Genomic DNA, 144,179 nt, shown 5'->3' on the forward strand with positions numbered 1-144,179 from the left:
TGAGGCCTCCAGAACTGCACAGTACTCCAGGTGCAGCTTGACCAAGGCAGTATAAAGAGGAACTATGACCTCCTGCGATTTTGATGCAATGGCACTTTTGATACAACCCAAGACCGAGTTTGCCTTTTTTGCCACTACATCACACTGACTGCTCATATTTAGTTTACAGTCCACTCTTACCCCAAGACCTCTTTCACATACACTACTACCCAGAAGTGTATCCCGCATCCAGTATTTGTGCTTCCTATTTTTGTGGCCCAGAAGTAATACTGTGCGTTTATCTATGTTGAATTGCATCCTGTTCACAACCTCCCACTTCTCCAGAATATTCAGGTCTTGTTGAATTTTTATCTTCTTGAGTATTTGCCACGCCTCCCAATTTGGTATCATCAGCAAATTTAATGGGTAGTCCATTTGCCCCTTCATCCAGATCATTGATAAAAATATTGGAAAGTACCTGGCCCCAAACCAAGCCCTGCAGCACCCCACTGGACACCTCCCTCCAATCTGACGAAACGCCATTGACCACCACTCTTTGGGTACGGTCCTCTAACCAGTTCCCTATCCACCAAACTGTCCTATAGTCCAGTTTGCAGCCTTCCAGTCTACCCATTAGAATGTCATGGGGAACCTTATCAAAAGCTTTACTGAAATCCAGGTAAATCACATCAACAGAGTTCCCACGATCCAGTAAGCTCATCACTTGATCAAAGAAGGAAACCAGGTTGGGCTGACAAGATCTGTTGGGGACTAAACCATGTTGACTTTCCTGGATCACTAAGCAGTCCTTCAGATGCTTACAGATCGATCCCTTTAAAATCTGCTCTAATATCTTCCCAGCAATAGAAGTCAGACTGACCAGCCTGTAGTTTCCTGGGTCATCCTTCTTCCCTTTCTTAAAGATTAGGATAACATTCACTCTTCTCCAGTCTTGTGGCACATCCCCAGTCCTCCAGGAGGCCTTGAAGATGATGGACAGAGGCTCTGCAAGTTCTCTAGAAAGTTCTTAGAGCACTCTTGGGTGCACACCATCTAGCCCAGAGGATTTGTATTTGTCCAGTGCAGCCAGGTGCCTCTCCACAAACTCTCTGTCAATGTCAACTAGCCACCCAGGTGTCCTGTCCTGTCTTCTACCATCTCTAGATGGTAGGCCCCTTCTGAGATTGGGCCACTGTGGTGCACAGGAGTGCTGCTGCATTCCACAACAGTTTGATCTAGGTTGATTCAGGCCCAATCTGGGCCCAATCCAGGCCGAAATGGGCCCGATTTGGACTGATTCGGCCTGGATTGGGCCACTGCGGAGTGCAGCAGCATTCCCGTGCTCCACAGTGGCCCAATTTGTGCTGATTTGGGTCCAATCCGGGCTAGGATAAGGCTGCTGCAGCATGTAGGAGCACGCCGCACAGTCTGGGAGCACACCCAGGAGGCATGTTCTCCTCCTGCTGGCCCGGTAAGCGAGGAGGGTGGAAGGTGGGAGCGTGGGATCCCCCACCTCTAGTGGGAGAGTGGCAACCCTAGCTGGGCATCAGGTGCATGGGGCACATGACCCTTCATATTTTAAAAAAGTTTTTGGATTTTTCTGCAAACCTGGGCTGTCCCCCAACTTTGTAGGAAAATGTCTCTTCTCTCCACATGGCCCAATCTACATATTTATGTATCTGCAGATGGGTGATGTTGATAATCAGATGTGTTAATAATTTATCTCCCTCTTTTCTCTCCAAAGAGGCTTACAATACTGAAAAAAATACAACAGAAACAAACAGGAAAAAAGAGGGAGGCCTCTGAGTGAAGAGTAGGCATACCTCTCTCTATCTCTGCTAGATCATCTGCCCAGCACGAGGCCATGACCCTCAAGCTAAGTGCCAAAGGCCAAGAGATGTTTGACTCTTGCTTTTCAGCTTAAAAGATAAAGGTAGTCCCCTGTGCAAGCACCAAGTCATTACAGACCCTTGGGGGGACATCGCATCACAACATTTTCATGGCAGACTTTTTGTTATGGGGTGGTTTGCCATTGCCTTCCCCAGTCATCTACACTTGACCCCTCAGAAGGATGGAAGGCTAAGTCAACCTTGAACCCGCTACCCGAACCTGGCTTCCACCAGGATCGAATTCAGGTCTTGAGCAGAGCTTGGGCTGCAGTACTGCAGCTTACCACTCTGCGCCACGGGGCTCATGCTGGGCCTCTGGATATGCCCAGGCCTTAAAGACCTGTGAATAGAGGAAAAATAATTTCAGACAGATCTTGTTCCTAAATCCTCCCCTTCTTCCATGTGCCCCTTCCATTAGGAAATGGGAGATCATCCCAGATGATTGTATTATGTTGCAGGTGCCTATGGAGCAATCTTTCTTTTCTTGGTAAGAGCAGACAGATCAATGTTCTGTGGAGTAATCCCAGGGTCTCTATAGACTTCTAGCACCTTGTGATATGAGATAGTGCCAAGTAAAGATATCCCCCCTTATTTTCAGACCCAGAGCACAGGTGCCAAAAGGCCAAAGGGAGAAATAGGGCAATAAAAGCCAATTGAATGAGTAAAATGCCAAATAAGTTTTTCAAGAACCCTTTGTAAGAATATTCATCCTAAAGGCAAACATCCTGTCTAGTTTCTGTACCATACCACCAGTTTCTGTACCATGCATCTGACGAAGAGAACTTGATTCTCGAAAGCTTATGCTAAAATAAAATTGGTTAGTCTTAAAGGTGCTACTGGACTCTTTTTGATCCTGTCTAGTTAAGATCATTTCAGATTCTGGCCAGATAAAGAATGGCCAGTGTTTGTAACGGAGAAGGACAAATATTAATGAAGACTTAAAGGAATTTTAATACCTAGTACATCAAAGAGAACAAAATCATCTCCTTCCTGAGTTAATCATAATAGGAAAATTTCCTGTGTCAGAGGCCCAATACGTCTATAAGCAAAGCCCCAACTACCGTGTTTGAACTGACTCCTGCCACAAGTCAGCATGAACCTCAAACGCTACCATTGGAGGAAGTAATTTTCTTTGATGCTTGAAACTAGCAGATAACTTAATTTGTCTCTAAGAACTATCACAGGACAATCCCCCTCTACAATGGGAAACTAGGTACATATGGTCTTGAATTAAATGTACAAGTTAAATCGAGACAGGTTTTGCCATCTAAGCCTGTCTTCACTGCTTAGGAGACAAGCATGCGCTTTTCAAGATTGGGAACTAAACTCTCTTTTTCTTAAGCTCCCCCTCTTTCTCTTGCCGTGACCCTTGTTCTCTATGCTGTTCATCTCCATTGCTCTGACACAGCTCCTGGTTCCCCCAGTGATTGTCTGTCCACTGTACCCCCTTCCCTTTATGCACCCCATTAACACTCCTTAGACAACATCACTCCTTAAAGCACACAGCTATTGCTTGCTTGGCTTCTGGAGATTTCTCTTGCTGTTGACACAAAGGGCATGCCTCCTGTCTACCCACAAGAGTATTAGTGTCACAACTGCAGCTACTAGGCTGACAAATGAGAGAGAGAAAGAGAGAGAGAGAGAGAAAGAAGAATCCCTCCAAATCCCTCCGAGCTGTTTCTGTGGTCAACATACTGAAACCATTAAAGAGACAGCTGATAACTTACTTTAAGGCACATAGCGCAGAGTTTATAACTGGGTTACCCCACAAATGTGCAGGCTGCTTGGCCAGAGGTGTGAGCCCCGAAAGCGCCATCATCACTGCCTGCTTCCATTTTGTAAAAGGACGGTGTAAAAAATCATGCGAGGAAGCTGGCAGCCTTCCGTAAGTATCGGGCTATATTAAAGACGTGTGAAAACGGCCTCAGTCGAGCAGAAGGGCAAAAGCTAAAGGGCTCTTGGCCCTTGATTCTTAGTCTGTAGCTCTGGTTTGGGCCACATACCAATGGAACCAGCTCCAGCCCGGACATTGGCCGATTCCAGACGGCCCTCCCCATCCCAAAACGTCGTGCGTTGTCGCATGGAAAATGCGAAATATCGCGTTTTCTCGTGCGAGTTTTGCACGACGTGTAGCTCATCACTTGCTTTAGGATTATACTGGAGGCCTGTTGTGTGATATAATTTAAGTTGTATTTCTTTTTCATGTGGATTTAATTCTGTTCGCTGTTAATAAGTCCACAATGTGGGAGAAAAGCATGATTAAAATATTTAAATAATTAAAAAGTTAAGACACAGGCAAGAGGGTGTTATGTCTTTCAGCTAAAAGGAATGGAAGGGGAATGGGGTTCCTAAGTAACCTGTACAAGCTCCCCAGAAAGCATTCTATGCTCTTTCGGAACCTCTTCAAATGGGTAAGCACAGGACTGGTTTTGAGCTAGGCCAAAGTATTTGCTCTCAATGAAGAACAGTCCCCAGGAAGTTCAAGAATCTGAAAATGGGCAAAGGGGAATTTTTTGGCTCCTTGTCCTAGGGCCAAATGAACCAAAGGAAAGGGGGAAGCAGCAGGAACAGCAACAACACACATTGCATGTCACTGGAATATCACCTTTGGTAAACCTGGTCCTCCTAAGACCAGAATGCATCTGGCCCAAGGTCACCCAGCAAGCTTCAATAGCAGAGTGAGGATTTGAACCTGAGCCTCCACAATTGTATAGTCTGACACTAACCAATATACCACACTGGCTGTCGTGAATTGCCATGATTCATTCACAGAGCTTTAAGAGAGAACTTTTTCTCTTGATGTCTTCCCATCTTTTCTCAGATCTGATTTTAGTAGATTTTTTAAAAACATGCAATAGAACTGCAGTCCAGCTTGCCCAGTCAAAGCGCTGTGGAGAATTTCAGGCCTATTATTCCTTTGAATTGTCTTGTGTGCCTTTTGCTTCCAGTTTAATTATTTCTTCCTGTTCTATCTCATGGTTGTGAGATTTGTGGATCAATTCTTAATGATCAGTTCCTGGTTTTGGGTTAAGTATTGCTTTTCCCTGCATAGGTAAAATCGCTTTCTTTTTATTATCATCATTATAGTGTTGTTATGTAAATGATGGTCATAAAAATAAAAACATAAAGAGCAGAGGCTTTGCCTACAAAGTGAAAAAACTTACCATTCTCACCCAAACAAGAACTAATAATTAACAATTGATTCATGAATGCTGTGGCTTGTCACAGAAAGAAGATAATGTTTTTTTTTAAAAGGAAAATTGCAGGAATAAGTGGGAGCTTTGCTGACTAGCACTTACTTCTGAGTAAACATAGTATAATATTGCCTATAGAGATGGACATTGCTTGATTTTTATGGCGAGAGTATGGGGTTGCCAGGCCCCCTCGATCTCCCAGCAGGAGACTGGGGCCTGGCTCTTACCTTGGAGGAGCTTGTGTGTGCGCGCGCCAAGCACACGCTCCTACAAGCATGATGACGTCACTTCTGGGAGTGATGTCATCACATAGCCCCCGTTTGGGCGCTGATCGGGCCTGTTGTGGGCCCCTGCGGAGCGCAGGAACGCTCCCACGCCCCACAGGGGCCCACAATGGGCCCAATCCGCACCAAAATGGGCCCAATCCGCACCCATTTTGGCACGGATCGGGTCCATTTTGATGCGGATTGGGCCCATTTTGGACCCCTGTGGAGCGTGGGAGCGTTCCTGCGCTCCGCAGGGGCCCACAACGGGCCTAATCCGCGCCAAAACGGACCCAATCCGTGCCAAAACGGGCACGGATTGGGCCCGTTATGGGCCCCTGTGGAGCGCAGGAACGCTCCTGCGCTCCACAGGGGCCCCGATCCAAAACAAGCCTGATCCTGGGGCTGCTGTGCATGGGGGCGCGCAGCAGGGGGGCGCGCATGGAAGGTGCACACCCCCCCCCCGCTGGCCAGGTAAGCGGGTGTCATGACAGTGGGGGTGGGAGGGTGGGGGCGGGGGATCCCCCGCCCCCACCGGGGGTCTGGCAGCCCTACGAGAGTAGCACTCTTTTATGTGGAACCCCAGTTTTAGTTCCACCATGTGGCTAGTCTATCTGTCTTTTAATCAATTTTTAAAAAATAAACATTTAGATTGCCAAAATCTTAAGTGCCATTTTGGTAAAGTTAAGGAAATGTAAAATACTGAAGAAAATATGAGCGCATTTGAATAGATAAACGTCACTGCACTGGTGGAAAGAAAGGTTTGTTGTTTGTTTTTGTTGCTGCCCACTTGCAATTACAATACCATACTAGAACTAATGTGGATTTGAAACAAACAAAAAGGTAAGCTTCACTCTCAGCTTCACTTCCTAAAATTTGCCTCTGTCAATTAATATCTGCACAGTTTAATGAACCAAAGCTGTTCGGTGTGCACCTGTGCATGTAAGGAAACGTCCAACTGTGTTCAATGGAATTTATTTTTATGAAAGTGTGTATACCATGGTAGCCGTAAATGGTTGATGTATCAACGAAAGCATGCAGCCTAATTTAAAATGGTTTAATGATGCATATTCTGGACTACTGAAACAATGATAGTATCCCTGTATCAGGCATGGAGTGGCTCTTTAACTGAATGGGAGATTTCTTGGTGGGCTAGTATCTGGAGGACTGCCCAGAAGGTGGAAGAGGAGTGCAGTGGCAGCCTCCTCTTCCTCACAAAGAAGTATTCTCTTTTCATGCCTTCCAGTGATTCACAGATAAAAACATTAACATGCTTGTAACATCCTTCTTTTCATACCAAAGATCACTGCCCAACATTCCTCATATTTACAATATGAAGGGCCAAAGGTAGTCAGCCCCTGACATATGTGCTGGAAGGTAGCAAACCAGACTATTTTGCTCAGCCAGTTTTCTACCCCAATAATAAACATGAGTCCCCGAGGTGCTGTGAGTGCCATTGGGGCCCATGGCACATGAGAAGGTGTCAGGTCTATTTACCCTATGGCATTGTTTATGGAAATGTCATTGATTCTGTGCAGAAATGTTCATTATACTATGCTTGTACTGTGTAATCCGCCTTGAGTCTCAGTGAGAAAGGCGGACTATAAATGACATAAACAAACAAACCCATAATTACCTCTTGGACTATGCAACCCCCAGCCAGGTCCAAGGCAAGCCCATGAGGTACTGATAGCTCTACTGGAGTTGAGCTTGCTCCCAGTATATCTGCCTAAATGCAGCCTTCATGACTCCTCTGCCCCCACCCCAGCTGTGTTATTTGGTGACACGCAACATCTGGCTGCTGCCATTTTTTTCAGCACTCAGGCCAAAAAGGTTATTTTCCTCTGCTCTACTCTATCCGTGGTATGCTACATTCATTGACCTCCATCATTTTCAAAGAGAACACAGTATTTTGGTTAAAAATACATCAGAAGCACATCACTGTATGGGAATGGCAGGTTGTGCATTGCACAGTGCCTAAGTGTTCATGTATTTGTATGTATATTCACACTAGAACTGATATGCTTCCAATCCCATCTCATCCCTACACTCAGAAATATAGCTTCTAGAGAAGTTGTTGGAGGTAGCTAAACCCTGGGAAATGACAAAGTTGAGTAATGCTAGCAGAAATTTTCCCCAAAGACAGAAAAAGGAACCCAATAAAGACAGTGATTCATGAAGCATGGGTAACAAAAAGTAGGGACTGTCCCTGGTAAACAGGAACAGTTGGAGCATATGACACTTTTCTGTTCTGAAACTGATAATTATAATAGAGAAGACAACAGCTGAACTGATCGTATCAGAGCACACCAATTCATCCATTATCCATTATAATAAATTACTTGCACACTGACAAGAATAGTGATTTAGTACAGTATTAAACCTTACTGCCATCTTTCAATAATGCCACATTAAGTAATATGTAGCATATTAATGAGTATGTGCGCAGTAAATATTTTATTACATTGTAAAAATAGTCACTTGCAACGAAAATGATATAATAGGAAATGCTATTGCACTGTATCAAACACAGAAATAACTATCTGCAAACATCTCTATAGCCAGTATTTAAATGTTTCTTCAGCGGGCATTGATGGTTAGAAAATGTCTCTTTAATGGACACTGAAGGCTAGTGACCACTAGCTATCAAATCACTCTACCTATTTGGATGGAGGCTAGATAGTCCTGGGATAGTCCCGGGATAGTCAAGTAAGCAACTGAGCTTGATAAATCAACTCAATTTGATTGGAATGTAGCTTTAAAAATGAGACAACTCTCAGTTTTGCAGCTGGCTGAGTTTTTAGTCTTGAAGGGGCTCCAAAAGGTGCATTCTGTTTCTTTGAAGAAGTATATCCTGTGTTAAACAATTATGACGTTCCCTCATCTAGCATCTTGTGTAGTTTGGCTCTTTCCCAGTTCTCCTGCTGGTGTCGAAACTGCTCTTTGTGAGGACTCCTTCTCTCAAGTCTTTCACACTGGATCTCTCTCTGCTAGGACTGAAAAAAGACCCTCCTCTTTCCAGCCCAAGGTACCCAATCAGAACCCTTGGAGTTGCCTGCCACGCAAAGCTCCTGATTCTGAGAGGGATTAGCCCTTAACAGTCCCGCAAATGTATGTGTAGAGCCCTTCCAGGCTTCTTTAAGACATGCAGACCATCACAAATGCATTCCGGGGTTTTTGCTGTTTCCCCCATTCTCAGCTTTTATATTTACAACCACCATCCCCATATTACAAAAAACTCTAGTGAATCTCCAGTACCTTTCTCATAAGGGATCTTTTCACAAGGAGATTTTCAGCAGTTTGTTTGCCAGCCTACCACAGTTTTTCTCTGTGCTTCCTCATGTCCATATTTTCCATCTGTTGTCCTTCTATGATTTATTGTGGTTTATGTATGCCTTTGCCTGATTCAAATCAAAAATAGTTTGAGAAAGTGCTGGGAAAACAACAAAAATATGGAATGACAACAAATGAAAAGCAAGTATGTGAGGATGCTCGGAGAAAAAATGCTGCTGGTCAACACCCAAACTGCAGAAGGCCTCTGTATGAAAAGACCCAAAGAAACTGACTGTAGAACAGCTACCCCTACTATAAAAAAACCCTATATCATCAGTATGCATAGAGATGATACAATATATATGTATGGTGTGCATATAATGTGCATATTATATATTCCTTGCACATACACAGCTATATTGATTTTTCCTGTTTTGCCACTTGTCTTATCTCCACATACACCTCATAACTTCAGTTCTGGAAAGTGTTATTTTCCCCCTTATTTTCAGGACAGGTGTATCTGTCACTTAAAGAGCTTTAATGAAGATGGATCCATTGTGATTTCAGTGTATTTTCATTTGAGCTTGATAAATTTATCACAGACAACCTTAACAATACATAACGAATTATATCTGTTCTGGCTGCAAGAGTATGCAATTAATTTCCTATTTATGAAAAACAAATGAAAATGAAATATTAATGGGTTTTTTTATAAAAAGAAAAAGTTAGACGCAGTTATAATGAATGTGTTTGGACAGTAACCCAAGTATGTTAACCTGTGTGTGTATGGATACCATTGAATCACAGCTTTAACATGTAAGCTAGCCTTGGCACAAACAACTTGACGAGAGAATCCCACTACACTCCTCATGCAACAGAGTATATAGAATGGAGGTTAACCAGTTCAGGAAGTGGCCTAATGAAGGGAGGGAATTAAGCACTTCATAAGCTTTACAAACTCAGCAGTCGAGACAGAGGAGGAAAGTGAGAGCACTATAGGTTCCTTACAGTGTGTACTATCTGCTTAAAACTGCAAGTGGTAGGCTACTCAGCTAATGGCATTTCAAGCATCTTGGAAGAAGAGATAGTAGTAGGTAGACTGGTGGGCAGAATGAACCACAGCTGGTGACAGACAGCTTGGAAAGGTTGAGTCCCAGACCAGTGTAGCATGCCACCACAAACCCAACTCAAGTAAGACCATTCTCCAGAGTTATCTGACCGAGATACAAGTCCATTTCGCATGGAGTCTGACCTGCGCTAAGGGTCATGACCCATTGTATCAGTGACTTTGGTACTTAAACCAGAGGCCTCATGGTTCAGCTTGAGATCTGTTCTACTGAACTATCTGGACAACCTGTCCTCAAAGTCTATTTCAAGCACAGAAGAGAACGTGGCTGTGGAATATTGGCCTTGATAAGGATTAAAAAGCAACATGAAGCCCTTGGATGAAGTACTAAGAAACTGGACCGGTCAATTCAAAGCAGTAGTTTATTGCACTTCCTTGCACTGGCAAATGAGCTCAAGGGTACCACCCAGGTCTGCTCTCAGAAATTGCTACCTGTGGCCCAAGGCTGGCCATGAGACATTCACTGTTAGTATCTTGCCTAGGTTTGCCAACCTCCAGGAGACACCTGGAGTTCTTTGGGAACTGATCCCAAAACTACAGGGATGAAATGGATGAAATGGCAGCTTTGGAGGTCAAATTCTATGGCATCATTTCCCCGCTAGGCTCCCTACCCTCCTCAAGCTCCACCTTCCCCAAACATTCAAGAATTTATCAAGCTGGAGTTGACAACTTGATCATCCTATAAAAACCTGTAACCAGTCCTAGCCAGAATGCCACCAACTCTGTGGATGGGGTTGTGGCCCTTTAGCAAAAGAGAATGACAAATACCAGAGAAGAGGGCTGCACCACATATAGAACAAAGAACAAAAAAGCCTGGTTCTGTTCAGACAAACTGCTGCTGCAGAGAGCACCTGATATTATTATACAGACCCCCTTGAAGAAGCACCGGTAAAAAGCGTAGCCAAAGAATGCGTCTTTAGGGATGGTTTAGTTGCCCCCAGATAAAACAAGTGTTAGACGCAGGATGCGAATATTCTCCTATCCTATTAAAACCTCTTGAAGTGCTTGTTTTTGTTTGGGGTTCAAACTTGGATTTCTTGAGAGTTTACTAAGGGTTCCTCAATAAGAAGATCAGCAATAGTAGATAAACTTCCATTAAGGACATATTGCTTACCTGTACCTATCTTCCTTGCGGCTGTGGCTGCTCTCTATAGGGATTGTGGTGAGGCCCAACAGGTGAGGTCAATGTGTCACTTTTATTGAACATGTGCCCTAAACATGGCACTGAGTCCTCTGCAACACACCAAGAGTTTTGTGGCAGTCGTTCCTCTGCAGACATTCACAATAAAAGTGTTCCTGGAGGTAGAAAGTTTTAAATCCCCTAGTCAGTCAGTCAGTCAGTCAGTCAGTCAGTCAGTCAGTCAGTCAGTCAGTCAGTCAGTCAGTCAGTCTTTCTTTCTTTCTTTCTTTCTTTCTTTCTTTCTTTCTTTCTTTCTTTCTTTCTTTCTTTCTTTCTTTCTTTCTTTCTTTCTTTCTTTCTTTGCTTGCTTGTTTCACATCAAATTGAAACATTATTTTGATTCAAGATTGGGTGGGGGTTGATGTGAAAGCACAATACACTTTTGTACAACCGTAGCTTGGATTTTATGCTCTGACTACTCAAAATGCCACAGATCAGAGCAGAAAAATGAAGAAAAGTGTTCAAAGTCAGTGGCAGAGCCCCTTCTGCATGCAGAGGGTCTCAGGTTCAGTCCCTGGCACTTCTGGTTAAAGGTTCGTAGGTAGCATGTGTTAGGAAAGGTAACATTGTCTGAGTAGACAAAGCTCGTCCAATAGACTGGCTCAGTATGAGGCAGCTGCATCAACAAGCAAAATAAATCTGAGAAAAAGGAATGAAAGTTGGTAAAATGTTTCAACAAGACATGAATTTTAATATTTTGCACACCTGCTACTTACACTATTTTGTATTGAGCTACTCAGCAGGCATCAGAGTACCATCAGTTTGCATTCCTGAAGATCTCCTTCCACCTCTTGCCCGACTGCAAGGGATGGAGCTATAAAGCTGATTTGCTGATGTTGAACTTTCCCCCCTGGTGTTAAGTCTACCCAATTCACTGCAGCGACCCCAGCAGCAAATTTGGCCCTTAAAAAGGAAAAAGAAAAATGCAAACCTCCGCTACTGGAACACAAGATGGCAGCCTGCAGAGACAATGCTTTCTTATGGTCTAAGCCCTGGTATGAAAAGCCCCTTATTAAATTTCCCACTTTTAATAAAAGCTCCTCATATCAAGAGACCCTTCTCTGAACTGAATATCCCAGCTGCTTCCCACTCTTGCTCCTCCATCCTGCGATCTGACATTAATATGGGAAGAGACCAGCAAATTTCTCTAATAATGAGCTAATTTCGGCACAACAGGAATGGAAAAGAAAATGCAGGTAAATGAAAATTATGTTTTATTGCATCACTGAGGCAAACAATCCACATACATTTGGAAATTTGTTTCTTTTCTTAAACATTGATCAAGCCAAGAGCCAGTGTGCAAAAGCAAGGAGCTGCCACAAACAGAGCAGAGTAAATGCAGGTACACATCTGGATTTGTACCGTAATGCTCATCCAGGGAAAAGGGAACTGGATCTGTCAGTATGGATGGAGATGGAACTCCCTATGAAAGACCACGCAGCCTTTGACTACTGGTGCATCGGGGATTCAAAGTCAAATAATGTAAATGTGTGAAAAATATACATTTTCTCTCTGTGATTATTTATTTGACAAACCCCAACAAATAGTTCTATCTAGAGTTGCCAGGCCAGGCCTGGCAACATGCAGGAGACCAAAAGAGACAGGAACATGGGGGTGCATTAATCAGTAATGTCCTGTTGCCACTTCTGGGAAAACCTGGAAGTGAGTCATGCCTTTCTAGGAATTGCTGGAAACTCTATCGTAAAACCATCAAGTTTTTTTCAATTCTTAGAGAAGAATGCCAGGTTTTTCAAGAAGTGACATCAAGCCCTCACTGATGTCTGCCCTCATCAATGTCGTTGTCCTCCTGGTCTCCCACTGGCAACCCTATGTCAGACAGTTTATTGGGGTTTGGCAAATAAATAATTATATATAGAAAATATATGTTCCCCAACCCCCACCATGTCTAAGTTTTTCCCCAGAAGTAATATCAGTCTTCTCTAGGAATCACTGAAAAATCTACAGTTTTATCATGGTTTTTGGTGATTCCTACAGAGGTGTGGGAAGGGAAGACAGCATAGTATAACCTGATCTCGTCAGATCTTGGAAGCTAAGCAGGATTAGTACTTGGATGGGTGACCACCAAAGAAGACTCTGCAGAAAAAAGCAATAGCAAACCATCTTTTCTTTTCACTTGCCTTGAAAACCACTTGCTGGGATTGCCATAAGTCAATTGTGACATACGCACACAGAGAGATGTGACATTTCCCAGAACTGTTGTCAGGCTGTCATCAAGGGCCATTTTTAATTTTCTTTCTCCCATTGGCTGCTGGAGTGCTGGGGATGGTGGTGGAAATCTCTCACCCCCAGCATGCATATGGTAAGTCTAGTCACATGACCCCTTAAAAACTTTTTTTTTTAAGTGACTGTGCTGTGACCCCTAAAGACTTTTTTTTAAAAAAGTGATTGTGCTGAGAGCCAGTTTGGTGTAGTGGTTAAGAGCACGGGACTCTAATCTGGAGAGCCGGGTTTGATTCCCCACTCCTCCACTTGCAGCCAGCTGGGTGACCTTGGGCGAGTCACAGTTCTCTGGAACTCTCTCAGCCCCACCCACCTCACAGGGTGATTGTTGTGGGGTAATAATAACACTTTGTAAAACCGCTCTGAGTGGGCATTAAGTTGTCCTGAAGGGCGGTATATAAATCGAATGTTGTTGTTGTTGTTATTATTATTATTATAGTGTTTTGTGGGCCAGAACTAGGCCTGCCAACTCTGGGTTGGGAAATTCCTGGTGATCTGGGGATGGAGCTTGAGGAGAGCATGCTATATAATGCCATAAAGTCTACCCAACAATGCAGCCATTTTCTCCAGGGAAATTAATATCTGTAGCGTGGAGATCAGGTGTAATTCAGGGAGATCTGCAGGCTCCACTAGCGATGGGTAATCCTAGCAAGAACTCATGTTGTCAGACATATGAAGAGGTCATTCATTAAGTGTATGCTTGGGTGTGTACTCTGAGGTCAGAGAGATGAGTTGGAGGGACTGCTTTTTTATAAAGTGAAGTTTCTTTTTATGAAGTGAGTCCCTGCTTCAAAGGAATGCGTGGAGCTAAGGTAGGACAAAGAGCAGGTGTTAGCACCCCTTAACCACATGCCTTGTTTTGAGGGAGAGGGACTTTCCAAACCCCTCCAATTTTACAAGTAGCTCAGTAGCCATGAGAATAAACACGCATAGCTGGTCCCATTGCATCTAATCTATGGCCTTTTTTGCACAGGTAATTTTTGACACTTTTGGCCCCCTACTGTTCCAGGTTTTCTTCCAAATTTTGGACAATAAACTTCCCCTTCAGATTTCAATGCACTGTTTCAAGGGTTCTTTTGGCAGAAAGGGCAGAAAACTTGGAAGAGGATCCTTGAAATGCCACATTGAAATCTGAAAGGGGAGTTAGTTGCCTGGAATTTGAAAGAAAACCCGAAGAGGTACAGGCCAAAAGGCAAAAATTGCCTGTGCAAAGAAGGCCTAGCTTGGCCATTAGATTACATGAGATAATGGTCAGAGCCCAATGCCTGGCCAGTGCACCCTGTAAATTGCATGTGCACTGCAAGAAAATGCAATATGCATGTTGCACAACATACAAGATCATGTGGGAGGTATGGGTGCCAACTGCCAGGAGAAAAAAAATGTCCTGTCCCTTTAATAGAGGCTTAGTGGATTGTTATTTGGCAGGTGATGGTATTTTTCTTCCTGCCATGAAAAGCTTCAGCTGTCCATTTCCACACATTAAGCTTCTATTAAAAGGACAAGACAAGATTCTCCAGGCCAGTTGGCATCATTAGTAAGAAAGGTAACTAAGTGTGAAAAATTCCAAAGGATACAGTGGCTATATACTTTAGGTTTAAAACAAGGAGAGAACGAAATAGTGAAATAAACACATACTCTTGCTAAATTATATGTTGTTTAAAATGTAGACATGGTCACGCTCATCTTTAAATCAGTATTATAACAATAGACTATTTTTTCCTTACCCATTCTCCCCCACTGCCCCAACATTTACAAAATTAATTTGGCAGAATCTGGATGTACCTTACATAGATTAGTGATAAATCATGTATTTTTAATGAATATCAATAGAAGAAACCCCATGACATAGCCTGCTATCTAATTTGATTAAACTGTGCTTAAGGCAAACCTACCTCTCTGGCTAGGGAATACCTCTATAATGACTTTGTGAGGATTATTGCAGGCAGTTTTAATGATTTAATGAACTGCCTCTATATTTAGTTCAATAGCCTTAAAATGATTAGTGTTTCAGAAAAATTAGCTCACTTTGATTTTGATTCTATTTGATGGTAAGTTTAAATAAGCCAACCCTTCTTAACACAGTGGAAAGAAAGAATGAGTTCCAGGAATCATAGCCAGTAAGTTGCAGGAAAATGGTTAGAGCAGTTATTAATAACTGTTGGTTTATGTTTTGTACAGTAGGGCAGATCCATTCATCTGCAATGACGTAATCAGGAGTAGATGTCTGAGAGCCTGTGGCGCTTTTTTATTTTATTTTATTTTACTTCCTTTATACCCTGCCTTTCTCCCCAATGGGAATCCAAAGCGGCTTACATCATTTTCCTCTCCATTTTTTCCCTCACAACAACTCTGTGAGGTAAATTAGGCTGAGAGTATGTGAGAGGCCCAAAAATCACCCAGGAAGCTTAAATGGCAGAGCAGGGAATAGAACCTGGTTTGCCCAGATCCTAGTCCAATACTCTAATCCTAGTCCAGATCCTAGTCCAATACCACTATAGCATACTGACACGTACAGTTGCCAATACAATACGGCAAATTTCAGGAAAGGGACAGAGTAAGCAGTTAGTTGCTAGAAAGACAAGAAGCAAAACTGCTCCTCTCTCTTTTTTTTTCTTTTTTAGCTGTGCAAACTTTTGCTCAGGACTCAGCCCTCAGACCCATCTACAAACAATTAGTTCCACCTCCAGACCTCTAGACTCCACACACACACACACACCGGCTTTACTTAACCATTGTGGGGAGCAGAGAGTGTTGGACTGGGGAGTTCCTCCAAGTTCCTATCCAGCCAAGAATCTATTTGGAAGACGTTCCCATCACCATCTTGGCCTAACCTGTCTCACAGGGCTGGGGGTAGGGTTGCCAGTCCCCCACTGGGGGCAGGGGATCCCCTGAAATCAGGGCCGGCGCACCCATTGAGGCAGGTCTGGCCCCCGCCTCAAGCGCTGAGGCATCGAAGGGGACGGTGGGGGCAGGGGCACGTGCTGCTGAGCAGGCGGCAGCAGCAGCGGCAGCTGAGCAGGAGGGATGGGAACTGCTCCTCTCTCTCTTTTTTTCTTTTTTAGCTGTGCAAACTTTTGCTCAGGACTCAGCCCTCAGACCCATCTACAAACAATTAGTTCCACCTCCAGACCTCTAGACTCCACACACACACACACACCGGCTTTACTTAACCATTGTGGGGAGCAGAGAGTGTTGGACTGGGGAGTTCCTCCAAGTTCCTATCCAGCCAAGAATCTATTTGGAAGACGTTCCCATCACCGTCTTGGCCTAACCTGTCTCACAGGGCTGGGGGTAGGGTTGCCAGTCCCCCACTGGGGGCAGGGGATCCCCTGAAATCAGGGCCGGCGCACCCATTGAGGCAGGTCTGGCCCCCGCCTCAAGCGCTGAGGCATCGAAGGGGACGGTGGGGGCAGGGGCACGTGCTGCTGAGCAGGCGGCAGCAGCAGCGGCAGTTGAGCAGGAGGGATGGGAAGCCGCTCGCACGCCGTCCCAGCCGCTTGCCATGCCTGGCCTGCAGCTGCTGCAGCCTGCCAGCCCTCCCACCCTGTGCTGCGGCCGCTGCCGTCACCAACACACACCCCTGGCTGGGCGCAGCAGCCACGGGCCAGGCATGGCAGGTGTCAAGGGCGGTGTGCAGAACAACGGAGCAGGAAGGTTGGGAGGACGCACGTGCACCTCCCCAGCCACCTGCTGCGCCCAACTGGGAGAGCAGGCAGCCTCCATGCACCGTCCCAGATGCCTGCCGCATCAATGGGGCCAGCTTGCTGAGTGATGACATCTCACGCAGCGACGTCATCACGCAGTCCGAGGCGTGCGCGCGCACTCTGTGCATGTGCATAGGGGCAGTAACAGACCTGGTGCTGCCTCCAGCCTCGAGTGCCAGAAACCCTGGTGCCGCCCCTGCCTGAAATGGGCCAAAATTGGCCCTTTGTGGAGCACAGGAGTGCTGCAGGGGTGGCGCGACAGGCCCTGGAGTGCTCCCACGCTCCGCTGAGGGATGATTCTGGCCTGTTTCGAGCCAAAATCAGCCCACTGCGGAGCGCAGGAGCGCCCCCAGGGGTGGCACATGGCCTGCATCACTTCCTGGAAGGTCACTTCCTGGAAGGTCCTGGAAGGTCACTTCCTGGAAGGTGGTCCATGTTGATGAGTGGGGATTTGAGCCTGGCACATCCACATCCTAGTCTGACACTTTAACCACCATGCCTCTCCTCTCCTCCTTATTGTGCTCGTGCCCCTACTTTAAAGAAGCTGACCATTCAGCTACAATATAAATTGTATTGCTGCTTCCAGTCAGAGGAGACAGTCCACACCAGACAGACTAATGTCCCATTCAGGATGACAGCCCCACATTATCTTGATTGCAATGACAAAGTAAAAAAAAATGATGTTTTTGAGCATTTCAAGCTTATACCTTGTGTTGGAATTCCCATACTAACATCCACCTTCATGACAGGAGTCCATGCAAGACAATGCATCACAACTCTTGGAAGTCCAAAAGAAGTAGGATACATTATTCCCTCCTGGTCAGTGGCTTCTGGGCTCTCCCCAGCCCTTTGAACTCAGAAGGATCAGCAGGGACAGCCAAACTCTGTTGCTCTATAGAGCAAGGGGAGACAGCTATGTGCTTTCAGACACAGATCCAGAGGAGTTAGCCATGTTAGTCTGTAGTTGCAAAATAATAAAGAGCCCAGTAGCAGTTGCAAAATAATTAAGAGCCCAATAACCAATTTTATTGTAGCATAAGTTTTCAAGAACCAAATGTATGCATCTGACGAAGAGCACTGTGGTTCTCAAAAGCTTACGCTACAATAAAATTGGTTATTCTTAAAGGTGATACTGGACTCTTTTCTTTCAGAAACTGAAAAACGATTTGCTTATCATTTGCCAAGTATTCAGGTCCAAGGAGTAGGACGTATCTGGGTCAGGCAAGATAGCCTGGTGACTTCGCTTTGCATCATGCTGCCTGAGGGAAAGTAGCAGATTTGGAAGCAGGCAGTGGCACATGACTGGCTCTTCAATATCACCGGAGTTCCAGTCTGAGCTGTAATAATTTCCCAGCTTGAATTGCTTGCAGTTTTTTCCTCTGACCAGCAGCCCCAGTCCTGCAGGAAATGGGGAATCAGTGTTTGGCCTGCATGCCTCCCAGACAGAGCACTTTGATCACAGTACCCATCTTCCTTTCCAAGCAAGAAAAAAAATCACATTTCAAGTGGCTCCTAGAAATGTTTCATCTGCAAACAACATCTTAACCAATTAAAGATTTTTGTGTTGATCAACCACTTACTTTTCAAAAGATTGGGAACTTAATTAATCAATTATATGGAATTAAATTTGCTTTCAAATGCATTGTTTTCAAAAAGAGGAATCCCTAGCATTTTCTTTAATGATCTGTTACAAAAAACACTCCCCAGAACCAAAATAGTATCCAAAATGTACTGTTTTAAATCAGCCTCATGGAAGAACATTTATCATCAATTGCTATCAGTCCTTCACCTAAAGTGGTGCATCCGATTCCTGACCGTGTGCCTGTTCATTTGGACTTGAGGGCTCGACTACTTGCTCTCTGTCACTGGATCTCACAACATATATTTTAAAAGCAACTGTGCCACTCTCACTTTGGATCTGGGCCCAGCAATGGGGAAGAGAATTCAAACTTTTCTCTCATTCCATTTTCTCAGTAACCCCCACCTCCTATACCTTAGCTATTATAAGTTTCAGTAGGGAAAAAGGCAAGCACCCTTATTGTATATGTTTGTATTAGTTCCAACGGGGCTAATAGCAACTTTCAGCATGGGAGAAGAGAGATATTCACTAAAAAATAATGTATGGTGAAAATGTTACACCTTTTCCCCTCCCCCACCTGTGTCCTGCCACCCCGCTGCTTTTTAAAATTAAAAAGTCAACAAATCTGTTCATGTGTCTGTCTCCTGTGTAAATATATAGCTGAGTCCTTGCTCCCAAGTAATTACTCCCAGAACTACTGTTCATTACTGATTACATTTATGCAGCCTAATTAGCCCACGTGACAGAATTTGGTGCTTCATGTGAGGCAAAAGCTCTTGATCCCCATTTGAGTCCCATCATTCCTAATTCTTCAAAGTTTTCCCCCCACTCCTTTCCCCCCCTACTAAGGTGACCACATCACCGGTGGACGCTTTCAGTCTTGCACTGCATCTCAGATGAAACGCATATTTGTTTCCAAGACGCAACAAAGCCCCCTGATCCATACTTAGAGTGATGCTGGCACGATACTAAGATAGCTCAACCAGTCACCATTGGCCTCCTAACACCAGCACTGCCCAGAAGTCTTCAGACATGGCAGAGTGGTGATAGTGGAGAGGGGTCACCGTTGATGTGAAGGAAACTGAAGCTAGAAGATAATGAATTTTCTGAACAGAGGGAATTAAAACTACTACTACTAATAACAACAACATTCAATTTCGCAGACATCTGGACTGAGGCAGGTCGGTGCTGCTGATTTTGTTGGACCTTTCAGCAGCATTCGACATGGTCAACTATGAACTGTTGACCCACCGCCTCGCTGAGGTGGAGATCCAAGGGACTGCCTTGCAGTGGCTTGTCTCTTTTCTCCACAGTCGGGGACAGAGGGTGGCACTTGAGGAGAGTTTATCCACACGCCAGCCTTTGGTGTGTGGCATCCCGCATGGGGCAATACTCTCCCCCTTGCTATTCAACCTGTATATGCAACCCTGGTGCAAAGTTTTAGACTGGGTTGTCACCAATATGCGGATGGCACCCAATTGTATCTGTTGATGGGTGGCCAGGACTCTGCCCTGATGTCCTAATGAGAGCCTTGGAGGCTGTGGCTGGATGGAGAAAGCAGAGCTGGCTGAAGTTGAACCCAGTAAAGACAGAGGTCCTGTACTTGTGCCAGGGATTGCCAAATCTGAGAATCTGGCTCCCGACCATTGATGGGGCACCATTAGTCTCATCGGTCCGGAGTCTTGGAGTGATACTGGATTCCTCCTTAACGATGGAGGGCCAGGTCACAGCAGTTGCCCAGTCTGCATTTTTCCATCTTCAGCAGGCCAGGCAGCTTGTGCCCTATCTGTCAACCCACGACCTAACTACAGTGATCCATGCAACGGTCACCTCCAGAATAACCTACTGTAACTCGCTCTACACAGGGCTTCCCTTGGGCTTAACCCAGAAATTACAGCAGGTCCAGAATGCTGCTGCACATGTCCTGATGGGCATACCATACAGGGCACATATTACTCCCATCTTGCAGCAGTTGTACTAACTCCCCCTGGAGTTCCGGATTAGGTTCAAGGTTTTGGTTTTAACCTTTAAAACCCTAAATGGACTGGGACCAGCATACCTGCAGTACCGTCTCTCCCCATATGTACCCCGGAGAGCATTAAGATCTGTAAATAAGAACTTGCTGGTATATTGTCGAAGGCTTTCACGGCCGGGGAACGATGGTTGTTGTGGGTTTTCCAGGCTGTATTGCCGTGGTCTTGGCTGGTGGAATAAGGCTGTTACATCCTCTGGGAAAATCTGATTAATAAGTGCAATAGTGTCTTTTACTGGAACCTTGGTGAACAGGGATACAACATCAAAACTGACAAGTATGTCTTGTGGATTGAGTTTCAGAGAACTGATTTTGTTGATGAAATCTGCTGAATCTTTGATGTAAGACGAGGTTTTCCTGATGTGGCCCTGCAGGAGATCTGCCAGATGTCTAGCTAATTCATATGTCAGTGAACCAATGGCACTCACAATGGGTCGGAGTGGGACTGAATCCTTATGTATTTTGGGGAGTCCATATAGTCTAGGTGGCTGTGCTTCAGTCTTGCATAGTTTTCTGTGCGTGTCGGGATGTAGTGAGGAATTCTTGATCAGCGCATTTGTTAGCCTGGTGATTTTGCAAGTGGGATCTCGTTTTAGTTTTTTGTAGGTGGAGGGGTCCAGGAGTTCCTTAATCTTCTTTTTGTATTCCTCTGTTTTCATGATCACTGTAGCATTGCCTTTATCAGCTGGTAGAATGATGATGTCTGGATCTGCATTGAGGGTCTTGATGGCATTTCTCTCCTTGCGTGTTATATTGCTGGTGGGAAGCTTTGCCTTTCGTAGAATCCTGGCTGTCTCTCCTCTTATTTCCTCAGCTTCCTCTTCAGGTAGATGACGAATGGCAGCTTCTACATTTGCAATGATGTCTTCCACAGGAATTCTGGTGGGGGTGACTGCAAAGTTTCCTCCCTTTGCCAAGATGGAGGTTTCTTCTGGTGAGAGTTGACGGTCTGTCAGATTGATGACAATGCGTGCATTGTCGAGCATTGGGCTTGTCTGTCTTTTTTCCTGTAGTTTGTTAAACTTCTGCTTCTGTCTGGATGTGTGGTTGGTAAAAACTTGTTCCATCTTCCTGTAGGTGAGATTATCAACCTTGTCCCAATCCTGACTTCTCATTTTATGGCTGGTGTTGATATGCAAGCAAAATAGCTCCTTGTCTGTGGCAGCAAGTTCTCTGCGGGTGGTGTGGATTCTCTCACGTAAGAGGGCCTGTTCTAGACGGTCATAAATGCGGTTCGCCTGTGTGGTTTTGAAGATTCTTTTAGTTGTGAGAAAAGATTGAATGGTTCTTGTGTCCCTGCAGCGTAGGAGAAAGGTTAAAGAACAGAGCAGATGTGCTTTCTTGTTCCAAAGTGTTTCCAATCTCCGGGTCTGCCAAGACCACGGCAATACAGCCCGGAAAACCCACAACAACCAACTTGCTGGTAGTTCCCGGCCCCCGGGAGGCCCGGATGGCCTCAACCAGGGCCAGGGCTTTTTCAGTCCTGGTCCTAACCTGGTGGAACTCTCTGTTGGAGGACACCCGGGCCCACCAAGACTTTGTCTTTTCGGTGGGCCTGTAAGATGGACTTGTTCCATTAGGCATATGGTTGAGGCCAGTCTTTGACTTTCTGATTACTTCAGATGACTTTGTCTCCTGCCATGAGGGGGGGGGGCGACAAAGTCATCTGCCCCCCATAAGTGCTGTCACCAGAATATGATCAAACTACGGCTCCCACCCACTCCTCTTGGTTTGTTATGTTCAGATTGGGGAAATGGAGGGAGCCGCCATCTGATACGCTGTTTTAGGTCTTTATGTATTTATGGTTTTTTTGTATTTTAAATCTTATTTATATATGTTTATATATTTTAAATGCTCATTGAACATTTTATTGTACCCCGCCCTGAGCCTGTTCACTGGGAAGGCTCCCAAATATGCTGCCCTTCAGGACAACTTAACACCCATTCAGAGCAATTTACAAAGTGTGTTTTTGGCCGAATCCACACTTACCAGCACAGCGCTAAGCAGGCGGAGTGAAAGCATCTTTCTGGCGTGTTTTATGATGTCATCGCGCCACGAGAGCGGCATCATGGTGCGATGATGTCATAAATCAAGCCAGAAAGACGCTCTCACTCCGCCTGCTTTGCGCTGTGCCGGTAAGTGTGGATTCGGCCTTTATTATCTTAATGACAATCACCCTGTCAGGTGGGTGGGGCTGAGAGAGCTCTTGGAAGCTGTGACTGACCCAAGGTCACCCAGCTGGCTTCAAGCGGAGGAGTGGGGATTCAAACCTGGTTCTCCAGATTACAGTCCTGCCTATTAACCACTACACTGAAAATAATTCATGGCTTCAATGGGACCAAACTTGATGACACATTGGAGATCCAGTGGTAAGGGTCCATCCACATATTACAAAGTTCTTGTGTTTGTTGGGGAACAACACAAGGACTTTTTATCACACTTGTGATGGAAATGTTGTACCTCTCAAATGCACACTGGCTCTTTTCTGTTTATGACCATGGCACACAAGGAGAAGCAGATGTAGCCACCCTCCTTAATTGTTTTGGCATTCTCACACTGCCCCAGGGAGCCATCATTGACTCCTTTTTGAAGCTGACATGTAGCCATGTAAGTAACTTGATTTTTACAACACAACCAATAGTGGTCCATGGGGCAGTTTGAGGATAAAAAAACAGGGGTGGGGGTGGGGGTGGCTACAGCCACTTCTCCCTGCGTTCCATGGTCATAAACAGAAAAGGGCCGGTGTGAATCTGGGAGGCTCAAAATTTGTATGTGTGAAAGAAAGTCCTTGTGTTGTCTCCCAACAAAGATAAGGACATTGTAATGTATAAATGGAGCCCCTTATAAGAGATCTTCCTAGATATGCGTGGGTGTGGAGATTACATGTGCTATAACATCTAGAAATAGTGGCTGTGGTACTTTTAAATGGAGAACATTTTAAAATATTTGAATCTGCATAATATGGGTTGGTATACCACCATCACACAGACCAGGGGCATTTTTTAAAAAATCGCAACTCTTGCAAGAGACTCTTTTAGTTCTTTCCATCAGATTTTCAGGGACTGCCTTTAAATCATTTCATATATAAAAAGAAGAAAAAACCTTGAGAGTAAAGAAACGAAGGGAAAAAATAGAGAAAACTTTTATTCCTCCAGTGTTGACCTATTTTGTTCAGGTCTAACAGCTCAGACGCTCCCAATTCCTTGGAACATGGATTGTAAAGCTATAACACTCCTCAATTACTTCTTGTTGGCCAGACAAGCTAAACCTGTTATTTGACAATGCATCATGATCTAAGGCAGTAAACTTTATCTCATAGGGGTCATGAGAAAATGGCCACAGGTACCGCTCGGTAACCTTCTTGAGATAATTTTTCACAGTTATCATCCAAGCACTTTAAAAGCACGAAAAGATATGTTATCTGCACGCTCGGTTTATTATAAGGTGTGGGTGAGAATCCCCTATAAAGCCACTTAGAAGTAACAGTTGTGTGGTGTTACTGCATGAAGAGGCAATTCGGCAAAATGTCTTCTTGACAGTGTAAGTACCAGGAATAAAAGGGCAAGCTCTAGTCAAGGAGTTAACACATTTTTTCAGCCCACTCCCCCACAGAAAAACACTTTTCTCTCTTTCCTGCTATCTATGTTACACTCAAAAGGAACAGAAGCCTAGTATATTAATTTGCTCTTTTCTTTATCAACTTCATATTAATATTTCACACACTTGTAAAATGCCTGGTAGTGAGAGAATCCATATTCTTGAGGAAATAGTATTGACCCAAGTGAAAAGAAAATTATCTCTAGGGTTTTGTTTAGCTAATAACTAAAAATTTTCTCTGATACTGATGGTCAATTCATGTTTTTAGAATGAGGCATGTAGGTTACACCTGTCTGAGGAATGGGGGCCAAGAACAGCATTCTGCCTGTGAGGAGAAAAAGTTTGCAAATGTAGCAGCCAGCACCGGAAATAGAATTTTGAGTTATTTCATCAGAGGAAGGAATGTTTCTAAGAGTATTATGTTAGTTTTTGGAGGTAACTGATGCTGTTTCTAGCCGACTTCTCCACATTCTATCCTACTATATAAAAGGTAAAGCATATTCCTGACAATTCACCTCCTGGCCTGGTGAGCTTCCAGAGGGTGCTGCCATGGAGGGAAGCCCAGAAGAGGCAGACCATCCCTCCAGAGTGTGCACCATGGCGGGAAGCCCAGGCCAGGATCAGGCACAGAGCAGGCAGCAATGCTTCTCCCCCCCCCCACCGCCCGCCATCACCCAGCCAGGATCAGGAGAGGAGCAGGTGGCATTGCCCCCCCCTTCACCCAGCTGGGATCAGGCAAGGAGCAAGAGGCAATGCCTGCCCCCGTCTTCACCCAGCTAAGACCAGGAGTGGAGAAGGAGGCAATGCCCACCTGCCCGCCCTCCCCTTTCTAAAGCTCATTGTATTTTTTCTCACAGTGGGCTTTGTTACTAGTATATATATAAACAAGCAGGTTCCCTAAAATGCACTATATGTATTGTATTTATTTACATTATATTTAGTCCACTCTTCTCACTGAGGCATTGTTTAATACGTCTTGTCAAACTACTTATGTTTTGTTTCAGCAGTGTTTCATCTCTGAATTTAGAATTATGCTTGTTTTCAACTTTCTGAAATCCATACCCTAATGTATTGTTTATATAATGTCTCAGCTGTTGATCCTATTGCCTTACCCTGTATAATCTGCCTTGAATCTCATGAGAAAGGTGTACTATAAATAACATACAAACAAATAAACAAATACAAATTACATCGTGAAAGTCAATATAATCTATGGCTGGGATATTCAGTAAACAATGCAATAGGATATCGAATAGCAGAAAATTTGAAAACAAGCAGAAATCTGATACAGAGCGAAACAATACCGAAACAAAGCAATTTAAACATGTTAAGCAATGCAAAAATTGCCTAGTAGGAGCATACTTACAGCAACAGACAGTACACAGTCTACAGTCCCTATTTCTTTACCCAAGCACCTTTATGAACCATTTCATTACAATACAGTCCTCCTACCTGCATAGAAAAGCCCTCCTGAATAATTCAGTTTTGCATAGTTTGAGGAAAGCCAGGAAAGTGGGTGTCTTTTTAACGTCATCCGGCAAGCCATATCACAAAGTGGGGTCCACCACAGAGAATGCATGTGTATGGGCAGCTGTTGATTTTGCCCATGTGCAGGGTGGCATCTACAGAAGGCCCTGCTCAGATGAGAGAAGCTGTCTGATAGAGCATAGGGAAAGAGGCAGGCATGCAGGTATGAGGGACCAAAGCAATGAAGAGCTTTGAGCCTGGTAACTGAGGTGTAGCCAATAGAGACACTGCAGAATGGGAACAATATGCATGCTTTGCCTAGCTCCTGAGAATAACTGAGCTGCAGCTTTCTGCACTAACTGGAGTTTCCGAATTGACTTTGAGGGGAAACCTATATAGAGTGCATTACAGTAGTCTAGTCTCAGTGTTACTGTGAGGTGGATCCAGGTGGCCAGTTTGGCTATGTCAAGGTAAGAAGCTGACTTCTGGGCTACACTGAATTGGAAGAAGGCATTTTTGGAGCTGCATTAACTTGCGTTCCTGGATCCAGTATAACCCGTCGAAAGTGAATCCCATTGAAAGCGGGGAGCACAATGTCCTTCAAGACTTCCACTTAGCCAGCCAACATCATTTCCATCTTGTTTGAGTTCTGTTTCAGTTTGTTCACTTTCAGCCATTTGACCAGTGCAGTCAAGCAGCGACTCAAGACCTCTAGACCTCTACTGCATCAGCCACACACACACACACACACTCAAAAGGACTTTTACCCTGTACAGTAGTGCCCTCTGAAACTTTGAAGAAGTTGTGAATATCCTGGGATCTCCAGAGTGCAGTGGGTCTCAGTATCCTCTGCCTTATCAGTGGAGAACAATTCAATGTTAGAGGCAGATGGCAGGTTAGTTTCCAACAGAATGATGTCTCCAAGTGCAATACTATAGTTTTCCTGTAGGAGGGGATGGTAAGTCCATACACTGAGAGTGTGGCAGAAGTAAAGCTCGAACCTAGGTGTGTCAAGTTCATTTCTAGCCTCTGGATTACCCTGGTCCTCAAATCCTAGTATGGCGCTGACCTGAGTCACAATGGTTCAATTGACACATCCCCACAAATGCATGCCTCTGTACGGAATTCTGAAAAAGGGACGGAGGCTCCTGTCCATCAGCATTCGCAACAGTCAGTCAGAGTGCTAGAGAGGATTCAGGAACGGGGTGTGAACGAATGGGCAGCAGTCATGGCTTCTCCTCTTGTGGCCGCTCTCTCTCTCTCTCTCTCTCTCTCTCTCTCTCTCTCTCTCTCTCTCTCACACACACACACACACACACACACACATACACACACACACACGTATTCCATTCTCAGGAGAGAGGAGAAGGAGCTGTTACCCCATACCAAGCTTTCCTCTCAAGCAGCTGGCTAATTTTTTTTTTAAATAGTTCTTTTTTTGCTAAAGATGAACTCCCCTCACCAGTGGCTTCCTGAGGTATGGTCCCTCATACCTGCAGGCCTGCCTCTTTCCTATTCCCAGCTTCCAAACTATAGCCAGGATAGTTTTGCCAAAGGAGCTCCTGTGAGGCGGCAGCAACTTTACAACAATGGCACCTTCTCTTTTCATCTCTCTGGGATGATACAACTGCTGTAAACTAGTTAGCTCCCAAGCTGAAAATGGCAATTGTTCTGAACACTAATGGATGGGAGCCCTTTCTCCTGGACCATACCAAGCAGAAGACAAGTGTAGTAGTTACACAAACCAAACCAAGCCCACAGAAATGGAATTAATGGTGCTTAACCATCTGTTTATCATCTGGGAGTTGACCAGAGTCCAATTTCCTCACTGAAATCACTTCCCAGAGCTAAATATTGCCCTGTAAGGTAAATGAGACAGGTACAATATGGGTGTTGGTCTTTTTTTCCTTGCAAAGCAAATAGCATGCCCAAGAAGGAGATATACATTGGGAAAGCAACACTAGAGTAAGCAGATAATTCTTCCTTCCCACCCAGCACCATCCCCTTTCATTGTTCAGCTGTTTTTAAACACTGGAAAACCAGTTACAGATCTCTCGGCATCATGTCTTGTTTGGCCCGCAATATCCACCCTTACGGTGAGGGAAAAAACAACTATTCTCCTGCTTCCCTGGCTGTCTTATTAGGTGCAGATGTATGATAAAAATTTTCCTAACCAAGTGAGTGTTTGTTGCAGATGCCTTGTTCTTGTAAGGGGATGTATTAGAGTTGTCAACTCTGTGTTGGGAAATTCCTGGAGATTTGGGGATGAAGCTTGAAAAGGGTGGGGTTTGGGGATGGGAAAGAGCTCAGGGATTATAATGACACAGAGCCCACCTTTCAAAGCAGCCATTTCCTCCAGGGGAACTGATATCTGTCATCTGGAGATCATCTGATGAAGAGAACTGTGGTTCTTGAAAATTTATGCTACAATAAAGTTGGTTAGTCTTAAAGGTGCTACTGGACTCTTTACTATTTTGCAACTACAGACTAACACGGCTAACTCCTCTGGATCTGGAGACCAGTTGTAATTCTAGGAGATTGCCAGGCCCCACCTGGAGGTTGGTAACCCTGGACTGTATAGCCAGGACTGTAATTTACCACTTGGTAATCCGTTGCAGTGACCTGGTCCAAATAAACTGCAGATAAAATAACAAAACTGTTCGTGGACTTTACCACTAATGGCTGATGGGCAAATTTATATCAGCATATCTATCCACGTTAAAAAAAACCCTTCCTGTACACAGAACACTAGGGTTCAAGGAGAAGGGCCTTAGCCTAGTTATTTTCCTGACACGTTCATTTTCTGCCTGTAAGGTATTTTCTCCTTGTTGTACGGCAGGATTGGGGTCCAGTGGCACCGATTCGATTTTCAGAGTGTCAGCTTTCAAAAGCCAGAGCTCCCTTCTTCAGACCCAAGTAAGAATGGAGATCCCTGAGCCTTTATATCCCAACCAAGATTGGGTGGGGTGTTACAAGGGAGGGTATCAGGATGTTCTGCACTAACTGGAGTCTCCAAGTTGACTTTGAGGGGAGACCTACGCAACTTGATTAGAGCAGAAATTAGCTTCTGTAGTGAGATAAGAATCCTAAGTCTCCGTTCTAAATTTGTGAATGAACTCCATTTCAGCAATCTCACATTGTAATCTTCCCTTGAAGTTTCTCTGTTGGAGGGCAGCCACTTTGAAGTCAGCAATGGAATGTCCTGGAAGATTAAAATGCTCTCCCACTGGTTTTTGAGTGTTGTGATTTCTAATGACAGATTTATGTCCATTTATTCTTTTGCATAGGGACTGACCTGTTTGTCCTCCTGTGGTGGCATGTTCAGACATGCAACCCCACTCTACTATTGCCTTGAGACTGAAGTGGTGCAGTCCAGGATGAGCTTTCCCACCACTTCTGTGGTTTGTGTAGACAAGGCATACATTCACCACCTAAGTGTAGTAAATCTTCTGCTGTAGAGAATAAGCCCTCTCATTTTTCTTTTGCATCAAGTTGAATCCTCAGCTAGTGCAATGCAGAAAAGCATCAACGATCTGGCCTTTAATCTGCTGTTTTATTAGTTGCCCTCTAGTTATACCTTCTAACTTCCCCTGCTTCTTATGCTAACCTCTCTCCATTGCCACCTAATCAAATTCTGAAATGTAAATAACAATGCCCGAATGCTGGAAGAGGTGCCTCAGGCAAATCTGCCCATTATAGAAATTAAAAAGTGACTTTTACAGGCGGAACCTCACTTTCATTTGTTCATGTTGACTCTCCCTCAGAAGACTTTATTTATTTTTACCCAACAAGGTACTTTGCTGTAGCACAGGCATTATGAATATCACAATTAATTTTCAATCTGTGCCACCATCAATATTTGTCCAACCAAAAGTTTTCAAATGTAGATATTTAAAAATAAGCACCGCCATCTTTTAAGTCAGGCTCTAAATATGTTTCTTGACTTTTGTAAATGACAAGAACGTACAACGTCCGCTGAGTAAGTAACAGGATTAGGCTCCATGTATGAGACTAAGAAAGATGTATCACATTGGAACAGTGGCCAATCAGATGTTTCAAGGTACCACGTTATACCATTCTGTTCCACCGTCTGATAGTTTGAGGCATATGTGTTCTGGAATATGGAGTTTTCGCATTTAGTTATTGGCCGTTTCCACATGCTGTTAAAGAGACGGTCTACTTACTGAAGGCTGGCGTTTTTTTTCACAGATTCCAAATGCCTCCGATTTCAAAGCGGAAGCAGGCAGTTTGTCTTGCGTCTGATCAGCGTCCTTGACCCGGCACAGAAAAGAGCAGGAAATCCTGGTCTCACGCTGATCAGATGAAAGACAAACTGCCTGCTTCCGCTTTGAAATCGGAGGCATCTGGAATCTCTGAAAAAAATCGCCAGCCTTCAGTAAGTAGACCGTCTCTTTAACAGCATGTGGAAATGGCCAATGTCTGTGCAAAGTGTGTGTTATATGTGCCATCAAGTCGCCTCCAACCTATGGCGACCTTATGAATGAAAGACCTCCAAAACATCCCATCATTAACAGACTTGCTCAGATCCTGCCAACTGGAGGACGAGGCTTCTTTTATTGAGTCAAGCCATCTCGTTTTAGATCTTCCTCTTTTCCTACTGCCTTCCACTTTTCCTAGCATTATTGACTTTTCCAGAGAATCTTGTCTTCTTGTGATGTGACCAAAGTACGATAGCCTCAGTTTTGTCATTTTAGCTTCTAGGGAGAATTCAGGCTTGATTTGATCTAGTACCCACTTATTTGTCTTTTTGGTATCAGCAAAACTCTTCTCCAGCACCACATTTCAAATGAATCAGTTTTCTTCCTGACGGCTTTCTTCTCCATCCAACTTTCACATCCATACATAGTAATGAGGAATACCATACTTTGGATTATCTTGATCTTGGTTCCCAGAGAGACATCTTTATCTTTAAGGATCTTTTCTAGCTCTTTCACAGTTGCTCTTCTGAGTCTCAATCTTTGTCAGTCTATGGAAGACAGGATACGTTGAAGCTGACTCCCAACCCTTGCAGCAAGAAATCCAAGCTCTCTTGAGTAAATGGGTCTTTATTGAGATATCATAGGCTTCGTCATACATATGTCCATAGGTTACACAGATGCAATTAAAGGTGTCTGGCTGTACACAGGTCTTTTGTTAAGAATGACACAATGAGCACAGGATACATTATATCAACCCATGCACATGTTCCCCCACCCCTCCAGCTCTCCCAGCCGAACACAATCAGTAGCGGGACGGAAGGAGCTGTCCCAAGGCTGCTGCGGTGAGCCATCCGAGATAAGGGCTCTCCCGTCTCGGAATCTGGAAAGCAATAGGGAGCAGGTGCAAGAGGCTGTTGCAACATATCATAAGCTGAGTAACAATATGGAGGGACAGTGGGCAACAGACCTGACAATCTTCTTCTGATTTCTTCATTGCAGTCTCCCTTTTGGTTGATGATTGAGCCAAGGAATAGAAAATTGTGAACAATTTCAATTTTCTCATTGTCTACTTTAAAATTGTGTCTTCAGCGGTCATTACTTTTGTCTTCTTGATGTTCAGCTGTAATCCTGCTTTGGCGCTTTCTCCTTTAAACTTCATCAGTAGTCGTTTCAGGTCTTCACTATTTTCTGCCAGTAACCTGGTGTTATCTGCACAGTGTTAACATTCCTTCCACCAATTTTCACTCCACCTTCTTCTAGATCTAATCAGGCTTTCCTTATGATATACTCTGCATAGAGGCTGAACAGGCAGGGAGATAGTATGCATCCTTGTCTGTCATCTTTGCCAACCGGAAACCATTCTGTTTCCCCATATTCTGTCCTGTCAGTAGCCTCTTGTCCAGATCACAGGTTGTGCAAAGTAACTGTGCAAAGTAAGGCTATCTTTCTCTAGGCTTTTATTAGATTTAATAGCTGATGAATCTGTAATAGGAATTGATGGCTAGAAGATATTTACTTAAAAGAGCACTGATGAATTGTGACGTCTAGTGGCTACTAGTTACTAAACATGCCCCACATGCCAGAGTGGGAGATAGAAAGGAATTCAGCCATCCCGGCCAGTGGCAACAGCCACTCAGGCCGGTGGCTGCTTTTGCCTCCTCGGAAGGAGGAAAGCAGAAGGCACACCCTGGCATCCAGGGCTTAGCATTGGGGGCGGAGCCTGTAGCCTTAGCTGGCTTCTCCGCCCCATTGCATTCAGTTGTGCCTCATGCTCGGCCTGAGCAGAGCTCATTTCAAGCTCTCTCAGCCGAGCTCCTCTGAGGCTGGTTTTACTGAGGGGCCTCAGGGCTTGGCAGCAGCAGCTGCCTTAGAGAAACTGTACTATTCCCCTGCTTGCTACCATCGGACTTCATGAGGAGAGCCAGGGCCCAGCGCCAGGCTCACTGGTTTGGCAGAGACTTTTTTCTCCTTATTTACATTTGGGGCCTGTTGTCTATCAGTCAGGAGGGATAATGCAGGATTATGCCCAGCCCTTGAGGCCTCTGGCCTACCTAGGCTCCTTCCCCCTCCCCCCAACACTGTTTTACTTCGTTGAGAGTGAATACTTGCAGCAGCAGCAATAGGCTTTGCTGTAGGCCACAGGGGTGAGTTGCAGCCATTTAAGGGGTGGATTAGTTCATACTTTATTGCTACTGGCCTAGCAGGGTGGATTCTAGTAGGTCCCCCCCTTCCTTCCACCTAGGCTTTATCCCCCCTCGCCATTTACACATACTTGGGAGGGAGTATTTCTAGCAGCAATAGCTCGGCCTTGGCCTGCAGGCAGCAGGAGCCATTTTGCAGTTTATTCAGTGGGTGCAGCCATTTTGAGAGGGGCACCCAGTGACCTTCTTAGCCTGGCAGTGCAGCCATGTTATGTAGGCATCTACAATATGCACAGCTCCAAGAGTGGCCATTTTGAGTGTGGCATTTGTGTGGCCTGATTTGCCTCCTGCTTACTAGCAGTTGCAGTCATTTTGGTGGGGCTTGTGCAGCTGCCTGCAGACTCATCCTTTGAGAATGATTAAGAGACCAAAGGAAATAGGTAAATACTGGGCTATCAGTGTCCATCAGTCAGGAGGCCTGAGGCAGGGTAGGCCCAGCCCCCCCTCAGGCCTCCAGCCTATCTAGGCTCCTCCACTCAATTGTTTTACTATATTGGTGAGAGTACTTACAGCAACAAAGGTGGATTGCAGCCATCTGAGGGGCAGATTGCTTCACACCTGGGCTGCTGGCACACATTATTACTTTTTCACTCATGCCACCAATGGCATATTGTGTTATTGCATCTGTTTTAGCAAGTACTGGGTTTTGTGCAAAGAAAGAGGCACTGAAGGGTGAGAGGAGGTTAACCATTTGATTGGCAGTGTGTGGGATTTGATGAATAACATTTCATTTATAAGAAACAGAACAAATTGATGTTGGAGAACAATCATCATGGTTGTCAGGCTTTGCAGGTTGCTGTAAGAGCATGGTGGACTGCCACCAAAGAACGCTATCCAAAGCTTCTCCAAAGAAAGGGGAAGCATGTATGTGCTCCACAACCAGGAGACCTCTGAGGCAAGTTTCTTCCTCTGCTGAGTACTAGTGGCATCAGGGACCTAGTGGCACATCTAGATGCCAGGAAAGGCCCGGGCCCAGAAGAGGAAGCTAGGTGGGGAATCTTCTGGGGGGGGGGGTGCAGAAAACTGCAAAGTTGTCATGTGGGGCACAGAAGTCTGAGATTTTATCTGTCCTTTCTGACAGTTTAGTGCAACTGATGGACGGTAGCTGATCTGGGCTAGCCTGCCTTAACCCAATCCGGTTGCATGGCAGTGAACCGAGTGACAAAGCTGGGTCCATACGGCCTAGGAGGATTGTTCAGCACCCCCGGCAGCGATGAATCTGGCGAAATCTGAAAAACAACATGGATATGGCTGAAGGAGGCTGGTAGCAGTGGCAGTGCAGCCACCTAATAAGGAGGTAATGGGAGCATCTGCCATACTGGCAGTGAGGGAAGCGGATTCCAGACTGTAGAGTGCATGGCTGTGAGGTGGTATCTTGGCAGGTATCCAGTGGTCAGTGATGGTAGGTCCATTTGGCCCTGGCTGGGGTATGCTTGGCCATTGGGGGCCTTGTGGGTCAGTCCCTGCCTCCTTACCTCATGGCTCTTTCCACCTAACATGGCCTGGCTAGCACATTCCAGGGTTAGTCCCGACTGGTTATGTGAATGGGCTTATATGGTGGGGTAGCTTAGGAGCTGTCCACTCAAGTTCCTATCAGCACACACACACACACACACCCTTCATTGGAGCACGGACTGGCTATGTCATGGCTATCCAGGTCCCTCAGGGATGGCTTCAGTCCACCATGTCCTGCCCTGGGTGGCTAAATGTGGGTGCCAGGTGCTGGTGGATCTGTGGGAAGCCCAGCAGTAGTCTGGTATGAGGACCCAGCCCTATACAACTGAGGGTACCTTGGCAGCATGGAGCATCTCCCAAACGTGCCAATGCCTTGTTTTGGGGAAGAATGTTCCTAGGGATGGGAAACTCCCTCTTTTCTGGCTGGTCTCCCCCACTTTTTGGTCAGGTACCAGACAGCCTGCTGTAGTTCATTCCATTCATCACCCTTCCCACCCAAAGAAGCCCAGTAAATGATGCCTGTGCGGACACATGCTTTGACTGGCCATCAGGTTATCAGCGGTGCACAGTTGCACAGAAAGGTGAAAATGAGTTGGCATTTTGCCTCCTCCGGGGCCTGCCTGCGGACTCTTTGCTTTTGGGTTGTCATTCAAGGACCATCCCTACACGGGCAAGGCTCTGCCAACCGGGTGCTCTGTCTCAGGTGTGACTTTTGGCTGCTTCAGCTCTTTTCTTGAGGGGGCATGTAACGCTTACCCGCAGCTTTAACACGGCCATGATTATCCCATGGTTTCCATATCTCAGTTTTAGGATTACAGCAGGCATGTGGGAGGACCTCTAAGTATGGTGGGTGATCAACTCCTTTACCTGAGTCACTTTATAGAGTGAGGCCTGTTGTTAGTTGGTGTGCTTCAGGCCTTCTCCGATGTCTGCTTGAAGGTCTTTGATGGCGGCCCTAGTTAGTTTGCCCTTGAGGCCGATGGATCCCTGGCCTGGATTCCTCAGGATTTCCCCCTTCCCCAGCTTGGAAAGCAGAGGTGTACAGGGCAGTCTAGTTTGCCATTTTACTCAGCACTCAATGGGCTTTCAATACTGCTGAACACCTGTTTAGGTCGAGGGGAGGCATGGCAACTTTGGTTTAGCGTGCCCCCCAGCTTTGATGTGACACTTCTTTCAGCTGTTCTGCCTTGTTGTGGCCTAATCCCTTAAGGATGGGTCATGAGGAGCCTTTATGGCTCATGACACAAATCTTACAGGTGTCAAGTTTGCAAACAAGCCAACGGCAATGGGGCTTAGGAGGCTATTGGGCCCCAGGGTGGTTGGGAGCTATGCCCAGGGATCCCCTTGGCCTGTACATGGAGGTCCAGTGATAAGATGCGACTGTTCTGACATGCATGGCACACACCCATCTCAGATCCCGAGTGGCCTGGTGGCTGGAAGGGAGATGTAGTTCTCTGCCTCACCTCCTGGTCATATAGGTGTGGTCCTCAACCTCATGTTGGTCATTCACTTTGTGGTAATGACCTTGTCTCACAGGGCATGGCTCTTTCCTTACAGGCTCACACAGGCTTGCAGCACCCAGGCGAGTAGTGGCCTGAGGGTTTGAGGGGAGGTTCCATCCTCCACCTCATGTCCTGGTCATTCACCATGTGGTGTTGACCTGGCTCACAGGGCAGGAATTTTTCCTTACAGGCTCGCACAGGCTAGCAGCGCCCAGGCAAGTAGTGGCCTGATGGTAGAGGGGAGGTGCGTGCCTCCACCTCACATGCTGGTCATTCACCGCGTGGTGTTGACCTTGTCTCACAGGGCATGGCCCTTTCCTTACAGGCTCACACAGGCTTGCAGCACCCAGGCAAGTAGTGGCCTGATGGTAGAGGGGAGGTGCGTGCCTCCACCTCACATGCTGGTCATTCACCGCGTGGTGTTGACCTTGTCTCACAGGGCATGGCCCTTTCCTTACAGGTTCACACAGGCTAGCAGCGCCCAGGCAAGTAGTGGCCTGATGGTAGAGGGGAGGTGCGTGCCTCCACCTCACATGCTGGTCATTCGCCGCGTGGTGTTGACCTTGTCTCACAGGGCATGGCCCTTTCCTTACAGGTTCACACAGGCTTGCAGCACCCAGGCAAGTAGTGGCCTGATGGTAGAGGGGAGGTGCGTGCCTCCACCTCACATGCTGGTCATTCACCGCGTGGTGTTGACCTTGTCTCACAGGGCATGGCCCTTTCCTTACAGGTTCACACAGGCTTGCAGCACCCAGGCAAGTAGTGGCCTGATGGTAGAGGGGAGGTGCGTGCCTCCACCTCACATGCTGGTCATTCACCGCGTGGTGTTGACCTTGTCTCACAGGGCATGGCCCTTTCCTTACAGGCTCACACAGGCTTGCAGCACCCAGGCAAGTAGTGGCCTAATGGTAGAGGGGAGGTGCGTGCCTCCACCTCACATGCTGGTCATTCGCCGCGTGGTGTTGACCTTGTCTCACAGGGCATGGCCCTTTCCTTACAGGCTCACACAGGCTTGCAGCACCCAGGCAAGTAGTGGCCTGATGGTAGAGGGGAGGTGCGTGCCTCCACCTCACATGCTGGTCATTCACCGCGTGGTGTTGACCTTGTCTCACAGGGCATGGCCCTTTCCTTACAGGTTCACACAGGCTAGCAGCGCCCAGGCAAGTAGTGGCCTGATGGTAGAGGGGAGGTGCGTGCCTCCACCTCACATGCTGGTCATTCGCCGCGTGGTGTTGACCTTGTCTCACAGGGCATGGCCCTTTCCTTACAGGTTCACACAGGCTTGCAGCACCCAGGCAAGTAGTGGCCTGATGGTAGAGGGGAGGTGCGTGCCTCCACCTCACATGCTGGTCATTCACCGCGTGGTGTTGACCTTGTCTCACAGGGCATGGCCCTTTCCTTACAGGTTCACACAGGCTTGCAGCACCCAGGCAAGTAGTGGCCTGATGGTAGAGGGGAGGTGCGTGCCTCCACCTCACATGCTGGTCATTCACCGCGTGGTGTTGACCTTGTCTCACAGGGCATGGCCCTTTCCTTACAGGCTCACACAGGCTTGCAGCACCCAGGCAAGTAGTGGCCTAATGGTAGAGGGGAGGTGCGTGCCTCCACCTCACATGCTGGTCATTCGCCGCGTGGTGTTGACCTTGTCTCACAGGGCATGGCCCTTTCCTTACAGGCTCACACAGGCTTGCAGCACCCAGGCAAGTAGTGGCCTGATGGTAGAGGGGAGGTGCGTGCCTCCACCTCACATGCTGGTCATTCACCGCGTGGTGTTGACCTTGTCTCACAGGGCATGGCCCTTTCCTTACAGGCTCACACAGGCTTGCAGCACCCAGGCAAGTAGTGGCCTGATGGTAGAGGGGAGGTGCGTGCCTCCACCTCACATGCTGGTCATTCGCCGCGTGGTGTTGACCTTGTCTCATAGGGCATGCTCTTTCCTTACAGGATCACACAGGCTTGCAGTGCCCAGGCAAGTAGTGGCCTGATGGTTTGATGGGAGGTGCGGACCTCCACCTCACGTTGGTCATTCACCGCGTGGTAATGACCTTGGCTTACAGGGCATGGCGCTTTCCTTACAGGCTCACACAGGCTTGCACCGCCCAGGCAAGTAGTGTCCTGATGGTTTGATAGGAGGTGCGGACCTCCACCTCACACTGGTCATTCACCGCGTGGTAATGACCTTGGCTCACGGAGCATGGCCGCTTCCTTACAGGCGCACTCAGGCTTGCACCGCCCAGGCAAGTAGTGGCCTGATGGTTTGATGGGAGGTGCGGACCTCCACCTCACGTTGGTCATTTATCGCGTGGTAATGACCTTGGCTCACACATCCTGGTTGTTCATTCGAGATGATGACCTGGGTTTGATGAAGGGCATGGCCCTGTCTTGGCAGGTGCGGGATGACTTGCTGGAGAATAGCAAGCGTTGACCCGGCATCCTGATTTGTTGGTCTGCAATGCTTCTGTGCCAGGTGTGGCAGGATGCATTGGACCAGAACGCTTTAGAACGGGCTAGGCGAATGGCCAACAGAGCCCTATTCAAGGCTAGGACAGAGGGGTTGGGGTTTTATTTGCTCCATCCGCAAATTCGGGCCAAGTTTGCAGACCTCTACCGAGGGGATGGTGTGCACCTCTCTTCCAGAGGTAACAGCATTTTTCTGAACGATCTGCGGCAAGGGCTTAGGCTGGCTTTAAGCCATTTGTGGGGCGCTGAGGCCTAAGCAGAGGCTTGGCCTCTGCGGTGGCAGGATTTTAGTTAGGGAAAATCTGTAGCGGGCCGGTGAGCACCCTTGGCACCTCCCCATTGGTGGGGAATTGGGGTCTTTCAGGAGCGGATGGCTGCCGTACGGCCCAGCTGCGAGGTCAGACGCCCTGGGTGGGGAACCCCTGGACAAGCCAGTCTCCCCCCGCTGCCGTACGGCCGGGTGGGGGAGCTTTACAGGGGTGAACCATTCCGCCTCCGCCTGGCCAGGCCGGGTCTCAGCCATTTTGTGGATGGCTCGCACCCGGGGCAGCGGGTGCTCGCCCAGACAGGTCAGGGCGGGGTCCAGGAGTGACCCCAGGGCCTGACCTGTACCGCTAGTTAGGCCCTTGCCGTAGTTTATATTTAATTGTTGTAATTTTAATAAAGCGGCCCATTTTAGAATCCAAATACTGTGTCTGCCTTTCATTCCGACTGAGGGGGCAATTCAGCCATCCCGGCCAGTGGCAACAGCCACTCAGGCCGGTGGCTGCTTTTGCCTCCTCGGAAGGAGGAAAGCAGAAGGCACACCCTGGCATCCAGGGCTTAGCATTGGGGGCGGAGCCTGTAGCCTTAGCTGGCTTCTCCGCCCCATTGCATTCAGTTGTGCCTCATGCTCGGCCCACCCACCTCACCCTATTGCAGTGCAGGATTAGCCGGTCGCCTTTTGGGCCAGGTAGGAATTTTTCTCTCCTTGTCCCTGATTGGCACTTGGGAATGGAGTTTTTTCGCCTACCTTGCACTGTGAGAAGAGGAAGGTAATTGGCTTGGTGGGACTGAGGTAATTCCCCTGGTGGCAGGATTTTAGTTAGGGAAAATCTGTAGCGGGCCGGTGAGCACCCTTGGCACCTCCCCATTGGTGGGGAATTGGGGTCTTTCAGGAGCGGATGGCTGCCGTACGGCCCAGCTGCGAGGTCAGACGCCCTGGGTGGGGAACCCCTGGACAAGCCAGTCTCCCCCCGCTGCCGTACGGCCGGGTGGGGGAGCTTTACAGGGGTGAACCATTCCGCCTCCGCCTGGCCAGGCCGGGTCCCAGCCATTTTGTGGATGGCTCGCACCCGGGGCAGCGGGTGCTCGCCCAGACAGGTCAGGGCGGGGTCCAGGAGTGACCCCAGGGCCTGACCTGTACCGCTAGTTAGGCCCTTGCCGTAGTTTATATTTAATTGTTGTAATTTTAATAAAGCGGCCCATTTTAGAATCCAAATACTGTGTCTGCCTTTCATTCCGACTGAGGGGGCAATAGTTTGGAGCAGTTGGAAAGTAGCCAGTGAAGGAGTCTCAATGGTTTGTAGCTGACTGGGGCTTCGATCCTGTGCACATTTACCTGGAAATAATCCCTACTGCACGTATCTTCATTTACTTCTGAATAGAAAAACTTACTTCTTTTTACTGTGCAGTCAAAAGAAGAGGCAGGTGTGTGGTAAAGCAGCCACCTAATGTCTTTGGTCTCCAAGAGGAGAAAGATATGTAATATTCTCCCAGTGGTATAAGGACTTAACCCGACCTTGAATCTTTCCCCAAGTGATATAAGGATTTGAGCCTGCTGATCTGTCAGGTAGATCCAGGGGTTCTGGCAGCCTGCAGGCATCTTTGGAATTCTGACACAGGCTGGTGGGGTCAGTCACAAAATGGCTGCCACAAAAGGTGGAGCCCACCACAAAATGTCAGAGAGTAAGGTCATGCATAACTCTAATAGTAACTTTTCAACATTTCAGGCAGAAGGTCTCTTTAACAGTATGCCTTTTAAAACATACATATTGTTTAAAAATACTTTCTCGCATACACACAGTTTACCTTCAGACCTTAGGATGTGGTGGCACCTGCTGCAGAAAGACTTTTTAAAAGTCTGCACTGCCAATCCTATCTTCAGAGACCAATCAGAAGCCCTGCTGAACAAAAGTCATTCCTGGCCCCATCTGTTTTCTAAAAACACTAGACAGGCACCAGGAAATGTGTCTGCAGGTGCCATGCTTGGGACCCTGAGAGCCAAACTACAAGTGACGCCTTACACAGGTTGGACACTTGTCAGCTTCCCTCAAGTTTTGATGGGAAATGTAGGCGCCCTGGTTTTACAGCTTGGCTCTCCATTACAGCTGCAAGACCAGGACACCTACATTTCCCATCAAAACTTGAGGGAAGCCGACTAGTATCCAACCTGTGTAAGACATCACTTGTAGTTTGGCTCTGAGGTACAAACTCAAGTTGCTGGCTGGTGGTGATATCATCAAGGCTGGAATTGGTACACACAGCATGTGCCAGATAGGAATGAATTCTGGTTTGTAGTCTAGAAATGCCCCAGAACTGCCTTTGCTCCCTTACAGGCAGGGACATCTATGGCCAGGAATGCTTTTTACCAGCTGAGTCTCATATTCCAAATATACCTATGCTGGAAAATGATACATCCAGAGTGTCTAAATAAAGCTGCCTTTGAAAAAGCGCTCAGAAATGACAACTGGTCAAGAATGCAGCATCAGTGTTACTAACAGAGTAGGCTGTCATGATCATATCATTCCTGTAACTCTTCGGGGGGAGGGGGGAGCCCTGCACTGATTTATCATTTGATTTCCAGGTTCAATTCAAGGTGCTGGTGCTGACCTTTAAAACACAAATAGTTTAGGACCGACTTATTTATTTATTATATTTGTTCTTCCATCAGTGTTTAAAGGATTCCCAGGAGGTCTCCCACCAAGATGACTCAACTCATACTTGCTTAGCTTCAGCAAGGTTGCTGTATTGGCTGTGTGTCAAGTGCTGTCAAGTCATAGCTGACTTATGGTGACCCCTGCTGGGGTTTTCAAGGCAAGAGATTAAAAGAGGCGGTTTGCTATTGCCTGCCTCCACATAGCAACCCTGGTCTTCCTTGGTCGTCTCCCATCGAAGTACTAACCAGGGCTGACCATACTTAGTTTCTGAGATCTAACAAGATCAGGCTAGCCTGGGCCATCCAGGTCAGGGCTGCTTTATCATATGCCTTCCAAATGTACTCTGAGATACACCTTTCAGATACATCAAGATCTTTGGCAAATGCCCTGTTCCATGTGCCACACATCAGAGATATAGGCATCTACTCTCTGTCCTGGAATATTCGCTTAGCCTTATTTCCTTTGATCTTTAGTTATGAGCCTAAGACGGGGCCATTTTGTAATTATTAATTTCCATCTTCTCTTAGTTTATCAGATATTTGTGCTTTATACTGCTTCCAGGCCTTTGGGGAGATTTGTTTCTCTTAACTTTCATATTGTTTCCCATTGCATTGGTTGAAGTTGTTCATAATTTTTTTGTTAATTGTTTTGGGGACCATTAGGCTAAAAAGTGCAGTAAGTTTCAATAAACAGAAACATAAACTATCTTGTATGTGTGCCACTATTCAGGTCAGGCTGGAGGAAAGAACTGCAAAGAAGAAACCTCACCAGCCAAGGAAGGGCTTGAGGCACTGATCAGTCAAAGTGGGTCAGACGTAGGGGTGAAAGTAAACCACTATGGGTTGGTACAGAGCACTGGTTAAGAAAAGGACCAGAGTGGTTTTCTGCTTCATACACTGCAGGAGAAACAGTACCATTAAGGACTTGCAGTTACTTTCACCCCTGGTCAGATGGCGCTCCCTGGCCATCAAGAACAGGCTGGCCATTTACCTTACAGGGATATTTCCTGGTGGGCTGCTGTTCTGGAGGGCTATTGGTGTCCAGGAACAAGCAGAGGCAAGCCCCATTAGCTTTATTTAATTTATTTATTTACAAAATTTATACTTCACCTTTTTGCCCTGATCAAAACCACCAATGTGGCTAACAGATTAAAAACATAAATAATTAAAAAAATCTTTAAACCATTAAAGAGAATCAATCATTAAAACACTTAAAGCAAAGCTAAAATAGACATACAGTACAATAAAATACACAAGCAGAGGACTCACCAGGACTTGCAGGAAGGATCTCATTTTGCTTTTCCTTACTATTTCCTCTTTCCCTTCCCTAAAAGCCCCCATAGCCTTTTCTATTTACTTGCTTCCCTGTCTCCTTCCCGTCAACCAGCCAAGCTACTTTTATTTGCCCACTCCCCACTATCTTCAGCTTTCCCTTCTTCCCTCTCCCAGCATCCTCTGCCTGGAAAACTCTGGCCCAGTTGCACAGTGTGATGACTGCTGTGCCGTGCCCAGTTGCACAGTGAGGAACTTGCAAGGAATCATCAGAGGCACCTCATTTCCCTCTGCGTATGTCCCCTTTCTCTCCTCCTGCCAATCCTCATATCCTCTCCTTTCCTTACTTTCTTCTTTCCTTCCCCCACACCCACCAACCTACCTTTTATCAGACCCATCTTCAGCTGTATTTGGTTGCTTTATTTATACCCTCATTTCACAAGGTGGACCCAAAGTAGCTTACAACATTACCCTCTCCTTCATTTTATCCTCACAACAACCTGTGAGGTAGATTTGGCTGAGAATGTATGACTGACCCAAGGTCACTCAGTGAGCTTCCATGGCAGCATAGTGATTCAAACCTGGGTCCCCTAGATGTTGCCTTCAAGGCTCGGGCACCTATCCCAGGCGCTGGGCTGCCGAGGTGGCTCACTAATTGGCCAGGCAGCCACACAGGGAGATAGTTAGGTGAGAGTCCAAGAGCCGAGCCAAGGTCAGTGCCAGGAGTTCAGTCCACAAGAGAGAGAGAGAGACAGGTAAGTGTGAATTCCACAAGCTAAGCTGGAGTCAAAAGCCAAGGAGTTCATCCAACGGGGGAAGCAGGCAAGGGAGAGTCCAACAATGAAGCCAGAGTCAGAGTCTAAGAGTTCAATCCAAGGTACAAGGCAGGGCATGGGTTTCCAGGTGTGGAGCTGCTGGTCACAGGGGGTGGCAAACGAAGTTTCCTCTCCACCTGATTGCAATGCCTCGCTCTCTGAGAGCAGCTCTGCCTGACGCTGAGCCTGCAAGTGTGCACTCCTGTGCCTTTCCCAAACAACTACCCATGCCCGATTCCTCCATTTCGCAGCTGGCTCAGAAGGCTGAGAAGGCCCAGAAGCTCGTCTTTCCTCTGCTCTGCGGGAGCCCTCACCTCTGGTGGCATTCCCCAAGGTCGCGGGCTGTCCCCCTTGCCATTCCTCTGGCACCGTGGCTGGCTCTGGTGCAGGCTCCTCTGGTGTAGAGGTCAGCCAAGCCAACTCCTCCAGCTCCTCGTCCTCCAAGGAGGACCCAACGGCAGGGGGTAAGGTGTCGGGCTGAGAATGATTCACGACACTAGATCTTAGTCTGAAATTTTAACTAGACATGGGCACGACCCCCCCCCCCAAAATAATGAACCCATGGTTCGTGGTTCGGTGCCGCTGACGAACCCGAACTAATAAACCACGACGAACATTTCCTGCTGATGAACCTGTTCGAGGTTCGTGGGGCTCAGAACAGCCCCTGTTGGACTTAGAGAGCCCATATTCACAGGGAGTGTTTAGCAGGCTCTCCTCCAGCCAGCAACCAAGTTTGGTCAAGATTGCAATAGGGATCTTGGAGTTATACCCTCTCCAATCCGAGGCCCCCAGGAAACTCCCACTCTATACAATTAGAGTCACCAGTTGACATACAAGGGGTGTACTCGAAGGTGGGCTGCCTCCCCTCTAGGGGGCGGGGGGTATGGCCAATCAATTATACTCTCTCTGTCTCTCTCCCCAAAGGCTAGCAAGTAGCAAGCAACAGCTCTGTCACACTCCACTGCTCGCTGAAAGTGAAACCCAGCCTGGGAGCCCAGTGCTTTTTATAAGCTGAGGTCCCATAGAGCAACACAGGAGGTCTGTGGTTGGCCATAAGAGCTGCCTATCAGGGTTTGCAGGGATGAGATTGGAGTGCCCATGGCTACAGAACACCCCCTCCCCCTCCCTCTCCTGGGTGTCTTCTTCCAAGTTGTAACCACTTTGCAGCTCCATGGTTGGAAGGAAGACCTGCTGATCAAGGTAAGTTGGACTTCCATTCGGGTGTCCAGGGTGACAGAAGGAGTGCAGACAGAGTTCAGGCATTTCCCCGGCTCTGTTTCCAAGAGAATTGATTGATGGTGCTTGACTGTCTGGCTTCACGAACCGCGGACTTGCGCAACGAACCGGGCTTCTTACGAACGCTGGTTCGTTGGACTTGATCGCGAACAATTGGGTAGTTCGTGGGTTTTTTGCGTTCGTAATGCGGTTCGTGCCCATGTCTAATTCTAACCACTACATCACATTGGTTTCATGAAGTGGCTGCTGTTGAACAGTAGCAAAAAGCTGGGCCTGAGTGACTCATGGAAGTCACAAGGTATCAAGTTGTCAGTGGTTGCTGCCAGGCCTGGCCCCAGTAAGTCTTCCCTCAAAGGTCAAAACAGGCCTTGAAAGGGCCCTTCCCCCTTCTCCTGCCTTTTCCTGACAGAAACCAAGTCTGGAAGGCTGGCAATACTGTTGTGGTTGCCTAGCTATGGCCTCTGAGAGCATTCATTTCTTAAAGCTACAGATGCTGCTTTTATTATTTTGGAGAGTTTTAACCCTCCCCAATGTATTTATTTTTCAGATTTTTCTGCAAATCTAGGATGTTTTTCAGATTTGTAGAAAGATCTATGCTGTCTGTTTATGGCTGCAATCTCTGTACTTAAATATTCACAGATTTAGCCATGTTGAAAATTATATATATTAGGGTTGCCAGGTCCCTGTCCTCCCAGCAGGACGTGGAGGCTCTGGCACCTACCTGCTTTGGTGCCTGTCATGTGCACGCAAAGCATGCACATGATGACATCACTTCTGGGAAGTGACATCATTGTGCAGGCCTCAGCCACACCGGGAGTGCTCCCGTGCTCCGGGGGGGGGGAATCGGCCTGGAATGGGCCACTGAGGAGTGCAGGAGTGCTCCTGCACTCTGCAGAGGCCCAATCCAGGCCAATTTGGGCCTGAATTGGGCCCATGGGAGCATGCCATGCCCCACCAGCCAGGTAAGTGGAGGCGGTGGTTGGAAGGTGGGAGCAAGGGATCCCCCGCCCCTGGCGGGGGAATGGCAACCCTTGTATATATTGATGAGAGAAACAACATTTAAAACATAAGACAGGAAGGAGGGATCACTGAGAGAATGCCAGACAAAACAAAAAAGTCTTCACCTAGTGGCAGAAGATGGCAACAGAAGGAGACAGACAAGTCTCTCCAGGGACAGAGATCCAGAGTTTTGGTGCCATGAATGAGAAGGCCCTTGCTGAGAAGATTTGCCAGTGCCACAGGAACCATTTCCCTTGATCAGAGTCAGTTCACTGGTTTCTTTCTCATTTACCACCACCATATGGAAGCCATGTGGAGGGAGGCGATGGGGGAGCCAGCTCACACAACTGGTGCAGTCGTTGGGTTCTGAGCTGTGCAGTCCCTTCAGTCAGTTTGTAATGCCATGGCAACTGCTTGGCTTGGCTTGCTCCAAGACCATTTTAAGTTTCCAGTCTGCTTCTACTGGCCATAAAAGCTACCAGTTCAGGTGTGCTCACTGGCTTGAGCAATTTCGAGATGTGTTGTTACTGTCTACAGTCTCAGCTTGGCCCCTTCTTTTTGCCTTGCCCCGCCCTTGGCTACACATGAACTACGGCTCTCTCTGCTATGCAAGAAGCAAAAACCCAAAATCTACTTGGAAGTGTGTGGGGTAAGAGGGACAGCAAGCCCTTCCCCCATGCCAAGTAATACATTTTATTTGCCCGGAAAAAAACCAACAGCTGTTCCTTTGGCTGGCTGTTTCCCCTGACTATGCCAGGAGAGGGAGCAGTTAGTGTGTACCTTCTTGGGGAAACTGTACTTGTTTCCCCCTTTCCTCTCCTACCTAGTTGAGACTTCTATTAAGAAAAGATGGACTGAAAATAATTACTCATGTCAGTGAAAAAGGATTGCTTGCTACATTAAAAATACATTTCAGAGCAATGTACAGCTGGGAAAAATTATCAAGAAGTATTGCTTGTTAATGGACTGGAGTCTGTTCCGGCAGTATCTTCAGTTGGAACTGCAAAGAGACTGTGGAGGGGGAATCTCATCCGCCTCCCAACCAGACCCTCATAGCCCCTGAAAAGCCACTACTGGGGGGGGGGTAGAGCTACCTACCTCTACCTGGAATTAGAACTGATCTGTTCCCATGGAGGAAATGGCAGCTTTGGAGGGTGCGTTCTATCGCATCACTTCCATGCTGAGCAACTTGCCTTCCTCAAACTCCACTTTTCTTGGGCTCCACCCTCAAATCTCCAGGCCTTTCCCAAGATAGAATTGGAAATCTTAGGAGGTGCAGGAACGAGAAGTGCCCCCTTTTTGCCCCCCTCCTTACTGCAGCTACAAAGGCTATTCAATAAAAGACTCGTTTTCTCTCCTTCCCCATGGTTCAAACATGTCATATCCTATACCTCTTCTTTCCATTGCAGTGACTTAGTTACTCTCTGCTTCAGAGCTGGATAACTATTAGAAGGGAGACTTTGCATAATATATATTAACCGTTAGACATAAATATGTCCTGTTTTCAGATTGTTCTGACCTGGGTGCAAATTTCTAGTTACTTGCACAGGTGCACTGTTCTTGCTTCTAATCTTGCTTAATGAGGCCTTCACCTTTCCATTTGCAAAATCTTGCTAACGTTTACTTCCCAAGCTTTATAAAATGGGGACTGCATTCAGCAATGGATATCAAGATAAGTTTCTTTAAAAAATTAATTTAAATCCTTTTAGCGCATTCCCTCCTCTTGCAAAGGCATCCAGTGCTGTGCTTATCTGACCACTATTTTCATTATTAAGACGCTTAGGAATAGATTACTCTTTGACTCCAAGAATATTATATTGGCAGCAAGTTCTGAAGTGATCCTTTCTTTTCATATTCAGTGTGTTCAGCATTGACTATCAGCTCTGGGATTTACAGTGGACTCACAAAAGTCCGCTCTCATTCTCTGTCAAAGATTAGAAATTCTAGGGGTATGTTTCCCCACAGTCACAAAGAATTGGTTTCCAGAAATTCCTTTATCATGAATGAACTCCACTTGGCTGAAATTAGACTTAGCTTATCATTATCTGAGAATTTTCTCAGTATCATCCAGCTACTATATATATAAAAAGATTCGTTCATCAATGACTGTTCACATTTTTAAAAATGCCCTACTTTTTTCCTGAGGAAAATTTAAGCCTTATCTACAGACATTAGGAAATAAGCACAACCCCCACCCCTAGACAATTACAGAAAAACTGGACCTAGTACTGATGTGGAATTCAAATAATGACCTTCTTTTGCATGTGATACAAATGATCTTGGGTGGAGGGGACTTGCACTATAGTTTGGGTAACCTATTTAGTTTAAAAATAAATGAAAGATAGTCACAGTAACCTGTTTCATACAAACTATTCATTTAAAATATTTTTATTCTGCTTTTGCATTTAAAATCTTTGAGGTAGCTTACAACAAATAATAACAGCGCAAAAATAGAAGACCACTGAAAGGGCAGCAGCAGCAGCAGCAAACTAGGATTAAAAGATATGTAAATAAAACAATGAAAATGGTATCAGATTAAAAATACTGTAAAAGACCTTAAAATTGTAAGAATACTAGAAGCATAAAGCTGTGGAGTGAGACTTTAAAACCATAACTGTATAAACCTGAGAATGGATGATAAAACTCTATGGGGAAGAGAGAGATTTAAAAAGCTAGAAAACTATCTTTGCCTGGTGCCTGAAAACAATGTGGTGGCAGGAGAACTTCTGTGGAAAAGCAATTTCAGAGTCTAGGTGCAACCACTAAGGAGGCCATGTTTTTCATGCTCACTCATGCTAACACAGACCACAGCCTCTGAGGAAGATCTTATTGAAAGGGCAGGCTTGTAGGTCTCAGGTGGTGAGCAAAATTACTAGTAAGAGCACTGCTGTATTGTTAACATGCAATATAGAAATTAGCTTAGTTGCCTGACCTTGCAGAAGTACAGGAAATAACTGAGACAGCAAGACCAAAGCAGTAAACAGAGCTGGTAGATAAGGGAGTAGAAAAATTCCACTCAGAATTGAGAAGCAAACGAAGAATAGAGGGAGGGCTTTGCCTCAGAATGCAGGCTCAGAGTGTTTGTTGTACCTATACTCTGTACCCCATTTAATAACAACAACAACAACATTCGATTTATATACCGCCCTTCAGGATGACTTAACACCCACTCAGAGCAGTTTACAAAGCATGCTATTATTATCCCCAGAACAAAATACCCTGTGAGGTGGATGGGGCTGAGAGAGCTAGAAGCTGTGACTGACCCAAGGTCACCCAGGTGGATTCAAGTGGAGGAGTGAGGAATCAAACCTGGTTCTCCAGATTAGAGTCCTGCGCTCTTAACCAATATAACCTGGAATAAATCTTTCCTCTTCAATGTTCTCCAGTCTAGTATAGTTATTGGGTCAAACTGAACCAGGTCAAACAAATTTCAATTTTTGCAACAAGGCTGAGTTTGGTTTCCTAGTAAATAATAACCAGACCTTTGAATTATGCCTGGAAGCAAACTGGCAGCTGGAAGCTGACTGCTGCAGTATGAACCAGTTGAAGCTTCTGAACAGCTGTTAGCAGTCAGACCTCTCTTCATGCTGAGGGGCCAGTTTATGGATGAAATGTCATAAACCCCTTCCTCATATGCCATAAGTCCAGAGTACTGCCTTGCCCATGGCAAAGTGAATGCCAACTGAGCAGGAGCTGGAAAATTAACAGAGCATGAGTCAGAGGCAGTTGACTGACAGCCCCTCCATGCCCTGGAGAGACGCAGAGATAACAAGGTTTCCTAACCCTTGTCTGATCCCATCAATGCCCTGCTGTACTTCCCCATCACCCACCTATCCTAATCAAAGCTATTCAGCAAACCAGGTAGCTTTCCCATCCAGTACTTACCAGGTCATCAAGCAATATTTTCACCTATAGGCCATCCCAGATAGTCACTTCAAACCACTCCCAACATATGGTTCTACTCAACAAACCATTAAGCCATTGTTTTTGGAGCAAGATGCCAGTTTGCCCCAGGGAGCATTTCACCCTATAATTGGCCTCCCCAATTGTGCTCTGTGTGTGTGTTTTGGGACCCATCCTTTCACCCTTAAACTCATTTGGCCTCTTCTCTTCATCATGAAATTCTGGTCATTTTGCTGCTGTCTTCATAGACCTCTGTCTTCAAGACTGGTAACTATCGCAGTCCCTGAAACTGCTTTATCCCCCTTTCCTCCCTGACTTTCTTAGTTATCCCTGTATGTGTGCTGTGTGCGTTTTTGCACGTTTTCCTTTTTATTTTTCCTTTAATTAAAAAAACTTTCCAGTTGAACATCTGCCTGATTTATGTGAGAGCTCTCTAAGGGAATAATCTCCATAAACATAGGTGGAGAATCCCATGTTGCTTGTCTCCTTTAAAGCTAATTTCCCCAACTAGTTAGGATACCTCCTATTTGGGTAACATGGCTTTCATTGCTCAGCAGAGAACACCTTGCAGTACTCCACCTAGATGTAAGCACAGCTTGGATAACCAAGGCCAAATCCACTGGGAACTCATTGCTGAAACACACCGGGCCTGATTTGGATTGGGACTGTAGTGTGGGAGGAGAAGGAACTACCTTCTCCTTGCACATACCCTTTTGCACATACCCTGAAATATCACTGGGCCACTTGTCTTCTTTCTTTTTAGTCTCTTGGCCAATACGCCACACTTGAGAGTGAGCAAATCTATTTCATTGGCCTCAATCACCTATTAATTGGCATTATATACACAACTTGAGGAAGCTATACCATTGGCGATATGGTCTATCTAGCCTACAAAACATGTCACAGAGATCTTCAGCTCCTTTCATCCACTGGAGTCAGAGGAAACCAAGTAGTCTTTCTGTATATGAAGAACAAATATAAGAGCTCCTGCTTGGGAATGAAAACATCTCCAAGTTTCAGATCTCCCTACCTAATGCCTTCCCAATCTGTCACTCTTCTTACCATCCATATACACCCCTATCCCCAGTCTGCTGTTTCCCTACATCCTTCTTCCAGCCTCCATTTTTAGTCCCTTTGTTGCACAACTGAATCTGCCTCTGTGTTGGACTTCTGGACCTTTTTGATACAGATCGTCTTCCTAGTCTCTGTCTGGGTCCTCTGGAGTATGGCTTCATCCTAACACATGATCCTGATGTATCTTGCATCTTTGGTTTTTCATCTGCTTGGCTGCATGCAGCTGTATTATATTATTTTCTTCTTGATGCTGTTTTCTGTACCTATACCCCTATGCATATGCCTTCATTTTCATGCCTCTGGTCCCGTTGCTGTCTCATCAGAGTCGATCCTTTGCTGAGCAACACATAATTCAATTTGGCTGTCTTTATTTGTGTTCAAAGCATAGTAATTTTCTCAGGGTATTTGACAAAGCTGGAAGAATGGAGAAAAGCAAAATGCTAATCACAGACTTTTTTGAACTCCTACCCATCCCAAGCCTCGCTGCCAACAATAAACAGATCCCCAAAGCTTACTAAGAGTAGGGCATAATTAAAAGCAACCCGGCACCAATTAATTAATGCTGTACTCTAAATAAATGGCAAAGAATGAAGCATGGCTTCATAAAATACTTCAGCACTGAGTTGTTAGCAGCTTGCCTTTGAAGAGTGAATTGAGCCACCCCAAGGGGCTTTAGCCTATCTAATTTTCATCGATTAAACAAGAGCTCCTCCAGGAAAACAGAATGCTTCAAAAGCAGAAAAACCTTATCTACAGACACATTTCCAACCAAAAAGATTTATTGGAAAAAATAAGAGCAATTCAGAACATTTGAATGCAAAATGTAAGTATTTACATTATAAAGGGAATACTCCTCTCTCCTTGCACTATGAGTAGCAATTTGTGCTAATGGAATACTTCCGGATTTTTTAAAACAAGGTTGGTTATCTAAAACCAAGGAGTCAAGGAATGGTGGAAATCATGTTGAGGAGTATGGACTCTGGCTGCTGCTGAAAAGTACTGAGGAATAGTGAGGAAGCAAGCAAGAAAATCAAGTTTCTTTGCTCACATGCATTCTTTGAAAGCATGTGAGCAAAGCAGTTGCAAGAAGAGAGGTTCTAAGTAGAACATCTAGTAGACAGAATGCCAAAGCTCCATGCACAGATTTTTGCACAGGCCTAGGGGGATCCACTCTGCAATCCTAAGTAAAGTTACACCCTTGACTTCAGTGGACTTAGAAGAGAGTAACTTTGCTTAAGATGGCACTGTCGGTCATCTCTAAATATAGAATCATGCATTTGCTAATGCATTTGAAGACTGCTTTCGGCGTGGGTCAGAGAAAATGACAAACTATGGTTTGGTGCTATATGAAGGAGCCTGAGAAGATTTTTGGACTCACTCATTCATGTGATTCCTCCACCAGCATCCCTCCTCCATTCATGTATCATTAATTATTTTCTGCTTTTTAGCAAACTATCTTCGGCCATTACATCTGAACCAGCAAATTATAATTTAGATTTGATCTAGTATCCAGGACTTCAAACTACAGTTTGTTCCTGGTTTTGGCAAACTCACCGGGCATGAGGGCCTCGGTGAGTGAGCCCAATTCTTTTTAGGATCATTCAGGAACAAAGCGTACTTTCTTGTTTTAATGTGACAATTCTTCATGACCAGTTTTTTTACTATACAGCAATTGTATATTGACTTTGCAACTGATGCAGGTCATTCAAACACTCTCAGCTAATACTGCAATGGAATGCCAAGGTGGAAGCCCAGTGTGGTTTCACCAATGCAGCTAAGCTGGCGTTATCTTCAATGTGGTCGAAGTAGTTCCATCACAGGATCTTCCTCTATTATATCATCTTTTTTTCTAAATATTGCCAGGCCTCTTCTTCTACTTCATCCTTCATTAGTGAGTACATTCGTACCTTACTAACATGGCATCTTATGTTATAGGTGCCGTGAAGTTGCCACTTGCCCTAGGTTCCATTCCCATGGAAACATTTCCCACTCCAGTGCTGCCAAGCCCAGAGTGAAATAATTCTGGCATGACATCTCATGTGATTTCCTGTATAAAGAGGTCATAAGATGGAGCCACTGAGAAATGGCAACAATACTGATCAGTAATGAAAGAGCAGTTCGGGCGGACTTCTGGTTTGGATAATGGCGACCTGACGCGGTCCAGGGAGCTGGACCATCAAGAGTGACTGTTTGGGAAGGCCAGGTGCTTAGATCACCTGCTGCCACTCCTCTACAGATAGAAGAGGAGCTAGAACGCTATGAGACCCTGAGAGTGAGTGATCTCGGCGGCGGGGGAGGTCCTGGACAAAGGATTTTCCTCATCGCCTTGAGGTCCCCTTGGAGAAGGGCGAGCTAAAATCTCTGCAGTACTCTTTGAGTCATTTGTCTGGCATAAGGTCGCCAGAAACCAAGCTTCAGAACCAGATTTGGCCAATTTGAAACGAATGAAACAGCATGAAAGACCCAAATGGAACAAATTGAGGTAAAAGATCTTTATCTTGCTTTTGGACTTAAAATGAGAAGAGAGATTTAACTAAAAGTTAAAATTGTGGACTGAGCTGATAGAACAAGAAAGGAGCAAGGCATTTTGAAGGAAAAAGTGGAATTCGATATACTATAAAGTGTAAAAGAAGTGAAATTAATTTTTGTTTATGCATACCTGCAGTTTTGGAAGAGATAACTGGCAGTGAGAAAAGGGGAGGAGGCTGAGAAACTGTGGAGCAAACATCGCGAGAGGTTAGAAAGCAAGGAGAACAATGAGTGACACTGCCTAGAGAGGCTTAATCTGGAGAGTAAGAAGGAAGTGGAAACAGCAAAGAAGACCTCGGAAGGAAAACAAAGGAAATAACGCGAGATATAGCAACGAGAGGACAAAAAGAAGTGGATACCCACCATTCCGGAAGGGAAAAGGACGAAGCAAGCTACCATAGAGACTCTCCACCCGACATTTGGTGAGATTAAAGTATTTTAGATTTTTAAAATAAAAGATAAAAAGGATATCTGGGGCGGGGAAGAAATCAGCGTAGAACCATGAAGAAAGTAGAGAAGGAGTGGCAGGCTGCCATAGGAACGGCTATAGAATTGATAATGAAAGATAAATGAACAAATTGAAAAATGTAAAATGCAAAGTTAAATGAACAAATTGATAAGAAAATAAGGAGAACAAAATTTAAGTAATTTTTTTTTCTTTCTATAGATTGGGAAAAATGTAAAAGCAAAATTTATTTGCTAAAGATGTAGAGAGATAGAAATATAAGAATGAAACTATAGATGGAATTACCTGAAGCAATAAGTTTTTAGTTCCAAGGTATAAGTACTTTTTAAGGGATTGAACCTAAAGCAAAAAGTGTAACAAATTGTTTTTTTTTTTTTAAGTTTTTTATTGGGTTAGAACATTATTATTTTTACATTACATTCAATTTTCCCCTAATTTTTCGTTTCTAACCCCCTCCCTTTCCCCCCCTTTTGTTGACTTCCAACAGCTTTCCCACCCTCTGTCCCTTTTCCCTTACTTCTATTAAATTCCTCTGTCTAAAACAAATATACATTCTCCATTATATTAAGCAGTACATCTTTAACTCCTTTACTTATTATACACCCAAACTGTACATCTTTAGATAAACAATTTATCCCATTTTCCAGTTTTGAATATTTCTATATATCATAAACCTATATATCATAAACCATAAAAATTTCCCACATTTAAATCAAACAATTTGATTTGTTCTCTATATATTACTCATTTCATCTTTTTATGGTAATTCTATATAACTCATCACATAATCAATCAATTTAACTCTTCTATGCATTCAGTTTGGTGCATATAAATCTTATCAAAGAAAGAAAATATTGTTAATTACTCAATCCTCATGTTTAAACCTTACCATTAATTATTCTCTATCAATATTCTATCAATTAACCTTTACATATCTATATATATCTCAATCAATTAATCTAACTGTCTCTGCTTAGGTATATTGCAATTCTCTAAGCAAATTTTCTTTTTCCTTTGTTAATATTATATTTGAAAACTGGTAGTATATTATAAGCTATCTGTTTTTTCTTGTATTATAGTTGACTTTAATATTGTGTAATTTGTTTTCCTGTTTACGCATTGTATGTTGTTTTTTTAAAGTTAATAAAAAGTTTATTTAAAAAAAAAAAATTAATCTAACTGCTTATAAATTCACATTTCTCTTCCTCCCCCGGTAAAGTCACCCCTCTCTTTTATACTTTTATTATACTTCAGTAGTTCTCAAACTGCCACAGTTTTCCTCCCACCTCCCACTTCTTCTCCAGATATTGTTTCAGCTTCTCCCAGTCTGTGTTAAACTGCCCTGAGTCCAGATCTCTCAGTTTTCTTGTCATCTTGTCCATTTCAGCCATATACAGCAATTTGTAGATCCAATCTTCAATAGTTGGCACTTCTTGTACTTTCCATTTCTGCGCATACAAAAGTCTAGCTGCTGCAGTCATATAAAATATCAACGTCCTATGATGGGCTGGAATTCCCTCCATTCCCAAGTTTAGCAGCAGGAGTTCTGGGTTCTTATTTATTTGAAACTGTAAAATTTCACTCATTTCTCTTATTATTTCCCCCCAGAACTGCCTAGCTACCTCACACGACCACCACATGTGATAGAGGGAGCCCTCATGCTTCCTACATTTCCAGCATTTATTAGAAGTATTCAAGTTCCCTAGCGCAATCTTCTTTGGTGTCATGTACCAACGATAGATCATTTTGTAAATGTTCTCTTTAATATTAGTACATGTCGTTGTCTTCATTGTAGTTTTCCACAAGTATTCCCATGCCTCCATTGTTATTTCTTTATTGAAATTTATAGCTCATTTCACCATCTGTGTTTTAACTATCTCATCCTCAGTATACCATTTCAGCAATACTTGGTATACCTTGGATATTCTTTTCTTGTCTTCTTTAAGAAGGGTCTGCTCTAGTTCCGAGTTCTCTGTTCGTATGCCCCCTTTTGCAGAATCCGAGTTGTATAAGTCTCTAATCTGTCTATACTGGAACCAATCATAGTTAGGTGATAGTTCCTCTTGCGTCTTTATTCTAAGTTTAGATACTTCAATTTTAGTTATATCTTTGTATGTTAAACATTGTTGTTCATTATCAACAGCTCTCGGGTCTATCACCTCATACGGAACCACCCACAAGGGAGTTCCTTCTTGTAGGTGAATTCTGTACTTCTTCCAGATTGTATATAAACTTCTCCTTACAAAATGATGCAGGAACATCGAGTTGACCTTTACTTTGTCATGCCATAGGTATGCGTGCCATCCAAAAAATTTTTTATATCCCTCTAGGGCTAATAGTTTCTTATTCTTTAGTGTCATCCACTCTTTTAACCAAACTAGGCAGATTGCATCATGATAAAGTCTCAGGTTGGGCAGTTGCATTCCGCCTCTTTCCTTTGCATCTTGTAAAACTTTCACTTTCACTCGAGGCTTCTTGCCTGCCCAAACAAAATCTGATATCTTCCTCTGCCATTTTTCAAATTGTTTAGAGTCTCTGATGATTGGTATTGTCTGTAGCAAAAACATTACTCTTGGTAGCACATTCATCTTAACTGCTGCAATCCTGCCCAGCCATGACAAGTTCAATCTATTCCATTTGATCAAGTCTCTCTCTATCTGAGTCCATAATTTTTCATAATTATTCTTGAACAAATCTATATTTTTTGCAGTCAGCTCAACTCCCAAGTATTTCACCTTACTAGTTACTTCACAATCCGTTGTTTCCATTAACAATTGTTGTTTCTGCTTAGTCATGTTTTTGCATAATATCTTTGACTTCTTTTTGTTAATGAAAAAACCTGCCAAGTCACCAAACTCCTTGATCTTATCTATCACTTTTGGCATGTTCTCCAATGGATCTTCTACAATTAACATTATGTCATCTGCAAATGCTCTGACCTTATATGAATAGTCCTTTATTTTTATTCCTCGTATTTCCTCATCTTGTCGTATTTGTATCATCAGAATCTCCAATACTAAAATGAACAACAATGGAGATAACGGGCAACCTTGTCTTGTTCCTTTACTAATCGTCAATTTCTTAGTCAGTTCATCATTCACTACAATTGCTGCAGTCTGGTCTCTATAAATTTCTTTAATTGCTCTGATGAATCTTTCTCCCAGTTGTAGCTTTTCCATAGTGGCAAACAAAAAGTCCCAGTTTAAATTGTCAAACGCTTTTTCAGCGTCCACAAAGAAGAAACCAACCTCTTTATCACAACGCTTGTCATAGTATTCAATAGCATTAATCACTGTCCTTAAATTGTCTCTTATTTGTCTGTCTGGCAAAAAGCCTGCTTGTTCCTCCTCTATGGCTTCCGAGAGCCACCCCTTCAGTCTCTCCGCCAATATCTTCGCAAAAATTTTATAATCGTTGTTAAGTAATGATATAGGTCTGTAATTTTTCACGTTAGTCAGATCTTGGCCCTCTTTTGGGATCAATGATATATTCGCTTCACTCCAAGTGTCTGGAATCCTTTGATCCCTAAAAACTCCATTCATCACCTCTTTTAGGAATGGTGCCAGTTCATTGGCCATTGTCTTATAAAATTTAGCCGTAAGTCCATCTGGCCCTGGCGCCTTTCCTAGATTTGCGGATTGTATTGCCTTGCTTATTTCCTCATCAGTTACTTCACTGTTCAACTTATTTCTCCAAGCTTCCGAGATTTCTGGAAGTTTAGTTTTCTCCAGATATAATGCTATTGATTCTTTGTTTACTTCTTTTTTATTATACAGCTTAGCATAGAATTTATAAAAGGCTCTACTAATGGTAGTCTGCTCCAGGTACGTTTTATTTTCTTCACAGATTTTATTTATTATTTTCTTTTCCCTTTTCTTCTTCAATTGCCATGCCAAATATTTCCCAGGTTTATTAGCGCCCTCAAACGCTTTTTGATTCAGTCTTTTAAGGTTCCACTCCAATTCTTTATTACTCATTGCTGTTAGCTGTTCTTGAAGAATTTTGATTTCCTGATGTATTTTCTTTTTTCCTGGTCTCTTTTTTAACTGTGCTTCTTTGGCTTTTATTTTCTCCTCAATCTCTTGTCTTTTCTCCTCTTTCTTTTTCCTTGCTCTGCCATTTAAGTCCATTAGTATGCCCCTTACAATCGCCTTGTACGCGTCCCAAACTTTGCTGGTTGGTACTTCTTTATTCACGTTGTATTGTATAAAAAACTTTGTCTCTCTTCTCAATATTTCCATATTCTCACTTTCCTGTAACAAATCCTCATTTATTCTCCAGGCTTTCCTTTTTCTCCTTTTTCCAAATTTCCACATAATTGAGTTGTGATCTGAGCCTACCATCGGCATTATTTCTGCCTCCTTAGTCCATAACGCTAAGTCTTTTGAGGCCCAGATCATATCAATTCTTGATAATGTAAGATGCCTTGCAGAATAAAAAGTAAACTGTCTGGTTTTAGGATATTCTCTCCTCCATACGTCTTCGAGAGTCTCTTGTTGAATCAACTCAAAAAAAAGCTTTGGCAATAGTCCTCTTTTCTTTTGTGCTGTTGTAGTCTTTTTGTCTAATTCCAAATCTGTCACTCCATTGAAGTCTCCAGCAAGAATTATCTGGTCATATACAAGATCGTCTAAATGCTTCCTTAAATCCTCAAAGAAGCTTTCCTTTGCACCGTTAGGTGCATAAAGTCCGACTACCAACACTCTCTTTAAATTCCAATTGCATTCCACTGCTACAAATCTAGCTTCCACATCTCTCATAACAAATTTTGGCTGCAGCTCCTCTTTTATGCACAACACCACTCCTCTTTTTTTCTTGTTGGAGGCCGCTACAAATTCTTTGCCCAATTTTCCAGATTTTAAATATTTTACATCCTGTTTTCTGATATGGGTCTCCTGCAAACAAACAATATCACATTTTTGTTTTAGTAGCCAATGAAAAATATTTTTCCTCTTATTCGGTGAGTTTAGTCCATTTACATTCCAAGATAATACTTTACACTCCATATTCATGGTTTTGTTGGTAAGTCTTTTTCATTGTCCTTAATAAATCTCTCCATCTCCCGCTCAGATCTGATGCGTTTTTTTGCCCCTCCAAACTCAAAGGACACTCCTTCCGGTAACTCCCATCTGTACCTGATATTCATGTCCTTCAAAGTCTGAATTAGCACTTTATATTTTTTCCTGTCCAATAACACTGATCTGGGCAGTTCCTTCATTATGATAATCGTCTTGCCATCAATCTCCAATGGATCTTGAAATTGTTTTGTCACAATCCTCTCTTTCATGTTTCTAGTTGTAAACTGCACAATCACATCCCTTGGTAATTTCCTCTGGGTTGCAATTCTCGAGTTCACACGGTACGCCACATCTAGGATATCCACAATTTCCTCCTCCTCCTTCCCCAGGTATTCAGCCAACACCTCAGTCATCTGTTCTTGCGCTGACTTCCCTTCCACTTCTGGCAGACCACGAAAACGAAGCTGCTTCTCCAAGTGTAACAAATTGTAATAGGTTGAAGATTGGATTTAAACTGTTGTATATGGTGGAAATTAATAGATTGATAAGGAAGTTAAGGGAAGGAATGTAGGTGAACTTTTTTATAGAATAGGGGGAAATTAAAATCAAAATTTATTTGGAATTAAAGGGGATCTGATAGGATAAGAGTAGTCTATTGATAATTATAGAAATGTAATGATAAAGAATAAGTTAGAATTTTGCCTTTTATTATAGGGACAAATAGTCACCAATTGGACCACCACTCACTCATAATTTTCTCATGGTGCACTTGAGACTTTCTACCCCAATTTTCAATACAAATCAATTCAAGAGAAAGAGGAAAACTTGTTAGAAATACACATGCTGCCATTTTGTGCAGTGGTAATTTAATAACTGAATGAGTTCTGTAGTTATTATGGGTGGTGGAGGGGTTGCTTTTTCACTTTCCTTCTTTATATTGGTCTTTCATATTTGATGCAAGCAGAGGATGGATTTTCTTAACTGGAAATACTGTAGTTTTTCCAAGCCATGCAAATAACCCTTCTCATACCTTATTTCAGAAAGAAAGAAAAATTAAGTTTAAAACACAGAGAGATTGTATCACCTATATAGTTCCTTTTGTCTCTTATTCAGAAAAGGCTTATTCAGAAAAATTCAGAAAAGATAATTCTGATACTTTCAGTGTCATCAAGATATGTGACTACATTGGTGTCAGTAAAAATGTGAGAGCAAAAAAGACTGCCAGTGCAATCCTAAATAGTTATACACTGATTTCAGAAGGGAGTAACTTTGCTTAGGGCAGCACTGTTGGTCACTTGTCCACTCTGCTCTACGCTAGTTTGACCTCTGGCTAAGCTATTGACCATCTGCTGAACTATGCCATTTTCATGGTTTTCAAAAATTTGCAGATTAGGGATCATTCAAAATCTTTCCCAGGGTGGTTTCCAGACCTAGCAACTAGATGTAAAGGAGACTGGGCTCCTGCCCCTTTAACTGAATGGAAAAACAGGATTTTTGTCAGATGCAGAGGTAAGAAAAGCATCACCTGCTGAAATTCTCTCTCCGATACAATTATGAAAGTTATAGTCCTCTCTTGCATCTGACCACCCTGACTCTCAGAAACAAGGAATAGGTTGGGTCATGCAGGAGAATGAGTTCCTTCTGTCCTCTTTACGTACACTATTTAGGGTGCCTTAATCATTGTCACCTACTCCTGCCTTTAAAGTTTCTCTGCAAGCAGCAATCAGAATTACATGCAATCTCTGCATGAAGCTAATGAATTCATGACCAAGGCTACTACTAGACATGTTAACAAGATCCTTTATCGGGATATTACTGTCCAACTAATGCTGAGCACCAGGCCCTTGGCCATGTCTGGACTATAATGGAACCATCAAGCCAGGACGGCATTGCCAGGAAAGTAAATGGTGTCACACAAGGCTCTCCTTGTTAAGCAGCTCTCATTATTAAACTTGACTGTTACTAGACTAAAAATATGTGATTTTATTATTTTCCCATCATTAAGAAGACACGTAAATACTTCGAAGGACAGGGTATGAGGAAGACAGGTTTTGCCATAGAACTGAAGCCACGACCTGGTGACAGGGCATTTGATGTGTCCACAAGCCTGATTTTATTACTGCTGGCTATCAAAATGACTAGACACTTGATTTTTATGAGAAAGCAAAGATTCTCACATTGCCAAATCTAGCATTTTGCAGGTTAGAATGCATACAGGCATGGCTAGATTCCCACAGTGTCCGATGTTCATTCCCAACTCTTTGTATTGGTGAAAAGAGTGGATAAATTAAGAGTTGGATCCAGCCAACTTTTCCACTGGTGAAAAAGGGATGAGGGAGGCGAGTCCCCTCTGACTACCTCAAAAGGCAATGCTGGTAATCATGGTATTTGTATAGACATAAGCCATTTGAGTCAGGGACTGTAATAAGGAGGTGAAATAGGCAAACTTTAGTGGAAAAATTGATGGAATTCAACCCTAAGGCTGTCCTTTGAGGTATACTTTCCTGGCTGGGAATGAGGCTTATTGAATTCATTGGGACATACTTCTGAGAAAACCTGCAAAGGCACAGGCTGTAACTTGTACCTATTTCAGCTCCTGTGATACTTGAGACAGAGGAGTCAGCCCTGTTTGTCTGTAGTAGCAAACTAGTAAAGAGTCCAGTAGCACCTTTAAGACTAACCAACTTCGTTGTAGCATAAGCTTCCGAGAGCCACAGCTGACGAAGAGAGCTGTGGCTCTCAAAAGCTTATGCTACAATAAAGTTGGTTAATCTTAAAAGTTCTACAGGACTCTTTACTATTGTGATACTTAAGTAAGTGATATATTTACAGTGCAATCCTAAACAGAGTTACTCCAGTCCATTGATTTAAATGGACTTAGACTGCAGCAAGTCTGTTTAGGATTGCACTGTTAATGTCATAAACCAGAACAAGAGGTAAGTAATGATCAGAGGATAAAAATTCAGTTGTTTAACAGTTCCTTACTCTACCACCATAACTTAAAAAAGAACTGAATAAATCCGTGGGAAATAACTCTATGAAACATTCCTTAATAGGTATAATTAATTCAGATCACAAACCTTGTGCTATCTCTTTGGAAAGAGCTGGTTATTTTTTAGTCATTTGTTAGAGAAGGTGAGTTAAAATGTCCTAAATCAATAAAATTTGGCCCATGTTCTGGGAAAGGGTGTATGTAGGGTTGCTACCTGTTCATTTTTATGGACTAATCATATATCAGAAGTAGAGATGGGCACGGTCCGCATAACGGACCTAATTTCGTCACGAACTTACCCAATTCGTCCTTTGCGAACACGTGGCCCGTGGGCGCGTGTTTTTCTCACGAAACCGCCGAACATTGGGGCTTTCTGTCCGTGTGTCCGTTGGCCTGTCATGCCAGGATTCCCGCTCAAACAATTTCCTCGGCAGCAGTGTGGAGCCACCTTCCCTGTTTGGAACACACCAATCTTAGCCCAGGAAACCTGGATTGGCAGCTCTGTCAGCCAAACAGAGATCACCAGCCTTTCTGCTTAAAAGACAAAGCGCGCGAAACTCCGCTCCATTTTGCTGGAGCAGGGATGCAAGTTAGCTTAGCAACTGTTTGCTGTGGGGAAGGGGTTTTTTTTTGTGAGAGCGCGGCTTGTGCCTTGGGGCTTTGGGGCTTCTGGTGCAAGAGAGCTTTCTCTTTTCTCCATTCCTGTTTAATTTTTTTCTCCTCGTTTCTATTCTAGAACACTTTTTTAAAATCCTTTTACTGCACTATTGGGTTACTCTGATTTCTTTCTGCGTTTTGAGTCCTTGGGTTCTTCTCGGACTTAATCCCCCCCCCCCAAATCTCTTCCTTTTTTCTGGGTTGCCGGTGGGTTCTATTGTGCTGTGACGCCACCCCACTCACAGACCCACAGTGGGTGCAAGGCAGCTTTGGGCGTTGTCTGCTTGAGTTCTTGCCTTCATTCCCCCACGTTCTTTCTTGGCTGCTGATGAGATGCAAGGGGAGGAAGACTGCTATTAGGCTCTGTGAAACACCCACTCTCTGATGACCGGCAGCATGTTTTGGGGGGCTCTCTCTGCTTCACTCCTTTCAAAGCCTTTTTAGTGGGTGACTTGGGGGGACATTTCCAGCCTGGCTTTTGAGGTGCAGGGGGAGACTGCTACTGGCCTCTGTGAAACACCCACCCTAGAACCACTGGCAGCACGTTTTGGGGGGCTCTGTCTGCTTCACTTCTTTCTAAGCCTTTTTCACTCCCTAAATAGTGGATTTGTATTTGTATATTGATGAAACATTGTAAGGCACCTGATGACTGAGCTTTACAAACATATATTATCCTCCTCCCGACGACAAGCCCTGTCCCTGGCACCTTCTAAGTACCTCCTCTTTTTCTTGATATGATTTGTATGGTGACAAAACAGTCTAAGGCACATGATGAGCTTTCTTGATGGACTGCATCACGTTCGGTGAAGTGGGTTTTGTCGGCGACCGTCCTGCTCTTGCAAACGCAAGGGCCCCTCTGAGGGTCAATCCCCAAAGTCCAGTGAGAAGTAGGACAGTGGCCCAGGTCAGCTTGCTTGATAGCAAGCAAGCTGACACACCACGTCACTAAGGTGGGACTCGTTGTCCACTGCCCAAAGAGGCTCCCTCTGAACAGGGTAGCATAAGTTTCCTTCCCTCAAGGTGTGGAAGACATCCTTTCCATCCCTCCCGTGCCTTCCATTCCAGCAAGGGGCCTTTGAATTGCTACATGATCCTGTTGCGGAGTTGGCTTTCACTCAAGTACATCCATTCATTTCCCATCATGGAGCGTTGGTCTCCCTGCCCTCGAGGAGGGCATCTCTTGTTGATGCAGCCCCATGTAGGTGGGTTTTGTGGGCAGCCACCTCTCCTGGACAGGAGCACAAGTTTCTCTCCTTCCCCCCAAGGGTGGGTAAGGGTCAGTCAGAATAGGGGAGGGGAAGTTGTTGTTTGTCTCTTGGAAAAGTGATAATCGAGGAGCATTACTTGAGAACCTTTGGTGGGGAAAGTCAACTGAAGTGAAAATCTGTGGGAAAACCAAGGCCTTTTCTGACTCGAACCGGTTCTCGAACCGGTTCTCAAACCAGGCCTGGTCCATTAAAAGTTCGTGGACCGTGGTCCGTGGAAGCCCACGAACCCCGAGCCGGCAGTCCATAGGCAAATGCCGGTCCGTGCCCATCTCTAATCAGAAGTGCTGTCCCTGAGATATCCAAAACTTATTACATCCATGGTTTGTGAATGGAGAGTTGTTGTTCAAACAACCTTCTATAGTTCAGCATTTTCAGAAGTATGAATGGTGGGCGGAGCTTTTGGAGGTCATAATGAACATTAGCAATTAGCAAATATGCTTTCTAGAAAACAAAAAAATCCTAATAAAAACATGTTGTTATGTTAGAAATATGTCTACTTGTATGCCGTTTGTCAAAATTAAAAGGGAAATGTTTGTGTGGAAAAACTGAGCAGCTATGGTGACCATTTTGAATTAATGACCAGTTCGTCAAGCTGAAGAACTAGTTAAAATGATGTCACCAGATATCTGTGTTCTATATATGGTTGCAAACAGTGTTCTGACATTGTAATTGTTTTGCCTCACTGAGGCACTGTCCATAATTTGTCAACTCATATCTCAATCTGGAAAGCTGATAGTTGTCAATAGGTTAATTCCTCATATGTAGGAATGTAGGGCATTGAGGACATCTCAGGAGATCCTCCTATCTACACTCCCACCTCTCACATTTCCTTTTTTTTATTATTTGTATCCCATCAGGTCTCTGTGTTGTCTTGCTCTAGATAGAAAAGACATTTTCTTTACTTTTTCTTTCTTTCTTTCTTTTTTGTAGATGACTAGCTCAGATAATCAAAGTCGAAAAACCAGGGGCGATGATACCACTGAGCTATCAGAACAGGGCCTGGTTGTAAATTTAAACACCACTTTTATTCATTAATCTCCAGCAGCTAAAGACAAACTAAAAGCAAAATTAACATGATTGCAATGGAAGCACTCTTGTACCCTGGGGCTATTTGGGGGCCTGCTGAGAAAGTGTGAGCTGATCAAAGAAAGAGACCGCATCAAGGGTAGTGTGATTAGTGTGGCTTCACTGTGTTAATGGTTAGTTTCTTGTTCCTAAACTGTTTTGAGAGCTTACCAGTACCACAATTAATCTGGGCTTCAATTTGGAGCGAAACAGTGTAGTGGCTTGTCCAGTCTAATGACTGTATTTCATTGGGGATTTAATGCAAAGCAATCATCTCTGGAATATAGTTGGTGGGTGACCTGAGGCTATAATCATTGGGGTGCCTCTCAGGTTATGATGTACTCCCCTTTTGCATTAAAAAGATGCATAGATAAAAAAGAGAATAACTGCATATTTTGCATATTATTAACTCTTTGTTTCCCAACATAAGCCTTGCGTTTGGGGATTTTAAAACAAAGGGACAGGAATAGGAAACTAATGCCGGAACCACAGTTCCAGATTTTGCAAAGCAAACATGTTTGCCACAAGTGCATCCATTTTTGCCGTAGCTCATAAAGTTTACTGTAACCACCAAGGAAGACCAAGATCACTGCGCAGAGGCAGGGAATGGCAAGCTACCTCTAAACGTCTCCTGTCTTGAAATCCTACAAGGCTGCCATAAGTCGGCTGCAACTTGACAGTACTTCCTACCACCAAAGGTTGAATCACAGAAGGGCAACCCTAAACACCTGTATATATGTGCTTGGGAACCCCAAGTACTTATGTATCATTCACTCTTTATCCATTTGATGTGGGAATGCCAGTGTATTATTGGTGTATTGGTTGTAGCAAATATGACTGCTCTGTGAAGTGTGGAACTGCAACAGGTCCAGGGGTTATAATGTAGATATGAACCAGCTAGATTCAAAGCCACACTCAGCCATGAAGCATCCTTGGACAATAAATATTTCTGAGCCTGACATAATAACCTTAATAAACTTGTGCTTATACTTGTGAGGTAGGTGGGGCTAACAATGTCTTGGTCTATTTATGGAATAGAGATATCTCACGTAGTTGATACAAATCAATCGTCCTAAAAATCTCTGCTGTCCCATCATCAAGACCATGTTTCTTATTGGTTTACTGAGCAACAATGCTATACAGCATTCATCTCTTCAGTAAAAGGCAGGGATGGGTGCTTTTCAGGGGCATTTTGGCATTTAAGGACTCATTAAGGCCAGGCAGTAACCACTGGGCTGCCTACCGCCACACAACTTGCACGTCCCATCCAGTACTGGCTTCTTGCTGTTTTTCAAAACCAGCCACTTCACAAAAGCTAAAGCGGTATACGGGTTAGAGTTTCAGACTAGGATCTGGGACACCCCAGTTCAAATTACAGCTCTGCCATGGAAACTCACCAGGTGACCTTGGACCAGTCACACATTCCCAGCCCAACCTACTTAACAGGGTTGTTGTGAGGATACAATGGAAGACAGGAGAATGATGTCAGCTGCTTTGGGTCCCCACTGTGAAGAATGGCAGGATATAAATGAAGAAGCAATAAATATAGCTGAAGGGGGGCAAATAAAAGGTAGGGTGGGTGGAAAGAAGGAACCAGGGAGAGGATATGGGGGTTGCCAGAAGAAAAGAGGAGATAGTGAGGGTAAGATAATATAGGCTTCCCCTCTAAAGTGCTTTCTGGTCGTTTCTCTGGACTCCCTTATTCTGAACGAGTTTGTGACTGTGGACAAGGAAAGTTAGAGACCTTGGATCATATAATAGTTTTTTGCCCTAAGTGGAGTAAGGAAAGAGAGAGATTTATTATTCCTATTATGTTAAAAGAAAAGCTTCCCGTCCTTCCTTGGGCAATCTCAGTGCTACTGTCTGATAACTTTCCTGACAATCAAACCTCTGCTATAGTGGCTTCCTTTTTAGCCACGGTGATAAAGAAACAAAATCTTCATGAGCTTAGATAGTTTAAAGTGATAATGACGAGTTATGTCTGTGTGAATTGGGTCTGTTCAAGTGTACAGTTCATATTTTGTTGGTGTTTGTATGGCTTATGGCTTCGGCCGGAAAAGCAATAAACAATAAACAATAAATAAGGTTTGAGAGGGAGTGGATAATATAGGAGGAAATGAGTTTCCCCTGCATGTCTCTGCAGATTCTCCACTGTGCAACTGGTCCCAGATCAGCCAGCAGTGTACAACTGGTCCATAGTTTTCCTGGTTAGAGCCTGTTGGGGGGGGGGAGCGGAGCTCAAGATTGGGAGGCAGATAAAGTAAGGCTGCCATCCTCTAGGTGAGGCCTGGGATCTCTCAGAAATTACTACTGATCTCCAGAATAGAGATCAGTACCCCAGGAGAAAATGTCTGCTTTGGAGGGTGCTCTGTGCAGCATTATAGCCCACCCTCCCGAACCGCATACTCCCAAGGATCCACCCTCAAATCTTTAAGAATTTCCCAGAGTTAGCAGCCCTAAAATAAAGATTGGCAGGTAGGAAGAGCTGAAGGAAGCAAGAAAAAAGGAGAGGCTGGGGGGGGGAGGGTGTCAGGGAAAGAATAATGGGATGTCACGTCTTCCCCACTTGTATCTTTATAAGTACTAGCCACGATTTTGTCCTAATAAAGATATTGGACGATATTCCTGTTTGGATTTTTTAAAAGGTTGTATTTATTTATTTGCAGCAATGCCGGAGAAAGTTTCTCCTTCGCGGTCTTATAGTTACTTTCTCATTTTTCCACATAAACCTACAAAAAGGCGGGAAACGCTATTACGAGCCACAGCAGGACACCTCTCCTTTACGCGCCAATTTTACGCATACGTGCACGATTGCTTTCGGAAGGGGGCGCGTGATAGGACACGGCCACCGGCGCTCAGTAGGGGGCGCGGCTGCTGCTGCGGCTTCCGCGCTCCCTATATAGCGAGTAGAGGGAGGTGGGTGGGGCTTCGTGCGGCTCTTGCGTGCGCGTTGGAGGCAGTAGATGCGTGCAAAGCTTATGCTTGGTGGTGGCAATGAAGGAGACGTGCGGGTAAGGGCGGGACAGAGAAAGTAGACATGAAAGGCTTGTTTTCCTGGGTAATGCTAGTGCGTGGGGTATTGATCCCCCCCCCAAAATATGAGCTGAGGGTCGTTCTCTTCTTCCAAAACATCGTCTTTAGCATGGGAAATTTACAGCTCTTTTTGGCTCCCTGGATAAAAACAGGGTGGTTATTCTCTCCTTGCCGGGAGGGTGGACAAAGGCTGTCGTTTAAGGCAGTCCACCCCCGTTGCTCCCAATTATGCCTTTGTAGGCAGTTGTTTTTCAGTGTTTCTCTTAGTTTCCCGTTGCTACTTTTCCTGCCTGCTGTTAGTGTGTGGTACAGCTCTCGTCAGCACTTCCATTCCCCGTATAGAATGGCGTTGGGTATCTCAAAGAGGCACTCTAATATTTTGGTAGTGATGCTAGTCTCTAAAGCGCCACGTGGTGTAGGTCCTCTTGATTCCGCGTGTGTGGTAATTTAACCCCAAAAGTCGGCTTCAAAGAGCTTACAGCTGAGGTTTGAGTGGGTAGTGGTTCTAAAAAGGTAGGCGCCCTCCCACTCGGTTTGGGGGCGAGTGTAACTAGTTTCTTTTCACTGCTGGTATCGTTCCACCTGATTATTTCTATTGTAGACTTGGTATGCTTGTACAGGGTTGCAGCATTAGTATTATTAGCTGTTAGCAGTTGATAGCAGGAATCTTCACTACCTCTCTGGTCCCCGTCCACTTTTGAGGGCCCTTCTCTTTTGTCAAGGAAAATAAGGCATGTACAGATAGCAGCGAAAGAAAAGCTATTTGTGTGTTTTCAGCTTTTTTGTTTGTTGTTTTTTGCTGCTGCCCAGATTTGACAGAACTTGCTGTTTTGTACCACTTCGTTTTTTAAACAGTTAAGAATGGCTGTGTTGCTATAGTTTTTAATGCAGTTGCTTTTCCTAAAAAAAAAAAGTGTATACTGCCTCCAAAGGCTTCAGTTTCTGTTCAGGTAGTGTGTAGTTTTTGCAAGCTGCCCAAGGGGCTCTTTAAACTAAGACACTGGGATGAAAACATTTTAAAGGAATAAAAGGTTTCTGGCTTGCTTTTTAATGCTTTCTGCCGTCTTCCATTAGCGCAGTGGACACCTATGGGCCTTTTTTAGCTTTGAGGGAGTTGGATGCTAATTCTAGTTAGGCATCAACATCCCTATTAGCGTTCAGTAGGGTGTATGCTTCCATTTTGGGTGGCTGTTGCACATGTCTGTCACCGTAGCCTTTTCCATGCCTTCCCTCAGTTTCACTTCAAAAGTTCCTTGATAGCTGGAAAATAGCATGAGGGCACATATGAAGTTGCATCAGGCCATTAGTCTAACAGGGTCAGTGTTGTCTACTCACTACCTGATCCTTTGGGGCAGGAGATGCTAGGGATTGATCCTGGGAACTTTTGCCTGTAAACCAGGTGATCTACCACTGAACAGTACACTCCGCCTCTCTTGAGAAGAGTAAGGAATGCTTTTCACAGCCCATAAAAACTTAGATGTTCTTATATCCATGTTGATAGGTGTTTCCTCTGCTCCATGTTCAAATTGCACCACCATACATATATGAGGGCATCTTGCAAGAACAGAGCAAGAAAAAATCTTAAAATAGAGAAAGAAAAGAGAGGTTAAGAATTTCTGTTTCCCTTCCAAATGTCTGCCTGTTAGAAGGAGTGTGTGAGCTCCTAAGGCAGTAATTACAGTTCAGGGCTGATATGTAGGAATGCACATCACTCACTATAGAAAGATAGTATTGAGAATGCTGAGTAGGGCCAATTGTGTTTTCATCTAGTATATATTTCAGCAACTTTTTTTGACAGAAAAGCATCTAGCTTCCTGGTGATGGAATGGGATTTTAAATGAAAGGTTTACCAAGTGCAGCACCCAGAAAGTGGAAGGAAAAGGGTTAAAAAATTGCATGAAGGGAGAGTGATTGACAGGCTGACTTCCCTCTTTGTGATTGGCCAGTGAAAAGGTAAAGGTGCTGAAGGAATTGTTGAAGGAGTTGAAGTTTAGAGTCTGACAAGGAAGGTCAGACTAATAATCCTCTGTGTGAGGAAAAAGGAAAAGTTTGCCCTAACTGGAACAGCTTTAGGTTTAAAAAAGACTTTCAATTAAAGTACTTAAGTGTGAAAGCCAGCACTAATTTATACAGACAAGATAGAATTGAAGGTGTGTTGTTGGCAGAGGAAGTTAGTAGTGAAAGGAGACTCCACTTCAGCCGAGTGGACAGGGTTATATGTTTTGGAGAAGAATAATTCCTGCTCAGTGTCGAAAAAGAAGTTTTGGGCTCTGAGGATGACCCTGCGTCTGGTGTAAAGGGGAAAGAGTGCTTATTGAAGTCAGAATACCTAGGCTGTGAAGTGAAATCTATGAAGGAACCTTGTTAAAGTAACCTAAGTCTGAAACTACCAACCTCTCACTTTTAAGATCTGTAACTACTGAAACTAGGCTTTAAGAAGATGCTTGTGAAGTATTCTGTTCTACAATGAAAGTTTACCTCAGCTCTTCTTTCCCTCCCTACCTATACACCAACCCTGCCTATTTACCTGTTGTTTCCTTTTGAACTTTACTCAGCCACTAGTGCCATTTCATTTGAAGACCTGAACTCTTGCTTCTCATCTATCAAATATTTGGGCTGGGATATAAGCCATAAATACATAAGCTTAAAGTGTGGGACAAAAAGACCTTTAAATAATACTCAGAGACTCACTACCAGAGGCTGCCCAGCCACAGCAAGCCATCTTGACAGTTTTGGAGCAAAAATCTGCCTCACAGTGGGGCAGTGAGTGGGGCTTATGTTAATATTCCATGATCCAAAATATTTTTGTCTTCTATCTTGTTATTTTGGCCATATGACTTGTGATAACAAAATTGTACACTATACAGTATAGTATATAATTACACTATACTGTAGTGTATCGTGTTTAGTATACAATGTATACACTATATAGTGTGCATAGTGTATAATTACATTTGATCTTCCCTGTGTAGTGTACAGTTAATATAGTGTACAATTACATTTGCTTCTCCCTGCTATTGGTACAGTCCTACTGATATTTACATTTTATGATATAAATATTTTTATTACAAATTGTAAATACCTAGCCTACCTCTGCATAGTGGTTTAAGGAAGTAAGAGAAGAATGTGTTGCCCTTCTAGAATGGTAGCGAATTCTGCAGAGATTATAAAAGTTGGGGTATATTTGAGAGGCTTAAGCTGAAGTTGTTAACCAGTGATATGGGAACATGTTACGTGCTTATTCATATAAAATCTGATAACCACAAAACAACTAGACAAAAAGCGACTGCAACAACTGGCCAACTGAGCCTGTGAAAGTGGGGAGGGCGTAATATAAATACAACAAATTAAATTAACTAAGAATGAAAAGATTAACCTAACCTGAAAGCCAACTGAAATGATAGTCTTCATTTGTTTTCTAAGTGACATTAGTCAAGAGGCCATGTGAGCTTCCCTTGGGAAGGAGTTTCATAGGATTGGTGTTGCCGTTTAGAACGCTCAGTCCAATGTTGCCGTCTACTAGATCACAGATGGTTTGGTACTCATAACAGAGCCTGAGATAAGGGCTGGGAGAAAGTGTGGTATGTAGTGGTTAGAGTGTCAGACTCGGATCAGGGAGGCCCAGATTTGAATCTCCACTCTGCTGTGGAAACTTGTTGGGTCACATTGGGCCAGTCATACGCTCTCAGCCTAACCTACCCCACAGGGTAGATGTGAGGATAAAATAGAGGACAGGAGAACTATGTAAGCTGTTTTGAGTCTTCATTGGGGATACAGTTAGATGTAAGCTAAAGTTTGTACTGACTGTTACTAGAAATCATTTCATGTCTTACAATAGGAAAGTACTGTGTGCACTTCTGGTAGCATGCCACTTCATGGCACAGACATTAATTGTGATTGCATTAATAGCTTATGTTTAGTTACATGTGGCTTATAACAGAGGTGTTTCTTTAATATACAGCTAGTTTGTGTGTGGGGGGGGGAGACTTGGGTCTTCATTGATGTTTAGTATAATTTCCTTCTACAGCAGTTCTGTGGTGGAGAACCAGCCACAAAGGCACTATGGAATCACTTCTCCAGTTAGCCTGGCTCCTCCAAGGGAAATAGATTATATCTATACACAGAAGCTGATTGAGGCCATGGAGCCGTTTGGTGTATTTGAAGATGAGGAAGAGCTAAATCACAGGTAAACGACGAGTCGCCTAACTGAACCAAACCAGAAAGCTTCAAATAACTAGGCTTGTAACTGTAATAATGATATTTGAATGGGTGGGGTAAATGGCTTTTTAAATCACAACATACATTATAAAACTGTTCCTAAAAGATTTTCTCCCACCCCCTGACTATTGCAGGATAGTTGTTCTCAAGAAACTAAGTAACTTGGTCAAAGAGTGGATTGTGGAAGTTGGTGAGAATAAGGTAAGAGTTTTGTCGAAGCACCGTTCCCTTAAAACGAAATGTTGGTCTACTTCAGAAGTCCTCAACATAGGTGTTTCTGGATGTTTGAGGAAGAGTTACGGATACTACCACAAAATAGTTGCTATGGGGGTAGTTTAAAAGGTTGAGGTCCCAAGACAAGAATCCTGTTATGATCGTTGCAGCTTTTCCTGAGTGGGTGCTCCTGAACACCCAAAGATGATGCCTCCTGGCATCTTCTGAAGCCCTTCCTGTTTCAGGGAGGTAGGGGAAAGCCAGTATTGGTTCTTTGTTTAGGGGAGGAAACAAGTAGGTACCGTGAAGTTCATCTGTGGGTGCCATGATACCCGTGGGCACCATGTTGAAGATCACTGGTCTGCTTTATCTTCTGTAGTTCTAGGTACTGCTTTCTAGAGGCTTTCAGCTGGTCTTCAAAGAGCAGCTTTGTTTACAGAGGCGAGCTTATAGCTGTGGCTCTCTCTTCCATATACACATCCATTCCCTGCTATGTCGTATGTGATTGGAATGATTTCAAAACCTCGTGTATAAGCAGACTTTTGTCTGTAGTTACAACTAAGTACAGTAGCTCTTAGACCTTTTTTGTGACATGAACTTCCACCAGCAATGATCTCCTGTAGTTTTTTTTTAAAAGATGAGTTCCATAAGGCACGCATATGGAACTCGCTAAAAATGTAAGCATTTTAGTGTGTTAAGGATAGGTTACTTTTGTTACTTTTGTTTTTGTAACTACGATTAAGATGGCACAGGTTGGTCAACCAAAGTCTGCTTTCTCCTCTCTCCCCCCCCCCCCCCCCACTCTTGCACTGAAGAAATTTCTTGATTCTTTACAAGAAGGCCAGAATCCAGTGTAATGTCAGCTCCTTGCTGGCCCTTCAGATATTGACAGCAGCATAAATATTTGTGCTCAGAATTGTACAGGAAGGTGGATGGTCCATGTGTGTAGCATGGACACACACTTGATGAAACAATGCACTAAGAAATTGGGCTCGTTTTACTAAAGATCCGAGGTACCAAATTCTTTTCACTTCAGTACTTAGCCAAGATTTCCAAGATAAAGATTTTTTTAAAAGTTTCCTACTGTGTTACAGAACCTTCAGTCTTCAGTCACATCAAGTTTTGGGGGCAAAATATTTACATTTGGTTCCTATCGGCTTGGCGTCCACACCAAAGGTATGTTGCTTGTAACCAGTGTTGATTTTTGAAATGGTTAGTCTTAAGCTACTAACTGGTGCCAATTGTGTATGTGTTTGTAGGTGCTGATATAGATGCTCTCTGTGTTGCCCCTAGACATGTGGAAAGGTCAGACTTCTTCCAGTCATTCTTTGACAAGCTAAAGCGGCAAGATGGTGTCAGAAACTTGAGAGTAAGTATTGTATTTCCTTTGGGACAGTCCACATGTGTATTTGCAGGTGTGGGTATGTGTGGGTGGGCATATTCAGGGTAGCAGTCTTAGTTTTAAGGTGCCTCTTTATGTGCTGCTGCAGACTAACACAATTCACGCCAGCTTCAGCTTTCATGAATCTCTACTCATTTCTTCTGATAAAGTGAGTTCTAGCTTTCAAAATATACTGAAATAAATTTAGTCTTTAAGATACCTAATGTGTGAACTGATTGTATTGAGAAGTGTTGTGTTTAGAATAATACAAACTCTATGAACCTGCCTTATCTTACTTACTGAAAACCAGTGTAGCATAGTGGACTAGGATCCTGGGAGACCTGGATTCGAATTCCCGCTTTTTCCATGGAAGCTCGGTGGACAATGTTTGGCCTGTCACAGACTCTCAGCCTAGCCTACCTGACAGGGTCATTGTTGTGAGAAAATGGAGGAGGGAGAAAAGTGTTCTAAGCTGCTTTCAGTCCCTACAGGGGAGAAATGCAGGATATATATAAAAGTGTAAACTCTTGAGAAGTGTTGTGTTTAGAGTAATGCAAAAACTACAAACCTGTCTTACCTGAGCCACTCCATCTAGCCCAGTATACTGTACTGTGACTGGCAGCAGCTTTCCAGAATCCTGGGTCCAAGTAGTCTTCTTCCTGTGCTATCCAAAATCCTTTTAACCAGAGATTCCAGTGATTGAGCTGGAGCGGGGCTGGTCCTGCATGCAAAGCAACTCTTCCGGTTGCTGTGGCTCATTACCACTAGACATCATTTGTTGATGCTATGTGAATCAAACCCAATTGCATTCACTCTTCAGTTCAAAGTGATAATCGCTACTTGTATGAAAGCAAATTGTGATATTGTAACTCTGCTTGATAGGAAAATACCTCTGTTGCAGAATGTGTATATGGTTAAAGCTAAGATGTTGTGATTATGCAAACAGCTATTAATGGCATAATTTAGCAAGTGAGTGTCACTTTTCTTGCTCCATTTACACGCAAAGTTTCAAATACAATATCAACCCTTCCGAGTATCTTTTCTAGCAAGTTCTCTGTAGGTGGAGAGTTCATATATGCCTGAGCTTCTTGATTGTAATTACCTGCCATAATGGCTCAGTATAGTCAAGTTATATGTACTTAGCTGTAGATGTGGCAGAAATCTGCTTTGCTTTTGTCTGCAGTGCTTTGGATAACATGAAGGGATTTGTATGCATGAGCAGGGTTTTGTAACTTGGAGCTACCCAAATAAATACTTTAATGTATTGTGATGCATTTTCCATCTCCATTACTGAGGATGATTTTTATCCCAAGTGGAGCATGCAGTGCCCTTCCATTACCTTCTGCAAAGGTCTCTCTTTTTCCATCCATGCCCCATGAAAACCTGCAGCCAGAAGGAAGTCCTGATTACTGGAGATGGGTATCAGTAGTGACTGTGTTCACATCCTACTATATAAAAGGCTAGGCATATTCAAGACAACTCACTTCCTACCCTGATGTGCCTCCAGAGGGCGCTGTTGTGGAGTGAAACCCAGATGAGGCAGCCAGACCTCCAGAGAGCATGCTGTGGGGCAAAGACCAGGCTAAAATCAGGTGCAGAGCAGGCGGCAGTGCCCGACCCCCGCTTTCACCCAGCTGGGATCAGGAGCAAAGCAGGTGGCAGTGCCCATCCCCTCTTCACCCAGCTCAGATCAGGAGCAGAACAGGTGGCAATACCTGCTCCCTCCTTCACCCAGCTGAGATTAGGTGCGGAGTAGGTGGCAATGCCAGCCACCCCACCTTCACCCAGCTGGGATCAGGAGCAGAGCAGGTGGAAATGCCCGCCTTCCACCACCCAGCTGAGATCAGGAGCAAAGCAGGTGGCAATGCCTGCTCCCTGTCTTCACTCAGCTGGGATCAGGAGCAGAGAGGGGGCAATGCCTGTCCCCCACTTTCAGGTGGGAATGCCCATCCCCCACCTTCACCCTGCCAGGATCAGAAGAGAAGGTGGCAATGCCCACCCCCCGCCTTCACCCAGCTGGGATCAGGAGTAGAGAAGGTGGCAATGCCTGCCCTTTGCCTTCACCCAGCTGGGATCAGGAGAGGAGAAGGTGACAATGCACAGCCCAGTTTCACCCAGGTGGGATCAGGTGCGGAGCAGGTGGCAATGCCTGCTCCCCTCTTCACTCGGCCAACATCAGGAGCAGAGCAGAGCACTGCTCTCTTCACAGATGAGAGCAGTGCTGTTGAACATAAGACTTCAATATTTGGACAAACCACAGTATGTACCTGGATTGTTAAACTATAGTTAGTACTTTTTTAAAAAAAATTCCAGTTTGGCATCCACACAGCTTAGATAGCCTGCATTCAGACATCACCCTAAAGTTTAAGGTTTTAAGGCTCCCAACTCTTCCCCTTTCTGTACCAGTTTGGTATAGTGGTTAAGAGTGGCAGGACTCTAATCTTGTGAACCAGGTTTGATTTGCCTACTCTTCCACTTGAAGCCAGCTGGGTGACCTTGAGTCAGTCATACCTCTTCCAGGTTGTTCTGAGGATAATAATAACACACTTTATAGGCTGCTCTGAGTGGGCATTGTTGTCCTGAAGGGTGGTATATGAATAGAATGTTGTTGTTATTACCTGACCTCATTGTATTAATTTTTTTTATCTGTGCTGTGGATCCATAGTCTGTTTTGGGTAGGTAGACTTTCTACTTACATGAAACAGCTTTGTTCTTTAGTAAAAGGATACTTGCGTTCTAAATTTAAAAAGCATATTATCACTAAACCCAACAATTAGCAGCATTAAGAGCACACATCAGTGTAGGAAACCTACTTGCTCGTTCATAAGCCCACAGAATAAAGGTTTGAGAAACAGAAAGCTAAAAGGGGTGACTCAAAAAAATGTAAGGAGTTATCTGACATGGGGGCAGCAACTGAAAAGGCCCCGTTGTGTCTTCCAGTCTTATTTGATAGACCTCTGCCAGAGACCCTGGAGAGGAGCCCTGTGATACCTCTCATAAGAGGCCATAGTGACCCTGGTATATGAGGTCAGACCCTTGGTCTAAGGCAGCTTCATGTGTTCATACCAAACCCATTCTGGGGCTTGGATGATTTTGTTCAGTGTCTCGAGGACTTTTCTTTTGGGGAAACTTCAGCTTCCTGGATCATCATAATTCCCAGATTCTGAAGTAAAACTTATTTTAAATATCACTCTTCCTCTACCTGCAGGCAGTAGAAGATGCATATGTACCGGTAATCAAGTTTGAATTTGACAGTATTGAGGTAAATACTTAATCTCTGTGGAGCAAGCAATATGTATATTGCTTGCTCCACATATTTATATATATAAATAATATGGCTTTTTGTGTGTTTGTATGGATGTGTCTTTAAAGTGTGTACTTACGGTTGACTGTTCGTTGGAGAGGTAAAATGTCCAGAAATTTTGAAGCCACAGAAAAAACTGGGGAAAATTGAAATATTTAATACTTACTTTCCTACTTTTACTAACAGATCAACATCATTTGCAACTTAGCATATACATTTCTACTACAACATATGTATAGAATTTAAAGTGTATAAATATTTTCCATAAGAAAAAATGCAGCTTTACTTAATTCTTGGGAGAGAATTGCAAACTCCTGCACCTTACGCTAACCACAGCACATGAATTTTTAATTTTTGCCATTTGAGAGGTAGGAAAAAATAAACGTTGAAGGTAGAAAACAAATTCTGCAGTACACAAAGGAAAGTGTGTTTGGATCGAAAAGTCGCAATGCGTAGGACAGCCAGCACCCTTGTGATGTCTAAATTAGATAACTGTAAAGGATTCTACATGAGGCTGCCTATGAAAAATGGTTCAGGAAAAACAGGATATAAAATGTAGCTGATAAACTGTGGACTGGCTATAGGGAGCCTACCATGCCACATCTGCAAGTCTTGATGAGGTCTGAGTCCAGGTATGGTGGAAGGGCTGATGCATCTCTGTCCTCAGACATAGCAGTAACTGGCTGTGTTGGGCACCAGTGAGGAATGGCCAGGTATGGCCAAGATATGACAGTAGACGTTTGGTGTCTTTGCATCACTTTGAAGGCATCTGCATAGACCGAGTTATGCTAAACAGTCTAGTGTGTCTGATCTTTAACAGCTCTAAAGGTCACTATTGAGAAGATGCTACTTTAACTTTTTCTTTAGATTGACCTTGTGTTCGCAAGGCTTGCGCTGCAGTCCATTTCTGATAACCTGGACCTTCGAGATGACTCACGTTTGAGAAGCCTTGACATAAGATGCATTCGAAGTTTAAATGGTAACCACCTGCTTTTCCAAAGAATTAAGTGTTGCTGCTGAGTGTTACTGTTCAAATTACTGAAATAGAAATGTTGTGTATTTAGCATATTAACTCTTTTTTTTTTTTTTGAAAAATTTTTTATTGGGTTAGAACATTTTTATTTTTACATTACAATCAATTTTCCCCTAATTTTTCGTTTCTAACCCCCTCCCTTTCCCCCCCTTTTGTTGACTTCCAACAGCTTTCCCACCCTCTGTCCCTTTTCCCTTACTTCTATTAAATTCCTCTGTCTAAAACAGATATACATTCTCCATTATATTAAGCAGTACATCATTAACTCCTTTAATTATTATACACCCAAACTATACGTCTTTAGATAAACAATTTATCCCATTTTCCAGTTTTGAATAATTCTATATAAACCTATATATCATAAACCATAAAAATTTCCCACATTTAAATCAAACAATTTGATTTATTCTCTATATATTACTCATTTCAACTTTTTATGGTAATTCTATATAACTCCTCAGATACTCAATCAATTTAACTCTTCTATACATTCAGTTTGGTGCATATAAATCTTGTCAAAGAAAGAAAATATTGTTAGTTAGTCAATCCTCATGTTTAAACCTTATCATTAATTATTCTCTATCAGTTGACCTATACATATCTATATATATCTCAATCAATTAATCTAACTGCTTATAAATTCACATTTCTCTTCCTCCCCCGGTAAAGTCACCCCTCTCTTTTATACTTTTATTATATTTCAGTAGTTCTCAAACTGCCACAGTTTTCCTCCCACCTCCCATTTCTTCTCCAGGTATTGTTTCAGCTTCTCCCAGTCTGTGTTGAACTGCCCTGAGTCCAGATCTCTCAGTTTTCTTGTCATCTTGTCCATTTCAGCCATATACAGCAATTTGTAGATCCAATCTTCAATAGTTGGTACTTCTTGTACTTTCCATTTCTGCGCATACAAAAGTCTAGCTGCTGCAGTCATATAAAAAATCAACGTCCTATGATGGGCTGGAATTCCCTCCATTCCCAAGTTTAGCAGCAGGAGTTCTGGGTTCTTATTTATTTGAAACTGTAAAATTTCACTCATTTCTCTTATTATTTCCCCCCAGAACTGCCTAGCTACCTCACACGACCACCACATATGATAGAGGGAGCCCTCATGTTTCTTACATTTCCAGCATTTATTAGAAGTATTCAAATTCCCTAGCGCAATCTTCTTTGGTGTCATGTACCAACGATAGATCATTTTGAAAATGTTCTCTTTAATATTGATACATGTCGTTGTCTTCATTGTAGTTTTCCACAAGTATTCCCATGCCTCCATTGTTATTTCTTTATTGAAATTTATAGCCCATTTCACCATCTGTGTTTTAACTATCTCATCCTCAGTATACCATTTCAGCAATACTTGGTATACCTTGGATATTCTTTTCTTGTCTTCTTTAAGAAGGGTCTGCTCTAGTTCCGAGTTCTCTGTTCGTATGCCCCCTTTTGCAAAGTCTGAGTTGTATAAGTCTCTAATCTGTCTATACTGAAACCAATCATAGTTAGGTGATAGTTCCTCTTGCGTCTTTATTCTAAGTTTAGATACTTCAATCTTAGTTATTTCTTTGTACGTTAAACATTGTTGTTCATTATCCACAGCTCTCGGATCTATCACCTCATATGGAACCACCCACAAGGGGGTTCCTTCTTGTAGGTAAGTTCTATACTTCTTCCAGATTGTAAATAGACTTCTCCTTACAAAATGATGCAGGAACATCGAGTTGACCTTTACTTTGTCATGCCATAGGTATGCGTGCCATCCAAAAAATTTTTTATATCCCTCTAGGGCTAATAGTTTCTTATTCTTTAATGTCATCCACTCTTTTAGCCAAACTAGGCAGATTGCATCATGGTAAAGTCTCAGATTGGGCAGTTGCATTCCGCCTCTCTCCTTTGCATCTTGTAAAACTTTTACTTTCACTCGAGGCTTCTTGCCTGCCCAAACAAAATCTGATATTTTCCTCTGCCATTTTTCAAATTGTTTAGAGTCTCTGATGATTGGTATTGTCTGTAACAAAAACATTACTCTTGGTAACACATTCATCTTAACTGCTGCAATCCTGCCCAACCATGACAGGTTCAATCTATTCCATTTGATCAAGTCTCTCTCTATCTGAGTCCATAATTTTTCATAATTATTCTTGAACAAATCTATATTTTTTGCAGTCAGCTCAACTCCCAAGTATTTCACCTTACTAGTTACTTCACAATCCGTTGTTTCCATTAACAATTGTTGTTTCTGCTTAGTCATGTTTTTGCATAATATCTTTGACTTCTTTTTGTTAATGAAGAAACCTGCCAAATCTCCAAACTCCTTGATCTTGTCTATCACTTTTGGCATGTTCTCCAGTGGGTCTTCTACAATTAACATTATGTCGTCTGCAAATGCTCTGACCTTATATGAATAGTCCTTTATTTTTATTCCTCGTATTTCCTCATCTTGTCGAATTTGTATCATCAGAATCTCCAATACTAAAATGAACAACAATGGAGATAACGGGCAACCTTGTCTTGTTCCTTTACTAATCGTCAATTTTTTGGTCAATTCATCATTCACTACAATTGCTGCAGTCTGGTCTCTATAGATTTCCTTGATTGCTCTGACGAATCTTTCTCCCAGTTGTAGCTTTTCCATAGTGGCAAACATAAAGTCCCAGTTTAAATTGTCAAACGCTTTTTCAGCGTCTACAAAGAAGAAACCAACCTCTTTGTCACAACGCTTGTCGTAGTATTCAATAGCATTGATCACTGTCCTTAAGTTGTCTCTTATTTGTCTGTCTGGCAAAAAGCCTGCTTGTTCCTCCTCTATGACTTCCGAGAGCCACCCCTTCAATCTCTCCGCCAATATCTTCGCAAAAATTTTATAGTCATTATTGAGTAGTGATATAGGCCTATAATTTTTCACGCTAGTCAGATCTTGGCCCTCTTTTGGGATCAATGATATATTCGCTTCGCTCCAAGTGTCTGGAATTCTTTGATCCCTAAAAACTCCGTTCATCACCTCTTTTAGGAATGGTGCCAGTTCATTGGCCATTGTCTTATAAAATTTAGCCGTAAGTCCATCTGGCCCTGGCGCCTTTCCTAGATTTGCGGATTGTATTGCCATATTTATTTCCTCATCAGTTACTTCACTGTTCAACTTATTTCTCCAAGCTTCCGAGATCTCTGGAAGTTTGGTTTTCTCCAAATATGATGCTATTGATTCTTTGTTTACTTCTTTTTTATTATACAGCTTAGCGTAAAATTTATAAAAGGCTCTGCTAATGGTAGTCTGCTCCAAATACGTTTTGTTTTCTTCACAAATTTTATTTATTATTTTCTTTTCCCTTTTCTTCTTTAATTGCCATGCCAAATATTTCCCAGGTTTATTAGCACCCTCAAAAGCTTTTTGATTCAGTCTTTTAAGGTTCCACTCCAATTCTTTGTTACTCATTGCTGTTAACTGTTCTTGAAGAATTTTGATTTCCTGATGTATTTTCTTTTTCCCTTGTCTCTTTTTTAACTGTACTTCTTTGGCCTTTATTTTCTCCTCAATCTCTTGTCTTTTCTCCTCTTTCTTTTTCCTTGCTCTACCATTTAAGTCCATTAGTATGCCCCTTACAACCGCCTTGTACGCGTCCCAAACTTTACTGGTTGGTACTTCTTTATTCACGTTGTATTGTATAAAAAACTTAGTCTCTCTTCTCAGTGTTTCCATATTCTCACTTTCCTGTAACAGGTCCTCATTTATTCTCCAGGCTTTCCTTTTTCTCCTTTTTCCAAATTTCCACATAATTGGGTTGTGATCTGAGCCTACCATCGGCATTATTTCTACCTCCTTAGTCCATAGCGCTAAGTCCTTTGAGGCCCAGATCATATCAATTCTTGATAATGTAAGATGCCTTGCAGAATAAAAAGTAAACTGTTTGGTTTTAGGATATTCTCTCCTCCATACGTCTTCGAGAGTTTCTTGTTGAATCAACTCAAAAAAAAGCTTTGGCAATAGTCCTCTTTTCTTTTGTGCTTTTGTAGTCTTTTTGTCTAATTCCAAATCTGTCACTCCATTGAAATCTCCAGCAAGAATTATCTGGTCATATACAAGATCGTCTAGGTGCTTCCTTAAGTCCTCAAAGAAGCTTTCCTTTGCACCGTTAGGTGCATAAAGTCCGACTACCAACACTCTCTTTAAGTTCCAATTACATTCCACTGCTACAAATCTAGCTTCCACATCTCTCATAACAAATTTTGGCTGCAGCTCCTCTTTTATATACAACACCACTCCTCTTTTTTTCTTGTTGGAAGCCGCTACAAATTCTTTGCCCAATTTTCCAGATTTTAAATATTTTACATCCTGTTTTCTAATGTGGGTCTCCTGCAAACAAACAATATCACATTTTTGTTTTAGTAGCCAATGAAAAATATTTTTTCTCTTATTCGGTGAGTTTAGTCCATTTACATTCCAAGATAATACTTTACACTCCATATTCATGGTTTTGTTGGTAAGTCTTTTTCATTGTCCTTGATAAATCTCTCCATCTCCCGCTCAGATCTGATGCGTTTTTTTGCCCCTCCAAACTCAAAGGACACTCCTTCCGGTAACTCCCATCTGTATCTGATATTCATGTCCTTCAAAGTCTGAATTAGCACTCTATATTTTTTCCTGTCCAATAACACTGATCTGGGCAGTTCCTTCATTATAATAATCGTCTTGCCATCAATCTCCAATGGATCTTGAAATTGTTTGGTCACAATCCTCTCTTTCATATTTCTAGTTGTAAACTGCACAATCACATCCCTTGGTAGTTTCCTCTGGGTTGCAATTCTCGAGTTCACACGATACGCCACATCTAGGATAGCCACAATTTCCTCCTCCTCCTTCCCCAGGTAATCAGCCAACACCTCAGTCATCTGTTCTTGCGCTGACTTCCCTTCCACTTCTGGCAGACCACGAAAACGAAGCTGCTTCTCCATGTGTTTAGTTTCTGCAACTGACATCCTCCCCTTCACCAGCCTCATCTCTGTTTGTTGCGTGTCTATTAAATTCTCCATCGCGTCTTCTACTGTTTTAACTCTCTGCTGCGTTCCTTGTAATTCACTGCTAATCGTTTCCACACCTTTTTTCACTTCTGACAGCTCCGACTTTACTGTCTGTGTAACTTCCTTGACCTCTTTAATAAGCTCCAATTTCGTGTCCTTAAGTTCTTTCATCATGTCTATAAGTTTTTTGTCCAAGTTTTCTATTGCCGATTGCCACTCTTTTTTCGACATCGTGGGGCTTGCTTTAGCTCGCTCCCACGAATCTGCTCTCTTCCTCAGCTCCGTGGCGTATAATTAAACGTTTTCCTTTTTTTTTAAATGTCCCAATCTTTGCCAAAATTAATTTTTTATATCCAAAATGTCGGGCGTCTTTTCTCTATGGTTTCTCTATGTTATTATAATCCAAGATGGCCTACTTCCTCTTCCGCTGAAGCCACGACCCTTCCACTTTCAAAGATGGCGATTCCCCACTTCCTGTCCTTTGGCAAGGGCCGCTTCCCTCCAGCCACTCTATTGTTGTTACGCACTTCCTGTCTCCCGTCTTCCCACAGCAGGTCTCGCGATGGTGTCTTTTTCCCACAGCTCCAAAACCACAATTCAAAAACAATAGTCCGATTCAAAACAATAGTCCGATTTTTGTAATAACTTCTTTAAACTTAGTCTCTTTTAAAATACAACTCCTGCCGAGTCTTCACCTCCTTTTCGCTAGTCTGTTGCAGTTTAAAAGTCTACTTTCTTTCCTCTCTGTTTTTGTCAATCTGTCCCGTTTCAAGAGATAGCGATCTTTACCTTCTCTCCAGCTTTCTCGGGTTGTAATCGCTGTTTCGATCTTAAATTCTCCTCTCGACTTCCCTCCCCGATCGAAGCTTGGGTATGTAGGTCTTATGCCAGCCGAATTGGCCCCAGAATTGCCGCAGAGATTATAGCCGACCCGTCGCAAGGTGGGACCTCAAGGATCGGGGGGGAGACTCCTTGTGTAGAGCCCCCCCTCGTCCGAGATCTAACTCACCCTAGGGTCTTGAGCGTTCTTTGCCTGCTCCCCGCCTGAGAGCAGTCGGCCGCGGGTTATTTTCACCCCTCCGGCCGGTTAAAACGGCAATCCGGTCAGCTCCACAAATGGAGCTGCGTTAGACCTCCATGAATCCCAAACCGGAAGTCTAGCATATTAACTCTTGACGCACGTGGTCTTAATGGCTATGCGAGTTTTTGATTAAGTCTGCGCTAAAGCTACATAGTTGTTGGTGTCCGTAATAACACTTCATGTTAGTTGAGCACTCTTGAGGGTTTAAGGTTTACTTTGATAACGTGAAGGACTTGAAACAGCCTGATAAGGTAGGCCAGGATTATCCTCATATTACTGATGAGTGGAGCTGAGACTCAGAGGTGGAAAATTGCTTTAGGCACATGTTTAAACCCAAGTGGGTTGGAAGTGTCCAGGGGATGTGCCCATATTTCTTTTTCCACTTCACCATTATTTTTAAAAAGTTGTTCCTGCAGTTATAGTGATATCTGAGTTTTTGAATGTTCCTAAAGTGAATGGGACAACAAAAAACACCTTTTGCCTATCCGGTCTTGGGGATCACGGGAGCAGATGTTCCCACGAGCCTCTTGTATGCAAGTCCACTACCTTGCTGGCCGCAGGCTGCAGTCATTACCACCCATTCCATTCTCTTCCCTTTAATGTAAATGCTGAAAAGCAGCAAATTTTGCTCCATGCACATAATTTTACTCCCATTAAACTGTACTGCCAGACCTTGTGATATCAGCGCTGCTAACGTCGGGTGGTGGTGGGCAGCATAGAAACAGCTGTTGCTCTCTTGCACTGAAGTTCCTTCAAATGGAGTAAAGTTGCACAGTGTTATAAGAGCTGCCCGGTACGGCATCTAGTTTGTTTAACATCCCTGGTCTAAGACAGCCTACTAAAATCATGGGAGGAAAAAACCCCAGGCACTACCCTAATCTGCAACCAACTTCTGGCTACTAAGCTATTACGATCACTGTGACTTTCCCTCTTTTATTTTTGAATAGCATGATTTTTTATTGTGTACTGCTGCTTTGATTTTGTAGAGAGAGTCTTTCAGTGACTCTGTACTTAATATCTTTTAACTTCACACTATAGATCCCATGACACTTCTCCTTGCACTTCTTTCTGGCTGCTGCAGAGGTTCCTTCCTCTGTCTTCTAGCACTTCCGCATGAGCTAGTGTTTTTCAAGGAGCTCTTAAGCATGCGGAAGTGCTAGTGGCGGAGGAAGCAAGTCCCACTGTGGATGGAAGCCTCTGCAGTCGCCCCAGAGAAGGTTGAAGAGAACAGTGTCACAGAATCCCAAGTCCAAGTCTCGGAATTACAGGAAGATAGAAGAACTGGTGGTTAATGTTTCTCAGCCATCCTATGTTCTATGTATTGATAAAACCAAGGCAAGTTTTATCAGTCTTAGGTGATACTACTTACAATTTGCTGTCTGAAGAATAAGCTCACTGGCCAGGATCCAAAGGCCTTTCATGAGGGCCGTGGTGACCAACACTGCAATCCAATGTAATGTTGCATCCTTCTACCCTCAATCCATCTTCCACTTAAGATTTCATTGTAAGACTGAGCTGCAAATCAGTGAGTGTCAATATTGAATATTATATTTGACCTTTACTCAGTAGGTAGTCTTAAGCAGACCACACTCAGCCTCGTCTTCCCATCTGTACTATGGGGGTTAATACTGATCCGCCTCACAGGCTTGTTGTAAAGATTAAAACAAGGCAACGTATGTAAAGGGTTTTCAAGACTAGAAAGCAATATACAAATGCTAAGTGATGTTGTTTTGAACTTTAAATAACAGATGAACATAGCATATCAAATTGCTTTAAAAACTGCATGAATTTGCCATACAGAACATGGGTCTGTAACCCCCTTGGGAGTGTGGAACTATTTGTGTTGTTCTCTTGATCTTAGCCATTGTATGGGATAAGCGACTCGAGGGCTTTCCCTTAAAATTGTCAGTTGGAGCCTCGATCCTGGCAAGGTGCTTGGCCCTTCCTTCTGCAGTATTGGAAGACAGATACAATAAAATCCCTTATCTGGAAAGGCTTTGCTCCTGTCTGCTAAGAGAGATGGAAACGATAGAGCGTACGTTTTACAGCTGCCCATATTACAAAGAAGCACGTGATGAGATGATCATGCCGTTATTATTATTGGTCTCACTGAAAAAGTTAGACTTGATTATCTCCTATCCAATAAGAATGCCAAGATTACCTGTCAAGTAGCTGGATATGGCTTGGTGATATTCAAGTCTTGAAAATTAAATTGTTCTGTAATTAGACCTTAATTTTAAATTGTTTTATTTGCTTTATTTTATGTCTTGAATTTTCTTTTTCAGTGTAAATGTGTTATATGATTACTAGTCAAATGACCATAAATAAAGAATTGAATTGAAAATTTAAGCCTTGTTTTAGAGTGTGTTTCTTTTGATGTGCTACAAGCTTGTTGCATAGCATAGCAGGACTAGTACCTTAACTTTTTGTCTTAACATGTAGGTTTAATGTTTGCCGGCAGGTTGCAGAGTGACTGATGAAATACTTCATTTAGTGCCAAACAAGGAGAACTTCAGGCTGACGCTGAGAGCAATTAAACTGTGGGCAAAACGTAAGTACTTAATACATCAAATGTTGCGGTCCTGGACTCTAAGCTTAATAGTCCTTGAAATGACTCTTTAGGCTAAACCAAGTAAGCTTGTAACCTATGCCCATTGCCTCAGAATCTGCAGGACACTGATTATGCTGCAGATCCTGAGGATTGTTCTTTAAAAGGTCTGTATGTGTAATGACTGCAGAGAAACTGCAAAGGTGTACATGGTTTTTGCTGAACTTGAATCTAGTGGGACACCCACATTTCGCTCACTATAAGTCCTCCTTTCCCTTTTTGTTCCTATTAGAGGCCAGTCCCTTTCTAATCTTCTTAATAACAGGGATTAGGAGCCTTTCTAATAACAGGGATCTAAAAATCCAGAGGCCCTGTAGCCACTGGCACTTTGAAAACCCGGTTCTAGTCTCTAGCACATTGACTTAGTGCTGCGGTGATCAAGTAGGATGCTTGTCCTTATCATGTCCTTAACATTTTGTGCCGTTTGTCTAATGTAACAACACGAGTTTCCCTGCGAGTATGGTTCTGTAAAATACATATTTTGAGTGAATCCACATTATAAAAGCTCTGGACAAATTCAGGGTCTATCAATGGCTATTAGTAGTGGTAACTAAATAGAGCCATGTACAGGTGTAGTATCTCTCTGAATTCTATATATTGCTAACCCTGCTTTCCTGCTAAAAATAACTCCCGGAATGACTTACATCACTTCTTAAAATTAATACAGATGTTGATTGAAACAAAAAGGAGTCCTAGGGAGGGGTTCTTGGTGAGGCATGGGGTCCAGGCATGATACCATTTGTTTAGCTGTTTCCTCTTCTTCCCGCCCCTCGCCCCCCACATCACTGCTGGCATCTGAGAGGTCAATGCTCTGATCAGGACCCCGGCACATTATAAGGTTGCCTGGTCTGCCTCTAATAGATGCTGGGGACAAGCAGCACAGACCACTACCTGTGTGAGCTGCTTGTGAGATATAGCTTGGATGGATGCCTAAAGTGCCAGAAAGTAGCTGAAAAGCTCTTGTTCAAAAACTTCCTCTTAAATTAGTCTGAGTGTACCGCTTTCTTTCTTTCAGGGGTGTTTAGTTATATCAGCGTTGTGGAGCCTTGGGCTTGCATTCAGATGCTTAAGCATTACAAAGATGCATGTCTTCAGATCTTTGCAGGATGCACAAAGGAAGACTTACTGATTTTACAGATGAAGGTGAAATAGTTACCACAGGGGGGAGTGCTTTCAAAAGCAAAACATGAGACTATAGCTAAGCCTAGATGTTGCTCTTAATAGTTCTAAAGATAAACAGTAGTTAGACACTTTTTAAGGCATTACGTGAGCTCCAGGCTCCATTTCGGGGTGGGGCCTGCACTTTTTCACAACGAAACCGTGCTGAATTTAAGCTCTCAAATTGCCTTGCTGTAGAGGAGGGGTAAGAGGAAATACTTGAAATGCAAAGGGACAAACATTAATGATGCCATGTCTGTTACAGGGCGTGGGATTTATTCCAATGTGCTGGGATTTCTTGGTGGTGTTTCTTGGGCCATGTTGGTGGCAAGGACATGTCAGCTGTATCCAAATGCTTTAGCATCCACGTTAGTTCACAAATTCTTCCTAATTTTTTCCAAGTGGTAAGTATATGATGGAGCTACGTGATTTGTAGATCTTGTGTAAACTAATTATATTGTGGGCAGAATTGCGATTATGTCTGTGGCTAACAATGTTATCACTAAGTTATGATGGGCAAAGTAACAGGGAAGTTGCACATCTTTCAATGTGATGCCCTTGAAATCCATCCTAGGAAGCTGAGAGCTGATTGCTGTACACTAGGTGTGTACTCAAGAAAATAATTTGGTATTATTCAGATCTGGGTATCCAGAATATCATATATATTCAGTATTCCTGATATTTAGATCCAAAAATACTAGTATAGTATTTGAGTCTGGATTTAATTTGGGAATTCAAATATATTCTATTTGAATATTATTAGTTCTATTATTCCTTGTGGGGGAACCTATTGGGAGGGCAGGGGGTGCATTTTTGTGCAAACTCCACAAAAATCACAGCAAACCTAGCTCTTCCTGTCCACTACAGATCTCTCAAGTTTCAAGATTGGATCAATTTTATGGGTTCCTAAAAAGCTGCCCCCAGCTACTATCCATTGTTTGCTATTGGGGGGAGTGGAATTCCAAGACTTTCCTGGGTAAAGAAAACAAAACACATGGGGGCAATCCCTGGCCAAAAGAGAGCTGGTTTAGTGTGGTGGTTAAGAGCGGTGAAACTTGTAGCCAGCTGGGTGACCTTGGGTCAGTCACAGCTCTCTGGAGCTCTCTCAGCTCCACTCTACTCACAGGGTGATTGTTGTGGGGATAATAGTGACATACTTTGTAAACTGCTCTGAGTGGATGTTAAGTTGTCCTGAAGGGCAGTATATAAATCAAATGTGATCCTAGGACATAAAAGGCAAACCATGTTGTCAACGACTCACTTCTCATCCCTGCATATGTGCAGAATGTGGGGCCCTCCCCACTGCCTCCTGGGGCTTCCAGAGGCCTGGAAAGACTCTGCAAGGCTGCGGGAAGGCCCACTGCCATGGCACCACGCCTTCCTGCTGCCTTGGCAGCTGGGCAGGGATGAGGTGGGCAGACTGCTGCTTTCTCCTTGCTCAGCTGATCCACAGGCGAGGGAGAGTGGCAGCGGAACTAGACTGCTGCTCAGCTGGGCAGGGAGAAGGCTTTTTCCCTGCTCAGTTGATCTGGGGGCGGGGGTGGGGCGGCAGCGGAGCCACCTGTCTGCCCGCCGTTCAGCTAGGCAGCAAGAAAGCTTTCTCCCCGCCCAGCTGATTCGTAGGTAAAGGGGGCAGCAACGGAGCCTGCCTACCCGCTGCTGAGCTGGGCAGGAAGAAGGCAGGCTCCCTCCCCACATGGTCTTCCCACCGCCTCTGCCGGCTGCGGGGCCTTGGGAGGGCCTTACTAGTGCAGCCCTAGCCCATTGTATTTGTTTTTACAATGGGCTCTGTTGCTAGTTATGTTATAAAAGCCAGTTCTAGTGCTTTGTGAACCCACAAAGCCCAGTAGAACCAATGTCAAATCAAAGAATCTCAGCAGAACCAAAGTGAAGCAAGGGACATTGTTGCAAGTCTAACAGAACCACAGTCACTCACAGAAGCCAGGCAGAACCCTGGGCCAGCATGGTAACACAACAGAACAGAAACAAGTATAAACACAGCACCAGTCCCATCAACCTAGCACAAACAAAGTTCACTGGAGGCAATTCAGAGCAATAACTCTTAGCAGTTCTTTAATACAAGCAAAAAGCAACCTGCCCTCCTTTAACTACAGCAACAAATATTACACAACCACCAGAAAACAAGCAACCCCCCACAAGAGCAAAAGCAATTAAAGTTTTAAAAGAAAGTTTAAAAGGAAAGAAAATGATTGCCTCTTACCCTACACCTCCTCAACCCTACACCAGGCTAAACCCCCACCCTCAAACCAGGAAAAAAAATATGACTTTCAAACCCCCACCCTCAAACCAGGAAAAAAAATATGACTTTCAAACCAGGCAGCAGTTCCTCAGATGTTCCTCCAAGCAGGCAGCAATTCCTCAGGTCATCCTGCAGGCTGCAGCAGTAATCCAAAGGCCAGGGGCAAATCCGCAAGGCAGACCCCCGACCCCCCCCCCCCGAGGCTGAGCACTCACAGCACACTCTCCAGTAATTTTACTCAAAGTAGAGTCTGGTCTGACCAAGCCTGTTTTTATGTTCTTGGAAAAAAGTTGAAAAAGGCTCTCCCATCAAAGAATCCCTGCAATTGGCAGACAACTAGATCTTCTCCACCTATTGGTCATTCCCTCCCTCCCTCCTTTCCCTGCTGCCTGCAGGGGGTAAAATCCTGGGAAAGAACAGGAGAAGCCAGTGTTGTTTGGATATATTTCCTATTCAGGAAAACCAAATTGCACAGCCCTATTATATATGTGACTCCTTATTGTAGTCTGGATGGATTTCCTAAAGCTGTAGCATAGTGATTAAATGGCTGGGAAGCGAATTAGCACTCTGTTCATTTTACTACCTCTACTGCTATGAACTTTGCAGGTGGCCTTGGGTAAGCCAGTCCTCTCAGCCCCAGCTGTATTGTGTTTTAAATGGTGTGATCCACCCTGAGCCTGCTTGCAGGAAGGGCGGAATAGAAGCTGGATAAAATAAATAACATTGACTTCTTTCACTGCTCTGAGTGGGGTACTAATCTGTCTAGAAAAGCAGTATATAAGTGCAGTTGTTGTTGTTTTTGCTAGGCCTTGAGGGCCTGTTTTGATCAGATATTCCTGACTTTCATGTTCGCATTTTTAGCTCGTAGATAGTTAACCATGTATGGTTCCTAGTTAAACTTTTAGTTCCCTTAGGCAAACATTATAAAGAATTTACAAATTGCATGTTGGTCAGTTGACTGCCTATTTGAGAGTCTTCAAAAGTTCCACAAAGCCAAGAATGCTACTGTGTAGGTGGTAGCTTAGCAGCCTGAATAACCGTGATTAACCAGGGCCGATTCCAGACGGCCCTCTGGAATCCAAAATGTTGTGCGTTGTTGCGCGTCATCGCGCGGAAAACGCGAAATATCGCGTTTTCTCGCGCGAGTTTTGCGCGACCTCGCGCAAAACTCGCGCAAGAAAACGCGATATTTCGCATTTTCCGCGCGATGACGCGCAACAACGCGCAACGTTTTGGATTGCAGAGGGCTGTCTGGAATTGGCCCTGATCTCGTGAGAGTTTGGGAAGCTAAGTAAGGGCTAGCCAAGCTATGCAGAGGAAGTCAATGGCAAACCACCTCTGTTCATCTCTTGTCTTGGCACACAATTTATTTAGGTGGTAGATTATCTTTTTTAAAAAAACACCGTAATCTTTTGTTAGCAGGAATACAGTGAAGGTTGTTTGCCCCTGAGCCCTGTGGTGGGTAGGGCCAGACCTCGCAAGGTAGCCATGCAGCTCCTACTGGCCACCTGCTGCAGCTGTAAACATCTCCAAAGATAGAATCATAGGGTTGGAAGGGACCTCTAAGGTCATCTAATCCAATCCCCTGCACAATGCAGGAAATTCACAGCTCCCCCCCCCCCCACCTGGTGCCCTTACTGCATGCCCAGAATATGGCAAAACATGAAGAATTGTTTTGAAACTGTATGCTTACCCTGGTGTTCCAGAATAAAATGCTGTAGAGAAGAACTGTTCAGTAAATTGTTAACATTTATAGAAACCTTAAACTGGTTCTTTCCTTTTTTAAAAAGGTACTGTTTTACCATTTTTCTGTAAGTAGCATAGTATTTAAACGGTTGATGAAAGCTTCTTTTGTAGTGAAGGCAGATCAGTCCTTGACCAAACCTTTATTTAGGTGGTCAAATAGCCAGCCCTAAAATAATGGTGTTCTTTTTGTGCTGCAAAAAGTGTCTCTCCCTGAGATAAAAATTCCAGTTGGTCTCGCTTTTTTTTTCACTAACAGGCAAAAGAGGATTGAGCAAGTCAACTCTTGCCTGACTGTAAAGCTCCGGGTCTGTTAAGCTGTCACCTCTTCCTTAATCCTTTGCTTATCAGAAAACATACGTGTTCTCTATGCCCCTCTCCTTTGCTGCTGAGGGAGAGGTAACGACATGTGACTTTGAAACCCAAGTTCAAATGAATACAGGAGTGTGGGATATTAATATTCCGGACCATGTGCATACATGAACCTGGCCTGTTGTCACTGAGGTTCCTTTTGCAGGGAATGGCCAAATCCTGTCTTGCTGAAACAGCCTGAAGAAAGTAACCTCAACCTGCCAATCTGGGACCCCAGGGTATGTACAACATGTGGTTTTTTTAAATTATCCCATCTTCCTGGGCAGCTGTGGTGGCAGGGCTTTAAGAGGTAGCTGCCTTCTCTGAAAGAGGAATTGAGGTCTTCGGTTCCCATAAACAAAGCTGTCATTGCTTCTGATACCATTAATAAGTGCAATTGAGATCAACATGACAGTATGTACCAGCTGTACCCAAGGGATTGGTTACAATGGATGTAAAATCCTTCCTTACCTTGGATGCTAGGTAGACTGTCTTTTCCGCTGAACACAGATTGGGTTGTGGGGGCTGTATCTTCAGGCCCTTTGAGCCCAATATTTATATCAGTTCTCCAACTTGTTGCAGCTATGGATGCTTTGGGAATTTTAAGAGGTAATGGGCCCAGTCACAAAATGGCCTCCATGGGGGGGCAGTCACAAAGCAAGGCAAGCATCCTCCTAGGATGATGCAGGTATTTCCAACTGGATGAGGCCACACTGGGAATCTCTGTTCTAGTGATGCCTCGAAAGTTGCCATTTATTATGGTACAAGTTTTTGTGGACTCGAGCCCACATCAGATGCTGGGAGCTAAAACTTCATGCCGTAATGTATCGGCCTTCAGGGTATCACTAGTGGTTTTCTGAAGTTGTTGTATTCAGGCTCTTGGTAACTCTTCTTGTAAAGGAGATCTGTGCTTCTGTGTGTGGCCAAAGACCAGCCAGCGAGTACATAGCTGAGATGGGATTTGAACATGAAGGATACATCCAGTTCATACAGTTCAAGGTAATGCCCTTAAATGCATTCCTTCAAATGTCACAGGTAAATCCATCTGACCGGAACCATCTCATGCCCATCATCACTCCAGCCTATCCACAGCAGAACTCCACCTATAATGTGTCAACCTCAACCCGAGCAGTCATGGTAGAAGAATTCAAACAAGGTAATTCTTGTCAGCCTCCCCCTAGTATCCTCCTCTCCTTAAATATGCTGTCTTGCATAGAGGGGACGTGCCAGGAACCACGAATGATTCTAGCAAGGCTGACACAAAGACCTTTTAAGGCTTATGTCTGAAGATTAGTTTATACACAGCTAGAACACAAGAGAAAAACTTGCATCCCAAATCGCTTATAATTTGTGAAAATCTAGTAGGAATACATTCCCCTGGATCAGCCCAAGTTTCAGTGAGTAGCTGTGTTGGTCTGCAGTAGAAGAACAAGATGCACATCCAGCGATGCCTTAAAGACCAACAAGATTTTCAGGGTATGTCTGAAGAAGGGAGCTTTGACTCTCAAAAGCTTGTACCCTGAAAATTTTATTGGTCTTTAAGGTGTCGCTAGACTTGCATCTTCTTATATCAGATCTAGTAATAGTCACTAACTTCTCTGTTATGATGGTGTTGTTAAATAGCTGTTTGATAAAGCCCCATAAGTGATACGTGTTTATATATCCTTCTTTTCTCCCCAGTGGAGACCAAAAGTGGATTGCAACATCCCCTCCTCCCTTTTGCCCTTACAATGACCCTGTAGACAGAATGAGCGCCCAAGGTCACACAGCGCACTTGCGTCAGAGTGGGGATTTGAACCTGGGTTTCCCAGATTCTCATCCAGTGCTCTAGCTAGTACATCATGCCAGGTCTCTGAATTCTGGATGTTCAGTACATAGAAGTCCTTTTTTTGATGGGGCCATCATCAAGTGATGAATGTGAAAGAATGAACTGGTCTTGAGGGAGCTTACAAGAGGAGGAGGTGGCAGTAATGTGGTTCTTGGAGCTGGGAGTGGTGGTATTGATGGCAGCAGAACAGAGGCATAGCAGAACTAAATGCTTCTTCTGTCTGGGGCCTCTCCTTCCTTGTTGAAGGCAGCAATACCTAGTTTTGACAGAGGCGGCTATGGATCTGCATTTTCTTCTCTTTGGACCAAAATTCAAACTCTAAATCTAGTCAAGCCCAGAAGCCCTCCTGCTTTTAGGAGATAGAGTGTTGATGCCCCCCAAAGTAATCACCTGCAGTTATTCTCTCATTCACCCTCTCTTCCCTTGCCCCTCTTCAAATTAAGAAAATGGAGTAGCTTTTGAAAATTACAAATATGTGTGTACATAAATATAAACATGTTAAGTGCCTGGTGGTGGAGTGAGGTTTCTTTTGAGAGCCTGTTGAAAGTATGAACTAGGGAAGAAAAATCAGTTTGGAGTAGGTAGAAGAATGAGCAGGGAGAAATAACAGCTCTCCACAGCAGATACCACACTTACAGAAGGTATGCCTGTCTGTTCTAACACCGTGTGGCATGATCTCTATGCGAGATGTAACCTGAAAGTGTTGAGTGAGGGTGACGGTGGCAAACTGGGTGAGTGGAAAGAGATGGGGAAGACCCTGGAAGGGAATGCTGAAGGCCAAATGATGTGAGCCTCCATTGTACGTCAAAGCTGCATAGAAGAGACTATCCTGCTCAGACCTTCCCCAGATGCTTAAAGCAAATAACTTTGTGGTTTCATATTTTGATAGGTCTTATGGTTGTAGATGAGATTCTCCAAGGAAAACTGGAGTGGTCAAAGTTGCTTGAACCACCAAACTTTTTCCAGAAGTACAAGTATGTAAGGCTACATTAGTTTCCAAAATCTTCCTTTGTGTTGACTGACAGAACTATCTAATAATTTCATCGCACACCCCTTTTATACCTTGCTTTGTCTTGTAAGAATTCTGACAGACTCTTACTAAATGGAAGCTGCCTGTCATATGAAAAAATTGGAGCTAAGAACAGAGTTAAAGCTGTAGATTTATGGTGGTTTGCTCTGTGGCAAAAAAGCAGGATGGAAAACGTCATTGTTTCTTTTCGTAAATAAGAATAATGTACTTTTTACTACTTAGCAGAATGCCCCCTAGTGATTAGTGTAGTATTCTGGGGTCAGAGAATGATGCGTGACCTCTTAACAACAAATTAGCTTCTAAAATTTATTATTTCCTGATGTTCAGCTAACATTTCAAAGTTTTTGAGGTGACCTACCATCAGTGCTACTACTGGGCTATCCGGCCTATAGCAGTAATGTAGCATCTGCACCAAGACTTTGATTATCCAGTGAACAAGAGATGCAGATGTGCGAGACCTGTGTGTGAAGGCTTAAGACAAAGAAATTCAGCTAGCATTTGGAAAGATCTTGCACTTTCAACTGTCAAAACTGACTGGATGTTGGCTTTCTACATTCTTTCCAGGCATTACATTGTACTGATTGCCAGTTCGTCAACTGAAGAGCACCATTTGGAATGGTGAGTCTCCTCAAATCATCACACCGATCTAGTAATAAAGTGGCTGACCCCCTTAATCACAAAAGCAGCAAAATCAGGCCACCCACAGGAAAAAAAATTGAATCTGAACATGATCTGGCAACTTCATAGATATGCAGAAGACGTTGCCTTCATTTCACTCCTAAACAGAGTTACACCCTTCTAAGTCCTTGCTCAATGTCAAATAATGCCGGGGAGCACTGTGTGTTGAGAACAGTTGGGCGGTTAAGAGGGAAGGGGGTGTGGGTTGGAGAAAAAATTGGCCTGTGGAAGTTCCTGAGAGTTGATAGAATGCTTGAAGGGGGGGGGGAGACCTCAGAAGAGGGTGGGATTTCCAAAGCATTCCCTCTTCCTTTGATTCCCTCTGGACCGCCATGTTGTTACTTCTAATTACAAACTTCATGGTAGAGTGCCTGTTTTGAAACAGGAAAAAATAGCCTGCCCGTAGAAATGGTTTCTGTATACTTGAGAGACTCCCGAGGCATACAGAGAAGTCCTGGCCTATAAATTTTAAAAAACGCAGTTTCTCCCAGTCTTATAAAAAGCTTTTTATTACTCTTAGAATTAGGAGTCAAGTTAAAGGGGGCAGGGAGAGACAGAAGTGGGGAAGTTAGCTTGCTTGTGTTTATAGTATCCTGGGGGAAGGCTGGAGATTTGGGTCACTCATGCAGAATCACAAAATTCAATTTTGGGAGGAATAACTAGCTACGAAGACATATACCGAAGCCCCTCTAACTCTTTCTTGCTAATCCTATATGTATTTTGCAGCTTGTAATTAGGGTCATCTTTTCAGCAGTGGTAGTTCAATCCATTAATGCACAATTTGAGAAAGATAATCAACAATATAGGAAGAGATACAGAGACCACTGTCTTTCAGATTTGAGATGTTAACACCAGTATCTGTCTATTTTATTACTCCTTAAGATTATATACTTCTCTAATGAGTGTATTTTGGTCACTTTTTTCAGAAAAGCCAATTGAATGGTCAGACCAGACACTTTTGCCTGATCCTACTAGAGACCATACACTGACCCAAAAATGCATATGCAAATGGCTGTATTGTTGAGTTCCAGACTGAAGCTGTAGCTCTTCTGTGACTCACTTGATATGTATCCTAAATAGCCCGAACTCATAGGCTTTAAGTTGATTGCAATCTTGTTGGTGGGCAGAGATAAAAGTTGCTGAATATGGATAAATGCTATCACAATGTGCAACAATGCTGGAGTCACAGCAGTTTGGTAGCATCCTAGGCAAATGTGCTGAAAGCATTCCATATGAGGATAAGTAGCTGGAAGTCCTGAGACTTGTTTTCTGCCCCGCTTTCCTCAGCAGCAAAGATGAGGGGGATGTATAAGGAGTAATGTCTATGGCCAGGGTGCTGGCAGGTGGTTTCTGAAGGGAACGGGTGGGACGGTACACTTGTCTTCTATCTAACTTTCAGCAAAGTGGTGTTCTCTAAAGTGAGTTTTTCTGGGCAAACTTTGTCTTAAAGAAAAATCTATTACATATTGGAAAAAATGGACATGCATACTGGAAGAAATTGAGAAGGTTGAATAGTGTCCTTGTCTGAGTGAACATACTGCCTGGCTGTTTCACATCTGTAAAAATAATACTGTTCCCTTTCTCTGATAGTGGAGGAGACAATGCAGGATGGGCAAGTCTTTGCACATGTTCCATAGACAGGGCTGTTCAAATTAGGCAACTAACTAGTTAGTAGTAGAAGTAATATCTCAGTTCTCGTCCTGTCTGCTCTGCAGTCTGGTCCTCTTCTCTCGCTTTCAGAACTTTTTGCATCATTTCTTTTTCCCCCCTCCCTCTCCTTTATTTGGTCTTTGACTACTCTAAAGCAAGAGGATGCTTTCTTCAGGAAAGGAATTCAGGAGCGACAGTTTGTGTGCAGGAGGAAGATTCCCTCAGTGACTTCTCAGGTCCACTCATCCTGACTGACTTGAGAGTGGCCTGGCAGGGTCCTGTACTAAGAACTTGGACACCTCTCCTCTCAAAAGGTGCATCAGCCTACCTGACCAACACGAGGGCGGTGGTTTGCCAGCGGTGTGTACTGGAAAGGATGGCCAGCTTTCCTCCCCAGAGCCACAAATGGAGGTGGCCGTGTGGGAAGACTTGCAGCAGGAGCCACATGCCACATCTGAAGCAACCGACAGCTGGACGAGTAGTAATAGTCCTTGTACAAAGAGAGGAGCTGCAGGCTGATTCAGACTTTACTTTTCCACTTGCTAACAAGTCCTCCACAGTGAAAGTGGCATCTTCAGAGTATCAACAACACCCCACTGCAGTAGTGGATGATATATCCCAGACATGTCTGGCTCCTGGCATGGTGTTGTTTGTCAACTAAATAATCAAGGAAAAGGGAATATAATTCTTCCATCTGACCACCAGAGGGCCCCACATAACTAATACATCTCCTTTAGCATCCTTTCCTCAAATAACTATATTTTTTTCTTTACACTTTAGCAAGTGGATCAAGAAAAAGCCGCTAACATTGTAAAGAGGTGCAGCTGCAGGGCCTTATCCTCTTCCTGTCTCTAATTTTTCTCAATCCTTCCCAAAGCTCTTAGACACTGAGCTGCAGATCCCCAGCCCCATGTACACGCCCACACTTTTCTCTCCCCTTCATCCCCCACAGAAGCAGAATCGATCTAGGCCTTTTCAGAATTTAGTTCTTCAGCAACCAGCCTCCAATCCCTACTGCTTCTGTTTCAACAGAAGCTGTTCAAAAAGAGTCCACCTTTAAGACTAACCAATTTTATTGTAGCATAAGTTTTCGAGAATCAAGTTCTCTTCGTCAGATGCATGGTAGAGAAACTGGTCAAATATAGAAGAGGAGGGGGGAGAAGGGGAGGAGAGAGAAGATGCAGTTAGGGGGGGGGGAGAGAGGGATGTAACCAAAACATTCCTTTGTTCAGTTGTTCATTCCTTTGGTTACATCCCTCTCTCTCCCCCCCTAACTGCATCCTCTCCTCCCCTTCTCCCCCCTCCTCTTCTATATTTGACCAGTTTCTGTACCATGCATCTGACGAAGAGAACTTGATTCTCGAAAGCTTATGCTACAATAAAATTGGTTAGTCTTAAAGGTGCTACTGGACTCTTTTTGATTTTGCTACCACAGACTAACACGGCTAACTCCTCTGCAACAGAAGCTGTTGAATCTATTCTTCTGGTCAGTGTGGAAGATTTCTTTCCTACTGTCTGAAGGAGAAGTAATAGAATGGTCAGGGGATGAATTGCCCTATCCTCTCAGACTTCTCCCCTCTCAGGCTGTAGTACTTTATAATTATTAAGATCTTGATAGCCCTTCAGTGAGCGGGTATCCGCCTTCCCTCATGGGTTACGATGGTTTCATCTGAGATGGTCAATGCTATCAGTTGCCTCAGACTGTCAGTGGTGAATTGGCCTGTCTTGTATGAGGAAAAATTACCTTGGGAACTGCCTAGAAGTTTTATCTCCCCCTCCCCCAACAGTCCTCTAATTACTTCAGGTGTGTTTGATGGATGTATCTGAGGCTGTACAGGTCACCGCAGTCAGGATATCAAAGGAACAGGATTGTTTTCCCAAAGACTAAGGGTGATGTGCTCTATTTTTCCTTTTATGTAAGCACCATGAAACTGCAGCCTTGTCTACTAGGGCGTCATATTCCTGTTGGCCAGGTCTTCCATTCCATGGTCTGTGAGTAAGCTCCAGGATGCCTCTTTTCCCTCAGAGCTCCAGGATGCCTCTTTTCCCTCAGAGCTCAGCAAAAACATCCTCAAGATTCACAAAGCAGTTACCTATCTGGTGGACTCTAACCTTGAAGCCGTCCTGTGATCTTCCAAGACAATAGCAGATGGAGTTGTGGCCTGCAGGCACTTCTGGTGGAGGAACTGGAACATAAATTTGTCAGATCCTTCTAAGGAGTCAAGTCTTTCTTCAGGGTAAGAAATTCTTTAGTAATGCAGCTCTCCACGATCTCCCTCTGAAAACAGAAAAAGTGTGCAATACCAGTTGTATCTATAATACATGATAGAAGACAATCCTGGTAAGGTACACATCTCCAGAACTCGCTTGGAATTATCCAGATACCAGCCCAGGTCTGCTATTTCTTCCTTTCAAACAAGCGGCACGAACACCAGCAACCAGCTCGACTTGCCAGTAGGGGGCCACCTCTGCCATTTTATCAAGCTTAAGTGGCAACATCCACAAATAATGGATGGTTCGGAAAGTCATGGAAGACAAATATTTCTAATTTCTGTGGATTCCAAATAGTTTGTTCCATTGCCAGTTGGCACACAAGCCTCAGTACTCAGTACATATAATCCCTTTTAGACATAGAGACCGTAGAGCCAGTACCGCCCTTGCAAATGGGCTGTGGTGCTTAGTGTTTTCTTCATGGACTCAGAATGAAAGCAGATTGAAAGGTGATCTTGACCTCAAGCAGCTGAACTCACTAGTCAAGATACACAATTTTCATATGGAGACCACAATGGAAGCCGTACAGCTAGAGGCCATTTAGCCTCCCTAGACATTCTGTCTAAATGTACCAACTCATCTCAAGCATTGCATGTTTCTTCTGGTTGCCTGTGATCCCAGCACTTCCTGATTGCAGTCATTCCATTTGGCTTGTCGTCTGTCTCAGGGACTTGGTTGATGGTGGCCCTGGTCCCCCAGCTGCCACTCCAGGTCAGCCATCTCTTTTTGCAGTAGGGCAATCTGCCAATACATTCCTAGTTGTTCAGGTGCAGGGAGAGTGGTGTTGGAGATCATCTCATGCTCTGCTGCACGCAGATTCCTAAGAGAACCAGGACAATAGTTTGCTTATTTCATTCTAGTCCCTTAGGCATCTAAGAATCCTATTTGATACCTGTCTAGACAGCCTTCTCTTCCCAAACTTTGTGTTTAAATTTTTAAATGCCATCTCAGTGGATTACATGATTCTGGTTTAATTACATGACTTCATGATCTCAGTGAAGACATGGACAACACATGAACATGAAGCTGCCTTATACAGAATCAGGCCATCGGTCCACCAAGGTCAATATTGTCTACTCTGGCAGCTGGCTCTCCAGGGTCTCAGGTAGAGGTCTTCCACATCGCCTGTTCCTTTTAACTGGAGATGCTGGGAATTGAACCTGGGACCTTCTGCTTGCAAAGCAGAGGCTCTTCTGTTGGACCACAGCCTATCTTCAAGACTCCTTTCCAAATTCTTGCAGTAGTTTTTCTTTTCAGGATGTTGTCAGTTATGTCTTCAAATAGCAGATGTCAACATTCAGGCTATCCTGCTGGTTGCTTCACCATCCCAATCTGTCACCTTTCTTTCTTACTACTGAAATCACCCTGTTTGCATGGGAAACCTGTGTGGATGGCCAGACAGTGCCAGGGCAATGGACAGCACTGTGAGGCCTCGTGCAAAATTGGTTGGAGCAGAAATGGGTGTACATAGCCCTTTGGGCTCTCCAGCCACATCTTTTAGGAACTGGTCCTGCTGAACATAGACAATGTGACCATCAGGACATATATCCATTAGCAAGGAGCATGCAGTCCTGCCAACAAGAAAGCAGCATGTGTTATGTGTCACCAAGTTGCCTCAGACTTATGCCTCCTCCCCCCCGGTATGAATTATGTACTCCCCCCCCCATACATCCTCTCATTGACAGCTTTGCTCAGGTCTTGTAAACAGAAGGCCATGGGTTCTGTCATTCAATCAATCTATCTCATGTTGAGTCGCCTTCCTTTCCTGTTGCGTTCTACATTTCCTAGCATTATAGCCTTTTCCATTGAGTCTTCTTATGATACTTATTTTTTATTTTTATTTTATTTGTTTAAATTTGTATTCCGTCCTCCCTGCACCAGCAAAGCTCAGTGCAGATATGACTACAGTACAATAGCCTCATTTTTGTTATTTTAGCTTCTAGGCTTGGTTTGATCTAGAACCTACTTATTCAGGCTTGGTTTGATCTAGAACCCACTTATTTGTGTTATGGATATCTGTGGTATCCATAAACTTCTCCTCCAGCACCCCATTTTGGATGAATCGTTTTTCTTCCTGTCAGCTGTCTTCATTGTCCTACATTCATATCCATACATAGTAATGGGGTACAGCATAGTATGAATCACCTTGATCTCCAGCAACACTTCCTTGCTGAAGGATCTTTCCTAGACTTCATAGCTGCCTTTCAAGACATAGATCCAGCAGAATGGGAGCTTAACCCCAGGACTTCAGAGGTATGTAGAAGAAATTTGGGTTTCCTTCCTAGACTTCTCCAGCAAATCATCAGGTCCCCAGGTCTTACTCCCATTTCCCTTGAAACAGGCAGAAGCATATGCCTGATGCAGGACTGGCCACCAGCTCTTTGCCTAAGCCTCTTATAGTGAGAGCCCTTAGGAAGATCAGATTTGTGAGTGGGTAATCCTAGTGATTTCTGACTAGTCTTGGAGGAAGTGGATATTGGACCTTGTTCAGCTAATAGTCCACCATGGCTCATTTCCACGATCTTCTCCACCCAGATCCAGTCTTGCCTCAACAGTCATCCATACCATCTTAGCTTCTTGGAGAGATTGTGTCCCAAATCCTGGATGTTACTCCCCTTTCTGACTAGTTAGACTTGTTCCCCAGACAGGACTATATTCATTAAGCAAGTGAGAAGAGTAACCTTTCCCGGATTCCCTCTATCCACTGTTTTATTCATGGTTAAGTTCTGTTTTCTTGCTAGTTGAGGAATAGCAAGAATCCATTTTTTTTTGCATGGTAGCTCTTAAAAAGCATATCACCTTCATACTTTTTCTTCCTATTCTGGAGCAACCATAATTGAGAATGTCTGCTGCCTCTTATCCCAGACAGCCAGATGTTGGCCACATTGACTCCTCATGTTGAACTGTACTTTTATTTGAAGATGCATGTAATGGGAAAATTATTCAGAGTTCTTCAAGAATTCTCATAAATTAGGATTATTCAACATGCTTAAATTATTAAAACACCAGTTAGTTGAAGTGGCAGATGTACTCAGTGTGGACCTTAGAGTCGCTCTACGTGAGACATCTGACATGTGAAGAACATGTTTCAGGAGATGCAACGGTAGCCAGAAAGGGTAGTTTAAGAAGACAGTGGCAGGGCAAAGGCTTTGCTATACACTGGAGCTGTGTGGAGAGGCTGTAAAATGCCAGAAGGGAAACTTCAGCCCATTATAACTTCTCCAGGCCCAAGCCCGACTCTGGAAGGCAGCTCCAGTCCATTTCCATTCCTTGTTGCCCTCTGGTTGCGATTCCACACATTTTAGACTGGAGAGGTGAAATGGACAGAGCCTTCCGGGAGGTTGAAGATGAAATAACAAACCCTCTGAGGAGTGATCTCTGCCAGCTCTGTCTTTTGAAACTACCCTCTTGTAGAGAGGTAAATTAACAGATCCTTTGGCTCTGTCTTTTTAAACCACTTCCCAGCTAACATTGCATCTCCCTAGACTTGAGCATCCTCGTATAAGAGGCCTCGTGTAGAGGGATCCTTAGTCGTGTGATGTTTCTTACATTTATCATATTACTACTCTCTTAGGCCACATGGTGTCACATTTCAGTTGGTGGTTAGAAGCACCTAGCCATTTTTCAGCAAAATACGAATTGAACTTTGAGTTTTTAAAATTTATTTTTTAGGGTTGGCCTAGTGGAATCTAAAATCCGTGTGCTTGTTGGGAACTTGGAGCGGAATGAATTTATAACAATTGCGCATGTAAATCCGCAGTCCTTCCCTGGGACCAAAGAACAATACAAAGAGTGAGTTAATGTTTTGTGGGCTTCTTCAACCATGAAGCATGCAGCAATATTGGGGAGGAATTTCATAACTGAGAATTTTTTTTTGGTATTGTAACTTAATTGAGGGGGAGGAATAGCTGATTGAGTAGGCTGGTTAATCTTTCTTGTACCTACTCATTCTATCCTGAAAATTTTCCCTGCTTTGCCAGCCACCCACCCTCAATTGCCAGGCTTCTTTCTGTGTCAAAGCCCAGGTGGCGGAAAGATAGTAAAAGAAAGTAGAAGCAACCTTTTGCAGAGGTGTGGGGAGGGGGGGGAGGGGAAGGGTTAAGCGGCCCCTTCTTACCTTATAGAGATACTCCCCAGTTGTATTAGGTGGACTGCAAACCCCAATGTTGCCTTCATAACGTGTATCTCCCACTTAGTGTAATAATCTACAGGGACCTGCCAAGAAGGCCACCTTCCTGCACAAGTTATACTAAAGCTAGATGTGCATTCAACTTAATAATTTTCTTACATCTCTAACGCTGGCACTACCTAACCAGTCATTATCAATTTACATGCTGTCCTGGGTCACTCTCTCTTTTCAGGAGCAGCTACATATCCATGTGGTTCCTTGGAATAATTTTTAAGAAAGCAGAGAATGCTGAGAGTGTGAACATTGACTTAACCTATGATATCCAGTCATTCACAGATACAGGTAAATCTTGTTTCCAAATCCTGTTCTGAACAGTCTAAGATGGTCTGCCAAAGGGGCTCTGTTTATATGGGAGTTTATGTATAAACTAATGTTTAATTTGGTAGGCCAAGTCCTACTGAGATTAGGGAGCGATGCCTACAGAACGTACAAATTTAATGTCAAATTTAAGCCTTCTCTAAAATAGCACATGGCAGCCTTGTAAAAGAGAAGGAGCATTTTTTGCAAACAGCACTTAATGGGTAACACTCACCATGTGCCGACTTAATTGATTGCGATATAGCAATCTGGCAGTAATATTATAATGATCTGCTGCATTGCAACTGTGTATTAATTCACACCTTTCATTATGGAAAGAAGTCTCTAAAGATATTCGTTGTGGAAGGGAAATATGCAGGCTGTATCTGTTTCCTTACAAACCAGCAACAAAGAGTTAGATTGTTAAAGTGAAAGCTGGGAACTCATACATGGTTACTATAGCACAGTAACGTTATCCAATTTTAAACAAAACCAACCAGTGGGGAGGGATGACTGCCTTGGGGGATAAGGTAAGAAAAATGGCACTGGTTGGATCCTGCAAAAATGCATACCTTCTCATTAACATGGTTTCCATTGATGCTTTTACTGTAGTCTTTCCTAAAAGATTGAACCAAACCAGGTTTGGGAAGCAGTACAGGGGGTAATGCAGAAGCAAGATAAATAGAGGCTGAGCAGTTCCATGCTGAAAGTGAAAGTCTTGGATCAGAGAGGCATATGGCTGCCCAATCGCCATACTTAGCTGTGAGTACACAAAACCAGGCTTAATGGTTCAGATCCCAGTAGCAGAACAGTCTGCCCATGGTACAGCAGTGGTCCCCTCCCAACGCTGACCCCTTGCTGGGGGATTTACAAGGTAGGATAGGGAAGAACTATGTCTTGTCTGGTTCTTACTGCATTGTTTTCTGCTTCTGGAATTCCGTCTCCACATTGTTTTATGTATTATGTCTGATATTTCTTTGCACGTTTTCTAATTTTTGTAAACCTCTTGTGTTAAATGACTCATACAATTTAATTGCATTGTTTTACACTGCATTTGTTTTTGAGTTTTGGGTGGTTTGCGCACAGGGAGGGGCTTATGCGGTCTCCCCGTTGCTGTTGTGGTTGCAGATAAAACGCAGCAGCAGGGCTTCTTTACGGCAGGTTTCCGTGTCTCAGCAGTGGTGCCTCCCTCTTCTGGGCCACCAGACATTTTGCAATTTTTTTAAAAAAATGGCATTACAATCCATATAACATAACAATTTTATGTGAATTGCCAGCTTTCATTTTTTAAAAAAAGTCTAGCCTCTTCCATTGTAAAAATATACCTTTCCCCTTATATCCTCAAGTGAAGGAGCTAGATACTTTAAAAAAAGAAAGAAAAAAAGCTGAGTATTCAGAGAATCTGTTTTACATATTTCTTCAAGGGTATGATAACATTCTAGTGCTGACTTGCAAAAAAATAAAACCTCTCAGGGGTGGGAGGTGGGGTGGCAGCTGCAGGAACAGGGGGAAATGAATGTCACATGGGTAGGAAAACTTGAATTTTCTCACCCAGCAAGCAGCCATCCAGGCTTTACTGCGCTCCTCCCAAACTTTGGGGCAGAGCTGGGGGAGCCCCTAGAGATGTACAGCTGCACCATGATGCTGTGGGGAAGTAGGAAAAAAACCTGCTTCTCTACAGCATTGAACCTGGAACAGACAACTTGTGCAGAAATGGCATCAGTGGGAAAGGTGAAGGTATAAGTAAAGTGTGCATTATCCTAAGGGCCATTGCAATGCATGTTTCACTTCAGATGCAGACAAGCTCTTAATTCTTTCGGCATTTAGTTTACAGGCAAGCAAATAACATCAACATGTTGAAAGGAGGTATGAAAATTGAAGCTACTCATGTGAAGAAGAAACAGCTTCATTATTACTTGCCCACAGACTTCTTGCAAAGGAGGAAGAAGGTGTGATCAAACTTCTGGCTTTACCCCTTTTCTTAAAATACTTAAAATTCAAGCGCGCAACAAAAAAGATGCTAAGACAATTTTTTTCCAACAGAGTATGCCAGATATTGGTCAGAATGCTTGTGGGATTGTGTTGAAAAGGGCATCTGTGGATGAAGGCTGCTCGGACAGGAACGCAGATGCTGGAACACAATACACAGCTGCTCCTCCATTCAACCGGATGGCTGAACTCGGCAGCACTTCTGCTTTGAAGGAAACTGGAAGGTGGGCAGGCTTCAGTATGCTATACGAAATTCACAGTAAGACCTTTTCGAACAGGGTTGAGGAGTTTGCAAAGTTGAGAATCACTGGTCTAGTGGTTAGCCTTGAAGGCTGATATATTGGAAACCTAAGTTGCTGTCCTGGAAGACTCACTGCTGATTTTTAAGACACTAGAGCGCTCAGCTACTCCTGTGTCAAGTAATGTCTGGAGTTGGGTCCGCTCTGATTCCGCTCTCTCTATTCTGCCTCCCTGGCACATAGTGCCTGTTACAGGAATGTCATGGTCACCATCTTGCTGTGACTCCATCCCACGGTGGTAGGGTGAGAGCGTCACACTGGAATGTGGGAAGCCCATCCCTGGTTCTCTTATGGAGACCCTCTGTATTCTTTCATTATTGAAATGATGCTGAGATAGCATAAGAGTGGGGCTTAAGGCCCAAGGAGTCTGGCCTGTGGCTAGCATATGATGATTGCTTAAGGTGTGAGAGGCCCTGGGTTCATATCTTAAACTAGTCCTGCCTGGGGGCGGGGGGTATAGCTATAGGATCATAGCTCTACACATGCTTTTCTATGTGTAAAGCTCCAGGTTCAATCCCTGGGAGGATAGTTTTGAACTGGTGTTGGGGAAAGAATCTTGCCTGAATCAAATCAAAGAATACTGGGCTTTCAGGCAGTTTCTTACGCAAGTGACTGGCAAAGCATGCAGCAGGTCCCAGGTTCAATCCATGGCATCTCCAGCTTAAAGGATCCGGCAGTAGATGGAAGTGAAAGACCTCTGCCTGAAACTGGAGATCCCGTCCACTGTCAGAGTACACAATACTGATTTTGATGGACCAATGGCCTCACTCAGTGTAAGGTAGCTTCCATGTATTTAAGTTAGCAAAGTCCTTAGCCAGAGTTCCACGTTCCCATCCTGATAGAACAATACCTAGAACAACAATTTTCAGTCATTTAAGGGCTATGCATCCAATGTCTGCTGGACTTTTGCAGTAGTATGAGGACTCTGATCTTTATTTCAGATACTATCATTTTTAACAGGATAAACCTTTGCTCGGGTTTTAGTGACCATTTTATGGTGGAGTTGTGCAGGTCCTGTAATGTAGGCTGTAATTCAACGAGTGCTGTCTTCGACAGGAGTGCTGCTCTTCAAAGAACCACCGTCTTCACAAGTCGAGAGAAGCCATCAAACGTCATCCGGGCTTTGCTGCCTGTACAACAGGCCTCTTTCCCAGTGATTGGTTCGCGTACGTATAAAAGGAACCAATGAGGATTTTCTCTCTGCAAGTCTGAACAGTGAGACTCAACGTAGTTTTCTTTTATTTTCGCAGGGTTGGGTTCCACAGTTGCAATGGAAGTGGCTCCATCTCAAAGTGCCTGCAGCATCTCCACAGTTGTAGGGCAAAATGTTATTCCTCCAATAATTGCCCCTATCTCTACATACTCCCCACAGCATCTGAATGCGGTAACTTCAATAATCTCTAAAAATGCCTCTCCTCACAAGAGAAGCCATTCACCTTGCTCGGAAGAATGTTTTAAAAGGCTGAAAGATGTAGAAAAGGTAAGGAGCTCTTGGCACTCGGAAGTGCCAGTATTTGCTTTGCATTGTGGAGGTCCTAGTTCAAAGGGTGCTGTGGGGCCAAACTAGATGTTATGGCAGAAATGGGTCCAACCCACTCCCACAAACACCATTTTAGAGGAGAATTCAGCCATTTAAAAACGGCCACCGGGGCCCAGTGACGGCCTGTGGCACAGCAGCACCATGCAGTCTTGAACCCCATAATAACAATAACAACAAACACAATATTTGATTTATATGCTGCCATTCAGGACTACTTAATACCCACTCAGAGCAGTTTACAAAGTGTGTTATCCCCACAACAATCACCCTATGAGGTGAGTGGGGCTGAGAGAGCTCTGGAAAAGCTGTGACTGACCCAAGGTCACCCAGCTGGCTTCAAGCAGAGGAGTGGGGAATCAAACCCGATTCTCCAGATTAGAGTCCCACTGCTCTTAACCACTACACCAAACCGGCTCAGTTTGGCTTTCAGGTGCTGAAATAGGCCTCACACAACTATTTTGAAAAGGTGAGGGGAACAAGATTGCATGGTACTGCTGCACCACAGGCCCTATTGCAGCAATTTTCAAATGGACAAATTTGCCTTTAAAATGGCATCAGTGGCTGTTGGTTGGACTTATGTCCACCAGAATATCTAGTTTGGCTCTTAAGTGAATGGTGCTGGGGACCAACACTTCCCTAAACTGCCACACTGTTCAGAGCAAAAAACAGAGTTAGATGGATAAGAGGGCAACTTCATATCTAGAGGTTAGAAATCACCATTTTGGTTATGGGCTCTGTAGCCATTTTGAATGACCCGCTGCCTAACTAAAACAATCCCTAGAGGAAACTCCCAAAGAACCAAATCCATCTTCTGTCTCCCTTGAAATACCACCTCAGTCTAGTTCCTGCAGAGTTGAAAAAGGACTTGATCAAACCCAGGCTGGGGCCAAATTCTGAAATGGTGACCGAATGGTGGTGTCTGTTTACAGGGAGAAGCTCAATGCAACAGTGTGAGATGCAGAAATGAGAAGGAAAAACTGCTCCGTAGGGCCTCAAATACTTCCCCCCCCTTCTCCCCCCTCTCTAGTCCCCAAATGCTTCTTTCTTTGCACTAACTCAGCCATAGACACTTAAGGCTACAATCCTATGCAGACTGATTTGGAGACCAAGAACCAAGTGTTACGTTGTTTAATGAGTTGGGTCAAGGTTCTGATCTCACTCTCATTGTCCTCAGTCGGATGGCAGCTACTGGTAATTAATTTCCCAAGCACCCTAGGGGCCTGATTCTGTTTGGTACCATGATGTGGGGAGAGGAGGGGCTTCAGCCTATATGCCACATTGTGTTTCCCAAGACTAAACAGCCAGCCCCTAGGGGACTGCCCCATTTTGGGGCTGTATGTGCACTGTGGGGAGCTTGTTAAACATGTGATGTCCATAGCCCCATGTCCCATTGAACATGAGAATTTCTTCGAAGTGGACAGTGCGGGATTATGCTTCAAGACTTCAGAAAGGTATCAGAAATATAACACACAAACCCCACATCTCTGCTTGTAGAACCATTCTTTTCAGACAGTAATTCTGGCTTTCCTTTACTTTGTTTGCTGCCCCCTGCATTGCATTGCAAACCAGCATCTTTTTCTATGTGTTTTTTTCCTTCAGGGTATCCATGAGGACTCTCTTTCTGTTCCAGCAACTGACACGTTAAGATCACAGGTAAAGACTGAAACTGTGTTTATCCTTTTTTAAAAGAAGACTGAGATGTGTGGGTTTGTTTTTGTTTTTTTTAAAAAAACCAGTATTTTCTGGAGCCTAAAGGTATCTTGCGTGACAGTTGATGTAGAACCAAATGTTTCCAGTAAATACTGCATTTACATAGATGTTTATACAAACCGTATCAGCTCCATGGTCCATAGGTGTCAAGCAACGAGCATCTAGGTGTTGTGGAGGAACTTTTGGTTATTTTTCTGCTACCGTTGTATCAGCACAATGCCCTCTGATAAAGCTTTATCTGTGTTGTGAGGGTGGCTGAGGATGTAAATCTGGTAAACTTACGGGCTCTTCTGCAGTGTATCTTGCAGATAAAATGGTTCATATCCAGTGTGGTTCAAATGCCCTCTCAGGATGCTATTGGAGCACTGTGGTATGGATGTCTTTCAGCTGGTGAGGCCTAATAAAGCTAACAAGAAGTGTGCAGCCCACCACATTTAAGCTTGAACTTGCCATTTGTGGCTAGTTGTATCTAACTGAGTGGGTTGGTCAGGTGGGTCTAGGAAGTGATAAATGCTTCTCTGAGGGCCAAGCTACAAGTGAGGAATGACACTTGAATGGCAAGTGAACAGACTCACATGTATTCCTCCCTGCTCACTTGCCCTCCACTTGATCATGTGATCGAGTGGAGGGCAAGTGAACAGGGAGGAATACGTGTGAGTCTGTTCACTTGCCGTTCAAGTGTCATTCGTCACTTGTAGCTTGACCCTGAGAGGGGTTGTAGTCCTGGCCCCTTTGATCGCTCTGAAGAAGTCATTGCTGGACCTGATGGGCTGGCCTTTTATTTTTTGACAAGGCACTCAAACTAGTGGTGGCTGCACATCTTCAAGGAGGTTATGTAGCCCCATTTCTGGAGACACCTCTTGAGGAAGTGAGGGCCATCGTCCTTTGATGCTTCCGCTCTTACATGGCTGGCTGGTTACTGCCAGCCTTAGGGAACTGCTGCTCAACCTAGTGGCATTTATGCATTTCCATCTTGACCCTCATGGTATCTCACATCTACACAAAATGGTTTTGAAGTGTTCGTTGCGGGATTTCACATGCGATGCCACTAATTTACTGACGACAGCCCGCTCTGCTGCTTCTTAACAGCGGATAGAACGGATCCATCATGTATTGTTTAGCTCACCAGTTAAGATCTTGCTTTCAGGCTGTGCTGTGTGTGCCTCCACTTGCAGAGGTTAGTTGAGTAGCAGTTAGTAGTGGTGCCCATCCTTCAAAATGCTTTCCTACTTGAAGCTCACCTACCCTATCGTCATTTAGGCAACAGATGAAAGCATTTCTCACTGCACAGGTTTCTAATTGAAGTTTTAATTCATCTGCTTCTAGCTAGTGGTTTTGTGGCCTGCTTAGTATGACTTTTATGACTTGGTGTTTTAAGAGCAATGTTTTTAACTACTAGAACGATTCTTTTTATACTGTTAATGCCCCTTTATGGGCAATAAATAATTTTATTGCTGGCTTTTAATTTTTGTAATCTTGTTTTTAGTCATTTCACTGTTTGTCTTGCACTGTGTCACCTTGAGCAGGTCTTTGGAGAGGCAGCCTGTAAATTTAGAAAAACAAATCTTACTGGGCAGCAGCTATTTTGATCTGTTACAATTAAATTCCAGGATGCTTGGTTTAACACTTTCATTTTCCTTCTGTAGCGACTTTCCAGTAAAGAACTGCCAGATTCATCCTCTCCAATTCCAGCAAGTAGTGTTCGTGTAATTAAAAACTCCATCAGACTGACTCTTAACCGGTAACGATGCCTCTCTTCCAGGTAACAGTAGTAAATATGGAGCATGCTATAGCCATGAATGCCAGCTCTGTTTCATGTACCTGCCTAGGATCAAATTATTGCAATAAGAGCCTATGTGGTGTAATGATAAGAGTATCTGAATAGAGAGATTTGAGAGGTTTGGCCTGAGAGATCTGATTTGAATCTCCGCTCTGCTGTGGAAGCACAGAGAATAGTGTTATAAGCTGCTATGGGTTCCCCTTTGGGGAAAGAGTGGTGTATAAATATCTAAATAAACATGAGTTGTGTGATGGCCATGGCAGAGAGCTTTATTCCATGGGCCTGCCAGGGGTCAAATTATGGTAACCGTACTAGTCACATAGTGGTGTGGAGTGGCAGAGCGTGTACTTGGTGTGTGGAAGGTTCCAGGTTCGATCCCTATTCTCTCCAGTTATTCTTAACTAGAGAGTAGTTGATGTGAAAGACCTTTAGCTAAGACCCTGGAGAACTGCTTTCCCATTGGAGTAGACAGTACTGACCTTGATGGACTGTGATGGTCTTGTGGGAAATGGATTCATTATAAGGGAACCTCGTGTGTTCTTGTGGAGAGAGTTGCTGCAGCTGACTACAAAGTAATGTATCTAAAATATTACAAGGTATGTTTTCCCATGTCCGACTCTGACACCTCCAGTCAAAAGTCTCGGGCAACAAGGCTGGGAAAGGCTTGCACCCAAAACCTTGGAGAGCTGCTGCCAGTCAGCCTAGGCATTGCAAGAGTCTCAGTTCACTCGCCAAACAATTTCAGGCTTGAGGCAGGTACCATCCATAAAGATTCACAGCTCAGTGATGGAGCACATACTTTGCCCATTAAAAGTCCCATCTTCCGTTCCTGGGATCTTGGATAGCCGTGGAAGGACCTCTTCCTGGGATCTTGGAGAAGTACTGCGAGGTCCAGTACTGAGCTAGGTAGATCAGTAGTCCTGCTTTTGTGTTAAAGGCTTGTGGATGCTAGTGGCTGGCACAGCATAAGCAACCTATTCCCATTTAAAGAGTGTTCATTTTCTGTCAACTTCTTTCCCTCCAGGTCCTGAGCTGTCGTAACTGCTGCAGAATTTCCAAGCTGCTCTCCACAACACATCATGGCCTTTGAATATGCCTGTAATATAGCTAACTTGTTGTCTTGGACTGAGTCGACTTCATTTTCACTGTGCAGTTGCACAGCTTTATTTTAAGTCTTGTGTTTGAATTGTTTGTCTTGAGTACAGCATTTTTTGTTACAGAAAAATACCAAAAAAAAAAATTGTCTTGTGCCTGTTTTCCGAAAAGGGCATGGGGAACATAGACTGTTTAGCCCCTGGGTACTCCCACTGATGAGAGTCGGATTACAGCAGAGCAAATAGTCAAAGGGTCTCCCTACACTTTGCAAAGCCCTTGTGTCCATGAATCTCCATCAGATGTGCGAGGGGAGCTTGTCGCTCCGGATGCATGCTGCCCTTTCTGCTTGTGAATGTAGTGCTCAGGGAAAACCAGCTTCAACCCCCGCCCCCCCATACTCCTTCCAGTGCCATTTTTGCATCCTCAACCTGCTTATAGAGCTTGTGCTGTAATTTTCACAATGGGACCATGCAGCCATATAAGTAAAGTGATTTCCAACATTCAGTAGTGACTTTGTGGGGTAGGCTGATGATGCAAAAATGTTGTGGCTGCTCCTGTGTATTACAGTCACGAGAAAAAGGCAGGCATACATCTGGGAGGTACAAAACTCCCATTACGCACCTGATTCAAAGTTGATGTGGTTGACGCCAGGACTTTCTAACATCACTCTGAATCTCCATCATAATTGTATTCTGACTCTATGGCTGTGATCAGGAAATCCACAACTTACCAGGGGGTGGAAGACTGAATACTGGTTTGCAGAACTGAGTATTGTAGATGGGCTTCATCTGGTGGTTTTTGTGAACGTAAGTGGAACAATTTATGCACATAAGGATCTATATATTTGTGTTGTGTTTCTTTCCAAAGGCAATCCCATTAGAGAACTTCGCACTTACATTTCTGCACTGTGTAAATGTCCCATGAAAGCTGCCTCCTGTGGAGGCCCATGAAATAGAGTGCAGTCCCGCCCTCGTTAAGCACTCGTAAGTTCAATTGATTTCAATGGCACATGAATATCATAGGACATAAAATGCTTTATTTGGGGTTGGATTTTACCCTAAGATTCAGAATTGAAAACTGAACCTGACACTAAAATCTGCCACAATATTGAAATGCAAATTGATGACATTTGAATTTTGGAGCTATAAAGGACTGAGGCCTTAATTCAGACTTTTGTCGTCTGCTTTAAAAAACCCTCAAAACAATACTCCATATCTTGTCTACAATATGTAAACTCTTGATCTACCCCCAATTCACTTTTTCTGTAAACTGTGGCTAGGAATTTTGACTTTTATAGAACTTTGAGTAAATTAACCAGTTGCCCAGTTCAAAATCATTGCACAGTTCTGACAAAGTGATTGTTTATGGATAAGAAAATTCTGCCAAAATAGCTGATAGAAATGTCAGGAACAAAAAGTTTACAAAATTATGGTTTGTTATATAGTGTCTCGTAGTAATAGCTGAAATGTATTTTGTAAAAAAAAAAGGGGGATCGTGTGTATTTAAAGTATTTTTGTATGTATTGAAGAAAAACCATCTTTTCAAACAAGCTTAGAAACGTCTGTTGGCCTTTTTTTTAAAAAAAAAGTGTTTCTGGACCACTGCTGTCAGTATGGAAATGTTTCTGGAAGGAAATTTCACTTCAGGCATGCTGGTGACCGTGGATAAGTGTGGAGATTTAAAGTTAAAACAAAAATTGTTTGGGTGCATTACAACATATTTGCTATTGTAAGAGCTATTAATACGGGGTGGGCAGAAGGACAGTCGTAAGTGACAATTCACTCTCCAGGCACTTAAAATAGCTCTCCGTCTCTCCTCTAATTGATTCCTTGTCCTTCCCTTTAAAGCTTCTACAGCAGCTTCTCTCTCTTCCATGTGAAGGAGACATGCTCATGTTTGCTCTGGATGGGCAAGCAAAAGCATCAGCCTCCTTTCCTAGCTCTCCCCCCCCCCAGCTCCTCCTGGCAATTCAGATTTCATTCCACTTCTCTGGATCTCCGGAATTCCACACGCAAAAAGGAGGCATGAGATGCAGAACTGAGCTTTTCATGGCTTTTCCTCGACTTTTTTGGAAGCCACTTTTGGGTCGCAGCTGGTGCATCTTCTGTCTGTGCAGAAATCTTAGAGCCAAGCTACAAGTGACGCCTGACACAGGTTGGACACTTGTCAGCTTACCTCAGGTTTTGATGGGAAATGTAGGCGTATGGCTCTCCATTTAATTGAAGTTTACAGAGCGGCAGTCTATGGGAGGGAGAACATGCGGTCAGGAGGGGAATGCAGGCGTCGGGTTCTCGCCAGGTGCCCCCCTTCCCCTCTGCTGGGTGTGGGGCAGGGGGGTTCTGTAAACTTCAATTAAATGAAGAGCCAAGCTGTAAGACCAGGATGCCTACATTTCCCATCAAAACTTGAGGGAAGCTGACTAGTGTCCAACCTGTGTCAGGCGTCACTTGTAGCTTGGCTGTTTGCCCTGTATTGCTTCTCTCCTCCACCCTTTCCTTTCCCTGGGTGCTGATTGGTTGGCCATCTGATGGAAAACCACTCCCTCCCTCTCCAGCTCCCTACACACGCCGCCTTTATTTTTTCTTTTTAAACGAGGGAAAGGTCATAACGCTGTGATGTCATTTCTCATATGGCTGTATTATGAAGTCAAGTCTGCAAATTCATAACCCTGCAAACTCTGCCCGCAAATTACATTTTTATCATCTGACTCTTTGGGCTTAGAAGCCTGAAAAACCCCAAGCAGCTGAGCATCCACACACACACCCTTTTTAATTAGGGAGAAGTTGTTTGTGTATTCTACCCCTTTAAGCACAATGTCCATAACCGTTCCCTGATGACAATCCACATTTTTCCTAGTTTTATGATTTGCACTGTTTCAGGGAAGGGATTTTGGGCTATATAACCAATATTTCCAAAAAGCTTTAACTTTCAATTGTGTATTTAACTTCCTGCTTGGCCATACCATGTGCAACAAGAAATCCACAAAACTCAGCTATTAGATGTTTCTGAAAACATCTTCAGAAGAATCTGAAAACTGACCTACCCCCAAAGTAACATATGATGATGCTTAATCTTGTGTGTAGATGCTTGGAGAGGGAATCTGAAAAAAAATTAAGGTAAAGATTGGCAGGGTGGTGTAAAAGGAAGGTTGAGGGGGAGCAAAGTGTGTGACCAGATGGACTGAGGAAAGAGGAAAGCAGGAGGGGGAAGAAATGAGCTAGCAAAGGGCTGGGGTTTTCTCTCCGCAGCGTGTCCTTGTGGGCTGCCCCTCTTGTATATCTTAATTATGGTGAAAACAAAGAATTCTTTCTCAATGGAGAATTTTTTGGATTGGGTTGCCTCTCCCATCCACCTCTGGAGGCAGAGCAGACTGCTGCATGGAAAGGAGTGCTCCATAGTTCTGGCCCTGGCCTCAGATCAGTGACTGCTTCTTCCCCCCCCCCTCCATTTTTCCTGCTGGCTACACAATACCTACCAATTTGCCCCATATAAGTACAAACCTGATTGCAGACAGATGTTCTTCAATCCTCCAACTACAGACTGCCATATTCCTTGGCAGAATTCTGTGACTCTTCTCTGCTGTAAGTCACTTTTATGCAGAAGTCTAGGATGGGATGAAAGATGTGTTGTACAGGCTTTTAAATTATAAACTTGTTCATAAGGATCTCGGTGGTTCTTTACCACAAGTCAGAAAATGTATCATTAGTATCTTGCCATACCTTTGCTATTGCTCTGAGTTATGCAGCCGTGGTATAATTTCAATATTTAAGAAAAGCCTGCACTTCAAGATGCTTCCTCACATGTATGGAATCTCCCTACTTCTTGTAAGGCCTGTTTGGAGGACTATGAAGAGGAAATTCTCCCCTTTATGTAGCATGAGCTTCAAATTAAGTATTTTAGGGCCATGCCAAGCTGATGCTATACAAGCTGCATGTGCACAAAAATGGAGGGATAACACAGGCAGAAGGGTAATAGCACAAGCATACAGTGGACTAAGGATTCCTGTCCAAGACAACCTTGTAAATCCAAGCTAGAATTTGATTGCTGGTCCAGTACCATGCCTAAAACCAGTCTGGCTTTTGAATTACTGGTGAAAGGAATGTCTTTATGGGTAGAAATAGGGCTGAGTTGCTGTCAGGTGCATTTGAAAGCAAGTTCTACAATTCATTGGGGTGTGTACCTAGGATTGATTTAATGGATGCTTTGCCCTTAGTACAGATTTCATTGATAAGCTCATAATTGCCCAACCTTGCTTCCCTTTGTTAACTGTGCCAATGTGACTTGAGAGGTCAAAAGACAAATGTGTGCGCACGCTGGGGAAAATGAAAGCTGTACCCACCTATTACACCTTTAAATAGTAACTTACAACATTATCACTGATGATGGTGCAACTGTATCTTAAATAAGTGGGGTATTTCCATTGTTAAGGTACAGCCTGTGAAGTCAAGACAAGCTTGCATACATCCCTTTTGCAATGGGAAATGTCGAGTAGCCTCATCAAATTCTAGATTCCTTCCTTCTGTTAAAGAAGATTTATTCATTAGATGGGGGGGTCAAATCGCAAGAGAGTCATTCCTCGGGGAAGAGACAACAATTGATTTTTAGCTGAAAAAACATAACACTGTATTAAGGATAGTTATCTATATAATGTGACAATTCGGGGAATGGTATCCAGCATGGATAATAACTCCAGTGTTATTTTCCTCTTGAAGCCATGGTTATCTCTATCTGCACATGTTCTTGAGAGTTCTTTGAACAGATGTTAAACACAGATGCACTGCTACCAGTGGTGCAAAAAATAGTTCCCTGTAGTGACTTCAGGTTGGGAAAACACAGCGTTGGGGGCAGACTTGGAAGTAGGGCTGCCAAGTGCTCCGTGGGGATGGGGGATTCCCACTCCCATCCTCTGCCCTCCCCTCACCTGGCTGCAGGGAGAGAAGGTGGAGGAGCAGGCCAGGTGCATTTCCAGCACAATGCGATGATGTCACTCCTAGAAGTGGCATCATTGGGCAAGCCCTGGGAGTGCTCCTGCTCTTTGCTCTGGGCCAATTTGTGCCCCAAATGGGCCATTTGGGGCCAAATAATCCCCATGCGAACCATGGGAGCACTCTTGGGGCACGCATGATGACATCACTCCTGGAAGTGACATCATCGCACCGCGTCAGTAGCGCATATGCAAGTGGAGATGAAAAAGGTAAGTGCCGGGTCCTCTACTCCTGTCGGGAGGGTCAGGGGACCTGGCAACGCTGCTTGGAAGTCATAATCCAAGTTCAGGCCCCACAAGCCTGATTCTTCCAGAAGTAAAAATATAGTTGAGTTTTCAGGTACTGGGGGGAGAGAGCTCTGCTTCTGTGAGGCCCTGGAGAATGGATGCTAATAACAGTACTGAGATGGACCACTGATCTGACTCAATATAAAGGCAGGTTCATATATTGGTTGGTTGCGTGGAAAGAGCATGTACTTACAGGTATTCTACATACTCCTTTTGTACAAGTCCTCTAATATCCTAATAATAACCTGTTCAAGTTATGGTGAATGCATGTACAATATATACAATGTACACTTGATATTTCTTTATATGTATGGTGAGTAGTTCAACATGTTACTGTTGAAACATGTGATGTGTGTGTTATGTGCCATCAAGTCGCCTCCGACCTATGGCGACCCTATGAATGAAAGACCTCCAAAACGTTCTATCGTTAACAGACTTGCTCAGATCTTGCAAACTGGAGGGAATGGCTAATTTTATTGAGTCAAGCCATCTCATTTTAGGTCTTCCTCTTTTCCTGCTGCCTTGTACTTTTCCTAGCATTATTGACTTTTCCAGAGAATCTTCTCATAATGTGACCGGATCAGAGCATATCCATGCTATTTTATCAGCCAAAAACTTTGCAAAGGTGTCACAGCTAATTGTCTCTTCCTGAGCCAGTAGAGGTTTGAATTTAAGAGTCAGAAGATGTCAAAGATACCTTAAACAACTGGGATGGTTGTGTGAACCAGCTGATGCAATCGTTGCAGAGAAATATTTCTTTGCTGCTATCACCACTGCTTCATAGGTCTTCCAGTGGGCTCTGTAGTACACACTATTAGATTCAGCGTTAGTTTTCCATCAAAATTTTTCTAGACATCTTTCAGCTCTTTCTAGGTTACCCACAGCTTCGACTCTAAGAGTGGGAACGGTCATCAAGGATGTGATATGTGAATGGGGCTATTCTCTCCAAACTTCTCAGATACTTCATGCAAAGCGAGAGTGATGCCCCATTCGTAGCTTGGTGAGCTTCTTACTGGCCTCTGGGCCACTTGCTTTTCCTATCAGTGTGATACAAATAACATGATTGCTTAGCACATTTGGAGCCAGAGGATGCTTTAGGTGTCTGACACCCTGGGAGCTGCAAGGCCTCATCCCTTGCTGGTATCTCCCAGAATTTATCTGACAAAGAGTCCTTATGGCAGGTCTGGATGAGATGCAAAGTCTATGGTTCAAAGAGTCCGTCCCCATCTGCTCATTTACTGAGCAGGTATTACCACTGACATAAGTCTTGCCCAGATGATGATAATGCAATAGTATCTCAAGAGACCACTGCAAACCACTGGTTTGGAACCCCTCTTTTAATAAATAAACAAATGTGTACAAACCACAGGCAGAAACAGATAATGGGCTAAATGATCCGGTTCAACCTGGTAGCATCTGTGTGTGCAGGAAACAGGTGTTGGAGCAAATTTATGAATAGCAATCATTTGAGGCTTTAAATATAGCAGAATCCCTCCAGTCTAGAAGAAGGTTTCTTTAGCACAAGAGATTTGACCAAGCCAATTTTGTAAAGAGCTAAAATGGTGGGAAATCCTTTTCCATCGCCGAAATTAAAATGCATTGACCAAATTGTTCTGCGTCACAATTTATGTTATTTATAGTATGCTTTTCTAACAGAGAGAAAAGGAAAAGGTGAAAGCCAATCAAGGTAGGCATCAGGCAAGAACTGATGGATGCCCCAAACTGGCTGTTGGGGAGACTCATGCATTTCATGGGTGGGGGGCGGCGGTGTTTGGGGCGAGGAGTCAGCTGTTATTTCAGATTTCAGTAAGAGTGGCAAGAGCCTGGGGTTAGCAAGTTCTAAAGACCTGCTTTGGGATTCTTTTATACATACATGGTTAAACAAAAGCCCCGATAGAATCTTCCCTCCCACATGCAAGTTGGTCATGCTCTCCTCCCTTCCAATTTTTGGGCTAAAGGATTTGTGCTTTTGACACGCAAAGTACATTTTCACTGTTCATAAGAATATTCACTTGAGACTAGAAAATGATGTGGGTGGTGGGGAGTTTAAATGCTCCCTTCCCTCATGCCATGGTCCTGATTCAAAGCAAGTCCCTGCATACCTGCTATTTAAAGAAAATGGGAATTCTCTTCCCAAGAATGTATGTATGATGCCTTTGACAGGTTTTAGTGGTTAGGTGAAGAGTGCTTTATTCTCTCAAGCTTTTTATAGATATTTTTTTTTCTATTGGTTCCCCCCACCCCCCATAACTTTTAATGCGGTGTTTCTACCATTTTATTTCATTATTTTATGTTTTACCTGATGTATGTGTCTGTAATCTTCTGTTAGTACATGATTTCAGCGGTTAGGCTGAGAAATGCAATAAAAAGGAAATTCATAAATATAACTTGCACAAACATGTATTATTCTTGAGGAAGAGCAATTAGATTCCAAAATGCCTCTGGATACCACATGGAATGTTCCTCTTGAATATATGCTTCCGTAGCACATATTTTAGGTGTTCTGCTCTCTGCTTATTTAAGATGGTTACTAATGATAGTCCCCAGACAATTTTTCAATGTGCTCCAATTTTGCCTAAGATTAATCTAAATCTTTCTCCAGCGGTGGTTATTCTTAGCTTCATCTTTTCTTTCCGTGATGCCCTGTTGGCATAATATTAGCCAGGGTACTATCAGAAAAACGGGGTGATCTACAAGGTTGTCTGGCAGCCTGTCTCCCAACTGACAGGTCATGGTCTCTTAGGCCTGATAGTAATGCATAGCTGCTTTGCATGGGTAGCAGCCAAGCTAAAAGGCATCCCATGGGTGAGTTCTTTTTCCTTAAACAGTGCAACATTTAAATCAAATAATCAGAACGAGGTGGTAGAATGTGGTGTATTTATTTGCATTTTTTATTCCGCCCTTCCTGCAAGGATCTCAAGGCAGCATAAGCATGGTTCTAGTCCTTTGTCTTAGCCTGTAAGGTGGGATAGGTTGAGAGAATGACCAGCTCAAGGTTATACAGTAAGTTTCATAGTGAATATCTGAACCCGGGTCTCCCTGTTCCTAATCCAGCACTCCAATATGCCACTTTATCATTTCGGAATGCAAGGTTTAATCTGTAATGCTCCTCCATAAGAAATTCCCTGTGATTTTTTTAAAAAATAGCATGCCAGGGAAAGAGGTGCTACCCAGACTTTTTACAACTTTCTACTTAACAGAGAATTATTTAATGTAGGGAACTTTGAAAAATGTAGTCCCTGAAGTGGTTCTGCTAGTAGTCATACCCTTTCTCTTTATGAAATATCATAAGCCCCTTCCTCATGTGCCTTAAGCACAAAATACTGCCTGGCCAGCCAGGACAGATACCAACCCCATCTAGAGATGGGAAATTACCGGAAGGCGAGTCAGGCTGACTAGCTGCCCCTCTGCACCCCGGAGAAGCACTTAAACAAAGGTCTTCCAGAAGTTATTATTTATTTAATTATTATTTATTTGATTTGTAGTCCGCTCTCCCCACAAGCAGGCTCAGAGTGGGTCACATCCAGTTAAAACAGTACAATATACAATATGGACAATTAAAACTGGTAGCATTAAATATTATTTATTTGATTTGTATTCCTGCTTTATCTTATCCACACCCTTCCGTACCTTCCTTATCCACCTTCCCAATCTGGGCTGTTCAGGGACTTGATAAACCCTTCCCATCCAGCTATCGCAGGTCATCTCTATTCTTTCCTATAGTTACTCTCAGATATGCACAATCAAACCTTTCCCAATGTATGGTCTACCTCCAGAGACAGCCATCAAGTCATTGTTTTGGGGGCAGAGATGTCAGTTTTGCCCCAGGATACATTTTACTTTCCCAACTTCATTGGTAAAATTGCTTGTTTTGCTCTGTAATTAGACTCTTCCAGCCATGTGTGTGTAATCTGGACCCATCCACGCATCCTCAGATTACATCTGAGCCCTCTCTTCCTCTTCCATAAGACGCTGGCTGTCCTTGCTACTAGACCTTCTCTCCCTTCAGGACTAGTAAATATCACCCCAGTAGCACAGTGGTTAAGTAGTTTGGCTGCGAATCAGTACTCTACTGGTTCAAATCCCATTACTGTCATGAGCTCAGTAGGTGGCCTTGGGTAAGCCACTCCTCTCAGCCCCAGCTCCCCAGCTGTATTGTGGGGATAATAATAACACTGACTTGTTCACCACTCTGTGTGGAACACTGATCTGTCTAGAAGAGCGGTATATAAGCACATAACTGTGCTTATATACCGCCAGTTTGATGTAGTGGTTAAGAGTGTGGGACTCTAATCTGGAGAACTGGGTTTGATTCCTCACTCCTCCACTTGAAGCCAGCTGGGTTACCTTGGGTCAGTCACAGCTTCTAGCTCTCTCAGCCCCACCCACCTCACAGGGTGTTTTGTTGTGGGGATAATAACAACATACTTTGTAAACTGCTCTGAGTGGATGTTAAGTCATCCTGAAGGGTGGTATATAAATTGAATATTATCATTATCATTATTATTATTCCCATTATCTTTCCATTTCCTCCGTTTTCTAGTTTGCTTTGTGTGTGCTTGCTCTTTTTGCTCTGTTAATAAAGAAACCTTACCTGTTGAACACTTGCCTGTTTACTTGAGCATTCTCTTATGGAATTATCCTGGTATATACTGGTGAAGATCCTGCAGTTACCCCCCCCCCTCTGTGTCTCCTTGAATGATAATTCCCTCAGCTCACAAGGAGACCCCCCTATTTGGTTAACAGTTCAGTCTCTTCTACCACTACAGTGCTCACCCTCTTGCATTTGTAAACTTTTGCGTATTGAGTAATTCACACCGGAATAGTTCCTTTACAAAGCTATATTTTTTTAAAAAAATTGAAACAAAAAATATATTTTGAACCTAAGCCATTAGACAACCAACAAACTTCACCTCCTCGATTGGTTGAATGGTTTTTAAAGGGAGATAAACACATTCATGGAGGACAGATCCATCAGTGGTTAGGGTGGGAGAGGTATTGTGCCAGGAGGCTATAATACATGTTGTAATTAGCTTGATAGCACAGGGGTGCAAAGCGCTGAAAGTTAGCATCTGTAATGGACTACCTTTACCTTTTAATGCAGCTTAAGTACTCTAATTTACAATACACTCCCACCCTCTGCCTGGATTATAAAGACTCCTATTTTTTCATTCCTTGTCTCTGATTAAGGGAGATTTGACTTGAAAGCTCATACCTTGGAAGTCTAGTTGGTCTTAAAGGTGCTATTGGACCCAGATGATTCTTAACAGTTGATATTGGTTAGGAATCCTGGCTACTAGGGAAGAAATGTTCATTTGTGCAGCTTTATGTGGATGTCCATACAAAGGGAAGTTAAACTGAACATGTCTGTCTTCAATTGTGCTGGCCAGGGGTGGGGCGGGGGAGTGAACAATTACATGGCAGATTCATGCCAGTCATAAACAAACTGGTTTGTTTGTGGCGTTTGAACATAGTCTAGGAGTCAGCAACTTGCAGCCCTGCAAATCAAATCTCTTCTCCCAGTTGAGGCGGGGAAAGAATCTCATCTATTGAGGAATGAGTGAGTAGGATTTCAGGTTGGCGATAGAGAGAGGAGGCACTGCTGTGACATTGCAAAGGGTGCATCTTTCAAATCATATCCTGCTGCCTTGGCAGCTCTAATAGAGTGCTGCCTCAAGTGGCCTGTAGAGCTGTGTATGCAGTCAGGCCATCTTTGCAGGTAACCCCATCCTGTTTATTACCACAAAGAGGAACTCAAGGCTGACAGCTTGTGTAGTGCAGTGGTTAAGATGTGAATCAGGATCTCTCTGGTATGAAATGCATCTGTGCTATGAATACACCACAGAACGTTACACAAGCCATTGCTTCTCTGCATTGGCACCTAAAGGTTCATGGCCACATTGCCAACTATCTCCACATGCAATTTTGCCAATGAACTTGGGAAAGCTGTTCCTTTTACTGTAGCTATTGTTTTATGCATAATACATAGATCCAAAAGTTTTGAATTGACAAAGTGGGAGCAGATTTCCCCCTGCATTTCCCCCCTGCTACAGCAGCTCCTTTTGACTTGCAAAAAGCTGATACTGACAGGGAGGGGGAGGCTATGCATTAAAAAGGCCATACAGTAAACGTGTTACTGGCAAAGAGAACAAGGCAGGAGATATTGTTGAATTCCCTCATTTTGGTGTAGCCCCTTGCAACCTGCCAGTCACCCACCCTGAACCACCCTTTTCTGGTTATGGGCCTTGCAAACAATTCAGGGCAGTCACAAAATGCTACCTTTCTAGTCCCTAATTATCAAGTAGACAGCCCTGACCCAAATCCACAAAGGGTCCCCCCCCCTCTTCTCTTCCAAGGCTCCACCAGGCAGATACCCTATCCCCTATACAATACCCCTCACCCAGCTGAATGCCCATTTAATTTAAATATATTGGCCGTGGCCAGAAAGGTTAGTGTGTTTGTGTGTTTCACCTTTCCTAAGACATCAGACATCCAGTGACCAGGGTTTAAACAGAAAAAAAGGAATTAAACTTTATTTACAACTTCAACAACATTTAGATAACTCAAACATAGAGATTCATTGGTTCTAACATTGGAACTTTCAACCTGAATTCATTCCATAATCACAAAAGTATCAGTTCTTAGAAATCAGTTCTATTTAGGCTGCTTCCTTCACAAGCTCCGATGATCAGTTCTCTTCAGGCTGCCTCCTCTCTGCTAATTGCTGTAATGGATTCCCCAACTATCAACAGCCCCAGCATTCTGCCAGCTCTAGTTGGCTGTTCTCCGGGAGAGTGTAACTGGAACTGGTCCTGTCCATCCCACCTTTCTATCCTGTATGGCTTTTTGCCCCCACCAGAAGATTAGGAGGGGGAAATAGTAAAGGCTTACCTAAGAGGGAAAGAGTAGAAGCAAGGGTGACCCCAAGCACGTGGGCCTCATTTCAGTTTCTCTTACATAGGTTGTGTTTCAGCTGACAGTAATGAAAAGGGGATTATACTAAAGGCTATAATGAGAAATTGAGGTTTTCAGAGAGCAGTCTACTCCAAGGCACACTAGCAGGTGACAATGCTGGCATTGTCTTCGGGGATGGGGATCTCCTCCCCATACCCTTTCATTGTCTGCAGTTACTGTTTGGTAGAAACATATATGGGAAATTTCTGCCCATGCTACCTGAAGCCAGTATTGTACAATATTACATTATTAATCACCTGCAAGGACTTGGGGGGGGCATCTTATTTTCTTCTGTTTGTTCCCTGAAAGCCTTTCCCCTTTTCCTGATTCCATCTTTCCCACCCACTAGCCATCTACTTTTGTCAGCCCCCCCTGTCTTCAGCTTTCCTTTTTTGCTTCCCCCAGACAGCTTCTTCCTGGGAAAACTCTGGTGCAGTTGTACTGTGCTGGCCTCTGCTTTGTGCTGGGCCTAGCTGTGCAGTAAGGAATTCACCTTCCCTGCATCCCCCTCTCCACACTATTTCCTCTTTCCCTCTTCTTGGAAGCCCCCATATCCTTCCCTCTCTCTACTTCCTTTTCGTCTTCCCACCCAGGTATGCAGAAAGATCTGTCTTACTTGTCCATTATTCCAGTCTCTGAATTTAAGTATTCTTAGATCTGTTTATGTTGAGAATTAGGGCCAAGCTAGAAGTGACGAATTACACTTGAACGGCAAGTGAACAGACTCACATGTATTCCTCCCTGTTCACTTGCGCTCCACTTGCACGCCACTCGATCACATAGTGGCAAGTGGAGCGCAAGTGAACAGGGAGGAATACATGTGAGCAGGGCTTTTTTTCTGGGAAAAGTGGTGGAACTCAGTGGTGGAACTCAAGACCGCACAATGACGTCACTTTGGGTCAGCTGGAACAAGGGGGGAGTTTTTTAAAGTTTAAATTGCCCTCTGCGAAAATGGTCACATGGCCAGTGGCCCCACCCCCCTTATCTCCAGACAGAGGAGAGTTTAGATTGCCTTCTGTGCCGCTGAGCCAAACTAAATGATACAACTTACACGAGTCTGAGCAAGTGCCCAGTGATCTTGTCTGATCCTACCCGCCCGTGTCTATTTCTAAGGGGGGCACGTGTCCTGCGCTGCATGTGCTGGCCAATCTTCACCTGGATGTGTAGTTGTGCCAGCGCATGTCCACGATCACAATCATCGACTCTGCATTGCAGAGGGGCCATTTTGTATTTACTTTCGGTTACCTTCCGCTTCCTGCTTCAATTTTAGCCGGCAGTGCTATCAAAGGTTGCTGATAGATGGCACTCTTGACCACATGCTGCCGATCGTAAGGGATAGGAGGGGGAATATTCCTTCATTCCTTCCTTGCTCCCTGTAGGATCATATCTACATCAATTGATAATGCCCAGGAGTGAAAGCAACAGGCCTGGTTTGGGCTGGTTCGGGCATGGGAGGAGCCTGCCAGACTGAGGAGGCAAACCCTCCATTTGCAGGCACGGTAGCATGCTTGGAAAAGAGCTTGTGAGACCCTGTCGGCTTCTGTTAAAAGAGATGAGATTTGCTGGCCCAAAGTACAGCAACCAGCTGGCATGGGTGGATTGTGCGTTTCCAGCGGGGGTGGGGGCAGCTAATGGACTTTCTATGCTTTCTGGTGCAATCCTCTGCTGAGTTCCTCCAGTCCGAGCCCAGTCACTTCAATGGGCTGCACCCCTGCGTGGCCCCCTCACCTCTCCATTGTGACTTGTAGGGTTGAAAGCTCCAGATTGGGACATTCCTGGAGATGGGGGGCGGTGGAGCCTGGCAAGGGGGGGGGTTGGAGAGTGAGGGACCTCAGTTGGTCATAATGCCATTGAGCCTACCCTCCAAGGCAGTCATATTCTCCAGGGGAACTGAGCACTGACACCTGGAGATGAGTTGTGATTCTGGGAGATCTCCAGCCACCTGGAGGCTGGCAACTCTAGGCTTGAGGAGGCAAGGCAGGTAAGCCCACCCACCAACCATGATTGTGGCTTTATGGGAAGGGCAGGCGAGCAAGGCTTGCCCGCTGCCACATGCCCCAAGGGTTGCCAGTGTCCAGATGTTAACTGGAAATCTCCCAGAAATAGAGCTCATCTCCAGGTCATAGAGATCAATTCTCCTGGAGAAAAATAACCCTTTCAGATGGTGGACTCATGGCATAGTAAGTTGCTGAGGCCCCTCCACGCCCCCAAGCCCAGCCGCTCCAGAATCTGTTCAACCCCCCCCCCACACACACACAATCACCGCTTTTGGGGGGGAACAGGCAGGCTAGGCTTGTCCTTCTCTATGCACCCACCACACTCACCCCGAATCCTGGCTTTGGGGGGGGGAAGCAGGTGAGTGATGCTTTACCGCTGACACTTGACCCACTTGCCCCCCTGGATCGTGGCTTTCGGGGGGAAGAGGAGGCAAGCAATCAGGGCGATGGCGGCGGAGAGCATGAGGGGGGCGGATCCAGGCTCATCTGCCAGGCAGCCACCTCGATTGGGGCACTACCGGTGGGGAGCGCACAGCCCAGCAGCCACCTTGATCAGGGCACAGTGGGTGGGGAGCAGGGGGGTGGCTCTTTAGGCTCCATTGGCCAGTGGCCACCATGTTTGTGGTGCTGCGGGATAGAGGTGCCGGGGGGGGGGGGAGCGGTTCCAGTCTCCTTTGCCAGGCAGCCACCTCAATTGGTGCACTGTGGGCAGGAGGCACACGGGGGCGGAGGTTTCAGGCTCCTCCACCCGGCAGCCACTCAACTTCTGTGTGGCCTAGCTGCCAACAGCCACGGAACGGTAATGGTTTGCAGCCTGGGGGTTGGGGACCCCTGCTCTAAAGGATCTGGGACTTGCCAATTTCAGCACGTGGAATGCTCACCTCTTAACTGCTAATCAACCACTCCTCAGGCGGTTGTTTTAAACCTTTGCAAGTATGTCTCTGGATGCATCGCTTGGTGCTCTATGTAACAGATGCCCATTCCGTTTTGGCCAGCAGTGAAAAATTGATATAAAGAAATAAATAAAAACTTATTTTTCTTTAGAGAAAGGCCTCGCAAGATTTAGTGGGGCAATGACTGGATGTGTCTGTAGGTTGAACAGGATATGGTCATAAAGAGCATGCTTTGACGGTCCATTAGGAAGCTACTTGCAGCTGACCTTTTCTGGGCAGTACTCTAATAGGTGAGGGGAAGAGATGTATTAATAAAGTAAAGCCAGTCTGTTCAATGCAAGACTGAGAGGCCTCCCAGGAACAGAGATCTATCACCTTCCTGGAGTTTTGTGCGAGGGATGAGGTGACATGTGAATGACATGGAGAAGTAAAGGAAATATGATTTGCAGCGCAGCAAGTACATGAAGCCTCCGTGTATGAGAGAGAAGAAAACTATTTCTATGTGAATGGAACACAGGAAACACTCTTATAAACCTCCTGCCTCCTTAAAATGACGAGGGGAGGAGTGGTGGGCAGCTATGAGATTACACCATGGTCAGGCTGCGACGGGAGTCTTACTGCAGTGGCAGTAAGTTAGATTGCATGTTGTGGAAATATATTATCAGAGAGAATGATTCTGTTCACATTTTGTGCAGACGATGGATATGAGGGAAGGCGGGGAGGTTTTAAATAACAGTTCTAGTGCGACATTTTCCCCCTGGGAGTTGTTTTGATTCAACAGCAGTGGGGAAGCCAACACCACTTGCAGCAAAATGCACGGCAGGTCCCAGCGAGCTGCGCCCATTGGTGGGTTCAGACTCTTCTACAGAAATGCAGATTTTTAGTTACAGGGCTGGAAGACCAAGGCAGGACTGGCTGAGAAACAATCGCAGCCAGGATTTACAGAGCTTCTTTGGCATTGGGTCACCACATTCCACTGCACCGATTTAAAGTTCCATTAGCACATACCTCGCCCCTCGCCCCTAAGAAGGCCAGTGGAGAACACATTTATAGTATGGAACTTGGGCCACACGCCGAAGAGGAAGGATTGTCTTTGTTCAGATGAGAAATTTGGTGGAGAGACCGACCGCGACCACTGGAAGCAGATAAGTAATGTGATCGTGGGCTATTTGTGGAGGCTGAATACACGAACGCGATGTAAGCAAGAGGTGTGTGGCTGATCGTCGTCGTCCTTCTGTGCAGCCCCACATTGGGACTGCGCAGGCGCAGGCCAGCCGCGGAGAAGATTCTTTTAGCTTCTAGAAATGTGACGGGGACGTTCGGGCCCACCGCGCATGCGCGCCGGTGTTCCCGCCAATTTTGAAGTACAAGTACCCGAACGTCCCCGGCATTCCCTCAGTTCCTTTTTCGCCGCCGTTCGAAAAGGTTCTTCAGCTGTCGCTTGTGTCTTCCAACTTTCTTCTAGCTGTGAGTTGCCGTTTCCTTCTGACTGGGAAACGCCTCCACTATGTCCCATTCCGCTTTATTTAAAAAATGCCAACAGTGTGGCACTAAAATGACCCACTCTGATGGTCATGACCTCTGCCTCATCTGTTTGGGCGAGGGGCACGTCGTGGAGCGCTGTAAGTTTTGCATGGCCTTCACTCCGAAAGCGCGGAACGACCGCAAGGCCAGGCTCCGGGCCTTTCTTTGGGACGCTAACCTTCTACCGCCCAAAGCCTCTGTGTCGTCCGGGAGCAAGCCCAGCTCTGTCGCCCCCTCGCCGGCTCCTCATCACTCGTCGGAACCGCTCGTCTCGGCTCCGACGGAGGCGTCCGCTCCGGACGGGTCGATCGCCTCCGGTTCCGTGAGTGCTCCGTCCAGTCGAAAGGCGAAGAAACGTGCTTCTTCGAAGCCTTCTTCGAAACCTGTGGCCACCGAGGCTTCTTCGGAGCCCCCGCCGAAAAAGGCAAAGGCCAAGTCAAAGGCCAAGCGCCGTGCTCTGTCGCCGGCCCCGGCCTCGTTGGCTGGTTCCTCTCCTGGACCGGCCCCTCCTCCTGAGGACGTCCGGAGTCTCCTCCATACCCCGTCGCCTCCTCACACACCTCCTCCGGTGATTCCCGACGACTGCGAGTCGATCCGTGGATTTTCGGACGCGTTCCAGGAGTTTGAGCGCTCTCTGCCGTGTGCTCCGGTTCCGGCGGAGGTCTCCATTCCATCGCAGCCAGTCTTCTCGGTTCCAGCGCCGTTTCACCGGTCCGTTCCGTTGCCTGCTGCTCTGCCTCCTTGGCAGCCTGTCCCGGGCCTAGGGAACGTGGCCTCCTGGCAGGATTTTGTGGCTTGGATTCAGCAGTCCGCTTCCTTTCTGCCTGGTCCTTCGGTGCCCCTGGCCACGGTTCCGGCGCCCTCCACTCTGCCTCCAGCTCCGCCTGCCACTCAGCCGCGTCGCCATCTTTCGGCACCCCAGCCTTCTACCTCGGTTCCGGCTGACCGCCCGTCGGTTCCGACGCAGACCCCTGCAGCTTTCTCCGACTCCGAGGATGATGAGGGCTTGGCGTCTCCTTCTGAGTACTCGTCGGACGCGGCCTCTGACCCTTCCCCTGATGATGCTGTGGGGGAGCTCCGCTCATCGTCCCCTAATGACGATTACAGGGTGTTTGCAGAGCAGATGGTCCGAATGGCCGCAGCACTGGAGCTCGACGTCGCCTCCACGACCTCCAAACCCAAGAGTAAGCTGTTGGAGCCGTTGTATTCGGGCTCTCCTGCCTCGGTGGCGTTTCCTCCTGTCGAAGATCTCGTCGACAATGCCCTGGCACTCTGGCAGACCCCTGCTTCTGTACCGCCTACGGCCAAGAAGGTTGAGAAATATTATCGCCTCAAACAGGAAGATTGCCCTTACCTCTTTGCCCATCCGAAGCCCTCTTCCATCGTGGCCGAGGAGGGTCAGGCTCGGTTCCGACGGGGCTCCTCTTCGGCTCCATCGGATCGGGAGGGGAGAAAGCTGGATGGAATTGGTCGGAAGGTGTATTCTTCAGCTTCCCTGGGGTTCCGGATCGCCCATTTCCAAGCAATAATGGGCTCTTACAATCTTTTCTTGTGGAAGCGTCTGTCGTCCTACCTCTCTGACCTCCCCGACGATCGCCGTCACTTGGTCAAGGCTCTCCAGGCTGAGGCTTTCCGTTTGTCGAAGCAACAGATGACGGCTGGCAAGGACGCTGCCGACTCCGCGGCGCGTGCGATGGCATCCTCAGTGCTCTTGCGTCGGCACGCCTGGCTTCGATCTACTGCCCTGCCCCCCGAGAAGAAGGCCAAGGTCGAGGATTTTCCGTTTGAAGGTCCTCAACTCTTCTCAGAGAAGACGGATGAGTCCCTTTCTCTTATGAAGAAGAACCAGCAGACGGCCAAGTCGCTCGGGGTTGCGCCTTCGGTTCCACAGACGGGTCCGAGATATCGGTACGGCAGGTTCCGGTCCTATCAGTCCCCCTACCAGCAGTTCCACCAGCGCCAAGGACGGTTCCCCTCCGGTCAATCCTATGGCCACCGTTCCTACTCTGGCCAGCAGCGCCACTCTTCGAGACGCTCCGGCCGGTCCAAGGGACGACAGCAGCCTCCTTCGCCCAAGCCCTCGACTTCAGCGCAGAAGCCCACGGTCTTCTGACTAGACCAGGACGCTTCCCAGTTGGTCTCCAAGGACGCTGTTAATGTCCTGTTCTTGGACAGGCTACGGCCTTTCTTGCCCCGTTGGCAACTCATTACTACGGATACCTGGGTCCTCTCTGTTGTGGCCCGTGGTTATAAGTTGTCGTTTACCACTGCACCCCCTCTTTCGCACCCACCCCGTTGTGCTTCTTGTTGTAATGTTGTGTTACAAAATAATGTTTTGGAGTTGGTTGCCAAAGGTGCTGTCCGGGTGGTCAATGTCTCTACTTCCCCTTGGGGGTTTTACTCAAGATACTTTCTTGTGGATAAGAAAGATGGGGGGTCTCGTCCCATTTTGGACCTTCGGGCCCTTAATACCTACTTGAAGGTGGAGAAGTTTAGGATGCTTACCCTGTCCCGGGTGTTGGAACTCTTAGAGTCAGGCGTCTGGATGGCCATTTTGGATCTCAAAGACGCCTACTTCCACATTTCCATCTTTGAGGGCCACAGGAAATATCTCCGTTTTACCTGTGGAGGCGCTGTCTATGAGTACACGGCCTTGCCCTTTGGCCTGGCCTCGGCGCCCAGGGTGTTCACTAAATGTATGGCCACCGTGGTGGCGCATCTACGGTCTAGTGGCTGTTTTGTTTATCCCTATTTGGATGATTGGCTCCTGGTGGGTCCCTCCTCTGACTCCCTCCGGGCCTCTATCGCCCTCACCTTGTCCGTCCTAGACGGTCTGGGGCTAGTGGTCAATTTGGGGAAGTCGGTCCTGTCCCCTGGTACGAGCATTAGATTCATAGGGGTCCACTTTGACTCTCTGCTGGGCCGGGCTTATCTACCCCCGGACCGCTTGAGCAGGCTGTCCTCCCTGGCCCGCCACTTCGTGCATAACCGGTTCCAAACTGCCCTCCTGATTCAAACGTTGTTAGGCCTTATGGCCTCCTCCACAGGGGTGGTGTGTTTTGCACGCCTGCGCATGAGGCCTCTACAAAATTGGTTTGTTCGGGTTTTCAACCCCCTCACTATGAGTCAACACCGTGGGTTTTCCGTCCCGAGGGTGATACAGCGGACATTGGTGTGGTGGACTGACCCAGAGAATTTGTCCAAGGGTTGTCCTTTTGGTCCCTTCCTGCCGGAGGTCACCGTCTTCACGGACGCTTCCACTCTAGGCTGGGGAGGGCGTTGTGGACACCTGTCTGCTCAAGGTGTTTGGTCCTCCCCTGAAATGGGCATGCACATTAACCTGTTAGAGCTTAGAGCGATCCGTTACTCCCTTGCTTCTTTTGCAGATGTCATTCGGAACAGGAGGGTTCAGGTCCTGTCGGACAATACCACAGCCTGCTATTACCTCAACAAGCAGGGAGGAACGGTCTCGCTCAAGCTCTGCAAGGAGGCGACTACACTCTGGACTTGGGCCATTGCCAACAACGTCCTGCCCAGGGCCATTCATATTGCGGGGGAGAACAACACGGCAGCAGACACGCTGAGCAGGGTGTTTTTGCCCCAGCACGAGTGGTCCCTCAACACGGTTTATCTCCACAAGGTTTTCCGCACATGGGGCACGCCTTTGGTCGACCTCTTTGCCACAGCCCACAACAGACAAGCCCCGCTGTTTTGCTCCCGGGCCGGGATTGGCCATCGTTCACTGGGGGATGCCTTCCAGATACCCTGGTCTCCAGGGCTCTTTTACGCCTTCCCGCCCTTCCCGCTCCTTCACAAGGTCCTCTCCAGGGTCAGGGCCTTCCGAACCCATTGTATCCTGATTGCCCCTCGGTGGCCTCGCCAGGATTGGTTCCCCCTTTTACTTTCCCTGTCACAGGGGCGGTGTCTCCCGCTGCCACACGCCCCAGACCTGCTACTCAGGGACGGAGTGTGGCATCACGATGTGGCGGTGCTAAATCTGACTGCCTGGCTCCTCTGCGCCCCAGACTAGGCCTCTCTACTAGGGTGCTTAATGTGATTCTGAATGCCCGAAAACCGGCTACCAGGTTGTCCTACCAGAGGAAGTGGTCACGTTTCTCTAGGTGGTTAGCCCCCAAAGGGGTTTCCCCTTTCACTTGCCCGCTGCCTGTCATTCTGGAGTACCTCCTGGACCTGTGCTCCCAGGGCCTGGCGTTCTCCAGTGTTAAGGTGCACATGGCTGCTATCTCTGCCTTCCATGAGCAGATTGATGGGAGGACTGTGTTTGCACATTGGCTGTCCAAACAGTTCCTGAAGGGCCTACTAAAGTCCTTTCCTCCTAGGGCCCATCCTATTCCTCAGTGGAGCCTGACACTGGTGCTCTCCCGTCTGATGCTCTCCCCTTTTGAGCCCCTGTCTACCTGTCCCTTGCCTCTGCTCACACAGAAGGTGGCCTTTTTGGTTGCAGTCACTTCCTCCAGGCGGGTTGGGGAGTTGTCTGCTCTGAGGTGTGACCCCCCCTTCCTGCAATTTTTCCCCGGTACGGTCATGCTCCACACTAGTATGCAGTTCCTGCCCAAGGTGGTTTCAAAATTTCACCTGCGTCAAAAGGTGGTCCTTCCTTCCTTTTTTCCTACACCCTCTTCCCCAGAGGAACGTACTCTACACACATTGGATGTGAAACGTGCTTTATTGTTTTATTTACATCGCACCAAGTGTTTCAGGAAGTCTCCTGCCTTGTTTTTATGTTACTCTGGCCCTCGCAAGGGCTCGCCAGCTTCTGCCCAGTCCATTTCTCGCTGGATTGTGTCTGCAATTAAACTTTGTTATCAGCAAGCTGGAGTTCGGTGCCCGTTGTCGATTACTGCTCATTCTACTCGAGCACAAGCTGCCTCTGCTGCCTTCCTGCGAGGAGTGCCGCTCCAGGATGTCTGCCAAGCTGCAACGTGGTCTACCGCTGACACTTTCATTAAACATTATTCCGTAGACGTGAATGCACGCCGTGAATCCGCTGTTGGCACGGCTGTTCTGCACTCTCTGTTCTCATAGACACTCACACCCGCCCCCATTGGTGAGATGCTAGCTATTCTCCCAATGTGGGGCTGCACAGAAGGACGACGACGATAAACAGGGTTTCTCACCTGTAACTGTTGATCGTCGAGTCTCTTCTGTGCAGACACACATTCCCTCCCGCCTGCCCCGCTGTGAGTGCTTGGTTTACTCCATTGTTTCTCCGGCGGCTCAGGTGAACTGAGGGAATGCCGGGGACGTTCGGGTACTTGTACTTCAAAATTGGCGGGAACACCGGCGCGCATGCGCGGTGGGCCCGAACGTCCCCGTCACATTTCTAGAAGCTAAAAGAATCTTCTCCGCGGCTGGCCTGCGCCTGCGCAGTCCCAATGTGTGTCTGCACAGAAGAGACTCGACGATCAACAGTTACAGGTGAGAAACCCTGTTTTTCCCCTCCATGTGTCACTGAGGGGAAGGGGTCGCAGAGGAGCAAAATGGACAAGGGGAGATGAATGTGATTCTCCAACCAGATATGCACATTTGCTGAGGAGTAATCTAGCAAGGGAGAATTGGCGATGCTTCTCGGTATGCTGCGCTTCAATCAAAGAAGAGTTTTCAAAATATTCCTTCGGATTAGGACATATTATAGGAAAAAATTAATTGAACATTAAAATGTCAATGCTTGATAAAACAACTGTGTTTTACCAGTGCCTGTGGTGGCTCATGCTGTGTTGCCAGAGAGAAAGGAGGGGAGTATGAATAGGGGGGTGGAGGAATATGAATGGGGCAATGAAAGGCGGGATGCGTGTGAAGCAACTGGATTTCACGGATGCATGTCGGTCAAAAGTCAAAAACAGGTATTTTAATGCTTGCTTCTCATGGTCAAGCACAGGGGAGTGCAGGATATACTTTGCTGTCTCAGCCTACGTTTTTAAATCTCTCTCTCGGGATTAATCCATGTGTCAAAATGCAAGAGAAAGAACAGTTGAGCTTTTATGTGTTGATTTCGGAAAAGAAGATCTGCGAAAAACCAAAAACAATCATGGAAGTTTCCGAATAGTAAGTGCTGGCTGGCGGGGGGTGGGTGGGGAGGGTAGCTGATGGCCCCTGTAGATCCGGCAATGCAGAGGGCGAGCACCCGGCGAGTGCCAGTGGCTGTGGGGTGGTGGAGGGGATGCCACAATGATTAGGGCCACCATGACTTTCACGTAAGTGCCTAGCAGGCCACGCAGGAGGGTGGCGGGTGACGGAGCTGGGAGGGCATGAGAAGAGACCTTCTGCTCGGCCGGATGGTGCAAGAAAGCGGGAGGTGACGGACAGATATTGGGCAGTGCGGCTCTTGTGGGGCTTCTTTGCGGGGGGGGGGGGTTCTGTCAAAAGACACGGTGCGGAGTGCTCATAACCCACTCACAAAAGGGGCTGCAATCTAAGCATTTCTCGACACAACAAGTGTTTATTGGGTTGAAACACAGCTGGAGCACAAGTCGCCCTTTAAATTCAAAAACCAGCTGCTACAGTGGCACACTAACCACTTCCCCCACACACACACAAGGCAAATTGGCAGCGCAAGTGGCATTGGCAGATGCAAGGTTGGCTTGGAAGCACTGCTGGTGAGGTTGTGGTTATGATTGAGAGGTCCTCAGCGTAACGAGAAAAGGGCGGATGGGTAATGCTGCCTTAGACACCCACCCACACACACACACACCACCGATATCAGGGCACAAATGAAAGGCAGGTTTCAACATAGCTGTGCCCCTCCCATCAAGCCCCATGTAACAAACATTGCAATGGTGGAAAATAAGAGAGGACAAGTTTGAAATCGGACATAAAAATGGTTTTATTGAAACATGGATTCACTGGTAGAGTGAAAAAAAAAGGGGTGACACCCCTCCGGACACCCCTTTCCACCCCTTTCTGCGCCGCCTGGCTGTGAGGCGTGGGTGGGAGTGACTGCACATGGTTACCTTGTGGGATGTTAATTGAGAAGTTTTCAGAACACGGTTAGGTAGGGGATGACTTGTGGGCAATTCGTAAGCTGTGTCATCGAGAGAAGTGGTTGCAGTAGGCAGCATGGATCGTGAGTGCCCTTTTGGTGATTACTGCCTCACTCCACAGAATCTGTGTCCTACTCTCGGGCGGATTGAGCATCCTCTCTCTGGGAAATGGGCTGTAAAATATGTCGCCCTGTGTGAGGCAGATGTTATGAAGGATGCAGCGTGTACTGATGACAGCAGTCATCAGTCTTTCCCCAACCAGCAATGCCCTCTGCAAATAAATCCAGCAGTTCCTCGGGATTCCAAATGATTGCTCCACGCACATGTGCACCCGGCTAAGTCTGTAGTTGAATCTCTCCTGGGCTTGGGTAGAGGTGGCTGGATAGGGCTTCATCAGCCACGGCCAGAGGGGGTAAGTGGGGTCCTCGATTAAGTCAGGGCCAAAGGTCACCCCTCCACAGTGAATGGATGGCGTGGCAGTCTGGTGCCATCCTCCATTCTCTGGAAGAGGGGAGAGTTGCGCAGGACTTTCGCGTCATGCACCTTCCTCGGGAAGCCCACGAAGATGTCCAGAAATCTTGCCTGGGAATCAACAACCGCCTGCAGAATCATCGAGCAGTAGTATTTCCTGTTTATATAATGCTCACCCGAAAACAGGGGAGAGTATCTCTATATGAGTGCCATCCCTCACCCCCCATGCATGTGGGAAACCCATGTCCTCGAATCCTTGTAAGACCATGCCAAGGTCGTCAATGCCGATCCATTTCTCCACAAGCTTTGCAGCAATGAGTTCACATACTTCCTCGAAAATGGTGCACACCATCAACACTCCTCTCCCGAATGCCAGCAGGGCCACTGCGTTGGTGGTTCCCATGGCCAGTTTCTATATCGTGATCGCCACTAGCTCCTCCGGGGGGATAGCTCACGCATGACAGTTGTCTCCCGTTGCAAGTGGCTGCGCAGCTCTTGCACAATATATTCGAAGGTAGACTGTTGCATTCTAAATTGCTGAAGCCACTGGGAGTCATCGTACTGGTGCACGATCCACCATGGCCACCAATGTGGGCAAGCTTTGGGGAGCACCCAAACTGATCGAACGTTCCAATCGTGCGGAAACAGCGCGCCATGTCTTCGATGGATGACGATGTAGCAATGGCCCTTTGGAACCAACGCCACTGGTGGCGGTTGAGATGGTGGACCAGCCCTGCGTTGAGCAGCCTCTGTTGTAACTTGATCAGGGAGTGCGCAAGTCTGATCAGGGAGTGCGCAAGTCTGATCAGACTTGCGCACCACTTGATCAAGTGGTGCGCAAGTCTGTTCACTTATCAGGCAAGTGTAATTCGTCACTTGTAGCTTGGCTCTTAGCCTACACAGGCGGTGCACGAGCAAAAGCCATGTGTACCTGGAGGAACATGTGAGAGTGCATTCACTTGCCAGGGAAGTGCACACCATCCTCTTTACCCATTGTTACAGATCCCACAAGGCATGACGAGAAGGGAGTGAAAAAGCCCAAAGTCAGGGATGACAGAAACTTATTTTACCACAGCAGAAAACATTGAATACAAGTTCATGTTGAACTTGGGAGAGGATCGGGCTCAGACCGAAAGGTATGTGATGTCAATTGATTCACTCTCCACATCCTGGTTTCATTTTTTTCTCCCTCCCATAGGCTGCCGCTCTGTAAACTTCAATTAAATGGTGAGCCCAGCTGCAAGACCGGGATGCCTAAATTTCCCAGCATAACTTGAGGGAAGATGACAAGTGTCCAGCCTGTCTCGTGCATCACTTCCAGCTTGGCTCATAGAGCCAAGCTTGACACAGGTTGGACACTCGTCAGCTCACCTCAAGTTTTGATTGGAAATGTAAGCATTCTGGTCTTACAGCTGGGCTCTCCATTACAGCTACAAGACCAGGACACCTACATTTCCCATCAAAGCTTGAGGTAAGCTGACAAGTGCCCAACCTGTGTCAGGCATCACTTGTAGCTTGGCTCAGAGTCCATTCAATTGCCGTACAAGTGAAAGTCATTGTTTCCATCTGGGCACTCAATGTACTCTTTCTGCATTTGTATAATACAGTCACAGATGCAGAACAATGATGTCTGGCCAGAGACAAGGCAATAGGCTTCTGGACCAAGAACCGATGTGCCTAAGGTTTGTGTCAACATAGCCGAGAAATGTTTGGTTTTCAGGTGGGAACCTAATTTGGATAGACCACCACACATCTCACATTGACGTGCTATTCTCCCAAAAAGGAACAAACCCTCACAAGGGCTATCCCGGTATTGTGTAACCTGGTACAACCTGCTAGTGTTTGCTTCCAAAGCAGGAAAACTTTGTTTAACCTCACAGACAAGACGAGATTTACCCCTATTGCTGTCACCGTCCAAACTTGCGCTCTCTAATCAAATCACTGCTCATTGTTCATTTTTTCTTTTTCTATTCGCAGATTGAAGAAGACATGGTCAAGTGTCATTTGATGAGTTTTTGTTTATCTTAATAAAAAAGTGTGATACCGGAAAGTGCCCAGTTTATAATAAAGAAATTATTTTCAGTTGTTTAAATTAATCCGGCAGAATATGCCTTGAGATATTAGCGCACACTTCATGTTTTTCCCCCCCATTGCTTTAATAAAGATGTTCTGTGAAATGATTAATAAATGTTCTGCAAGTTCCTCTGTTGCAGTATTATTTCTTTCTTTAACATCAATTAAGTCCAATTTGAAAAAATGGTTTTATTTTCTCTTGAGATAGCATCTCTGTTCTTTCTCTCCCCCTTCCGGTTCACATTTCTGGCATGAGAGGGGTGTGCTCTCAGATTAACAGGCCCCCCTTGTGACCAGTGTGAGTTTTCTCTCCCTCTCCACATCCATGGGCCACACAAAACATTCCCTTAGCCATCCAGCATCAGTCAGTAGTCATCAGTCAAGACAGCCTCAGAGCGTTTCACAAAAAACTTTAATACCATGTCACCCACAAGCTTACACAAAAAAACCTTAACAAACTGTCACACAACCCACAAAACAACGTATTCACCCACAAAAAAACCCTTACTGCTCAATCTCCCAACTGTCAAAAAACAAGAACTCCACTCAGAACTATGCAGTAGACGGTCCTCCCCCACCTCTGCTGCGCCCACCCTAGGATATCCCTGAAAGTGGGGGTCTTAAACAGTCTTGGTCTTTTGCGCCTCCGTCACCACTGCCCGATATCCTTTCATGCACTGCCGCCGGACTCATCCCTGCATCAAGTGGGTCCAGTTCTGTGTCCTCTCCTGATAAGTCTGGCCCGCCTGCAATTAGATGGAAACACAAGTGTTCTGGTCAAATGCTGCAATGAAGTTCTGTGGTTGGACAGAGCAGCATCAACCAAAGGGCCAAGCTATAAGTGATGAATGACACTTGCCTGGCAAGTGAACAGACTCACGTGTATTCCTCCCTTCCTCCCTGTTTACTTGCCATTCACTTGTGCTCCACTTGATCACTTGACTTGTAGTTTGGCCCGAAGGCTGCCATGGCTTGGAAGTCACATCTGTACAGATTTCAAGTCTCGTGGGTTAGCAGGCAGTCGTTCACTCAGGTCTGAAATTATACCTGTGCCCCGCCCCACTTTCCAAGCAAGCTGTTCAGATGGGCATCAAAAGTCACCACCCAGAGCATTGGGATGAACTGCCTGACCCATGAAATGGAACTGCCAAAACACAGCCCGTCATCCCTGCCCAGTGTTCCAAAAGATGGATGCAAGATGGGAGGCCACTCACCCCAGAAGGATTCCCTTGCCTTCTGGATTTTTGCCGATGCTGCATCTATCGCATCCATCAGTCTTTGCTGATTGGAGCCTGAAAAAAAGAAAGCACAGAAAAGATGAAATGATGCCCACCAACAAAATGCAGTTCTTAATACCGAGCCATGCCGCAAGTGTCGATGCTCAGTAGCATGGCAAGTGAACAGGCACAAGTGCAGTTCTCCCTGTTCACCTGCCAGTCACTGCTCACATAGTTTCTGACTGGCTAGGCACCCCTACACCCCCCTACCACCAATAGCATAATGTGGTCTGTAAAGTCAGCACTGCCATCGCATTCTAACACCGAACACCTGCACTGGGATGCCCCGTTGCATTGCAACTGGAATGCTCATGCAGCAAGGGAATAATTTTTGTCTCACCTATCCTGAGGTGACGCCAAATGATCCCCCAAGGAACCACTCCATAAACTGGCAGTGGAAAGTGCATTTCGCCCAAGAACGCCACCAGGGCCCTGTATTTTAAAAAGGCGCCATCAAGCTTTTCTGATCATTTAATTTATATACTGATGCAAATTCAACCTACAGTCGGGGAGATTGTAAAACTGGATGTCCCTCATCAGCGCAAGGTGAGTATTTGGGAAAGATGGGACATATTGCACAGAAAGAGGGGCACGGATTTGTAAGTTAACATATCAACAAGAAGGGGACTCCCCAGCCCGCCATCAAAGTTCGATTTTATTTGCTACTCACTTGGCTCCCTATTGCCACAGCTCTCATCCACAAGAAGGTACTGTTCCGCGATCTCCACCTCTGCGTAGAACGCCCGACGCACCATTGCCGCCTCCTCTGCCTGACCGTACAGGGACTCCAACATTAATGGTCCGACGGCCTCCTCTGCTGTCTCCCCCTCCAACGCTGTGGCCTGCTTATTGGCCAGGAGCTCCGCCGCTTCAATGGCCCATAGATTGCGCCTCCCGTGAGGCGAAGTCCCTGGAAACATGAAAGCGTGCCAGTGAAGTCGCGGTTGGAGGAGAAATGGGGAAACCCCTCTTGCCCCGCCCACAGGACAGTCACACACGAGCGTGCTATTGTTATCGGGAAATGGATGGACTGGCCAATTACATAGTCTGTGGCCCCCCCCATCTTCATCCACCCCATCTTCATCCACAAGCAAATAAAATTCAGCATCGAAGCCCAGCAAGGTCTGCAGTTTAATGCGCGCGCCATCGCCTGTGACATTAAAATGCCGGCAATGCTTCCCACTCTAATTGTAAGCCTGACCGCCGCTGATTAGATTTCTGAGAATGGCCACACCAACATCTCTTGCTCCTGCTCGACTGTACAATGGGCACTGCCCACCTCCGCTGTCTAGAGTGGCTGGTGCATCTGCCTGCCCTCATGTGTACCAGGCTTTTAAAAATGGAAACCCTTCCCGGGCGAGTGGGTGCAGGAGAAGAGTGACAGCCATATGCTGTCATAAAACTTCAGAGCACCACCGGGTGTCCATGTGATGGAACAACTTCTCTCACGTGCAAAGATTAAATGCGAATACTGGAGGCTCTGCGCATGCGCAAACTGGCGGTGGATCATGGGATACCATTCCCGATTGTGGGGAAAATGGTGAACAAACCCGTGCCAGCAAGAACACGGGTTCATGCGCAGTGTGGCCACAGTGTGCGAGTGTACAGCCAGTCCGTGGGTCAGTACGTGTAAGTCCTTTCACGTGACAAACTCGTGTAATTCTTATCGTTTAGTTCGGCTCTGAAACTCTAACCACTGTACACTTGACCAGTAGCAAGGAGTGAGGTGAATTGTGTGGTATCAAGTTGCCTGATGGTTGCAGGCAGGCCCAACTCTGGTAAGTCCTACCTCAAAGGTCAAAATGGCCCTGGAAAAGACCTTGCCCCCTCCACTTGCATTTTTCTAACAGAAACCAAGGGTTTCCATTGAGAGCATTCATTACGTAAAACCCCAGGCTCTGCTTCTGTCATTTTAGAGGGTTTTAACCCCCAATGTTTGGGCTTTTAAAAAAAATATATATAACACTTTTCTGCAAACCTGGGGCTTTTCTCGGGTATGCAGAAAGATCTGTCTTACTTGTCCACTACTCCAGTCTCTGAATTTAAGTATTCTCAGATGTAGTTATGTTTAGAATTAGGGCCAAGCTAGAAGTGACGAATTACACTTGAACGGCAAGTGAACAGACTCACATGTATTCCTCCCTGTTCACTTGCGCTCCACTTGCACACCACTCGATAACATAGTGGCAAGTGGAGCGCAGGTGAACAGGGAGGAATACATGTGAGTCTGTTCACTTGCCGTTCAAGTGTAATTCGTCACTTCTAGCTTGGCCCTTAGATACTCACCATGATAAGTGGTGGGACCCACAGGTATTGTGGGGGGCATCTCATTTTCCTCTCCCCCCACTATTTCCTCTTTCCTTTCTCTGAAAGCACCCATAGTCTCTTCTTCCTTCCTTATCTCCTTTCCACCCCATCAGCCAACCTACCTGTATCTAGCCCACCGTCTTCACCCTTTTCTCTTTCCTTTGGCTGCACAGTCCAGTAGCATACTACCAAACTCACAAGGAGTTGTTGCTCTTATCCCTGTATCCCCCTGCCCACCCTGTTTCCTCTTTTCCTCCTCCTGGCAACCCACATTTCCACACTTCCTCTTCTCCTTCCCACCCACTCACTCCCCCACCCCCGCCATTTTCCAGCAACATATATTATTTGATCATTTGTACTTCTTTCTTCCCAATGGAGACTCAAAGCAGTTCAGAGTATTCTCCTTTCCTCCATTTCATCCTCACAAATTTGTAAGAGGTAGGTTAGGCTGAGAATGTGTCATTGGCCCAATATCGCCCAGTGAGCTTCCATTGCAAAACCGGGGATTTGAACTTGGTCTCCTGCATCCTAGTATACTTCTATCATTGTTGTTATTTTAGATTTCAGATTTTTCTGCAAACCTGGGCCTTTTCTCAGGTTCGTAGAAAGATCTGTCTTGTCTGTTTGTGGCTCCCATCTCCAGATTTAAATATTCACGCATGCCATGTTGAGAAGTAGATATACTGAAGATGATCAGACATCTAGCTAAAAACAGCTGGGGGACCATAATACAGGGCTGCCATTATCCTTGGTTGCCCTGAGTGTCCCATCTTCTATATCTCAAAATTATACACATTTAAGCCTAAACTGTGTGTCACATGCAAAGGCACGTAATATATACACATACATATAGTATATGACATACCAATATACTATCATACATAATAGTAATCCAAATGTCAATTTAAGTCAGGAAAAAACACTTTCACTGGGGTGATTGGGAGCGCAAGAGGGAAGGATGCTCTTTCCTATCTGCCAGTTCTCTGCACACACGCTACACACATACATCGTGGTTCCCTTCCTGGCAGTTCATGAGTAGATAAAATTGTAGATGGGGCAGCACCTTGTGGGGGAAGAGATCTGGAGTGGGAAAATGGCAAGGGAGGAAAGGGTTATGTCCCCCTCTTTAACTCTTGATTGACTTCATCAGCTTTTCCTGAATAGTCTGTTTAGGACTATTGGGGTACTGCTACGTGTAATTTCATATAATGTGTAGTTTGGGCCCGCCTTGGTAGCATAAAATGCCTCAGTGCTAAATCAGAGAAATAGGTAGTTAGAGGTAAAATTCTCCTGTCAAGAAAGCACATATAAAGTTGATTCAGGAATGGGGTTGCCAGGTGACCAGCACATATAATGTTGATTCAGGAATAGCATTGCGGAGTGTCCTTTTCATCTGGACAGTCCAGCATTTTGGGGGACTGTCCAGGGGAAATGATCCCAAAATACTGAATACCTGGGCCAGCCCCTTTCCCCCATCAGCTAACCTGGCTACCTAGCCTCCTGTGGCTGTGCTTCGCAGCTGTGAGCCCAACAATATGGCTAGCCATCCTGCCTGAGCGGCTTCTTGTGGCTGTGTGGGCTGCATAGAGCGGCCAGTCAGCTTGGGTGCCCAGAAGTGGGCAATTGCAATGATGTGCTCATTAAATTTGCTGATGATACCAAATTGGGAGGAGTAGCAAACACTCAAGAAGATAGAATTAAAATTCAACAAGACCTGAATACTCTGGAGAAGTGGGCAGCTGTGAATAGGATGCAATTCAACAAAGACAAGTGCACAGAATTACATCTGGGCCACAAAAATGGGAAGCACAAATACTGGATGGGGGATACACTTCTGGGCAGTAGTATATGTGAAAGGGATCTTGGGGTAAGAGTGGACTGTAAACTAAATATGAGCAGTCAGTGTGATGCGGTGGCAAAAAAGCCCAATTTAATCCTGGGTTGTATCAAAGGGACCATAGCGTCAAAATTGCAGGAGGTCATAGCCTCTCTCTATACTGCCTTGGTCAGGCCACACCTGGAGTATTGTGTGCAGTTCTGTAGGCCTCACTTCAAAAAGGATGTGGCCAAAATCGAGAGGGTGCAGAGGAGAGCGACGAGGATGATCAGGGGTCTGGAGACTGAGCCCTACGAGGAAAGGCTGAGGGCCTTGGGAATGTTTAGTTTGGAGGAGATTGAGGGGGGACATGATTGCTCTCTTTAAGTATTTGAAAGGCTGTCATTTGGAGGAGGGCAGGGAGCTGTTCCAGTTGGCAGCAGAGGGTAGGACCCGAAACAATTCGCTTAAATTACATGTACAAAGGTACCAGCTGGATATTAGGAAGAACTTTTTCACGGTCAGAGTAGTTCAAAAGTGCCTAGGAAGGTGGTGAGCTCCCCTTCACTGACAGTTTTCAAGAAGAGGCTGGATGAACATTTGTCAGGGATGCTTTAGGCTGATGCTGCACTGGGCAGGGGGTTGGACTAGATGGTCTGTATGGCCCCTTCCAACTCTATGATTCTATGTCACATCTGGTACTGATGTCATTGCACTGGCTGGCAGCGTGCGCATGCGCAATTTTCTAAAAAAAAAAAATACTCCTCCACCCTCTCTCCAGGGTCCAGTATTATTCCAGACCCCATCTGCCAACCCTATAATCAAAAATAAAACTCTTTTTGAAGAGTTTGGAGGCAGAGTTAGGTTATCTCATCATCCCTTCCCCTGGCTCCACCCCTCATTTGTCTTCTGAAGTAAATATAGACCTGGAATCCCCAATTTCCCTCCAAATATGTAGTTAAATTGCCAAATTGAGAAATTCCTGGAGATTTGGCTGTGGAGCCCGGGAAGGGTAGGGTTCGGGGAGGGACCTCAGCAGGGTATAATACCCTA

General features: G+C 44.9%; 1 protein-coding gene across 2 annotated transcripts; it reads left to right on the plus strand.

Annotated features, from left to right (window-relative positions):
• The first annotated feature begins 52,611 nt into the window (after positions 1 to 52,611).
• PAPOLG (poly(A) polymerase gamma) lies at positions 52,612 to 113,077 on the plus strand. Of its 2 annotated transcripts, XM_054996415.1 has the most exons (22): positions 52,612 to 52,748; positions 70,853 to 71,011; positions 71,178 to 71,244; positions 72,351 to 72,432; positions 72,516 to 72,625; positions 75,846 to 75,899; positions 76,809 to 76,920; positions 85,527 to 85,616; positions 87,097 to 87,235; positions 91,352 to 91,424; positions 92,221 to 92,341; positions 93,903 to 93,987; positions 94,608 to 94,661; positions 102,315 to 102,434; positions 103,004 to 103,113; positions 104,956 to 105,077; positions 105,172 to 105,341; positions 106,473 to 106,582; positions 106,667 to 106,896; positions 108,556 to 108,609; positions 110,313 to 110,428; positions 111,471 to 113,077. In XM_054996415.1, exons 2-21 carry the CDS (start codon positions 70,965 to 70,967, stop codon positions 110,409 to 110,411), a joined length of 2,049 nt encoding a protein of 682 aa, XP_054852390.1. In that variant the 5' UTR covers positions 52,612 to 52,748; positions 70,853 to 70,964; the 3' UTR covers positions 110,412 to 110,428; positions 111,471 to 113,077. The 2 variants fall into 2 exon arrangements, with proteins under 2 accessions (XP_054852390.1, XP_054852398.1); XM_054996423.1 differs by lacking the exons at positions 52,612 to 52,748; positions 70,853 to 71,011; positions 71,178 to 71,244 and having other exon boundaries at positions 72,355 to 72,432; positions 72,550 to 72,625.
• Positions 113,078 to 144,179: the final 31,102 nt, after the last annotated feature.

Source organism: Eublepharis macularius, chromosome 1 (assembly GCF_028583425.1).
Source record: "Eublepharis macularius isolate TG4126 chromosome 1, MPM_Emac_v1.0, whole genome shotgun sequence".
NCBI lineage: Eukaryota > Metazoa > Chordata > Lepidosauria > Squamata > Eublepharidae > Eublepharis > Eublepharis macularius.

What these genes read in the sequence shown, in the direction of transcription:
- PAPOLG (XM_054996415.1), top strand. Translation starts at nt 70,965, where the DNA reads ATGGAGCCGTTTGGTGTATTTGAAGATGAGGAAGAGCTAAATCACAG. An exon ending in GAGGAAGAGCTAAATCACAG is followed by an intron (nt 71,012 to 71,177) that starts GTAAACGACGAG and finishes TGACTATTGCAG; the next exon opens with GATAGTTGTTCTCAAGAAAC. An exon ending in CCAGTCATTCACAGATACAG is followed by an intron (nt 103,114 to 104,955) that starts GTAAATCTTGTT and finishes TTCGGCATTTAG; the next exon opens with TTTACAGGCAAGCAAATAAC.